A 144179-nucleotide genomic window follows, 5' to 3' on the forward strand; every position below is an offset into this window, starting at 1 on the left:
CCGCGAATGTGCGCTGTTCGCCGGTTGCAGGGCGAGTGCCTTCTGCGCGGCTGCTTCCAAGTTGACGGTAACTGCCAGCGTGCTAGCTGTGTAGGACAGTGAAGAGGCTGACGCGTGTGTGTCCGTAGAGCTGCTAGAAAGCGTACGTGAAGAGCAGGAAGGGCTTTCAGAGCAGCCGGTTCTCGTCTTGGACAGTCGCCACACATCCGCACTTTTAGTGCCTCAGAACCCCGGACAGCTTGCAAAACACGGCTGTAACTGTCCCAGCGCAAGCTGTTCAGGAAAGCACAGAAACGCGATGTTCGCGTGCTTTTAGCGCTGCTCGCAAGAAGCCTCCGGAGCAGGCACTTCTCGTGCAGCAACAACCGTGCCTGCTACGATCTTTCCTAGCCTCTTTTCCTCCGGGCAGCCGGCTTGAGCTGATGTGAAGTGTTGGTGGGCAAATCATCCAGAGAAGCGTCGCAATGCTTCTGGGCTGTTAGCAAGAGCTTTCCTTGCTGACCCTTTTCACGTTGGAGATTAGCTGGACATTTGCCGGTTTAGTGCCTTGTTTCTTCTGCGCAGCTTGCACAAAGCTCATTGCGGCTTTCGCGGTTCGAGTTGTGCATCGCCGGAGCTCTGCGGGAAAGAGCGAGAGAAGAGCCGCGAAAGCTCCGGGTGCGGCCAGCTCGCGTGTAGCCGCGAATGTGCGCTGTTCGCCGGTTGCAGGGCGAGTGCCTTCTGCGCGGCTGCTTCCAAGTTGACGGTAACTGCCAGCGTGCTAGCTGTGTAGGACAGTGAAGAGGCTGACGCGTGTGTGTCCGTAGAGCTGCTAGAAAGCGTACGTGACGAGCAGGAAGGGCTTTCAGAGCAGCCGGTTCTCGTCTTGCACAGTCGCCACACATCCGCACTTTTAGTGCCTCAGAACCCCGGACAGCTTGCAAAACACGGCTGTAACTGTCCCAGCGCAAGCTGTTCAGGAAAGCACAGAAACGCGATGTTCGCGTGCTTTTAGCGCTGCTCGCAAGAAGCCTCCGGAGCAGGCACTTCTCGTGCAGCAACAACCGTGCCTGCTACGATCTTTCCTAGCCTCTTTTCCTCCGGGCAGCCGGCTTGAGCTGATGTGAAGTGTTGGTGGGCAAATCATCCAGAGAAGCGTCGCAATGCTTCTGGGCTGTTAGCAAGAGCTTTCCTTGCTGAGCCTTTTCACGTTGGAGATTAGCTGGACATTTGCCGGTTTAGTGCCTTGTTTCTTCTGCGCAGCTTGCACAAAGCTCATTGCGGCTTTCGCGGTTCGAGTTGTGCATCGCCGGAGCTCTGCGGGAAAGAGCGAGAGAAGAGCCGCGAAAGCTCCGAGTGCGGCCAGCTCGCGTGTAGCCGCGAATGTGCGCTGTTCGCCGGTTGCAGGGCGACTGCCTTCTGCGCGGCTGCTTCCAAGTTGACGGTAACTGCCAGCGTGCTAGCTGTGTAGGACAGTGAAGAGGCTGACGCGTGTGTGTCCGTAGAGCTGCTAGAAAGCGTACGTGACGAGCAGGAAGGGCTTTCAGAGCAGCCGGTTCTCGTCTTGCACAGTCGCCACACATCCGCACTTTTAGTGCCTCAGAACCCCGGACAGCTTGCAAAACACGGCTGTAACTGTCCCAGCGCAAGCTGTTCAGGAAAGCACAGAAACGCGATGTTCGCGTGCTTTTAGCGCTGCTCGCAAGAAGCCTCCGGAGCAGGCACTTCTCGTGCAGCAACAACCGTGCCTGCTACGATCTTTCCTAGCCTCTTTTCCTCCGGGCAGCCGGCTTGAGCTGATGTGAAGTGTTGGTGGGCAAATCATCCAGAGAAGCGTCGCAATGCTTCTGGGCTGTTAGCAAGAGCTTTCCTTGCTGAGCCTTTTCACGTTGGAGATTAGCTGGACATTTGCCGGTTTAGTGCCTTGTTTCTTCTGCGCAGCTTGCACAAAGCTCATTGCGGCTTTCGCGGTTCGAGTTGTGCATCGCCGGAGCTCTGCGGGAAAGAGCGAGAGAAGAGCCGCGAAAGCTCCGAGTGCGGCCAGCTCGCGTGTAGCCGCGAATGTGCGCTGTTCGCCGGTTGCAGGGCGAGTGCCTTCTGCGCGGCTGCTTCCAAGTTGACGGTAACTGCCAGCGTGCTAGCTGTGTAGGACAGTGAAGAGGCTGACGCGTGTGTGTCCGTAGAGCTGCTAGAAAGCGTACGTGACGAGCAGGAAGGGCTTTCAGAGCAGCCGGTTCTCGTCTTGCACAGTCGCCACACATCCGCACTTTTAGTGCCTCAGAACCCCGGACAGCTTGCAAAACACGGCTGTAACTGTCCCAGCGCAAGCTGTTCAGGAAAGCACAGAAACGCGATGTTCGCGTGCTTTTAGCGCTGCTCGCAAGAAGCCTCCGGAGCAGGCACTTCTCGTGCAGCAACAACCGTGCCTGCTACGATCTTTCCTAGCCTCTTTTCCTCCGGGCAGCCGGCTTGAGCTGATGTGAAGTGTTGGTGGGCAAATCATCCAGAGAAGCGTCGCAATGCTTCTGGGCTGTTAGCAAGAGCTTTCCTTGCTGAGCCTTTTCACGTTGGAGATTAGCTGGACATTTGCCGGTTTAGTGCCTTGTTTCTTCTGCGCAGCTTGCACAAAGCTCATTGCGGCTTTCGCGGTTCGAGTTGTGCATCGCCGGAGCTCTGCGGGAAAGAGCGAGAGAAGAGCCGCGAAAGCTCCGGGTGCGGCCAGCTCGCGTGTAGCCGCGAATGTGCGCTGTTCGCCGGTTGCAGGGCGAGTGCCTTCTGCGCGGCTGCTTCCAAGTTGACGGTAACTGCCAGCGTGCTAGCTGTGTAGGACAGTGAAGAGGCTGACGCGTGTGTGTCCGTAGAGCTGCTAGAAAGCGTACGTGACGAGCAGGAAGGGCTTTCAGAGCAGCCGGTTCTCGTCTTGCACAGTCGCCACACATCCGCACTTTTAGTGCCTCAGAACCCCGGACAGCTTGCAAAACACGGCTGTAACTGTCCCAGCGCAAGCTGTTCAGGAAAGCACAGAAACGCGATGTTCGCGTGCTTTTAGCGCTGCTCGCAAGAAGCCTCCGGAGCAGGCACTTCTCGTGCAGCAACAACCGTGCCTGCTACGATCTTTCCTAGCCTCTTTTCCTCCGGGCAGCCGGCTTGAGCTGATGTGAAGTGTTGGTGGGCAAATCATCCAGAGAAGCGTCGCAATGCTTCTGGGCTGTTAGCAAGAGCTTTCCTTGCTGAGCCTTTTCACGTTGGAGATTAGCTGGACATTTGCCGGTTTAGTGCCTTGTTTCTTCTGCGCAGCTTGCACAAAGCTCATTGCGGCTTTCGCGGTTCGAGTTGTGCATCGCCGGAGCTCTGCGGGAAAGAGCGAGAGAAGAGCCGCGAAAGCTCCGAGTGCGGCCAGCTCGCGTGTAGCCGCGAATGTGCGCTGTTCGCCGGTTGCAGGGCGAGTGCCTTCTGCGCGGCTGCTTCCAAGTTGACGGTAACTGCCAGCGTGCTAGCTGTGTAGGACAGTGAAGAGGCTGACGCGTGTGTGTCCGTAGAGCTGCTAGAAAGCGTACGTGACGAGCAGGAAGGGCTTTCAGAGCAGCCGGTTCTCGTCTTGCACAGTCGCCACACATCCGCACTTTTAGTGCCTCAGAACCCCGGACAGCTTGCAAAACACGGCTGTAACTGTCCCAGCGCAAGCTGTTCAGGAAAGCACAGAAACGCGATGTTCGCGTGCTTTTAGCGCTGCTCGCAAGAAGCCTCCGGAGCAGGCACTTCTCGTGCAGCAACAACCGTGCCTGCTACGATCTTTCCTAGCCTCTTTTCCTCCGGGCAGCCGGCTTGAGCTGATGTGAAGTGTTGGTGGGCAAATCATCCAGAGAAGCGTCGCAATGCTTCTGGGCTGTTAGCAAGAGCTTTCCTTGCTGACCCTTTTCACGTTGGAGATTAGCTGGACATTTGCCGGTTTAGTGCCTTGTTTCTTCTGCGCAGCTTGCACAAAGCTCATTGCGGCTTTCGCGGTTCGAGTTGTGCATCGCCGGAGCTCTGCGGGAAAGAGCGAGAGAAGAGCCGCGAAAGCTCCGGGTGCGGCCAGCTCGCGTGTAGCCGCGAATGTGCGCTGTTCGCCGGTTGCAGGGCGAGTGCCTTCTGCGCGGCTGCTTCCAAGTTGACGGTAACTGCCAGCGTGCTAGCTGTGTAGGACAGTGAAGAGGCTGACGCGTGTGTGTCCGTAGAGCTGCTAGAAAGCGTACGTGACGAGCAGGAAGGGCTTTCAGAGCAGCCGGTTCTCGTCTTGGACAGTCGCCACACATCCGCACTTTTAGTGCCTCAGAACCCCGGACAGCTTGCAAAACACGGCTGTAACTGTCCCAGCGCAAGCTGTTCAGGAAAGCACAGAAACGCGATGTTCGCGTGCTTTTAGCGCTGCTCGCAAGAAGCCTCCGGAGCAGGCACTTCTCGTGCAGCAACAACCGTGCCTGCTACGATCTTTCCTAGCCTCTTTTCCTCCGGGCAGCCGGCTTGAGCTGATGTGAAGTGTTGGTGGGCAAATCATCCAGAGAAGCGTCGCAATGCTTCTGGGCTGTTAGCAAGAGCTTTCCTTGCTGAGCCTTTTCACGTTGGAGATTAGCTGGACATTTGCCGGTTTAGTGCCTTGTTTCTTCTGCGCAGCTTGCACAAAGCTCATTGCGGCTTTCGCGGTTCGAGTTGTGCATCGCCGGAGCTCTGCGGGAAAGAGCGAGAGAAGAGCCGCGAAAGCTCCGGGTGCGGCCAGCTCGCGTGTAGCCGCGAATGTGCGCTGTTCGCCGGTTGCAGGGCGAGTGCCTTCTGCGCGGCTGCTTCCAAGTTGACGGTAACTGCCAGCGTGCTAGCTGTGTAGGACAGTGAAGAGGCTGACGCGTGTGTGTCCGTAGAGCTGCTAGAAAGCGTACGTGACGAGCAGGAAGGGCTTTCAGAGCAGCCGGTTCTCGTCTTGCACAGTCGCCACACATCCGCACTTTTAGTGCCTCAGAACCCCGGACAGCTTGCAAAACACGGCTGTAACTGTCCCAGCGCAAGCTGTTCAGGAAAGCACAGAAACGCGATGTTCGCGTGCTTTTAGCGCTGCTCGCAAGAAGCCTCCGGAGCAGGCACTTCTCGTGCAGCAACAACCGTGCCTGCTACGATCTTTCCTAGCCTCTTTTCCTCCGGGCAGCCGGCTTGAGCTGATGTGAAGTGTTGGTGGGCAAATCATCCAGAGAAGCGTCGCAATGCTTCTGGGCTGTTAGCAAGAGCTTTCCTTGCTGACCCTTTTCACGTTGGAGATTAGCTGGACATTTGCCGGTTTAGTGCCTTGTTTCTTCTGCGCAGCTTGCACAAAGCTCATTGCGGCTTTCGCGGTTCGAGTTGTGCATCGCCGGAGCTCTGCGGGAAAGAGCGAGAGAAGAGCCGCGAAAGCTCCGGGTGCGGCCAGCTCGCGTGTAGCCGCGAATGTGCGCTGTTCGCCGGTTGCAGGGCGAGTGCCTTCTGCGCGGCTGCTTCCAAGTTGACGGTAACTGCCAGCGTGCTAGCTGTGTAGGACAGTGAAGAGGCTGACGCGTGTGTGTCCGTAGAGCTGCTAGAAAGCGTACGTGAAGAGCAGGAAGGGCTTTCAGAGCAGCCGGTTCTCGTCTTGCACAGTCGCCACACATCCGCACTTTTAGTGCCTCAGAACCCCGGACAGCTTGCAAAACACGGCTGTAACTGTCCCAGCGCAAGCTGTTCAGGAAAGCACAGAAACGCGATGTTCGCGTGCTTTTAGCGCTGCTCGCAAGAAGCCTCCGGAGCAGGCACTTCTCGTGCAGCAACAACCGTGCCTGCTACGATCTTTCCTAGCCTCTTTTCCTCCGGGCAGCCGGCTTGAGCTGATGTGAAGTGTTGGTGGGCAAATCATCCAGAGAAGCGTCGCAATGCTTCTGGGCTGTTAGCAAGAGCTTTCCTTGCTGACCCTTTTCACGTTGGAGATTAGCTGGACATTTGCCGGTTTAGTGCCTTGTTTCTTCTGCGCAGCTTGCACAAAGCTCATTGCGGCTTTCGCGGTTCGAGTTGTGCATCGCCGGAGCTCTGCGGGAAAGAGCGAGAGAAGAGCCGCGAAAGCTCCGGGTGCGGCCAGCTCGCGTGTAGCCGCGAATGTGCGCTGTTCGCCGGTTGCAGGGCGAGTGCCTTCTGCGCGGCTGCTTCCAAGTTGACGGTAACTGCCAGCGTGCTAGCTGTGTAGGACAGTGAAGAGGCTGACGCGTGTGTGTCCGTAGAGCTGCTAGAAAGCGTACGTGACGAGCAGGAAGGGCTTTCAGAGCAGCCGGTTCTCGTCTTGCACAGTCGCCACACATCCGCACTTTTAGTGCCTCAGAACCCCGGACAGCTTGCAAAACACGGCTGTAACTGTCCCAGCGCAAGCTGTTCAGGAAAGCACAGAAACGCGATGTTCGCGTGCTTTTAGCGCTGCTCGCAAGAAGCCTCCGGAGCAGGCACTTCTCGTGCAGCAACAACCGTGCCTGCTACGATCTTTCCTAGCCTCTTTTCCTCCGGGCAGCCGGCTTGAGCTGATGTGAAGTGTTGGTGGGCAAATCATCCAGAGAAGCGTCGCAATGCTTCTGGGCTGTTAGCAAGAGCTTTCCTTGCTGAGCCTTTTCACGTTGGAGATTAGCTGGACATTTGCCGGTTTAGTGCCTTGTTTCTTCTGCGCAGCTTGCACAAAGCTCATTGCGGCTTTCGCGGTTCGAGTTGTGCATCGCCGGAGCTCTGCGGGAAAGAGCGAGAGAAGAGCCGCGAAAGCTCCGAGTGCGGCCAGCTCGCGTGTAGCCGCGAATGTGCGCTGTTCGCCGGTTGCAGGGCGAGTGCCTTCTGCGCGGCTGCTTCCAAGTTGACGGTAACTGCCAGCGTGCTAGCTGTGTAGGACAGTGAAGAGGCTGACGCGTGTGTGTCCGTAGAGCTGCTAGAAAGCGTACGTGACGAGCAGGAAGGGCTTTCCGAGCAGCCGGTTCTCGTCTTGGACAGTCGCCACACATCCGCACTTTTAGTGCCTCAGAACCCCGGACAGCTTGCAAAACACGGCTGTAACTGTCCCAGCGCAAGCTGTTCAGGAAAGCACAGAAACGCGATGTTCGCGTGCTTTTAGCGCTGCTCGCAAGAAGCCTCCGGAGCAGGCACTTCTCGTGCAGCAACAACCGTGCCTGCTACGATCTTTCCTAGCCTCTTTTCCTCCGGGCAGCCGGCTTGAGCTGATGTGAAGTGTTGGTGGGCAAATCATCCAGAGAAGCGTCGCAATGCTTCTGGGCTGTTAGCAAGAGCTTTCCTTGCTGAGCCTTTTCACGTTGGAGATTAGCTGGACATTTGCCGGTTTAGTGCCTTGTTTCTTCTGCGCAGCTTGCACAAAGCTCATTGCGGCTTTCGCGGTTCGAGTTGTGCATCGCCGGAGCTCTGCGGGAAAGAGCGAGAGAAGAGCCGCGAAAGCTCCGGGTGCGGCCAGCTCGCGTGTAGCCGCGAATGTGCGCTGTTCGCCGGTTGCAGGGCGAGTGCCTTCTGCGCGGCTGCTTCCAAGTTGACGGTAACTGCCAGCGTGCTAGCTGTGTAGGACAGTGAAGAGGCTGACGCGTGTGTGTCCGTAGAGCTGCTAGAAAGCGTACGTGACGAGCAGGAAGGGCTTTCAGAGCAGCCGGTTCTCGTCTTGCACAGTCGCCACACATCCGCACTTTTAGTGCCTCAGAACCCCGGACAGCTTGCAAAACACGGCTGTAACTGTCCCAGCGCAAGCTGTTCAGGAAAGCACAGAAACGCGATGTTCGCGTGCTTTTAGCGCTGCTCGCAAGAAGCCTCCGGAGCAGGCACTTCTCGTGCAGCAACAACCGTGCCTGCTACGATCTTTCCTAGCCTCTTTTCCTCCGGGCAGCCGGCTTGAGCTGATGTGAAGTGTTGGTGGGCAAATCATCCAGAGAAGCGTCGCAATGCTTCTGGGCTGTTAGCAAGAGCTTTCCTTGCTGACCCTTTTCACGTTGGAGATTAGCTGGACATTTGCCGGTTTAGTGCCTTGTTTCTTCTGCGCAGCTTGCACAAAGCTCATTGCGGCTTTCGCGGTTCGAGTTGTGCATCGCCGGAGCTCTGCGGGAAAGAGCGAGAGAAGAGCCGCGAAAGCTCCGAGTGCGGCCAGCTCGCGTGTAGCCGCGAATGTGCGCTGTTCGCCGGTTGCAGGGCGACTGCCTTCTGCGCGGCTGCTTCCAAGTTGACGGTAACTGCCAGCGTGCTAGCTGTGTAGGACAGTGAAGAGGCTGACGCGTGTGTGTCCGTAGAGCTGCTAGAAAGCGTACGTGACGAGCAGGAAGGGCTTTCAGAGCAGCCGGTTCTCGTCTTGCACAGTCGCCACACATCCGCACTTTTAGTGCCTCAGAACCCCGGACAGCTTGCAAAACACGGCTGTAACTGTCCCAGCGCAAGCTGTTCAGGAAAGCACAGAAACGCGATGTTCGCGTGCTTTTAGCGCTGCTCGCAAGAAGCCTCCGGAGCAGGCACTTCTCGTGCAGCAACAACCGTGCCTGCTACGATCTTTCCTAGCCTCTTTTCCTCCGGGCAGCCGGCTTGAGCTGATGTGAAGTGTTGGTGGGCAAATCATCCAGAGAAGCGTCGCAATGCTTCTGGGCTGTTAGCAAGAGCTTTCCTTGCTGACCCTTTTCACGTTGGAGATTAGCTGGACATTTGCCGGTTTAGTGCCTTGTTTCTTCTGCGCAGCTTGCACAAAGCTCATTGCGGCTTTCGCGGTTCGAGTTGTGCATCGCCGGAGCTCTGCGGGAAAGAGCGAGAGAAGAGCCGCGAAAGCTCCGAGTGCGGCCAGCTCGCGTGTAGCCGCGAATGTGCGCTGTTCGCCGGTTGCAGGGCGAGTGCCTTCTGCGCGGCTGCTTCCAAGTTGACGGTAACTGCCAGCGTGCTAGCTGTGTAGGACAGTGAAGAGGCTGACGCGTGTGTGTCCGTAGAGCTGCTAGAAAGCGTACGTGACGAGCAGGAAGGGCTTTCAGAGCAGCCGGTTCTCGTCTTGGACAGTCGCCACACATCCGCACTTTTAGTGCCTCAGAACCCCGGACAGCTTGCAAAACACGGCTGTAACTGTCCCAGCGCAAGCTGTTCAGGAAAGCACAGAAACGCGATGTTCGCGTGCTTTTAGCGCTGCTCGCAAGAAGCCTCCGGAGCAGGCACTTCTCGTGCAGCAACAACCGTGCCTGCTACGATCTTTCCTAGCCTCTTTTCCTCCGGGCAGCCGGCTTGAGCTGATGTGAAGTGTTGGTGGGCAAATCATCCAGAGAAGCGTCGCAATGCTTCTGGGCTGTTAGCAAGAGCTTTCCTTGCTGAGCCTTTTCACGTTGGAGATTAGCTGGACATTTGCCGGTTTAGTGCCTTGTTTCTTCTGCGCAGCTTGCACAAAGCTCATTGCGGCTTTCGCGGTTCGAGTTGTGCATCGCCGGAGCTCTGCGGGAAAGAGCGAGAGAAGAGCCGCGAAAGCTCCGGGTGCGGCCAGCTCGCGTGTAGCCGCGAATGTGCGCTGTTCGCCGGTTGCAGGGCGAGTGCCTTCTGCGCGGCTGCTTCCAAGTTGACGGTAACTGCCAGCGTGCTAGCTGTGTAGGACAGTGAAGAGGCTGACGCGTGTGTGTCCGTAGAGCTGCTAGAAAGCGTACGTGACGAGCAGGAAGGGCTTTCAGAGCAGCCGGTTCTCGTCTTGCACAGTCGCCACACATCCGCACTTTTAGTGCCTCAGAACCCCGGACAGCTTGCAAAACACGGCTGTAACTGTCCCAGCGCAAGCTGTTCAGGAAAGCACAGAAACGCGATGTTCGCGTGCTTTTAGCGCTGCTCGCAAGAAGCCTCCGGAGCAGGCACTTCTCGTGCAGCAACAACCGTGCCTGCTACGATCTTTCCTAGCCTCTTTTCCTCCGGGCAGCCGGCTTGAGCTGATGTGAAGTGTTGGTGGGCAAATCATCCAGAGAAGAGTCGCAATGCTTCTGGGCTGTTAGCAAGAGCTTTCCTTGCTGAGCCTTTTCACGTTGGAGATTAGCTGGACATTTGCCGGTTTAGTGCCTTGTTTCTTCTGCGCAGCTTGCACAAAGCTCATTGCGGCTTTCGCGGTTCGAGTTGTGCATCGCCGGAGCTCTGCGGGAAAGAGCGAGAGAAGAGCCGCGAAAGCTCCGAGTGCGGCCAGCTCGCGTGTAGCCGCGAATGTGCGCTGTTCGCCGGTTGCAGGGCGAGTGCCTTCTGCGCGGCTGCTTCCAAGTTGACGGTAACTGCCAGCGTGCTAGCTGTGTAGGACAGTGAAGAGGCTGACGCGTGTGTGTCCGTAGAGCTGCTAGAAAGCGTACGTGAAGAGCAGGAAGGGCTTTCAGAGCAGCCGGTTCTCGTCTTGCACAGTCGCCACACATCCGCACTTTTAGTGCCTCAGAACCCCGGACAGCTTGCAAAACACGGCTGTAACTGTCCCAGCGCAAGCTGTTCAGGAAAGCACAGAAACGCGATGTTCGCGTGCTTTTAGCGCTGCTCGCAAGAAGCCTCCGGAGCAGGCACTTCTCGTGCAGCAACAACCGTGCCTGCTACGATCTTTCCTAGCCTCTTTTCCTCCGGGCAGCCGGCTTGAGCTGATGTGAAGTGTTGGTGGGCAAATCATCCAGAGAAGCGTCGCAATGCTTCTGGGCTGTTAGCAAGAGCTTTCCTTGCTGACCCTTTTCACGTTGGAGATTAGCTGGACATTTGCCGGTTTAGTGCCTTGTTTCTTCTGCGCAGCTTGCACAAAGCTCATTGCGGCTTTCGCGGTTCGAGTTGTGCATCGCCGGAGCTCTGCGGGAAAGAGCGAGAGAAGAGCCGCGAGAGCTCCGGGTGCGGCCAGCTCGCGTGTAGCCGCGAATGTGCGCTGTTCGCCGGTTGCAGGGCGAGTGCCTTCTGCGCGGCTGCTTCCAAGTTGACGGTAACTGCCAGCGTGCTAGCTGTGTAGGACAGTGAAGAGGCTGACGCGTGTGTGTCCGTAGAGCTGCTAGAAAGCGTACGTGACGAGCAGGAAGGGCTTTCAGAGCAGCCGGTTCTCGTCTTGCACAGTCGCCACACATCCGCACTTTTAGTGCCTCAGAACCCCGGACAGCTTGCAAAACACGGCTGTAACTGTCCCAGCGCAAGCTGTTCAGGAAAGCACAGAAACGCGATGTTCGCGTGCTTTTAGCGCTGCTCGCAAGAAGCCTCCGGAGCAGGCACTTCTCGTGCAGCAACAACCGTGCCTGCTACGATCTTTCCTAGCCTCTTTTCCTCCGGGCAGCCGGCTTGAGCTGATGTGAAGTGTTGGTGGGCAAATCATCCAGAGAAGCGTCGCAATGCTTCTGGGCTGTTAGCAAGAGCTTTCCTTGCTGAGCCTTTTCACGTTGGAGATTAGCTGGACATTTGCCGGTTTAGTGCCTTGTTTCTTCTGCGCAGCTTGCACAAAGCTCATTGCGGCTTTCGCGGTTCGAGTTGTGCATCGCCGGAGCTCTGCGGGAAAGAGCGAGAGAAGAGCCGCGAAAGCTCCGGGTGCGGCCAGCTCGCGTGTAGCCGCGAATGTGCGCTGTTCGCCGGTTGCAGGGCGAGTGCCTTCTGCGCGGCTGCTTCCAAGTTGACGGTAACTGCCAGCGTGCTAGCTGTGTAGGACAGTGAAGAGGCTGACGCGTGTGTGTCCGTAGAGCTGCTAGAAAGCGTACGTGACGAGCAGGAAGGGCTTTCAGAGCAGCCGGTTCTCGTCTTGGACAGTCGCCACACATCCGCACTTTTAGTGCCTCAGAACCCCGGACAGCTTGCAAAACACGGCTGTAACTGTCCCAGCGCAAGCTGTTCAGGAAAGCACAGAAACGCGATGTTCGCGTGCTTTTAGCGCTGCTCGCAAGAAGCCTCCGGAGCAGGCACTTCTCGTGCAGCAACAACCGTGCCTGCTACGATCTTTCCTAGCCTCTTTTCCTCCGGGCAGCCGGCTTGAGCTGATGTGAAGTGTTGGTGGGCAAATCATCCAGAGAAGCGTCGCAATGCTTCTGGGCTGTTAGCAAGAGCTTTCCTTGCTGACCCTTTTCACGTTGGAGATTAGCTGGACATTTGCCGGTTTAGTGCCTTGTTTCTTCTGCGCAGCTTGCACAAAGCTCATTGCGGCTTTCGCGGTTCGAGTTGTGCATCGCCGGAGCTCTGCGGGAAAGAGCGAGAGAAGAGCCGCGAAAGCTCCGGGTGCGGCCAGCTCGCGTGTAGCCGCGAATGTGCGCTGTTCGCCGGTTGCAGGGCGAGTGCCTTCTGCGCGGCTGCTTCCAAGTTGACGGTAACTGCCAGCGTGCTAGCTGTGTAGGACAGTGAAGAGGCTGACGCGTGTGTGTCCGTAGAGCTGCTAGAAAGCGTACGTGACGAGCAGGAAGGGCTTTCAGAGCAGCCGGTTCTCGTCTTGCACAGTCGCCACACATCCGCACTTTTAGTGCCTCAGAACCCCGGACAGCTTGCAAAACACGGCTGTAACTGTCCCAGCGCAAGCTGTTCAGGAAAGCACAGAAACGCGATGTTCGCGTGCTTTTAGCGCTGTTCGCAAGAAGCCTCCGGAGCAGGCACTTCTCGTGCAGCAACAACCGTGCCTGCTACGATCTTTCCTAGCCTCTTTTCCTCCGGGCAGCCGGCTTGAGCTGATGTGAAGTGTTGGTGGGCAAATCATCCAGAGAAGCGTCGCAATGCTTCTGGGCTGTTAGCAAGAGCTTTCCTTGCTGAGCCTTTTCACGTTGGAGATTAGCTGGACATTTGCCGGTTTAGTGCCTTGTTTCTTCTGCGCAGCTTGCACAAAGCTCATTGCGGCTTTCGCGGTTCGAGTTGTGCATCGCCGGAGCTCTGCGGGAAAGAGCGAGAGAAGAGCCGCGAAAGCTCCGGGTGCGGCCAGCTCGCGTGTAGCCGCGAATGTGCGCTGTTCGCCGGTTGCAGGGCGAGTGCCTTCTGCGCGGCTGCTTCCAAGTTGACGGTAACTGCCAGCGTGCTAGCTGTGTAGGACAGTGAAGAGGCTGACGCGTGTGTGTCCGTAGAGCTGCTAGAAAGCGTACGTGACGAGCAGGAAGGGCTTTCAGAGCAGCCGGTTCTCGTCTTGCACAGTCGCCACACATCCGCACTTTTAGTGCCTCAGAACCCCGGACAGCTTGCAAAACACGGCTGTAACTGTCCCAGCGCAAGCTGTTCAGGAAAGCACAGAAACGCGATGTTCGCGTGCTTTTAGCGCTGTTCGCAAGAAGCCTCCGGAGCAGGCACTTCTCGTGCAGCAACAACCGTGCCTGCTACGATCTTTCCTAGCCTCTTTTCCTCCGGGCAGCCGGCTTGAGCTGATGTGAAGTGTTGGTGGGCAAATCATCCAGAGAAGCGTCGCAATGCTTCTGGGCTGTTAGCAAGAGCTTTCCTTGCTGACCCTTTTCACGTTGGAGATTAGCTGGACATTTGCCGGTTTAGTGCCTTGTTTCTTCTGCGCAGCTTGCACAAAGCTCATTGCGGCTTTCGCGGTTCGAGTTGTGCATCGCCGGAGCTCTGCGGGAAAGAGCGAGAGAAGAGCCGCGAAAGCTCCGGGTGCGGCCAGCTCGCGTGTAGCCGCGAATGTGCGCTGTTCGCCGGTTGCAGGGCGAGTGCCTTCTGCGCGGCTGCTTCCAAGTTGACGGTAACTGCCAGCGTGCTAGCTGTGTAGGACAGTGAAGAGGCTGACGCGTGTGTGTCCGTAGAGCTGCTAGAAAGCGTACGTGACGAGCAGGAAGGGCTTTCAGAGCAGCCGGTTCTCGTCTTGCACAGTCGCCACACATCCGCACTTTTAGTGCCTCAGAACCCCGGACAGCTTGCAAAACACGGCTGTAACTGTCCCAGCGCAAGCTGTTCAGGAAAGCACAGAAACGCGATGTTCGCGTGCTTTTAGCGCTGCTCGCAAGAAGCCTCCGGAGCAGGCACTTCTCGTGCAGCAACAACCGTGCCTGCTACGATCTTTCCTAGCCTCTTTTCCTCCGGGCAGCCGGCTTGAGCTGATGTGAAGTGTTGGTGGGCAAATCATCCAGAGAAGCGTCGCAATGCTTCTGGGCTGTTAGCAAGAGCTTTCCTTGCTGAGCCTTTTCACGTTGGAGATTAGCTGGACATTTGCCGGTTTAGTGCCTTGTTTCTTCTGCGCAGCTTGCACAAAGCTCATTGCGGCTTTCGCGGTTCGAGTTGTGCATCGCCGGAGCTCTGCGGGAAAGAGCGAGAGAAGAGCCGCGAAAGCTCCGGGTGCGGCCAGCTCGCGTGTAGCCGCGAATGTGCGCTGTTCGCCGGTTGCAGGGCGAGTGCCTTCTGCGCGGCTGCTTCCAAGTTGACGGTAACTGCCAGCGTGCTAGCTGTGTAGGACAGTGAAGAGGCTGACGCGTGTGTGTCCGTAGAGCTGCTAGAAAGCGTACGTGACGAGCAGGAAGGGCTTTCAGAGCAGCCGGTTCTCGTCTTGCACAGTCGCCACACATCCGCACTTTTAGTGCCTCAGAACCCCGGACAGCTTGCAAAACACGGCTGTAACTGTCCCAGCGCAAGCTGTTCAGGAAAGCACAGAAACGCGATGTTCGCGTGCTTTTAGCGCTGCTCGCAAGAAGCCTCCGGAGCAGGCACTTCTCGTGCAGCAACAACCGTGCCTGCTACGATCTTTCCTAGCCTCTTTTCCTCCGGGCAGCCGGCTTGAGCTGATGTGAAGTGTTGGTGGGCAAATCATCCAGAGAAGCGTCGCAATGCTTCTGGGCTGTTAGCAAGAGCTTTCCTTGCTGACCCTTTTCACGTTGGAGATTAGCTGGACATTTGCCGGTTTAGTGCCTTGTTTCTTCTGCGCAGCTTGCACAAAGCTCATTGCGGCTTTCGCGGTTCGAGTTGTGCATCGCCGGAGCTCTGCGGGAAAGAGCGAGAGAAGAGCCGCGAAAGCTCCGGGTGCGGCCAGCTCGCGTGTAGCCGCGAATGTGCGCTGTTCGCCGGTTGCAGGGCGAGTGCCTTCTGCGCGGCTGCTTCCAAGTTGACGGTAACTGCCAGCGTGCTAGCTGTGTAGGACAGTGAAGAGGCTGACGCGTGTGTGTCCGTAGAGCTGCTAGAAAGCGTACGTGACGAGCAGGAAGGGCTTTCAGAGCAGCCGGTTCTCGTCTTGCACAGTCGCCACACATCCGCACTTTTAGTGCCTCAGAACCCCGGACAGCTTGCAAAACACGGCTGTAACTGTCCCAGCGCAAGCTGTTCAGGAAAGCACAGAAACGCGATGTTCGCGTGCTTTTAGCGCTGCTCGCAAGAAGCCTCCGGAGCAGGCACTTCTCGTGCAGCAACAACCGTGCCTGCTACGATCTTTCCTAGCCTCTTTTCCTCCGGGCAGCCGGCTTGAGCTGATGTGAAGTGTTGGTGGGCAAATCATCCAGAGAAGCGTCGCAATGCTTCTGGGCTGTTAGCAAGAGCTTTCCTTGCTGAGCCTTTTCACGTTGGAGATTAGCTGGACATTTGCCGGTTTAGTGCCTTGTTTCTTCTGCGCAGCTTGCACAAAGCTCATTGCGGCTTTCGCGGTTCGAGTTGTGCATCGCCGGAGCTCTGCGGGAAAGAGCGAGAGAAGAGCCGCGAAAGCTCCGGGTGCGGCCAGCTCGCGTGTAGCCGCGAATGTGCGCTGTTCGCCGGTTGCAGGGCGAGTGCCTTCTGCGCGGCTGCTTCCAAGTTGACGGTAACTGCCAGCGTGCTAGCTGTGTAGGACAGTGAAGAGGCTGACGCGTGTGTGTCCGTAGAGCTGCTAGAAAGCGTACGTGACGAGCAGGAAGGGCTTTCAGAGCAGCCGGTTCTCGTCTTGCACAGTCGCCACACATCCGCACTTTTAGTGCCTCAGAACCCCGGACAGCTTGCAAAACACGGCTGTAACTGTCCCAGCGCAAGCTGTTCAGGAAAGCACAGAAACGCGATGTTCGCGTGCTTTTAGCGCTGCTCGCAAGAAGCCTCCGGAGCAGGCACTTCTCGTGCAGCAACAACCGTGCCTGCTACGATCTTTCCTAGCCTCTTTTCCTCCGGGCAGCCGGCTTGAGCTGATGTGAAGTGTTGGTGGGCAAATCATCCAGAGAAGCGTCGCAATGCTTCTGGGCTGTTAGCAAGAGCTTTCCTTGCTGACCCTTTTCACGTTGGAGATTAGCTGGACATTTGCCGGTTTAGTGCCTTGTTTCTTCTGCGCAGCTTGCACAAAGCTCATTGCGGCTTTCGCGGTTCGAGTTGTGCATCGCCGGAGCTCTGCGGGAAAGAGCGAGAGAAGAGCCGCGAAAGCTCCGGGTGCGGCCAGCTCGCGTGTAGCCGCGAATGTGCGCTGTTCGCCGGTTGCAGGGCGAGTGCCTTCTGCGCGGCTGCTTCCAAGTTGACGGTAACTGCCAGCGTGCTAGCTGTGTAGGACAGTGAAGAGGCTGACGCGTGTGTGTCCGTAGAGCTGCTAGAAAGCGTACGTGACGAGCAGGAAGGGCTTTCAGAGCAGCCGGTTCTCGTCTTGCACAGTCGCCACACATCCGCACTTTTAGTGCCTCAGAACCCCGGACAGCTTGCAAAACACGGCTGTAACTGTCCCAGCGCAAGCTGTTCAGGAAAGCACAGAAACGCGATGTTCGCGTGCTTTTAGCGCTGCTCGCAAGAAGCCTCCGGAGCAGGCACTTCTCGTGCAGCAACAACCGTGCCTGCTACGATCTTTCCTAGCCTCTTTTCCTCCGGGCAGCCGGCTTGAGCTGATGTGAAGTGTTGGTGGGCAAATCATCCAGAGAAGCGTCGCAATGCTTCTGGGCTGTTAGCAAGAGCTTTCCTTGCTGAGCCTTTTCACGTTGGAGATTAGCTGGACATTTGCCGGTTTAGTGCCTTGTTTCTTCTGCGCAGCTTGCACAAAGCTCATTGCGGCTTTCGCGGTTCGAGTTGTGCATCGCCGGAGCTCTGCGGGAAAGAGCGAGAGAAGAGCCGCGAAAGCTCCGAGTGCGGCCAGCTCGCGTGTAGCCGCGAATGTGCGCTGTTCGCCGGTTGCAGGGCGAGTGCCTTCTGCGCGGCTGCTTCCAAGTTGACGGTAACTGCCAGCGTGCTAGCTGTGTAGGACAGTGAAGAGGCTGACGCGTGTGTGTCCGTAGAGCTGCTAGAAAGCGTACGTGACGAGCAGGAAGGGCTTTCAGAGCAGCCGGTTCTCGTCTTGCACAGTCGCCACACATCCGCACTTTTAGTGCCTCAGAACCCCGGACAGCTTGCAAAACACGGCTGTAACTGTCCCAGCGCAAGCTGTTCAGGAAAGCACAGAAACGCGATGTTCGCGTGCTTTTAGCGCTGCTCGCAAGAAGCCTCCGGAGCAGGCACTTCTCGTGCAGCAACAACCGTGCCTGCTACGATCTTTCCTAGCCTCTTTTCCTCCGGGCAGCCGGCTTGAGCTGATGTGAAGTGTTGGTGGGCAAATCATCCAGAGAAGCGTCGCAATGCTTCTGGGCTGTTAGCAAGAGCTTTCCTTGCTGACCCTTTTCACGTTGGAGATTAGCTGGACATTTGCCGGTTTAGTGCCTTGTTTCTTCTGCGCAGCTTGCACAAAGCTCATTGCGGCTTTCGCGGTTCGAGTTGTGCATCGCCGGAGCTCTGCGGGAAAGAGCGAGAGAAGAGCCGCGAAAGCTCCGGGTGCGGCCAGCTCGCGTGTAGCCGCGAATGTGCGCTGTTCGCCGGTTGCAGGGCGAGTGCCTTCTGCGCGGCTGCTTCCAAGTTGACGGTAACTGCCAGCGTGCTAGCTGTGTAGGACAGTGAAGAGGCTGACGCGTGTGTGTCCGTAGAGCTGCTAGAAAGCGTACGTGACGAGCAGGAAGGGCTTTCAGAGCAGCCGGTTCTCGTCTTGGACAGTCGCCACACATCCGCACTTTTAGTGCCTCAGAACCCCGGACAGCTTGCAAAACACGGCTGTAACTGTCCCAGCGCAAGCTGTTCAGGAAAGCACAGAAACGCGATGTTCGCGTGCTTTTAGCGCTGCTCGCAAGAAGCCTCCGGAGCAGGCACTTCTCGTGCAGCAACAACCGTGCCTGCTACGATCTTTCCTAGCCTCTTTTCCTCCGGGCAGCCGGCTTGAGCTGATGTGAAGTGTTGGTGGGCAAATCATCCAGAGAAGCGTCGCAATGCTTCTGGGCTGTTAGCAAGAGCTTTCCTTGCTGAGCCTTTTCACGTTGGAGATTAGCTGGACATTTGCCGGTTTAGTGCCTTGTTTCTTCTGCGCAGCTTGCACAAAGCTCATTGCGGCTTTCGCGGTTCGAGTTGTGCATCGCCGGAGCTCTGCGGGAAAGAGCGAGAGAAGAGCCGCGAAAGCTCCGGGTGCGGCCAGCTCGCGTGTAGCCGCGAATGTGCGCTGTTCGCCGGTTGCAGGGCGAGTGCCTTCTGCGCGGCTGCTTCCAAGTTGACGGTAACTGCCAGCGTGCTAGCTGTGTAGGACAGTGAAGAGGCTGACGCGTGTGTGTCCGTAGAGCTGCTAGAAAGCGTACGTGACGAGCAGGAAGGGCTTTCAGAGCAGCCGGTTCTCGTCTTGCACAGTCGCCACACATCCGCACTTTTAGTGCCTCAGAACCCCGGACAGCTTGCAAAACACGGCTGTAACTGTCCCAGCGCAAGCTGTTCAGGAAAGCACAGAAACGCGATGTTCGCGTGCTTTTAGCGCTGCTCGCAAGAAGCCTCCGGAGCAGGCACTTCTCGTGCAGCAACAACCGTGCCTGCTACGATCTTTCCTAGCCTCTTTTCCTCCGGGCAGCCGGCTTGAGCTGATGTGAAGTGTTGGTGGGCAAATCATCCAGAGAAGCGTCGCAATGCTTCTGGGCTGTTAGCAAGAGCTTTCCTTGCTGACCCTTTTCACGTTGGAGATTAGCTGGACATTTGCCGGTTTAGTGCCTTGTTTCTTCTGCGCAGCTTGCACAAAGCTCATTGCGGCTTTCGCGGTTCGAGTTGTGCATCGCCGGAGCTCTGCGGGAAAGAGCGAGAGAAGAGCCGCGAAAGCTCCGGGTGCGGCCAGCTCGCGTGTAGCCGCGAATGTGCGCTGTTCGCCGGTTGCAGGGCGAGTGCCTTCTGCGCGGCTGCTTCCAAGTTGACGGTAACTGCCAGCGTGCTAGCTGTGTAGGACAGTGAAGAGGCTGACGCGTGTGTGTCCGTAGAGCTGCTAGAAAGCGTACGTGAAGAGCAGGAAGGGCTTTCAGAGCAGCCGGTTCTCGTCTTGCACAGTCGCCACACATCCGCACTTTTAGTGCCTCAGAACCCCGGACAGCTTGCAAAACACGGCTGTAACTGTCCCAGCGCAAGCTGTTCAGGAAAGCACAGAAACGCGATGTTCGCGTGCTTTTAGCGCTGCTCGCAAGAAGCCTCCGGAGCAGGCACTTCTCGTGCAGCAACAACCGTGCCTGCTACGATCTTTCCTAGCCTCTTTTCCTCCGGGCAGCCGGCTTGAGCTGATGTGAAGTGTTGGTGGGCAAATCATCCAGAGAAGCGTCGCAATGCTTCTGGGCTGTTAGCAAGAGCTTTCCTTGCTGACCCTTTTCACGTTGGAGATTAGCTGGACATTTGCCGGTTTAGTGCCTTGTTTCTTCTGCGCAGCTTGCACAAAGCTCATTGCGGCTTTCGCGGTTCGAGTTGTGCATCGCCGGAGCTCTGCGGGAAAGAGCGAGAGAAGAGCCGCGAAAGCTCCGGGTGCGGCCAGCTCGCGTGTAGCCGCGAATGTGCGCTGTTCGCCGGTTGCAGGGCGAGTGCCTTCTGCGCGGCTGCTTCCAAGTTGACGGTAACTGCCAGCGTGCTAGCTGTGTAGGACAGTGAAGAGGCTGACGCGTGTGTGTCCGTAGAGCTGCTAGAAAGCGTACGTGACGAGCAGGAAGGGCTTTCAGAGCAGCCGGTTCTCGTCTTGCACAGTCGCCACACATCCGCACTTTTAGTGCCTCAGAACCCCGGACAGCTTGCAAAACACGGCTGTAACTGTCCCAGCGCAAGCTGTTCAGGAAAGCACAGAAACGCGATGTTCGCGTGCTTTTAGCGCTGCTCGCAAGAAGCCTCCGGAGCAGGCACTTCTCGTGCAGCAACAACCGTGCCTGCTACGATCTTTCCTAGCCTCTTTTCCTCCGGGCAGCCGGCTTGAGCTGATGTGAAGTGTTGGTGGGCAAATCATCCAGAGAAGCGTCGCAATGCTTCTGGGCTGTTAGCAAGAGCTTTCCTTGCTGAGCCTTTTCACGTTGGAGATTAGCTGGACATTTGCCGGTTTAGTGCCTTGTTTCTTCTGCGCAGCTTGCACAAAGCTCATTGCGGCTTTCGCGGTTCGAGTTGTGCATCGCCGGAGCTCTGCGGGAAAGAGCGAGAGAAGAGCCGCGAAAGCTCCGAGTGCGGCCAGCTCGCGTGTAGCCGCGAATGTGCGCTGTTCGCCGGTTGCAGGGCGAGTGCCTTCTGCGCGGCTGCTTCCAAGTTGACGGTAACTGCCAGCGTGCTAGCTGTGTAGGACAGTGAAGAGGCTGACGCGTGTGTGTCCGTAGAGCTGCTAGAAAGCGTACGTGACGAGCAGGAAGGGCTTTCCGAGCAGCCGGTTCTCGTCTTGGACAGTCGCCACACATCCGCACTTTTAGTGCCTCAGAACCCCGGACAGCTTGCAAAACACGGCTGTAACTGTCCCAGCGCAAGCTGTTCAGGAAAGCACAGAAACGCGATGTTCGCGTGCTTTTAGCGCTGCTCGCAAGAAGCCTCCGGAGCAGGCACTTCTCGTGCAGCAACAACCGTGCCTGCTACGATCTTTCCTAGCCTCTTTTCCTCCGGGCAGCCGGCTTGAGCTGATGTGAAGTGTTGGTGGGCAAATCATCCAGAGAAGCGTCGCAATGCTTCTGGGCTGTTAGCAAGAGCTTTCCTTGCTGAGCCTTTTCACGTTGGAGATTAGCTGGACATTTGCCGGTTTAGTGCCTTGTTTCTTCTGCGCAGCTTGCACAAAGCTCATTGCGGCTTTCGCGGTTCGAGTTGTGCATCGCCGGAGCTCTGCGGGAAAGAGCGAGAGAAGAGCCGCGAAAGCTCCGAGTGCGGCCAGCTCGCGTGTAGCCGCGAATGTGCGCTGTTCGCCGGTTGCAGGGCGAGTGCCTTCTGCGCGGCTGCTTCCAAGTTGACGGTAACTGCCAGCGTGCTAGCTGTGTAGGACAGTGAAGAGGCTGACGCGTGTGTGTCCGTAGAGCTGCTAGAAAGCGTACGTGACGAGCAGGAAGGGCTTTCAGAGCAGCCCGTTCTCGTCTTGCACAGTCGCCACACATCCGCACTTTTAGTGCCTCAGAACCCCGGACAGCTTGCAAAACACGGCTGTAACTGTCCCAGCGCAAGCTGTTCAGGAAAGCACAGAAACGCGATGTTCGCGTGCTTTTAGCGCTGCTCGCAAGAAGCCTCCGGAGCAGGCACTTCTCGTGCAGCAACAACCGTGCCTGCTACGATCTTTCCTAGCCTCTTTTCCTCCGGGCAGCCGGCTTGAGCTGATGTGAAGTGTTGGTGGGCAAATCATCCAGAGAAGCGTCGCAATGCTTCTGGGCTGTTAGCAAGAGCTTTCCTTGCTGACCCTTTTCACGTTGGAGATTAGCTGGACATTTGCCGGTTTAGTGCCTTGTTTCTTCTGCGCAGCTTGCACAAAGCTCATTGCGGCTTTCGCGGTTCGAGTTGTGCATCGCCGGAGCTCTGCGGGAAAGAGCGAGAGAAGAGCCGCGAAAGCTCCGAGTGCGGCCAGCTCGCGTGTAGCCGCGAATGTGCGCTGTTCGCCGGTTGCAGGGCGAGTGCCTTCTGCGCGGCTGCTTCCAAGTTGACGGTAACTGCCAGCGTGCTAGCTGTGTAGGACAGTGAAGAGGCTGACGCGTGTGTGTCCGTAGAGCTGCTAGAAAGCGTACGTGACGAGCAGGAAGGGCTTTCAGAGCAGCCGGTTCTCGTCTTGCACAGTCGCCACACATCCGCACTTTTAGTGCCTCAGAACCCCGGACAGCTTGCAAAACACGGCTGTAACTGTCCCGGCGCAAGCTGTTCAGGAAAGCACAGAAACGCGATGTTCGCGTGCTTTTAGCGCTGCTCGCAAGAAGCCTCCGGAGCAGGCACTTCTCGTGCAGCAACAACCGTGCCTGCTACGATCTTTCCTAGCCTCTTTTCCTCCGGGCAGCCGGCTTGAGCTGATGTGAAGTGTTGGTGGGCAAATCATCCAGAGAAGCGTCGCAATGCTTCTGGGCTGTTAGCAAGAGCTTTCCTTGCTGACCCTTTTCACGTTGGAGATTAGCTGGACATTTGCCGGTTTAGTGCCTTGTTTCTTCTGCGCAGCTTGCACAAAGCTCATTGCGGCTTTCGCGGTTCGAGTTGTGCATCGCCGGAGCTCTGCGGGAAAGAGCGAGAGAAGAGCCGCGAAAGCTCCGAGTGCGGCCAGCTCGCGTGTAGCCGCGAATGTGCGCTGTTCGCCGGTTGCAGGGCGAGTGCCTTCTGCGCGGCTGCTTCCAAGTTGACGGTAACTGCCAGCGTGCTAGCTGTGTAGGACAGTGAAGAGGCTGACGCGTGTGTGTCCGTAGAGCTGCTAGAAAGCGTACGTGACGAGCAGGAAGGGCTTTCAGAGCAGCCCGTTCTCGTCTTGCACAGTCGCCACACATCCGCACTTTTAGTGCCTCAGAACCCCGGACAGCTTGCAAAACACGGCTGTAACTGTCCCGGCGCAAGCTGTTCAGGAAAGCACAGAAACGCGATGTTCGCGTGCTTTTAGCGCTGCTCGCAAGAAGCCTCCGGAGCAGGCACTTCTCGTGCAGCAACAACCGTGCCTGCTACGATCTTTCCTAGCCTCTTTTCCTCCGGGCAGCCGGCTTGAGCTGATGTGAAGTGTTGGTGGGCAAATCATCCAGAGAAGCGTCGCAATGCTTCTGGGCTGTTAGCAAGAGCTTTCCTTGCTGACCCTTTTCACGTTGGAGATTAGCTGGACATTTGCCGGTTTAGTGCCTTGTTTCTTCTGCGCAGCTTGCACAAAGCTCATTGCGGCTTTCGCGGTTCCAGTTGTGCATCGCCGGAGCTCTGCGGGAAAGAGCGAGAGAAGAGCCGCGAAAGCTCCGAGTGCGGCCAGCTCGCGTGTAGCCGCGAATGTGCGCTGTTCGCCGGTTGCAGGGCGAGTGCCTTCTGCGCGGCTGCTTCCAAGTTGACGGTAACTGCCAGCGTGCTAGCTGTGTAGGACAGTGAAGAGGCTGACGCGTGTGTGTCCGTAGAGCTGCTAGAAAGCGTACGTGACGAGCAGGAAGGGCTTTCAGAGCAGCCCGTTCTCGTCTTGCACAGTCGCCACACATCCGCACTTTTAGTGCCTCAGAACCCCGGACAGCTTGCAAAACACGGCTGTAACTGTCCCAGCGCAAGCTGTTCAGGAAAGCACAGAAACGCGATGTTCGCGTGCTTTTAGCGCTGCTCGCAAGAAGCCTCCGGAGCAGGCACTTCTCGTGCAGCAACAACCGTGCCTGCTACGATCTTTCCTAGCCTCTTTTCCTCCGGGCAGCCGGCTTGAGCTGATGTGAAGTGTTGGTGGGCAAATCATCCAGAGAAGCGTCGCAATGCTTCTGGGCTGTTAGCAAGAGCTTTCCTTGCTGAGCCTTTTCACGTTGGAGATTAGCTGGACATTTGCCGGTTTAGTGCCTTGTTTCTTCTGCGCAGCTTGCACAAAGCTCATTGCGGCTTTCGCGGTTCGAGTTGTGCATCGCCGGAGCTCTGCGGGAAAGAGCGAGAGAAGAGCCGCGAAAGCTCCGAGTGCGGCCAGCTCGCGTGTAGCCGCGAATGTGCGCTGTTCGCCGGTTGCAGGGCGAGTGCCTTCTGCGCGGCTGCTTCCAAGTTGACGGTAACTGCCAGCGTGCTAGCTGTGTAGGACAGTGAAGAGGCTGACGCGTGTGTGTCCGTAGAGCTGCTAGAAAGCGTACGTGACGAGCAGGAAGGGCTTTCAGAGCAGCCGGTTCTCGTCTTGGACGGTCGCCACACATCCGCACTTTTAGTGCCTCAGAACCCCGGACAGCTTGCAAAACACGGCTGTAACTGTCCCAGCGCAAGCTGTTCAGGAAAGCACAGAAACGCGATGTTCGCGTGCTTTTAGCGCTGCTCGCAAGAAGCCTCCGGAGCAGGCACTTCTCGTGCAGCAACAACCGTGCCTGCTACGATCTTTCCTAGCCTCTTTTCCTCCGGGCAGCCGGCTTGAGCTGATGTGAAGTGTTGGTGGGCAAATCATCCAGAGAAGCGTCGCAATGCTTCTGGGCTGTTAGCAAGAGCTTTCCTTGCTGAGCCTTTTCACGTTGGAGATTAGCTGGACATTTGCCGGTTTAGTGCCTTGTTTCTTCTGCGCAGCTTGCACAAAGCTCATTGCGGCTTTCGCGGTTCCAGTTGTGCATCGCCGGAGCTCTGCGGGAAAGAGCGAGAGAAGAGCCGCGAAAGCTCCGAGTGCGGCCAGCTCGCGTGTAGCCGCGAATGTGCGCTGTTCGCCGGTTGCAGGGCGAGTGCCTTCTGCGCGGCTGCTTCCAAGTTGACGGTAACTGCCAGCGTGCTAGCTGTGTAGGACAGTGAAGAGGCTGACGCGTGTGTGTCCGTAGAGCTGCTAGAAAGCGTACGTGACGAGCAGGAAGGGCTTTCAGAGCAGCCGGTTCTCGTCTTGCACAGTCGCCACACATCCGCACTTTTAGTGCCTCAGAACCCCGGACAGCTTGCAAAACACGGCTGTAACTGTCCCAGCGCAAGCTGTTCAGGAAAGCACAGAAACGCGATGTTCGCGTGCTTTTAGCGCTGCTCGCAAGAAGCCTCCGGAGCAGGCACTTCTCGTGCAGCAACAACCGTGCCTGCTACGATCTTTCCTAGCCTCTTTTCCTCCGGGCAGCCGGCTTGAGCTGATGTGAAGTGTTGGTGGGCAAATCATCCAGAGAAGCGTCGCAATGCTTCTGGGCTGTTAGCAAGAGCTTTCCTTGCTGACCCTTTTCACGTTGGAGATTAGCTGGACATTTGCCGGTTTAGTGCCTTGTTTCTTCTGCGCAGCTTGCACAAAGCTCATTGCGGCTTTCGCGGTTCGAGTTGTGCATCGCCGGAGCTCTGCGGGAAAGAGCGAGAGAAGAGCCGCGAAAGCTCCGAGTGCGGCCAGCTCGCGTGTAGCCGCGAATGTGCGCTGTTCGCCGGTTGCAGGGCGAGTGCCTTCTGCGCGGCTGCTTCCAAGTTGACGGTAACTGCCAGCGTGATAGCTGTGTAGGACAGTGAAGAGGCTGACGCGTGTGTGTCCGTAGAGCTGCTAGAAAGCGTACGTGACGAGCAGGAAGGGCTTTCAGAGCAGCCGGTTCTCGTCTTGCACAGTCGCCACACATCCGCACTTTTAGTGCCTCAGAACCCCGGACAGCTTGCAAAACACGGCTGTAACTGTCCCAGCGCAAGCTGTTCAGGAAAGCACAGAAACGCGATGTTCGCGTGCTTTTAGCGCTGCTCGCAAGAAGCCTCCGGAGCAGGCACTTCTCGTGCAGCAACAACCGTGCCTGCTACGATCTTTCCTAGCCTCTTTTCCTCCGGGCAGCCGGCTTGAGCTGATGTGAAGTGTTGGTGGGCAAATCATCCAGAGAAGCGTCGCAATGCTTCTGGGCTGTTAGCAAGAGCTTTCCTTGCTGACCCTTTTCACGTTGGAGATTAGCTGGACATTTGCCGGTTTAGTGCCTTGTTTCTTCTGCGCAGCTTGCACAAAGCTCATTGCGGCTTTCGCGGTTCGAGTTGTGCATCGCCGGAGCTCTGCGGGAAAGAGCGAGAGAAGAGCCGCGAAAGCTCCGAGTGCGGCCAGCTCGCGTGTAGCCGCGAATGTGCGCTGTTCGCCGGTTGCAGGGCGAGTGCCTTCTGCGCGGCTGCTTCCAAGTTGACGGTAACTGCCAGCGTGCTAGCTGTGTAGGACAGTGAAGAGGCTGACGCGTGTGTGTCCGTAGAGCTGCTAGAAAGCGTACGTGACGAGCAGGAAGGGCTTTCAGAGCAGCCGGTTCTCGTCTTGGACAGTCGCCACACATCCGCACTTTTAGTGCCTCAGAACCCCGGACAGCTTGCAAAACACGGCTGTAACTGTCCCAGCGCAAGCTGTTCAGGAAAGCACAGAAACGCGATGTTCGCGTGCTTTTAGCGCTGCTCGCAAGAAGCCTCCGGAGCAGGCACTTCTCGTGCAGCAACAACCGTGCCTGCTACGATCTTTCCTAGCCTCTTTTCCTCCGGGCAGCCGGCTTGAGCTGATGTGAAGTGTTGGTGGGCAAATCATCCAGAGAAGCGTCGCAATGCTTCTGGGCTGTTAGCAAGAGCTTTCCTTGCTGACCCTTTTCACGTTGGAGATTAGCTGGACATTTGCCGGTTTAGTGCCTTGTTTCTTCTGCGCAGCTTGCACAAAGCTCATTGCGGCTTTCGCGGTTCGAGTTGTGCATCGCCGGAGCTCTGCGGGAAAGAGCGAGAGAAGAGCCGCGAAAGCTCCGAGTGCGGCCAGCTCGCGTGTAGCCGCGAATGTGCGCTGTTCGCCGGTTGCAGGGCGACTGCCTTCTGCGCGGCTGCTTCCAAGTTGACGGTAACTGCCAGCGTGCTAGCTGTGTAGGACAGTGAAGAGGCTGACGCGTGTGTGTCCGTAGAGCTGCTAGAAAGCGTACGTGACGAGCAGGAAGGGCTTTCAGAGCAGCCGGTTCTCGTCTTGCACGGTCGCCACACATCCGCACTTTTAGTGCCTCAGAACCCCGGACAGCTTGCAAAACACGGCTGTAACTGTCCCAGCGCAAGCTGTTCAGGAAAGCACAGAAACGCGATGTTCGCGTGCTTTTAGCGCTGCTCGCAAGAAGCCTCCGGAGCAGGCACTTCTCGTGCAGCAACAACCGTGCCTGCTACGATCTTTCCTAGCCTCTTTTCCTCCGGGCAGCCGGCTTGAGCTGATGTGAAGTGTTGGTGGGCAAATCATCCAGAGAAGCGTCGCAATGCTTCTGGGCTGTTAGCAAGAGCTTTCCTTGCTGAGCCTTTTCACGTTGGAGATTAGCTGGACATTTGCCGGTTTAGTGCCTTGTTTCTTCTGCGCAGCTTGCACAAAGCTCATTGCGGCTTTCGCGGTTCGAGTTGTGCATCGCCGGAGCTCTGCGGGAAAGAGCGAGAGAAGAGCCGCGAAAGCTCCGAGTGCGGCCAGCTCGCGTGTAGCCGCGAATGTGCGCTGTTCGCCGGTTGCAGGGCGAGTGCCTTCTGCGCGGCTGCTTCCAAGTTGACGGTAACTGCCAGCGTGCTAGCTGTGTAGGACAGTGAAGAGGCTGACGCGTGTGTGTCCGTAGAGCTGCTAGAAAGCGTACGTGACGAGCAGGAAGGGCTTTCAGAGCAGCCCGTTCTCGTCTTGCACAGTCGCCACACATCCGCACTTTTAGTGCCTCAGAACCCCGGACAGCTTGCAAAACACGGCTGTAACTGTCCCAGCGCAAGCTGTTCAGGAAAGCACAGAAACGCGATGTTCGCGTGCTTTTAGCGCTGCTCGCAAGAAGCCTCCGGAGCAGGCACTTCTCGTGCAGCAACAACCGTGCCTGCTACGATCTTTCCTAGCCTCTTTTCCTCCGGGCAGCCGGCTTGAGCTGATGTGAAGTGTTGGTGGGCAAATCATCCAGAGAAGCGTCGCAATGCTTCTGGGCTGTTAGCAAGAGCTTTCCTTGCTGAGCCTTTTCACGTTGGAGATTAGCTGGACATTTGCCGGTTTAGTGCCTTGTTTCTTCTGCGCAGCTTGCACAAAGCTCATTGCGGCTTTCGCGGTTCGAGTTGTGCATCGCCGGAGCTCTGCGGGAAAGAGCGAGAGAAGAGCCGCGAAAGCTCCGAGTGCGGCCAGCTCGCGTGTAGCCGCGAATGTGCGCTGTTCGCCGGTTGCAGGGCGACTGCCTTCTGCGCGGCTGCTTCCAAGTTGACGGTAACTGCCAGCGTGCTAGCTGTGTAGGACAGTGAAGAGGCTGACGCGTGTGTGTCCGTAGAGCTGCTAGAAAGCGTACGTGACGAGCAGGAAGGGCTTTCAGAGCAGCCGGTTCTCGTCTTGGACGGTCGCCACACATCCGCACTTTTAGTGCCTCAGAACCCCGGACAGCTTGCAAAACACGGCTGTAACTGTCCCAGCGCAAGCTGTTCAGGAAAGCACAGAAACGCGATGTTCGCGTGCTTTTAGCGCTGCTCGCAAGAAGCCTCCGGAGCAGGCACTTCTCGTGCAGCAACAACCGTGCCTGCTACGATCTTTCCTAGCCTCTTTTCCTCCGGGCAGCCGGCTTGAGCTGATGTGAAGTGTTGGTGGGCAAATCATCCAGAGAAGCGTCGCAATGCTTCTGGGCTGTTAGCAAGAGCTTTCCTTGCTGAGCCTTTTCACGTTGGAGATTAGCTGGACATTTGCCGGTTTAGTGCCTTGTTTCTTCTGCGCAGCTTGCACAAAGCTCATTGCGGCTTTCGCGGTTCGAGTTGTGCATCGCCGGAGCTCTGCGGGAAAGAGCGAGAGAAGAGCCGCGAAAGCTCCGAGTGCGGCCAGCTCGCGTGTAGCCGCGAATGTGCGCTGTTCGCCGGTTGCAGGGCGAGTGCCTTCTGCGCGGCTGCTTCCAAGTTGACGGTAACTGCCAGCGTGCTAGCTGTGTAGGACAGTGAAGAGGCTGACGCGTGTGTGTCCGTAGAGCTGCTAGAAAGCGTACGTGACGAGCAGGAAGGGCTTTCAGAGCAGCCGGTTCTCGTCTTGCACAGTCGCCACACATCCGCACTTTTAGTGCCTCAGAACCCCGGACAGCTTGCAAAACACGGCTGTAACTGTCCCAGCGCAAGCTGTTCAGGAAAGCACAGAAACGCGATGTTCGCGTGCTTTTAGCGCTGCTCGCAAGAAGCCTCCGGAGCAGGCACTTCTCGTGCAGCAACAACCGTGCCTGCTACGATCTTTCCTAGCCTCTTTTCCTCCGGGCAGCCGGCTTGAGCTGATGTGAAGTGTTGGTGGGCAAATCATCCAGAGAAGCGTCGCAATGCTTCTGGGCTGTTAGCAAGAGCTTTCCTTGCTGACCCTTTTCACGTTGGAGATTAGCTGGACATTTGCCGGTTTAGTGCCTTGTTTCTTCTGCGCAGCTTGCACAAAGCTCATTGCGGCTTTCGCGGTTCGAGTTGTGCATCGCCGGAGCTCTGCGGGAAAGAGCGAGAGAAGAGCCGCGAAAGCTCCGAGTGCGGCCAGCTCGCGTGTAGCCGCGAATGTGCGCTGTTCGCCGGTTGCAGGGCGAGTGCCTTCTGCGCGGCTGCTTCCAAGTTGACGGTAAGTGCCAGCGTGCTAGCTGTGTAGGACAGTGAAGAGGCTGACGCGTGTGTGTCCGTAGAGCTGCTAGAAAGCGTACGTGACGAGCAGGAAGGGCTTTCAGAGCAGCCGGTTCTCGTCTTGCACAGTCGCCACACATCCGCACTTTTAGTGCCTCAGAACCCCGGACAGCTTGCAAAACACGGCTGTAACTGTCCCAGCGCAAGCTGTTCAGGAAAGCACAGAAACGCGATGTTCGCGTGCTTTTAGCGCTGCTCGCAAGAAGCCTCCGGAGCAGGCACTTCTCGTGCAGCAACAACCGTGCCTGCTACGATCTTTCCTAGCCTCTTTTCCTCCGGGCAGCCGGCTTGAGCTGATGTGAAGTGTTGGTGGGCAAATCATCCAGAGAAGCGTCGCAATGCTTCTGGGCTGTTAGCAAGAGCTTTCCTTGCTGAGCCTTTTCACGTTGGAGATTAGCTGGACATTTGCCGGTTTAGTGCCTTGTTTCTTCTGCGCAGCTTGCACAAAGCTCATTGCGGCTTTCGCGGTTCCAGTTGTGCATCGCCGGAGCTCTGCGGGAAAGAGCGAGAGAAGAGCCGCGAAAGCTCCGAGTGCGGCCAGCTCGCGTGTAGCCGCGAATGTGCGCTGTTCGCCGGTTGCAGGGCGAGTGCCTTCTGCGCGGCTGCTTCCAAGTTGACGGTAACTGCCAGCGTGCTAGCTGTGTAGGACAGTGAAGAGGCTGACGCGTGTGTGTCCGTAGAGCTGCTAGAAAGCGTACGTGACGAGCAGGAAGGGCTTTCAGAGCAGCCGGTTCTCGTCTTGCACGGTCGCCACACATCCGCACTTTTAGTGCCTCAGAACCCCGGACAGCTTGCAAAACACGGCTGTAACTGTCCCAGCGCAAGCTGTTCAGGAAAGCACAGAAACGCGATGTTCGCGTGCTTTTAGCGCTGCTCGCAAGAAGCCTCCGGAGCAGGCACTTCTCGTGCAGCAACAACCGTGCCTGCTACGATCTTTCCTAGCCTCTTTTCCTCCGGGCAGCCGGCTTGAGCTGATGTGAAGTGTTGGTGGGCAAATCATCCAGAGAAGCGTCGCAATGCTTCTGGGCTGTTAGCAAGAGCTTTCCTTGCTGAGCCTTTTCACGTTGGAGATTAGCTGGACATTTGCCGGTTTAGTGCCTTGTTTCTTCTGCGCAGCTTGCACAAAGCTCATTGCGGCTTTCGCGGTTCGAGTTGTGCATCGCCGGAGCTCTGCGGGAAAGAGCGAGAGAAGAGCCGCGAAAGCTCCGAGTGCGGCCAGCTCGCGTGTAGCCGCGAATGTGCGCTGTTCGCCGGTTGCAGGGCGACTGCCTTCTGCGCGGCTGCTTCCAAGTTGACGGTAACTGCCAGCGTGCTAGCTGTGTAGGACAGTGAAGAGGCTGACGCGTGTGTGTCCGTAGAGCTGCTAGAAAGCGTACGTGACGAGCAGGAAGGGCTTTCAGAGCAGCCGGTTCTCGTCTTGGACGGTCGCCACACATCCGCACTTTTAGTGCCTCAGAACCCCGGACAGCTTGCAAAACACGGCTGTAACTGTCCCAGCGCAAACTGTTCAGGAAAGCACAGAAACGCGATGTTCGCGTGCTTTTAGCGCTGCTCGCAAGAAGCCTCCGGAGCAGGCACTTCTCGTGCAGCAACAACCGTGCCTGCTACGATCTTTCCTAGCCTCTTTTCCTCCGGGCAGCCGGCTTGAGCTGATGTGAAGTGTTGGTGGGCAAATCATCCAGAGAAGCGTCGCAATGCTTCTGGGCTGTTAGCAAGAGCTTTCCTTGCTGAGCCTTTTCACGTTGGAGATTAGCTGGACATTTGCCGGTTTAGTGCCTTGTTTCTTCTGCGCAGCTTGCACAAAGCTCATTGCGGCTTTCGCGGTTCGAGTTGTGCATCGCCGGAGCTCTGCGGGAAAGAGCGAGAGAAGAGCCGCGAAAGCTCCGAGTGCGGCCAGCTCGCGTGTAGCCGCGAATGTGCGCTGTTCGCCGGTTGCAGGGCGAGTGCCTTCTGCGCGGCTGCTTCCAAGTTGACGGTAACTGCCAGCGTGCTAGCTGTGTAGGACAGTGAAGAGGCTGACGCGTGTGTGTCCGTAGAGCTGCTAGAAAGCGTACGTGACGAGCAGGAAGGGCTTTCAGAGCAGCCGGTTCTCGTCTTGGACGGTCGCCACACATCCGCACTTTTAGTGCCTCAGAACCCCGGACAGCTTGCAAAACACGGCTGTAACTGTCCCAGCGCAAGCTGTTCAGGAAAGCACAGAAACGCGATGTTCGCGTGCTTTTAGCGCTGCTCGCAAGAAGCCTCCGGAGCAGGCACTTCTCGTGCAGCAACAACCGTGCCTGCTACGATCTTTCCTAGCCTCTTTTCCTCCGGGCAGCCGGCTTGAGCTGATGTGAAGTGTTGGTGGGCAAATCATCCAGAGAAGCGTCGCAATGCTTCTGGGCTGTTAGCAAGAGCTTTCCTTGCTGACCCTTTTCACGTTGGAGATTAGCTGGACATTTGCCGGTTTAGTGCCTTGTTTCTTCTGCGCAGCTTGCACAAAGCTCATTGCGGCTTTCGCGGTTCCAGTTGTGCATCGCCGGAGCTCTGCGGGAAAGAGCGAGAGAAGAGCCGCGAAAGCTCCGAGTGCGGCCAGCTCGCGTGTAGCCGCGAATGTGCGCTGTTCGCCGGTTGCAGGGCGAGTGCCTTCTGCGCGGCTGCTTCCAAGTTGACGGTAACTGCCAGCGTGCTAGCTGTGTAGGACAGTGAAGAGGCTGACGCGTGTGTGTCCGTAGAGCTGCTAGAAAGCGTACGTGACGAGCAGGAAGGGCTTTCAGAGCAGCCGGTTCTCGTCTTGCACAGTCGCCACACATCCGCACTTTTAGTGCCTCAGAACCCCGGACAGCTTGCAAAACACGGCTGTAACTGTCCCAGCGCAAGCTGTTCAGGAAAGCACAGAAACGCGATGTTCGCGTGCTTTTAGCGCTGCTCGCAAGAAGCCTCCGGAGCAGGCACTTCTCGTGCAGCAACAACCGTGCCTGCTACGATCTTTCCTAGCCTCTTTTCCTCCGGGCAGCCGGCTTGAGCTGATGTGAAGTGTTGGTGGGCAAATCATCCAGAGAAGCGTCGCAATGCTTCTGGGCTGTTAGCAAGAGCTTTCCTTGCTGACCCTTTTCACGTTGGAGATTAGCTGGACATTTGCCGGTTTAGTGCCTTGTTTCTTCTGCGCAGCTTGCACAAAGCTCATTGCGGCTTTCGCGGTTCGAGTTGTGCATCGCCGGAGCTCTGCGGGAAAGAGCGAGAGAAGAGCCGCGAAAGCTCCGAGTGCGGCCAGCTCGCGTGTAGCCGCGAATGTGCGCTGTTCGCCGGTTGCAGGGCGAGTGCCTTCTGCGCGGCTGCTTCCAAGTTGACGGTAACTGCCAGCGTGCTAGCTGTGTAGGACAGTGAAGAGGCTGACGCGTGTGTGTCCGTAGAGCTGCTAGAAAGCGTACGTGACGAGCAGGAAGGGCTTTCAGAGCAGCCGGTTCTCGTCTTGCACAGTCGCCACACATCCGCACTTTTAGTGCCTCAGAACCCCGGACAGCTTGCAAAACACGGCTGTAACTGTCCCAGCGCAAGCTGTTCAGGAAAGCACAGAAACGCGATGTTCGCGTGCTTTTAGCGCTGCTCGCAAGAAGCCTCCGGAGCAGGCACTTCTCGTGCAGCAACAACCGTGCCTGCTACGATCTTTCCTAGCCTCTTTTCCTCCGGGCAGCCGGCTTGAGCTGATGTGAAGTGTTGGTGGGCAAATCATCCAGAGAAGCGTCGCAATGCTTCTGGGCTGTTAGCAAGAGCTTTCCTTGCTGACCCTTTTCACGTTGGAGATTAGCTGGACATTTGCCGGTTTAGTGCCTTGTTTCTTCTGCGCAGCTTGCACAAAGCTCATTGCGGCTTTCGCGGTTCGAGTTGTGCATCGCCGGAGCTCTGCGGGAAAGAGCGAGAGAAGAGCCGCGAAAGCTCCGAGTGCGGCCAGCTCGCGTGTAGCCGCGAATGTGCGCTGTTCGCCGGTTGCAGGGCGAGTGCCTTCTGCGCGGCTGCTTCCAAGTTGACGGTAACTGCCAGCGTGCTAGCTGTGTAGGACAGTGAAGAGGCTGACGCGTGTGTGTCCGTAGAGCTGCTAGAAAGCGTACGTGACGAGCAGGAAGGGCTTTCAGAGCAGCCGGTTCTCGTCTTGGACGGTCGCCACACATCCGCACTTTTAGTGCCTCAGAACCCCGGACAGCTTGCAAAACACGGCTGTAACTGTCCCAGCGCAAGCTGTTCAGGAAAGCACAGAAACGCGATGTTCGCGTGCTTTTAGCGCTGCTCGCAAGAAGCCTCCGGAGCAGGCACTTCTCGTGCAGCAACAACCGTGCCTGCTACGATCTTTCCTAGCCTCTTTTCCTCCGGGCAGCCGGCTTGAGCTGATGTGAAGTGTTGGTGGGCAAATCATCCAGAGAAGCGTCGCAATGCTTCTGGGCTGTTAGCAAGAGCTTTCCTTGCTGAGCCTTTTCACGTTGGAGATTAGCTGGACATTTGCCGGTTTAGTGCCTTGTTTCTTCTGCGCAGCTTGCACAAAGCTCATTGCGGCTTTCGCGGTTCGAGTTGTGCATCGCCGGAGCTCTGCGGGAAAGAGCGAGAGAAGAGCCGCGAAAGCTCCGAGTGCGGCCAGCTCGCGTGTAGCCGCGAATGTGCGCTGTTCGCCGGTTGCAGGGCGAGTGCCTTCTGCGCGGCTGCTTCCAAGTTGACGGTAAGTGCCAGCGTGCTAGCTGTGTAGGACAGTGAAGAGGCTGACGCGTGTGTGTCCGTAGAGCTGCTAGAAAGCGTACGTGACGAGCAGGAAGGGCTTTCAGAGCAGCCGGTTCTCGTCTTGCACAGTCGCCACACATCCGCACTTTTAGTGCCTCAGAACCCCGGACAGCTTGCAAAACACGGCTGTAACTGTCCCAGCGCAAGCTGTTCAGGAAAGCACAGAAACGCGATGTTCGCGTGCTTTTAGCGCTGCTCGCAAGAAGCCTCCGGAGCAGGCACGTCTCGTGCAGCAACAACCGTGCCTGCTACGATCTTTCCTAGCCTCTTTTCCTCCGGGCAGCCGGCTTGAGCTGATGTGAAGTGTTGGTGGGCAAATCATCCAGAGAAGCGTCGCAATGCTTCTGGGCTGTTAGCAAGAGCTTTCCTTGCTGAGCCTTTTCACGTTGGAGATTAGCTGGACATTTGCCGGTTTAGTGCCTTGTTTCTTCTGCGCAGCTTGCACAAAGCTCATTGCGGCTTTCGCGGTTCGAGTTGTGCATCGCCGGAGCTCTGCGGGAAAGAGCGAGAGAAGAGCCGCGAAAGCTCCGAGTGCGGCCAGCTCGCGTGTAGCCGCGAATGTGCGCTGTTCGCCGGTTGCAGGGCGAGTGCCTTCTGCGCGGCTGCTTCCAAGTTGACGGTAACTGCCAGCGTGCTAGCTGTGTAGGACAGTGAAGAGGCTGACGCGTGTGTGTCCGTAGAGCTGCTAGAAAGCGTACGTGACGAGCAGGAAGGGCTTTCAGAGCAGCCGGTTCTCGTCTTGCACAGTCGCCACACATCCGCACTTTTAGTGCCTCAGAACCCCGGACAGCTTGCAAAACACGGCTGTAACTGTCCCAGCGCAAGCTGTTCAGGAAAGCACAGAAACGCGATGTTCGCGTGCTTTTAGCGCTGCTCGCAAGAAGCCTCCGGAGCAGGCACTTCTCGTGCAGCAACAACCGTGCCTGCTACGATCTTTCCTAGCCTCTTTTCCTCCGGGCAGCCGGCTTGAGCTGATGTGAAGTGTTGGTGGGCAAATCATCCAGAGAAGCGTCGCAATGCTTCTGGGCTGTTAGCAAGAGCTTTCCTTGCTGAGCCTTTTCACGTTGGAGATTAGCTGGACATTTGCCGGTTTAGTGCCTTGTTTCTTCTGCGCAGCTTGCACAAAGCTCATTGCGGCTTTCGCGGTTCGAGTTGTGCATCGCCGGAGCTCTGCGGGAAAGAGCGAGAGAAGAGCCGCGAAAGCTCCGAGTGCGGCCAGCTCGCGTGTAGCCGCGAATGTGCGCTGTTCGCCGGTTGCAGGGCGAGTGCCTTCTGCGCGGCTGCTTCCAAGTTGACGGTAAGTGCCAGCGTGCTAGCTGTGTAGGACAGTGAAGAGGCTGACGCGTGTGTGTCCGTAGAGCTGCTAGAAAGCGTACGTGACGAGCAGGAAGGGCTTTCAGAGCAGCCGGTTCTCGTCTTGCACAGTCGCCACACATCCGCACTTTTAGTGCCTCAGAACCCCGGACAGCTTGCAAAACACGGCTGTAACTGTCCCAGCGCAAGCTGTTCAGGAAAGCACAGAAACGCGATGTTCGCGTGCTTTTAGCGCTGCTCGCAAGAAGCCTCCGGAGCAGGCACTTCTCGTGCAGCAACAACCGTGCCTGCTACGATCTTTCCTAGCCTCTTTTCCTCCGGGCAGCCGGCTTGAGCTGATGTGAAGTGTTGGTGGGCAAATCATCCAGAGAAGCGTCGCAATGCTTCTGGGCTGTTAGCAAGAGCTTTCCTTGCTGAGCCTTTTCACGTTGGAGATTAGCTGGACATTTGCCGGTTTAGTGCCTTGTTTCTTCTGCGCAGCTTGCACAAAGCTCATTGCGGCTTTCGCGGTTCCAGTTGTGCATCGCCGGAGCTCTGCGGGAAAGAGCGAGAGAAGAGCCGCGAAAGCTCCGAGTGCGGCCAGCTCGCGTGTAGCCGCGAATGTGCGCTGTTCGCCGGTTGCAGGGCGACTGCCTTCTGCGCGGCTGCTTCCAAGTTGACGGTAACTGCCAGCGTGCTAGCTGTGTAGGACAGTGAAGAGGCTGACGCGTGTGTGTCCGTAGAGCTGCTAGAAAGCGTACGTGACGAGCAGGAAGGGCTTTCAGAGCAGCCGGTTCTCGTCTTGCACAGTCGCCACACATCCGCACTTTTAGTGCCTCAGAACCCCGGACAGCTTGCAAAACACGGCTGTAACTGTCCCAGCGCAAGCTGTTCAGGAAAGCACAGAAACGCGATGTTCGCGTGCTTTTAGCGCTGCTCGCAAGAAGCCTCCGGAGCAGGCACTTCTCGTGCAGCAACAACCGTGCCTGCTACGATCTTTCCTAGCCTCTTTTCCTCCGGGCAGCCGGCTTGAGCTGATGTGAAGTGTTGGTGGGCAAATCATCCAGAGAAGCGTCGCAATGCTTCTGGGCTGTTAGCAAGAGCTTTCCTTGCTGACCCTTTTCACGTTGGAGATTAGCTGGACATTTGCCGGTTTAGTGCCTTGTTTCTTCTGCGCAGCTTGCACAAAGCTCATTGCGGCTTTCGCGGTTCGAGTTGTGCATCGCCGGAGCTCTGCGGGAAAGAGCGAGAGAAGAGCCGCGAAAGCTCCGAGTGCGGCCAGCTCGCGTGTAGCCGCGAATGTGCGCTGTTCGCCGGTTGCAGGGCGAGTGCCTTCTGCGCGGCTGCTTCCAAGTTGACGGTAAGTGCCAGCGTGCTAGCTGTGTAGGACAGTGAAGAGGCTGACGCGTGTGTGTCCGTAGAGCTGCTAGAAAGCGTACGTGACGAGCAGGAAGGGCTTTCAGAGCAGCCGGTTCTCGTCTTGCACAGTCGCCACACATCCGCACTTTTAGTGCCTCAGAACCCCGGACAGCTTGCAAAACACGGCTGTAACTGTCCCAGCGCAAGCTGTTCAGGAAAGCACAGAAACGCGATGTTCGCGTGCTTTTAGCGCTGCTCGCAAGAAGCCTCCGGAGCAGGCACGTCTCGTGCAGCAACAACCGTGCCTGCTACGATCTTTCCTAGCCTCTTTTCCTCCGGGCAGCCGGCTTGAGCTGATGTGAAGTGTTGGTGGGCAAATCATCCAGAGAAGCGTCGCAATGCTTCTGGGCTGTTAGCAAGAGCTTTCCTTGCTGAGCCTTTTCACGTTGGAGATTAGCTGGACATTTGCCGGTTTAGTGCCTTGTTTCTTCTGCGCAGCTTGCACAAAGCTCATTGCGGCTTTCGCGGTTCGAGTTGTGCATCGCCGGAGCTCTGCGGGAAAGAGCGAGAGAAGAGCCGCGAAAGCTCCGAGTGCGGCCAGCTCGCGTGTAGCCGCGAATGTGCGCTGTTCGCCGGTTGCAGGGCGACTGCCTTCTGCGCGGCTGCTTCCAAGTTGACGGTAACTGCCAGCGTGCTAGCTGTGTAGGACAGTGAAGAGGCTGACGCGTGTGTGTCCGTAGAGCTGCTAGAAAGCGTACGTGACGAGCAGGAAGGGCTTTCAGAGCAGCCGGTTCTCGTCTTGCACAGTCGCCACACATCCGCACTTTTAGTGCCTCAGAACCCCGGACAGCTTGCAAAACACGGCTGTAACTGTCCCAGCGCAAGCTGTTCAGGAAAGCACAGAAACGCGATGTTCGCGTGCTTTTAGCGCTGCTCGCAAGAAGCCTCCGGAGCAGGCACTTCTCGTGCAGCAACAACCGTGCCTGCTACGATCTTTCCTAGCCTCTTTTCCTCCGGGCAGCCGGCTTGAGCTGATGTGAAGTGTTGGTGGGCAAATCATCCAGAGAAGCGTCGCAATGCTTCTGGGCTGTTAGCAAGAGCTTTCCTTGCTGACCCTTTTCACGTTGGAGATTAGCTGGACATTTGCCGGTTTAGTGCCTTGTTTCTTCTGCGCAGCTTGCACAAAGCTCATTGCGGCTTTCGCGGTTCGAGTTGTGCATCGCCGGAGCTCTGCGGGAAAGAGCGAGAGAAGAGCCGCGAAAGCTCCGAGTGCGGCCAGCTCGCGTGTAGCCGCGAATGTGCGCTGTTCGCCGGTTGCAGGGCGAGTGCCTTCTGCGCGGCTGCTTCCAAGTTGACGGTAACTGCCAGCGTGCTAGCTGTGTAGGACAGTGAAGAGGCTGACGCGTGTGTGTCCGTAGAGCTGCTAGAAAGCGTACGTGACGAGCAGGAAGGGCTTTCAGAGCAGCCGGTTCTCGTCTTGCACAGTCGCCACACATCCGCACTTTTAGTGCCTCAGAACCCCGGACAGCTTGCAAAACACGGCTGTAACTGTCCCAGCGCAAGCTGTTCAGGAAAGCACAGAAACGCGATGTTCGCGTGCTTTTAGCGCTGCTCGCAAGAAGCCTCCGGAGCAGGCACTTCTCGTGCAGCAACAACCGTGCCTGCTACGATCTTTCCTAGCCTCTTTTCCTCCGGGCAGCCGGCTTGAGCTGATGTGAAGTGTTGGTGGGCAAATCATCCAGAGAAGCGTCGCAATGCTTCTGGGCTGTTAGCAAGAGCTTTCCTTGCTGAGCCTTTTCACGTTGGAGATTAGCTGGACATTTGCCGGTTTAGTGCCTTGTTTCTTCTGCGCAGCTTGCACAAAGCTCATTGCGGCTTTCGCGGTTCGAGTTGTGCATCGCCGGAGCTCTGCGGGAAAGAGCGAGAGAAGAGCCGCGAAAGCTCCGAGTGCGGCCAGCTCGCGTGTAGCCGCGAATGTGCGCTGTTCGCCGGTTGCAGGGCGAGTGCCTTCTGCGCGGCTGCTTCCAAGTTGACGGTAAGTGCCAGCGTGCTAGCTGTGTAGGACAGTGAAGAGGCTGACGCGTGTGTGTCCGTAGAGCTGCTAGAAAGCGTACGTGACGAGCAGGAAGGGCTTTCAGAGCAGCCGGTTCTCGTCTTGCACAGTCGCCACACATCCGCACTTTTAGTGCCTCAGAACCCCGGACAGCTTGCAAAACACGGCTGTAACTGTCCCAGCGCAAGCTGTTCAGGAAAGCACAGAAACGCGATGTTCGCGTGCTTTTAGCGCTGCTCGCAAGAAGCCTCCGGAGCAGGCACTTCTCGTGCAGCAACAACCGTGCCTGCTACGATCTTTCCTAGCCTCTTTTCCTCCGGGCAGCCGGCTTGAGCTGATGTGAAGTGTTGGTGGGCAAATCATCCAGAGAAGCGTCGCAATGCTTCTGGGCTGTTAGCAAGAGCTTTCCTTGCTGAGCCTTTTCACGTTGGAGATTAGCTGGACATTTGCCGGTTTAGTGCCTTGTTTCTTCTGCGCAGCTTGCACAAAGCTCATTGCGGCTTTCGCGGTTCGAGTTGTGCATCGCCGGAGCTCTGCGGGAAAGAGCGAGAGAAGAGCCGCGAAAGCTCCGAGTGCGGCCAGCTCGCGTGTAGCCGCGAATGTGCGCTGTTCGCCGGTTGCAGGGCGAGTGCCTTCTGCGCGGCTGCTTCCAAGTTGACGGTAAGTGCCAGCGTGCTAGCTGTGTAGGACAGTGAAGAGGCTGACGCGTGTGTGTCCGTAGAGCTGCTAGAAAGCGTACGTGACGAGCAGGAAGGGCTTTCAGAGCAGCCGGTTCTCGTCTTGCACAGTCGCCACACATCCGCACTTTTAGTGCCTCAGAACCCCGGACAGCTTGCAAAACACGGCTGTAACTGTCCCAGCGCAAGCTGTTCAGGAAAGCACAGAAACGCGATGTTCGCGTGCTTTTAGCGCTGCTCGCAAGAAGCCTCCGGAGCAGGCACTTCTCGTGCAGCAACAACCGTGCCTGCTACGATCTTTCCTAGCCTCTTTTCCTCCGGGCAGCCGGCTTGAGCTGATGTGAAGTGTTGGTGGGCAAATCATCCAGAGAAGCGTCGCAATGCTTCTGGGCTGTTAGCAAGAGCTTTCCTTGCTGAGCCTTTTCACGTTGGAGATTAGCTGGACATTTGCCGGTTTAGTGCCTTGTTTCTTCTGCGCAGCTTGCACAAAGCTCATTGCGGCTTTCGCGGTTCGAGTTGTGCATCGCCGGAGCTCTGCGGGAAAGAGCGAGAGAAGAGCCGCGAAAGCTCCGAGTGCGGCCAGCTCGCGTGTAGCCGCGAATGTGCGCTGTTCGCCGGTTGCAGGGCGACTGCCTTCTGCGCGGCTGCTTCCAAGTTGACGGTAAGTGCCAGCGTGCTAGCTGTGTAGGACAGTGAAGAGGCTGACGCGTGTGTGTCCGTAGAGCTGCTAGAAAGCGTACGTGACGAGCAGGAAGGGCTTTCAGAGCAGCCGGTTCTCGTCTTGCACAGTCGCCACACATCCGCACTTTTAGTGCCTCAGAACCCCGGACAGCTTGCAAAACACGGCTGTAACTGTCCCAGCGCAAGCTGTTCAGGAAAGCACAGAAACGCGATGTTCGCGTGCTTTTAGCGCTGCTCGCAAGAAGCCTCCGGAGCAGGCACTTCTCGTGCAGCAACAACCGTGCCTGCTACGATCTTTCCTAGCCTCTTTTCCTCCGGGCAGCCGGCTTGAGCTGATGTGAAGTGTTGGTGGGCAAATCATCCAGAGAAGCGTCGCAATGCTTCTGGGCTGTTAGCAAGAGCTTTCCTTGCTGAGCCTTTTCGTGTGGGAGAGTAGCTGGACATTTGCCGGTTTAGTGCCTTGTTTCTTCTGCGCAGCTTGCACAAAGCTCATTGCGGCTTTCGCGGTTCGAGTTGTGCATCGCCGGAGCTCTGCGGGAAAGAGCGAGAGAAGAGCCGCGAAAGCTCCGAGTGCGGCCAGCTCGCGTGTAGCCGCGAATGTGCGCTGTTCGCCGGTTGCAGGGCGAGTGCCTTCTGCGCGGCTGCTTCCAAGTTGACGGTAAGTGCCAGCGTGCTAGCTGTGTAGGACAGTGAAGAGGCTGACGCGTGTGTGTCCGTAGAGCTGCTAGAAAGCGTACGTGACGAGCAGGAAGGGCTTTCAGAGCAGCCGGTTCTCGTCTTGCACAGTCGCCACACATCCGCACTTTTAGTGCCTCAGAACCCCGGACAGCTTGCAAAACACGGCTGTAACTGTCCCAGCGCAAGCTGTTCAGGAAAGCACAGAAACGCGATGTTCGCGTGCTTTTAGCGCTGCTCGCAAGAAGCCTCCGGAGCAGGCACTTCTCGTGCAGCAACAACCGTGCCTGCTACGATCTTTCCTAGCCTCTTTTCCTCCGGGCAGCCGGCTTGAGCTGATGTGAAGTGTTGGTGGGCAAATCATCCAGAGAAGCGTCGCAATGCTTCTGGGCTGTTAGCAAGAGCTTTCCTTGCTGACCCTTTTCACGTTGGAGATTAGCTGGACATTTGCCGGTTTAGTGCCTTGTTTCTTCTGCGCAGCTTGCACAAAGCTCATTGCGGCTTTCGCGGTTCGAGTTGTGCATCGCCGGAGCTCTGCGGGAAAGAGCGAGAGAAGAGCCGCGAAAGCTCCGAGTGCGGCCAGCTCGCGTGTAGCCGCGAATGTGCGCTGTTCGCCGGTTGCAGGGCGACTGCCTTCTGCGCGGCTGCTTCCAAGTTGACGGTAAGTGCCAGCGTGCTAGCTGTGTAGGACAGTGAAGAGGCTGACGCGTGTGTGTCCGTAGAGCTGCTAGAAAGCGTACGTGACGAGCAGGAAGGGCTTTCAGAGCAGCCGGTTCTCGTCTTGCACAGTCGCCACACATCCGCACTTTTAGTGCCTCAGAACCCCGGACAGCTTGCAAAACACGGCTGTAACTGTCCCAGCGCAAGCTGTTCAGGAAAGCACAGAAACGCGATGTTCGCGTGCTTTTAGCGCTGCTCGCAAGAAGCCTCCGGAGCAGGCACTTCTCGTGCAGCAACAACCGTGCCTGCTACGATCTTTCCTAGCCTCTTTTCCTCCGGGCAGCCGGCTTGAGCTGATGTGAAGTGTTGGTGGGCAAATCATCCAGAGAAGCGTCGCAATGCTTCTGGGCTGTTAGCAAGAGCTTTCCTTGCTGAGCCTTTTCACGTTGGAGATTAGCTGGACATTTGCCGGTTTAGTGCCTTGTTTCTTCTGCGCAGCTTGCACAAAGCTCATTGCGGCTTTCGCGGTTCGAGTTGTGCATCGCCGGAGCTCTGCGGGAAAGAGCGAGAGAAGAGCCGCGAAAGCTCCGAGTGCGGCCAGCTCGCGTGTAGCCGCGAATGTGCGCTGTTCGCCGGTTGCAGGGCGACTGCCTTCTGCGCGGCTGCTTCCAAGTTGACGGTAACTGCCAGCGTGCTAGCTGTGTAGGACAGTGAAGAGGCTGACGCGTGTGTGTCCGTAGAGCTGCTAGAAAGCGTACGTGACGAGCAGGAAGGGCTTTCAGAGCAGCCGGTTCTCGTCTTGCACAGTCGCCACACATCCGCACTTTTAGTGCCTCAGAACCCCGGACAGCTTGCAAAACACGGCTGTAACTGTCCCAGCGCAAGCTGTTCAGGAAAGCACAGAAACGCGATGTTCGCGTGCTTTTAGCGCTGCTCGCAAGAAGCCTCCGGAGCAGGCACTTCTCGTGCAGCAACAACCGTGCCTGCTACGATCTTTCCTAGCCTCTTTTCCTCCGGGCAGCCGGCTTGAGCTGATGTGAAGTGTTGGTGGGCAAATCATCCAGAGAAGCGTCGCAATGCTTCTGGGCTGTTAGCAAGAGCTTTCCTTGCTGAGCCTTTTCACGTTGGAGATTAGCTGGACATTTGCCGGTTTAGTGCCTTGTTTCTTCTGCGCAGCTTGCACAAAGCTCATTGCGGCTTTCGCGGTTCGAGTTGTGCATCGCCGGAGCTCTGCGGGAAAGAGCGAGAGAAGAGCCGCGAAAGCTCCGAGTGCGGCCAGCTCGCGTGTAGCCGCGAATGTGCGCTGTTCGCCGGTTGCAGGGCGACTGCCTTCTGCGCGGCTGCTTCCAAGTTGACGGTAACTGCCAGCGTGCTAGCTGTGTAGGACAGTGAAGAGGCTGACGCGTGTGTGTCCGTAGAGCTGCTAGAAAGCGTACGTGACGAGCAGGAAGGGCTTTCAGAGCAGCCGGTTCTCGTCTTGCACAGTCGCCACACATCCGCACTTTTAGTGCCTCAGAACCCCGGACAGCTTGCAAAACACGGTTGTAACTGTCCCAGCGCAAGCTGTTCAGGAAAGCACAGAAACGCGATGTTCGCGTGCTTTTAGCGCTGCTCGCAAGAAGCCTCCGGAGCAGGCACTTCTCGTGCAGCAACAACCGTGCCTGCTACGATCTTTCCTAGCCTCTTTTCCTCCGGGCAGCCGGCTTGAGCTGATGTGAAGTGTTGGTGGGCAAATCATCCAGAGAAGCGTCGCAATGCTTCTGGGCTGTTAGCAAGAGCTTTCCTTGCTGAGCCTTTTCACGTTGGAGATTAGCTGGACATTTGCCGGTTTAGTGCCTTGTTTCTTCTGCGCAGCTTGCACAAAGCTCATTGCGGCTTTCGCGGTTCGAGTTGTGCATCGCCGGAGCTCTGCGGGAAAGAGCGAGAGAAGAGCCGCGAAAGCTCCGAGTGCGGCCAGCTCGCGTGTAGCCGCGAATGTGCGCTGTTCGCCGGTTGCAGGGCGACTGCCTTCTGCGCGGCTGCTTCCAAGTTGACGGTAACTGCCAGCGTGCTAGCTGTGTAGGACAGTGAAGAGGCTGACGCGTGTGTGTCCGTAGAGCTGCTAGAAAGCGTACGTGACGAGCAGGAAGGGCTTTCAGAGCAGCCGGTTCTCGTCTTGCACAGTCGCCACACATCCGCACTTTTAGTGCCTCAGAACCCCGGACAGCTTGCAAAACACGGCTGTAACTGTCCCAGCGCAAGCTGTTCAGGAAAGCACAGAAACGCGATGTTCGCGTGCTTTTAGCGCTGCTCGCAAGAAGCCTCCGGAGCAGGCACTTCTCGTGCAGCAACAACCGTGCCTGCTACGATCTTTCCTAGCCTCTTTTCCTCCGGGCAGCCGGCTTGAGCTGATGTGAAGTGTTGGTGGGCAAATCATCCAGAGAAGCGTCGCAATGCTTCTGGGCTGTTAGCAAGAGCTTTCCTTGCTGAGCCTTTTCACGTTGGAGATTAGCTGGACATTTGCCGGTTTAGTGCCTTGTTTCTTCTGCGCAGCTTGCACAAAGCTCATTGCGGCTTTCGCGGTTCGAGTTGTGCATCGCCGGAGCTCTGCGGGAAAGAGCGAGAGAAGAGCCGCGAAAGCTCCGGGTGCGGCCAGCTCGCGTGTAGCCGCGAATGTGCGCTGTTCGCCGGTTGCAGGGCGACTGCCTTCTGCGCGGCTGCTTCCAAGTTGACGGTAACTGCCAGCGTGCTAGCTGTGTCGGACAGTGAAGAGGCTGACGCGTGTGTGTCCGTAGAGCTGCTAGAAAGCGTACGTGACGAGCAGGAAGGGCTTTCAGAGCAGCCGGTTCTCGTCTTGCACAGTCGCCACACATCCGCACTTTTAGTGCCTCAGAACCCCGGACAGCTTGCAAAACACGGCTGTAACTGTCCCAGCGCAAGCTGTTCAGGAAAGCACAGAAACGCGATGTTCGCGTGCTTTTAGCGCTGCTCGCAAGAAGCCTCCGGAGCAGGCACTTCTCGTGCAGCAACAACCGTGCCTGCTACGATCTTTCCTAGCCTCTTTTCCTCCGGGCAGCCGGCTTGAGCTGATGTGAAGTGTTGGTGGGCAAATCATCCAGAGAAGCGTCGCAATGCTTCTGGGCTGTTAGCAAGAGCGAGTGAAGAGCAGCAACAGCTTTCCTTGCTGACCCTTTTCGTGTGGGAGAGTAGCTGGACATTTGCCGGTTTAGTGCCTTGTTTCTTCTGCGCAGCTTGCACAAAGCTCATTGCGGCTTTCGCGGTTCGAGTTGTGCATCGCCGGAGCTCTGCGGGAAAGAGCGAGAGAAGAGCCGGGAAAGCTCCGAGTGCGGCCAGCTCGCGTGTAGCCGCGATGATGCGCTGTTCGCCGGTTGCAGGGCGACTGCCTTCTGCGCGGCTGCTTCCAAGTTGACGGTAACTGCCAGCGTGCTAGCTGTGTAGGACAGTGAAGAGGCTGACGCGTGTGTGTCCGTAGAGCTGCTAGAAAGCGTACGTGAAGAGCAGGAAGGGCTTTCAGAGCAGCCGGTTCTCGTCTTGCACAGTCGCCACACATCCGCACTTTTAGTGCCTCAGAACCCCGGACAGCTTGCAAAACACGGCTGTAACTGTCCCAGCGCAAGCTGTTCAGGAAAGCACAGAAACGCGATGTTCGCGTGCTTTTAGCGCTGCTCGCAAGAAGCCTCCGGAGCAGGCACTTCTCGTGCCCCACAGTTTTGAGGAATCAGCTAGGAAAGGACTTGGAATCATGGGAACCACCTTCAGAAGAAGGGAAGGTGTTACAGTATGTAGACGACCTTCTTATTGCAACCAGAACCAAAGAATCCTGTGTCATTTGGACCGTGAGTCTGTTAAATTTCCTGGGACTACAGGGATATCGGGTTTCTAAGAAAAAGGCACAGGCGTTGTTACAACCCCAGGTCACGTACCTGGGGTACGAGATCAGTGCCGGACAACGGATCCTAGGACAAGCCCGGAAAGAGGCCATATGCCAAAGCCCCCGACCACAAACTATAAAGGAACTACGGACATTCTTAGGAATGACAGGGTGGTGCCAACTTTGGATATGTGATTATGGTCTGCCTGTTTAAGCCACTCTATTCCCTGATAGCAGCTAACCAAAAGGATCTCCAGTGGGATGCTGAGTCAGATCGAGCCTTCCATCAGCTGAAGAAAGCCCTGATGTCGGCATCAGCATTGGGACTTCCTGATGTGAGTAAGCCATTTTTTCTATTTTCCCACGAAAAACAAGGAATGGCACTAGGAATATTGGCACAAGATTTGGGACCATACAGACGGGCGGTAGCATACTTCTCCAAACAGCTGGATGCCGCTGCGAAAGGGTGGCTGTTCTGGTTTTGTTAGTGGGGGGGTGCTAAGGTGGTAGCTTCTGTAGGAAACTGCTAGAAGTCGCTCCCCTTTGTTCAGTGGACTTGGCCGGGCCTAGGGCGGACCCACTGCTGGCCAAGGCCGAGCCAATTGGTAGCAGAATGTTCTGTGATAATGCCTCTGCTATAACATATTTAAGAAGGGGGAAACAGAAAAAAAAAAAGGGAGAGATGTGAAGCAGCTGAGCGGGGGGCAGAGAGGGGGAAGCGCGAGCCTTGTGGGCCTTGCAGGCCTCACCCTCTGGCCTCCCGCCGGGCAGCCGACTGGGCCCAACTCGGCCCGGCCTGGCTGCAAGAAGTGGAGAGGAGCAGTTGAAGTGAATAAGATGTAAAAAGGATCCTGAGAGGCGTCTGCCAGCCTGTTGCGAGGAACGGCTGCAGACGCCAAGGTCAGTGAAGAAGGAGGGGGAGGAGTAATATGGCTTCTGGCCAAGATTCCTCTGCAACTCGTGGTGACGACCATGGTGGAGCAGGTTGTCCCCCTGCAGCCCATGGAGGTCCACGGAGGGGCAGAGGTCCACCTGCAGCCTGTGGAGGACCCCACGCCGGAACAGGTAGAGGCCTGAAGGAGACTGTGCCCCGTGGAGGGCCCGCTGGGACAGCTGTTCTAGAGGGACTGCACCCTGTGGAAGAGATGACCCATGCCGGGGCAGTTTCACGGAGGACTGTGGCCCGTGGGAGGGACCCCACGCTGGAGCAGAGGAGGAATGCAAGTAGTTCTTCCCCCAACGATGACACAGAGGCGTAAAACAACGCGTGATGAACTGACTGCGACCCCCCATTTCCCCCCCCCCGCCCCCGACCCCCCCTCCATGCTGCTCGGGAGGGGAAGGTAGTAGAGATAATGTTAAGCCCGGGAAGAGGGAGGAGTGGGGGGAGGTTATCTTGTTCCCTGTCTCATTCTCCTGCTAGTTTTAGAAATAAATGAGTGTTTTTCCCCAAGTCGAGTCTGTTTTGCCTGTAACGGTAACTTTACAAATTTCTTCCCGTCCTTATCTCAAACCTCGAGCCGTTTTTCTTATATCATCTCCCCCTATTCTCTCGGAGGGTGGGGGGAGCGAGAGAGAGACTGTGTAGTCTGGTCCTGATCAGGGCTGAACTGCGACAGTGGCCCAGCTGTCTGAGAGCAGTAGCAGCTGTCATTCTAAACATTCAAGAAGCCTGAAAGTTCACTCTAGGCCAGAAAATGACTGTCCTAGTTTCCCAGACTGTATCTGCGGTCCTTGAAGCAAAAGGAGGGCATTGGCTTTCCCCACAAAGGTTCCTGAAATATCAAGCTATAATGGTTGAACAGGATGATGTTGAAATCGTGACCACAAACATCATCAATCCGGCCTCATTCCTTGATGGGAACATCGGGGAGCCGGTGAGTCATGACTGCTTGGAAACAATTGAAACCATGTATTCTAGTCGAACGGATCTTAAAGATGTCCCTGTCGATGGAGCCGAACATTGGTTCACCGATGGAAGCAGCTATATGTTAAATGGAAGGCGACATTCCGGATATGCTGTTACCACTTTTGAAAAGGTGATAGAGTCCAGGCCACTATCAGCCGACGTCTCAGCCCAAAAGGCCGAGATCATAGCCCTTACCTGAGCCCTGGAGAGAGCCCAGGGAAGGACTGTAAACATTTGGACTGACCCTAAATATGCCTTTGGGGTGGTACATGCCCATGGAGCAATATGGAAGGCAAGAGGACTGTTAAATTCTCATGGAAAAACCATCAAACACGCAGAAGGGATTTTGAAAATCCTGAATGCAGTCCAGCTTCCCAAAAAGGTGGCAATTATGCATATTAAAGCACACCAGAAAGTGAGCACAGAATTGGAAAGAGGAAATGAGCTGGCAGATAGGGAAGCAAAACAAGCAGCTAGAGAAACAATCAAGGTAGAGGGTGCGCTAATACCTGATGGACAGGTATTTCTAGAAGGTAAACCAGAATACACAAAGGAAGTCGGCAAACTTATTAATGATCTAAAGGGGTCATATAATGAGGAAGGGTGGGCCAATTACTACCCCTCACACGGGAGGGTAGTAATTCCCTCCTACATGATATGGTCAGTAGTCCGAGAAGAACATAGAAAAAGACACTGGGGGGAGGGGGGGGCAGAAGCCCTATATAAAGATCTCATCAGGAACATAATAGCGTGAAACTTAGACACTACCGTTAGACAAGTAACTCAACAATGTGATCTTTGTCTCCAGACTAATCCTAAAGTTGTAAAAGGGCCGAAACTTGAAAAAATCGGAAAGGGGAATGGTCCGGGACAACGTTGGCAGATTGATTTCTCAGAACTCCCTAGAAAAGGGGGGTATCGATACTTATTAGTACTTACGGATACCTTTTCAGGCTGGCCAGAAGCTTTCCCGTGCGGAACTGCTAAAGCCTGGGAAGTAACCAAAATACTGCTCCAGGAAATAGTACCTAGGTTTGGAGTCGCAGCAGTAATGTCCTCGGATAGAGGACCACATTTTGTGTCCAGAATAGTACAAGCAATTAGCCACCATCTAGGGATAGAGTGGCAATTACATACCTCTTACCGACCACAATCAAGTGGCCAGGTGGAGAAAATGAATCACCCAATCAAACAACAGATTGTCAAGTTGGGTCAGGAAACTAATCTAACTTTACCATTAGCTCTTATACGAATACGAACCAGACCAAGAGCAAGAGAAGGGCTTAGTCCATTCGAAATTCTATATGGACGACCCTATGGGGTACAAAAGGGAACGTCTTCACAAATTGGTGAAGAAATAATGACCTCCTATATGGTGGCACTAAACAAACAATTAAAAAGAATTGAAAAACATGCAATGGGAACACGTCGTAGGGGTCTGGATGGGCCTGTTCACGATATACAACCAGGGGACTATGTATATGTTAAGTCTCTTACAGAAAAAACTCTGGAACCACAGTGGGCCGGACCTTTTCAAGTCCTCCTCTCCACCTACACGGCAATTAAGGTAAAGGGACAGAACTCCTGGATACACCATACTCGGATCAAGAGAGCCTCTGCAACCTTGTGGAAAGTAACTCCAGACAACAACAAAGACTTGAGACTTAAACTCGTTCGAACGGATAAGGGCGGGAACAGTGCAGTAGTGAACCGGAGGGACACCACAGCAAACGATACCGGACAAAGAAACCGGGACCGGCCAGTAACTAATCTCGCCCAAATCTGTCATCGGTACAGTTTATATCTTATTTGTCATTTTATTATAGGAAATATAAAACCCATTTTAGCAGGTCACCAAAGGCAGTACATTATCTACAGAAGTAGCTGTACTAATCCACTAGACCAACTAAATCCTAAAATGACCAATTGTTTAATTGGAATTGTGATTGGGCTTACAATATTTTCCTGCATCTTACCACTAACTTGTAATCAAAAGGACACCAAATGGCCGTGGTCTCACGCCTCCCTTGGGTTTACAGGAAGCATGGGACCACCTTTTAAACGGTCGGGCTTAAACTTGGCCACTGTGGTTATGCACAAAATGGAAATGTACTCAGGGCATGAGTGGGGCTGGGACAGAGGCAACAGGGATCCTTAATACTATGGTGCGCCCCGTTGTGATCTTATTGATTAGCTTAGGGGTTTTATTAATATTAACTATTGTGCTGTACCTATGGGTTTGGAGAATGTTTAAGAAAGTAACACTGTCGTAGTTCAGCCCCGATCAGGACCAGACTACGCAGTCTCTCTCTCACTCCTCCCACCCTCCGAGAGAACAGGGGGAGATAATGTAAGGAAAAACGGCTCGAGGTTTGAGATAAGGACAGGGAGAAATCCTTAAATTTACCGTCACGGGCAAAACAGACTCGACTTGGGGAAAACTATTCATTTATTACTACAAACAGCAAGATAATGAGACAGAGAACAAGATAACCTCCCTCCACCCCTCCCTCTTCCCAAGCTTAACATCGAGCGATATAAAACCGGGAAGGGGGCAGGGCCACCCGGTTTTTCACTGAGGGGGCGGGGCCATCGCGGCTGCACCCCCCGCCTAGGCCCCGCCCCCCTCCCCCGGCCAGGCGGCGTTCACTGGAAGGGGCTGCACGACAAGGACGACGCCGGCGCCTACGCCATGGCCAGCGTCTCCGGCAGCGACGAGGGCTGAGCCCCCGCGGACGGCCCTGTGCCGGGAGGAAGCCCCGCCCACCCCCTTCCTCCGAGGAAGAGGAGGGGACGGCGCTGCTTTGCCAGCGCGGCATGGGCCACGAGTAAAAACTCCCCTGGGCCCCTTCCCGCCTCTCATCTCTGCCCAGCGTTCTGTCCCAAGATGGCCGCCGTGGGCGGGGCCATCGCGGGTCTTGAGAGCTCAACCAGGTTGGCCAACCCAACGTGGCCCCGCCCATAAGCTGGGGGGGTGGGGGGCGGAGCTCACTCGGGTCTCACCTTGCCGCCATTGGACACCGGAGGTCTTCCCTCGCCGCCATTGGGTGTCTCGGGTCGTCCCTCGCCGCGATTGGGTGTCTCGGGTCCTCCCTCGCCGTGGGTGGGGCGACCCCCAAAATGGCCTCCTTGCCCCACAAAATGCGCTCTCGCCCCCGAAAGTGGTCTCCTGCCCCATAACTGGGCCTTCTACCCCCCAAAATGGCGTCCTGCCCCCCAAAATGCTCTCTTGCCCCCGAAAGTGGCCCCCTGCCCCACAACTGGGCCTTCTACCCCCCCAAAATGGCGTCCTGCCCCCATAAAATGGCGTCCTGCTGTTATAGTTTATCTGCCCTCTTTGTCCAATTAACTGACAGAGATTGGCCAATTAAAAATTTGGTTTATTAAAGCAAGCGACCAGTAAGCAAAACAGCGCTGGGCGGCCGGGGAGTCTCCTGCTCCGCCAACGGCGCGCGCCGAGATAGCAAACCGCCCCATTCTTATACAGTAAAAACAATAAATATTCCGTTGATGCTTATACATATTCATTACCTAAACCCACCTACTCTCGCTTCGTATGCTAATTAGCTTATCAGTCCTTCGCGCTTGCGCAAATTCTCCCAGGAATTGTGGGCGAGGGTCTTCGGGGGTCTTTTGGGAGGAAGGCCGTAGGTCTTCTTCACGGTGTACTTTTCACCTTTGCCTGGAATGTGCTGTTCCCACAAGTTGGCAGTGTCCTTATCAGTCTGAGCCGATTCGTGTCCTTCTTGAACAAGGAGATTTATGTGATGGGTGCCATCCTGTTCTCGAATCCTTGCTCCTTTTAATCACTCCCTCCCTCCCTCGAGATAATGTGAGACTGTTTCTTGCTCCAAACCAGACTTCCCCCTCCCACTAATTGCTTCTTCAAACTATATGGTTAGAAAGTTACTGGTTTTATACCCTTCATCTTTATGAGCCCCCCCCCGCTCCCTCCTTTCGCAGTCCTGCATGCCGTTTTTACATAGCCAGGTGCCTGTGGCTGACCTTGTGTATTTAATGTAACTTTCTTGTGGCCGACTTTGTGTATTTCATATAACTCTCCATTGTTCTGACAAGGTTTGATGAACAAACAGCTCACAGTTTATTACAATCCCCCCTTTTTCTTTTCACTATTTTGTTCATCAAATCGCTTAAGCACCTGCTGGCTCAAAATGAGGGTCTCCTCCACCTCCGGTATTCCTCCCAGAGGTTCATGCTTGGCTCTCATAAGCATCAAATGAGCTGCTTCCAATCTGTTTTTTACAATTGTAACTACTCTATTGAATATACAGGGTCCAAAAGTTAATACCAGTATTAATATAATCAAGGGTCCTGCAATGGTAGATAGTAATGCGGTAAGCCAAGGAGAGTGGTTAAACCAGGACTCATACCAGCTTTGTTGCGTTTCTTGTTCTCGTTTTCGTTTTTCTAGGCCTTCCCGAAGTTTTGTCATAGTATCCCTTACAATCCCTGTGTGATCAGCATATACACAACATTGTTCTCCCAAGGCAGCACATAGCCCACCTTGTTGTAGAAACATTAAATCTAACCCCCTTCGGTTTTGTAGCACCACCTCTGATAATGATCTAACAGATTTTTCCAAGGCAGTTATTGATTGTTCAATTCTTACCAAGTCTTCGTCTACTGCTATTCTAAGTGATTGAAATTTCTGATTTTGTTGGACCAATGACGTTATTCCTGTGCCCGCGCCTGTTGCTCCTACAGCTATCAAAGTGGCTATTGTCAAAGCCGTAAAGGTAAATGGTTCTCGTTTCTGTAAGTGGTGACTCTGGGTATTCTGGTTATTATGCACAAATTCCTCAGGGTGGTATATGATCCGGGGGATTATCATCACTTGGATGCAATATTCCTCATATTCGTTGAACAATTTAAGAGATAAACAGGGAGTGATTCCAGTTTTGGAGCAGATCCATTTGGTGTTACGGGCTGGTATTAGCCAATCAGCAGGGGGCTTCCCTTTCAGGGAAGCTCTTATCTTGCATAATTTATTTTTCTCTGGGGGTACATTCCCAATACATCTCCCTTGTCCCGATACATGTTGCATCGTCAGGCCTGGTTTTCGACCTTCAGAATCCCATAAACATTGTGTTGGGTTTGAACCATTTACCCTTTTCGCCTTTGAGTGGATGCCTATTGCCTCATAGAAGGGAGGTCTAGTATCGCAACACACCCAGCAATGTTTGTGTTTGTGTGGTTTGTGTGATTTAATTTGGGTTTGTGTGGTTTAATACCAGGTAACTGGCTTGCATCAGTTTCCAAAGAGGGTTATCCCCAGAGTTTTCGTCAGGGGTTTGGATGGCTTGGGTACTATTCATTACAATAACTTTCGTTACATCACCCTCTGTTTCCTTGACCAAACTATCAGTCAATGTCTGGTCGGGGTCTGTTTTCTTAGCCAAATCATCAGTCAGGACCTGCTTGGGGCCTACTGGCAGTGGATCATTCGAGGCTGGTTTCTTTTTAATGTGTATTAGCCCACCTCTATCTTGCCCTAGTTCCTTATAATAACGAACTCCCCGAGTTCTTCCTACTAGCCAGCTAGGGTCCTGAGGTCGGGTCACATTCAAGTGCCAGTAGTTGCAACTCCACTTTGCGATACTGACAGACCCACTTCTATCCAGTGTACGTACCACTTGCGGCTTGGGGCCCAAGATACCTTCAAGAAGGGATCTTTTCCAGGCTCTGGAATCCACCGGTTAGCAATTGTTTCACAACCCCAGTATGCGCAAAAATGTTGTCCTGGTTGGTTACAATACGATTTCCCAGGGTTAGAGCTCGGGCATAGATAAAATGGTGTACCTTCATTTTTACACGCTCCATCTACTGGCGCTAACTGACACAGAGTGGTCTTAAAGGCAGGGGCCCCTGGAGTTATTATAGTTTGTATGACTTTATCATCATCAATGCCCACTTGATGCAGTGTCCATTCGAATGGCTGATGAGCTTGGTGGCTCCGTTTCCCCCATGTTTGTGGTAACATTAAAAACAGAATAGTCAGGACGTACCGAAAAGGGTGAAGCCTCCAATTTTGTTTTAAGCCAATTTGACTAGTGCCTTTTTCCCATTTGGAACCTCGGGGCCTTTTCACTTGGAGGGCCTTTAAATCATCTGCAGTGACAGGGGTCAGTTCTCCACAGCACCTTGTCCCTCCACCTCGCTCGTCAACTCGGTTGCTTCGAGCTACGAGGAATGTCATCTTCTTGGTGGCAAGGACAATCTTCAGGAGAAATGTGACAGTGAATCGGCCCTCACTTATTTATTTTCTGTTCGGCTCCCGATTCTCCTGGGAGTAGCACTTTGGTATTTTATTTTTAAATTGTTTAAACGAGGCTACTCCTGTTTTCGGCACTTCCAAAGATATGTAAGTTCCTTCCCTGCTACTACCAAACTTATTGCTACAATTAATATGAACTATGTGACACATCACTTTTCTTAAAGGCTCATATATATAATGATAATTACAATTACAACCACAATTCTGATTTCAATATAGTCCTTACGTATCCATGTATTTTCCAGGTCTCCAAGTGTGGTTCTTCTGTAAAAAAAAGGTTAACAAGCGAAGCGTCTCCGCCTTACCGATACATGTTCATTGCTCAGTTCAATTTATTAGTCTGTCTTTTTCTTCGCAGTTTTAATTTCAAGGTATTCGGGTCTCCAGAGCTCTCCCACTGCTCCTCGGAGATGGGTCCTTTTACCCGGCTGGCATGGGTCCACCCCCGTTCAGCAGTCCGGATGGCGGTTTCTGTAGTGAGTAAAACAAGATAAGGCCCTTCCCAGCGGGGAGTTAGTGAGGACTCCTTCCATGACCTAATTAAAACGTTATCTCCAGGTTGTATATTGTGTATTGCAATGTCCAACGGAGGCCTTTGTACTGCTAAGCCTTTATCTCGCAATTGTTTCCTCATAGACATGAGTTGGATTATGTACTGTTTCAGTTGTAAATTTTCAGCCTGGGGATGATCTCGGGGAACCTCCAAATCATAAGGCATTCCATATAACATTTCGAAAGGGGAGATTCCCACATCCGTGTGAGGTTGGATTCTAATATTTAATAAGGCTAAGGGAAGGCATTTTACCCAAGATAATTTGGTCTCCATCATTAATTTGGTCAGTTGTTTCTTTATCTCACCGTTTACCCGCTCTATTTTTCCCGAACTCTGTGGGTGCCAGGGTGTATGATATTCCCACTTGGTCCCCAAAGCAGTAAAAACTTCTTTTATGATTTTTGAAGCAAAATGTGGTCCCCTATCAGAGTCAATAGTTTCAATAGAGCCATACCTAGGTATCACATTTTCAAGCAATAGTTTTGTCACCGTTTGGGCAGTGGCCCTGACTGTTGGAAATGCTTCTACAAAGTGTGTTAAATGATCTATTATTACCAACAAATATCTATACCTGCCTACTTTCGGTAGTTCGGTGAAGTCTATCTGAATTTTGGCGAAGGGTCGGTGAGCTAAATCTCTTCCCCCTAATGGTCTTTCTCTTAATTGGTGCTTGTTCACTTTTTGGCAAATTAGGCAATCTCCAATTATTCTTTTTGCTATATTATATACCCCAATGCAAGCATATTTTATGGCAAATTGATCTACTAGTGCTTGAACCCCCCAGTGGGTGTTTTCATGGTACTTGCGCATGATTCTTATAGCCATAGTTTTTGAAATGACCTCTCGTCCATCAGGAAGTTCCCATTCTCCAGATTTGACTTCCCTTGCCCCCATTCGGACTAACTTGTCTTTCTCCTGCACAGTGAAGCTGTACAGGTGGTACTCTTCCCCATGCGCACAACAAAACTGATAATTAGGATTCGCACAGCTACAATGAAGTGTGCTCTTCCAACAATCCTTGCAAGGAAACTTTCTATCTTTCTTTTCCTTGAAGATCATTAAAGCCGCTCGTTTTGCTTCTTGATCTGCTAGATTGTTTCCCCTTGTCAGTGGAGTTAATCCCCGCTGATGCCCTTTTAAATGGACCACTGCTATTCCTACCGGCCTCCGTAAAGCCTGCAAAATTTCAATTATTAACTCCTGATGAACCAATCCCTTTCCCTGGGAATTTATTAAGCCTCTTTCTTCCCAAATTTTCCCAAATGTATGCACTATTCCAAAGGCATATTTGGAATCCGTATAGATGGTGCCGATTTTTCCTTCTAATAATTGTAAAGCTCTTAAAACTGCGTATAACTCGCATGCTTGAGCCGACCAACTGGGACTCAGGGGCCCTGATTCTATTACCTTAAATGTTTTTCCATTAATTATCGCATATCCTGATTTTCTTTTCCCCTCTATTACCCGGGAAGATCCATCTACAAAAAGTTTTTCCCCATCCTCTAGCTCTTCTTCCTCCAAATCTGGTCTAATTTTGGCTTGTTCTTCAATAGCGTGCAGGCAATCATGAGTTATCTCCTCTGACGGTTCCCCGTACAGAAATTGTGCTGGATTCTGTAAACCAGTAACTTCAAGTTCTAGTTTAGGTGAAGATATCAGGATACCCTCGTACTTCAGGAGCCTGGCATCAGTAATCCACTTTTCAGCTTTCTGTTGTAAAATTCCTCTAATATTGTGGGGTGATAATACTTTCAGTTCTCCCCCAAAGGTAACTTTGTGAGCCTCTTCCACTAGCAGAGCCGCAGCCACTATAGCTTGTAGGCAGATAGGCCATCCTCTGCTTACAGGGTCTAACAATTTAGAAAGGTATCCTACAGGCTTTTTCTTCCCTGCCCATTCTTGCACTAACACCCCATATGCTGTTCCTTCATCAACATTAATAAATAAATAAAATGGTTTCTTGACATCCGGTAAACTCAAAACAGGAGTGTTTACCAAATCCATTTTTAAAACTTCCAATTGTTCATCATCATCCTTAGACCATTTTAATAGGCCATCCTTAGATATCTTAGCATATAAAAATTTTACTTTCCTACTATAGCCTTCAATCCATTGTCTACAATATCCCAAAAGGCCCAGCAATTGTCTGATCTGTCTCTTAGTTTTTGGAGCCGGCAATGATAATATGCCCTGAACTCTTTCTGGGTCTAACTTCTTAGTTCCTTTACTCAATCTGTGCCCTAAATATTTCACTTCCTTTTCGACAAATTGCAGTTTTGATTTCGACACCTTTAATCCCTGTAAACTTAAAAAATTTAACAACCTAATACTCTCCTCCCTAACTGCCTCCTCATCGCTGCCGGCCAACAGTAAATCGTCCACATACTGGACAAGGGTCACCCCCCCACCTAATTCGTACCCCCTCAATATTTGTTCTAATGCCTGTCCAAACAAATTTGGAGACTCGGTGAACCCTTGAGGTAAAACGGTCCACCGTAATTGTTGTTTTCTGTAAGTGTCCGGGTCTTCCCATTCAAAAGCAAAATAATCCCTGCAATCTTTCTTTAAGGGGCATGCCCAGAAGGCATCCTTTAAATCAATTACACTATACCACTGATCATTGGGGCCCAGCTGGCTTAAAAGTGTATGAGGGTTTGCCACTACAGGGAATCTGGTAACCGTTCGTTTGTTAATTTCTCGTAAATCATGCACTAATCTGTATGTCCCATCAGGTTTCTTTACAGGTAAGATGGGGGTGTTAAAAGGGGACATGCAAGGTTCTAATATTCCTTTTTCAATTAACCTTTGAATCTCAGGTTTCAATCCCTGTCTCCCCTCCATCGGTAGGGGGTATTGTTTTATTCTCACTGGTATTTCTGGGTTTCTTATTGTCACTGAAAAAGGTTCAATATCCAATTTTCCAATGGTCTCCGGAGTGTACCATACCTCAGGGTTTATTTTCCCCTCATCAACTGTCCGTAAAGGACACAACTAAATTCTTAGTTCATTTTTTATGACTTCTAAGCCAATCCCTAATTCTATCATTAAATCTCTGCCCAATAAGTTATAGTCCGCCTCAGGCCCTAACAGAAAGGACCCCACCCCAAATTTAGAATCACTTTCCAAAACCACATTTTTTATTACGGGAACCCCAAAAGGCTCTCCTTTTGCTCCAATAACTTCTACTTTCTCCGAGGATGTCCCACACCCCCGGGGCAATTTTTGAACAGTAGATCTTTCTGCTCCAGAGTCCACTAGGAACTCTATTTCTTATCGCTGGGGACCCACTTTTAATGCCAGCAACTCAAGTGCCAGCAACTCAAGCTCTTGCTGCTCCTCACCGCCCATTCCCAGCGCATCTACAACACCACAGACATCGGGGCTCCGGGCTTTCCCTGACGAACAGGGCTTCGACCTTTACCACCAGCTGAACCTGGGCGCCCACTGAAAGTAAAACCCCGAAAAATCACGAACGTCGGACGATTCCTCCCACACAGAAAGTGCCAGCAACTCAAGCTCTTGCTGCTACTCACCGGACTTTGGCAGTGCATCTACAGCACCACAGACATCACGGCTCCGGGCTTTCCCTGACCAACAGGGCTTCGACATTTACCACCAGCTGCACCTGGGCGCCCACTGAAAAAAATAAACGAAAAATCATGAACATCGGACGATTGCTCCCACACCAAAAGTGCCAGAAACTCAAGCTCTTGCTGCTCCTCACCGGCCATTGGCAGCGCATCTACAGCACCACAGACATCAGGGCTCTGGGCTTTCCCTGACGAACAGGGCTTCGACGTTTACCACCAGCTGAACCTGGGCGCCCACTGAAAAAAATAAACGAAAAATCACGAACATCGGACGATTGCTCCCACAGCGAAAGTGCCAGCCAGTCAAGCTCTTGCTGCTCCTCACCGGCCATTGGCAGCGCATGTACAGCACCACAGACATCGGGGCTCCGGGCTTTCCCTGACCAACAGGGCTTCGACGTTTACCACCAGCTGCACCTGGGCTCCCACTGAAAAGAACCCCGAAAAATCACAAACGTCGGACGATTGCTCCCACACCAAAAGTGCCAGCAACTCAAGCTCTTGCTGCTACTCACCGGACTTTGGCAGTGCATCTACAGCACCACAGACATCGGGGCTCCGGGCTTTCCCTGACCAACAGGGCTTCGACGTTTACCACCAGCTGCACCTGGGTGCCCACTGAAAAAAAACACAAAAAATCACAAACGTCGGACGATTGCTCCCACACCGAAAGTGCCAGCCTGTCAAGCTCTAGCTGCTCCTCACCAGCCATTCCCAGTGCATCTACAGCACCACAGACATCGGGGCTCTGGGCTTTCCCTGACGAACAGGGCTTAGAAGTTTACTACCAGCTGAACCTGGGCGCCCACTGGAAAAAAAATCCCCAAATATCACGAACGTCGGACGATTGCTGCCACACCGAAAGTGCCAGCCAGTCAAGCTCTTGATGCTCCTCCCCGGCCATTGGCAGCGCATGTACAGCACCACAGACATCGGGGCTCCGGGCTTTCCCTGACGAACAGGGCTTCGACATTTACCACCAGCTGCACCTGGTTACCCACTGAAAAAAAACCCCGAAGAATCACGAACGTCGGACGATTGCTCCGACACCGAAAGTGCCAGCCAGTCAAGCTCATGCTGCTTCTCACCAGCCATTCCCAGCGCATCTACAGCACGACACACATCGGGGATCCGGGCTTTCCCTGACCAACAGGGCCTCGACATTTACCACCAGCTGCACCTGGGCCCCCACTGAAAAGAACCCCGAAAAATCACGAACGTCGGACGATTGCTCCCACACCGAAAGTGCCAGCCAGTCAAGCTCTTGCTGCTCCTCCCCGGCCATTCCCAGCGCATCTACAGCACCACAGACATCGGGGCTCCGGGCTTTCCCTGACAAACAGGGCTTCGACGTTTACCACCCGCTGCACATGGGCGCCCACTAAAAAAAATAAACGAAATATCACGAACATCAGACGATTCCTGCCACACCTTAAATGCCAGCCAGTCAAGCTCATGCTGCTTCTCACCAGCCATTCCCAGCGCATCTACAGCACCACAGACATCGGGGCTCCGGGCTTTCCCTGACCAACAGGGCTTCGAAGTTTACCACCAGCTGCACCTGGGCGCCCACTGAAATAAAACCCCGAAAAATCATGAACGTCGGACAATTGCTCCCACACCGAAAGTGCCAGACAGTCAACCTCTAGCTGCTCCTCACCGGGCATTACCAGCGCATCTACAGCACCACAGACATCGCGGCTCCGGGCTTTCCTTGACCAACAGGGCTTCGACATTTACCACCAGCTGCACATGGGCGCCCACTGAAGAAAAAACCCTAAAAAATCAAAAACGTCGGACAATTGCTCCCACACAGAAAGTGCCAGCCAGTCAAGCTCTTGCTGCTCCTCCCCAGCCATTGGCAGCGCATCTACAGCACCACAGACATCGGGGCTCCGGGCTTTCCCTGACCAACAGGCCTTCGACATTTACCACCAGCTGAACCTGGGCGCCCACTGAAAAGAACCCCGAAAAATCACGAACGACGGACGATTGCTCCCACACCGAAATTGCCAGCCAGTCAAGCTGTAGGTGCTCCTCACCTTCCATTCCCAGCGCATCTACAGCACCACAGACATCGGGGCTCCGGGCGTTCCCTGACCAACAGGGCTTAGAAGTTTATTACCAGCTGAACCTAGGCGCCCACTGGAAAAAAAATCCCCAAATATCACGAACGTCGGACGATTGCTCTCACACCAAAAGTGCCAGCAACTCAAGCTCTTGCTACCCCTCACCGGCCATTCCCAACGCATCTACAGCACCACAGACATTGGGGCTCCGGGCTTTCCCTGACGAACAGGGCTTCGACGTTTACCACCAGCTGCACCTGGGCTCCAACTGAAATAAAACCCCGAAAAATCACGAACGTCGGACGATTGCTCCCACACCAAAAGTGCCAGCACCTCAAACTCTTGCTGCTCCTCACCGGACTTTGGCAGTGCATCTACAGCACCACAAACATCGGGGTTCTGCGCTTTCCCTGACCAACAGGGCTTCGACGTTTACCACCAGCTGAACCTGGGCGCCCGCTGAAAAAAATAAAAGAAAAATCACGAACGTCGGACGATTGCTCCCACAGCAAAAGTGCCAGCCAGTCAAGCTCTTGCTGCTCCTCACCGGCCATTGGCAGCGCATCTACAGCACCACAGACATCGGGGCTCTGGGCTTTCCCGGACCAACAGGGCTTCGACGTTTACCACCAGCTGAGCCTGGGCGCCCACTGAAAAGAACCCCGAAAAATCACGAACGTCGGACAATTGCTCCCACACCGAAAGTTCCAGCAACTCAAGCTCTTGCTGCTCCTCACCGGCCACTGGCAGCGCATCTACAGCACCACAGACATCGGGGCTCCGGGCTTTCCCTGACGAACCGGGCTTCGACATTTACCACCAGCTGCACCTGGGTGCCCCCTGAAAAAAAAACCCCAAAAATCACAAACGTCGGACGATTGCTGCCACACCTTAAATGCCAGCCTGTCAAGCTCTTGCTGCTCCTCACCGGCCATTCCCAGCGCATCTACAGCACCACAGATATCGGGGCTCCGAGCTTTCCCTGACCAATAGGGCTTCGATGTTTACCACCAGCTGAACCTGGGCGCCCACTGAAATAAAACCCCGAAAAATCACAAACGTCGGACGATTCCTCCCACACAGAAAGTGCCAGCAACTCAAGCTCTTGCTGTTCCTCACCGGACTTTGGCAGTGCATCTACAGCACCACAGACATCACGGCTCCGGGCTTTCCCTGACCAACAGGGCTTCGACGTTTACCACCAGCTGCACCTGTGCGCCCACTGAAAAAAACCCCGAAAAATCACAAACGTCGGACGATTGCTCCCACACCAAAAGTGCCAGCCAGTCAAGCTCTTGCTGCTCCTCACCGGCCATTGGCAGCGCATCTACAGCACCACAGACATCGTGGCTCCGGGCTTTCCCTGACGAACAGGGCTTCGACGTTTACCACCAGCTGCACCTGGGCTCCCACTGAAATAAAACCCCGAAAAATCACGAACGTCGGACGATTGCTCCCACACCAAAAGTGCCAGCAACTCAAGCTCTTGCTACCCCTCACCGGCCATTCCCAGCGCATCTACAGCACCACAGACATCGGGGATCCGGGCTTTCCCTGACGAACAGGGCTTCGACGTTTACCACCAGCTGCACCTGGGCTCCCACTGAAATAAAACCCCGAAAAATCACGAACGTCGGACGATTGCTCCCACACCAAAAGTGCCAGCAACTCAAGCTCTTGCTACCCCTCACCGGACATTCCCAGCGCATCTACAGCACCACAGACATCGGGGATCCGGGCTTTCCCTGACCAACAGGGCTTCGACGTTTACCACCAGTTGCACCTGGGCACCCACTGAAAAAAAAAACCCCCAAAATCACAAACATCAGACGATTGCTCCCACACCGAAAGTGCCAGCCAGTCAAGCTCTTTGTGCTCCTCACCGGCCATTGGCGGCGCATCTACAGCACCACAGACATCGGGGCTCCGGGCTTTCCCTGACCAACAGGGCTTTGACGTTATACCACCCGCTGCACCTCGGCACCCACTGAAAAAAATAAACGAAAAATCATGAACATCGGACGATTGCTCCCACACCGAAAGTGCCAGCAACACAAGCTCTTCCTGCTCCTGACCGCCCATTCCCAGCGCATCTAGAGCACCACAGACATCGCGGCTCCGGGCTTTCCCTGACCAACAGGCCTTTGACATTTACCACCAGCTGCACCTGGTTGCCCACTGAAAAAAAACCCTGAAAAATCAAAAACGTCGGACGATTGCTCCCACACCAAAAGTGCCAGACAGTCAAGCTCTTGCTGCTCCTCACCTCCCATTGGCAGCGCATGTACAGCACCACAGACATCACGGCTCCGGGCTTTCCCTGACCAACAGGGCTTCGACGTTTACCACTAGCTAAACCTGGGCTCCCACTAAAAAAAACTCCCGAAAAATCCAAAACGTCCGACGATTCCTGCCACACCGAAAGTGCCAGCCTATCAAGCTCTTGCTGCTCGTCCCCGGCCATTGGCAGCACATCTACAGCACCAAAGACATCGCGGCTCCGGGCTTTCCCTGACCAACAGGGCTTCGATGTTTACCACCAGCTGCAAATGGGCGCCCACTGAAATAAAACCCCGAAAAATAACAAACGTCGGACGATTCCTCCCACACCAAAAGTGCCAGACAGTCAAGCTCTTGCTGCTACTCACCGGACTTTGGCAGTGCATCTACAGCACCACAGATATCGGTGTTCTGCGCTTTCCCTGACCAACAGGGCTTCGACGTTTACCACCAGCCGCACCTGGGCGCCCACTGAAAAAAATAAATGAAAAATCACGAACGTCGGACGATTGCTCCCACACCGAAAGTGCCAGCCAGTCAAGCTCTTGCTGCTCCTCACCGGCCATTGGCAGCGCATCTACAGCACCACAGACATCGGGGCTCCGAGCTTTCCCTGACCAACAGGGCTTCGACGTTTACCACCAGCTGCACCTGGGCGCCCACTGAAAAAAACCCCTAAAAATCAGGAACATCGGACGATTCCTCCCACACCGAAAGTGCCAGCAACACAAGCTCTTGCTGCTGCTCACTGCCCATACCCAGCGCATCTACAGCACCACAGACATCACGGCTCCGGGCTTTCCCTGACCAACAGGGCTTAGACGTTTACCAGCAGCTGCACCTGGGCACCCACTGAAAAAAAACCTTGAAAAATCACGAAGATCGGACGATTTCTCCCACACCGAAAGTGCCAGCCAGTCAGGCTCTTGCTGCTAATCACCGCCCATTCCCAGCGCATCTACAGCACCACAGACATTTGGGCTCCGGGCTTTCCCTGACTAACAGCACTTCGACGTTTACCACCAGCTGAACATGGGTGCCCACTGAAAAAAAAACCCGAAAAAAACACAAACGTCGGACGATTGCTCCCACACCAAAAGTGCCAGCAACTTAAACTCTTGCTGCTACTCACCGGACTTTGGCAGTGCATCTACAGCACCACAGACATCGGGGTTCTGCGCTTTCCCTGACCAACAGGGCTTCGACGTTTACCACCAGCTGAACCTGGGCGCCCGCTGAAAAAAATAAAAGAAAAATCACGAACGTCGGACGATTCCTCCCACAGCAAAAGTGCCAGCCAGTCAAGCTCTTGCTGCTCCTCACCAGCCATTCCCAGCCCATCTACAGCACCACAGACATCGGGGCTCCGGGCTTTCCCTGACCAACAGGGCTTCGACGTTTACCACCAGCTGCACCTGATTGCCCACTGAAAAAAAACCCTGAAAAATCAAAAACGTCGGATGATTGATCTTACACCGAAAGTGCCAGCAACTCAAGCTCTTGCTGCTACTCACCGGCCATTGGCAGCGTATCTACAGCACCACAGACATCGGGGCTCCGGGCTTTCCCTGACCAACAGGGCTTCGACTTTTAACACGAGCTGAACCTGGGCGCCCCCTGAAAAAAAAACCCCAAAAATCACAAATGTCGGACGATTCCTGCCACACCTTAAATGCCAGCCTGTCAAGCTCTTGCTGCTCCTCACCGCACATTCCCAGCGCATCTACAGCACCACAGACATCTGGGCTCCGGGCTTTCCCTGACCAACAGGGCTTCGACGTTTACCACCAGCTGAACCTGGGCGCCCAGTGAATAAAAATCCCCAAAAATCACAAACGTCCGACGATTGCTCCCACACTGAAAGTGCCAGCAACTCAAGCTCTTGCTGCTCATCACCTTCCATTCCCAGCGCATCTACAGCACCACAGACATCGGGGCTCCGGGCTTTCCCTGACCAACAGGGCTTCGACATTTACCACCAGCTGCACCTGGGCGCCCACTGAAAGTAAAACCGCGAAGAATCACGAACGTCGGACGATTGCTCCCACACCGAAAGTGCCAGCCAGTCAAGCTCTTGCTGCTCCTCACCGGCCATTGGCAGCGCATCTACAGCACCACAGACATCGGGGCTCCGGGCTTTCCCTGATGAACAGGGCTTCGACGTTTACCACCAGCTGCACCTGGGCTCCCACTGAAATAAAACCCCGAAAAATCACGAACGTCGGACGATTGCTCCCACACCGAAAGTGCCAGCAACTCAAGCTCTTGCTACCCCTCACCGGCCATTCCCAGCGCATCTACAGCACCACAGACATCGGGGCTCCGGGCTTTCCCTGACCAACAGGGCTTCGACGTTTACCACCAGCTGCACCTGGGCACCCACTGAAAAAAAAAAAACCCCAAAATCACAAACATCAGACGATTGCTCCCACACCGAAAGTGCCAGCCAGTCAAGCTCTTTGTGCTCCTCACCGGTCATTGGCGGCGCATCTACAGCACCACAGACATCGGGGTTCTGCGCTTTTCCTGACCAACAGGGCTTCGACGTTTACCACCAGCTGCACCTGGGCGCCCACTGAAAAAACTAAACGAAAAATCACGAACATCGGACGATTGCTCCCACACCGAAAGTGCCAGCCTTTCAAGCTCTTGCTGCTCCTCACCGCCCATTCCCAGCGCATCTACAGCACCACAGACATCGGGGCTCTGAGCTTTCCCTGACCAACAGGGCTTCGACGTTTACAACTAGCTAAACCTGGGCTCCCACTAAAAAAAAATCCTGAAAAATCAGAAACGTCCGACGATTCCTCGCACACCGAAAGTGCCAGCCTGTCAAGCTCTTGCTGCTCCTCACCGCCCATTCCCAGCGCATCTACAGCACCACAGATATCGAGGCTCCGGGCTTTCCCTGACCAACAGGGCTTCAACGTTTACCACCAGCTGAACCTGGGCTCCCACTGAAAAAAAACCCCGAAAAATCACGAACGTCGGACATTTACTCCCACACCGAAAGTGCCAGCCTGTCAAGCTCTTGCTGCTCCTCCCCGGCCATTGGCAGCGCATGTACAGCATCACAGATATCGGGGCTCCAAGCTTTCCCTGACCAACAGGGCTTCGGGCTTCCCCTGACCAACAGGGCTTCGAAGTTTACCACCAGCTGCACCTGGGCGCCCACTGAAAAAAATAAACGAAAAATCACAAACATCGCACGATTGCTCCCACACCGAAAGTGCCAGCAACTCAAGCTCTTGCTGCTCCTCACCGGCCATTGGCAGCGCATCTACAGCACCACAGATATCGGGGCTCCGAGCTTTCCCTGACCAACAGGGCTTCGACGTTTACCACCAGCTGAACCTGGGCGCCCACTGAAATAAAACCCCGAAGAATAACAAACGTCGGACGATTCCTCCCACACCGAAAGTGCCAGCAACTCAAGCTCTTGCTGCTACTCACCGGACTTTGGCAGTGCATCTACAGCACCACAGACATCAGGGCGCCGGGCTTTCCCTGACCAACAGGGCTTCGACATTTACCACCAGCTGCAGCTGGTCGCCCACTGAAAAAAAACCCGAAAAATCATGAACATCGGACGATTGCTCCCACACCGAAAGTGCCAGCAACTCAAGCTCTTGCTGCTCCTCACCAGCCATTGGCAGCGCATCTACAGCACCACAGACATTGGGGTTCTGCGCCTTCCCTGACCAACAGGGCTTCGACGTTTACCACCAGCTGCACCTGGGTGCCCCCTGAAAAAAAAATCCCAAAAATCACAAACGTCCGACGATTCCTCCCACACCGAAAGTGCCATCCTATCAAGCTCTTGCTGCTTGTCCCCGGCCATTGGCAGCGCATCTACAGCACCAGAGACATCGGGGCTCTGGGCTTTCCCTGACCAAGAGGGCTTCGATGTTTACCACCAGCTGCAAATGGGCGCGCACTGGAAGTAAAACCCGGAAAAATCACGAATGTCGGACGATTGCTCCCACACCGAAAGTGCCACCCAGTCAAGCTCTTGCTGCTCCTAAGCGGCCATTGGCACCGAATCTACAGCACCAAAGACATCGGGGCTCCGGGCTTTCCCTAACGAACCGGGCTTCGACGTTTACCACCAGCTGAACCTGGGCGACCTCTTAAAAAAAAATCCACGAAAAATCACGAACATCGGACGATTGCTCCCATACCGAAAGTGCCAGCCTGTCAAGCTCTTGCTGCTCCTCACCAGCCATTCCCAGCGCATCTACAGCACGACAGACATCGGGGCTACGGGCTTTCCCTGACAAACAGGGCTTCGACGATTACCACCCGCTGCACCTGGGCGCCCACTGAAATAAAACCCCGAAAAATCACGAACGTCGGACGATTGCTCCCACAGCGAAAGTGCCAGCAACTCAAGCTCTTGCTGCTCCTCACCGGACTTTGGCAGTGCATCTACAGCACCACAGACATCGGGGTTCTGTGCTATCCCTGACCAACAGGGCTTCGACGTTTACCACCAGCTGCACCTGGGCGCCCACTGAAATAAAACCCCGAAAAATCACGAACGTCGGACGATTCCTCCCACACCGAAAGTGCCAGCCAGTCAAGCTCTTCCTGCTACTCACCTCCCATTCCCAGCGCATCTACAACACCACAGACATCGGGGCTCCGGGCTTTCCCTGACCAACAGGGCTTCGACGTTTACCACCAGCTGCACCTGGGCGCCCACTGAAATAAAACCCCGAAAAATAAAAAACGTCGGACGATTCCTCCCACACCGAAAGTGCCAGCAACTCAAGCTCTTGCTGCTACTCACCGGCCATTGCCAGCGCATCTACAGCACCACAGACATCGGGGCTCCGGGCTTTCCCTAACGAACCGGGCTTCGACATTTACCACCAGCTGCACGTGGGTTCCCCCTGAAAAAAAAAGCCGAAAAATCACGAATGTCAGACGATTCCTGCCACACCTTAAATGCCAGCCTGTCAACCTCTTGCTGCTCATCACCGCCCATTTCCAGCGCATCTACAGCACCACAGACATCGGGGCTCCGGGCTTTCCCTGACCAACAGGGCTTCGACGTTTACCACCAGCTGAACCTGGGCGCCCACTGAAATAAATAAACGAAAAATCACGAACGTCGGACGATTCCTCCCACATCAAAAGTGCCAGCAACTCAAGCTCTTGCTGCTCCTAACCGGCCATTCCCAGCGCATCTACAGCACCATAGACATCGGGGTTCTGCGCTTTCCCTGAACAACAGGGCTTCGACGTTTACCACCAGTTGCACCTGGGCACCCACTGATAAAAATAAACGAAAAATCACAAACATCGGACGATTGCTCCCACACCGAAAGTGCCAGCCAGTCAAGCTCTTGCTGCTCCTCACCGGAATTTGGCAGCCCATCTACAGCACCACAGACATCGGGGCTCCGGGCTTTCCCTGACCAACAGGGCTTCGACGTTTACCACCAGCTGAACCTGTGTGCCCACTGAAAGTAAAACCCCGAAAAATCACGAACATCAGACGATTGCTCCCACAACGAAAGTGCCAGCCAGTCAAGCTCTTGCTGCTCCTCACCTACCATTGGCAGCGCATCTACAGCACCACAGACATCGGGGCTCCGGGCTTTCCATGACCAACAGGGCTTCGACGTTTAGCACCCGCTGCAGCTGGGCGTTCACTAAAAAAAAAACGAAAAATCATGAACATCGGACGATTGCTCCCACACCGAAAGTGCCAGCCAGTCAAGCTCTTGCTGCTCCATACCGGCCATTGGCAGCGCATCTACAGCACCAAAGACATCGGGGCTCTGGGCTTTCCCTGACCAACAGGGCTTCGACGTTTACCACCAGCTGAACCTGGGCGCCCAGTGAATAAAAATCCCCAAAAATCACAAACGTCCGACGATTGCTCCCACACCGAAAGTGCCAGCAACTCAAGCTCTTGCTGCTACTCACCGGACTTTGGCAGTACATCTACAGCACCACAGACATCGGGGTTCTGCGCTTTCTTTGACCAACAGGGCTTCGACGTTTATCACCAGCTGAACCTGGGCACCCGCTGAGAAAAATAAAAGAAAAATCACGAACATCGGACGATTGCTCCCATAGCAAAAGTGCCAGCCAGTCAAGCTCTTGCTGCTCCTCACCGGCCATTCCCAGCCCATCTACAGCACCACAGACATCGGGGCTCCGGGCTTTCCCTGACCAACAGGGCTTCGACGTTTACCACCAGCTGAACCTGGGCGCCCAGTGAATAAAAATCCCCAAAAATCACAAACGTCCGACGATTGCTCCCACACCCAAAGTGCCAGACAGTCAAGCTCTTGCTGCTCCTCACCGGCCATTGACAGCGCATCTACAGCACCACAGACATCGGGGCTCCGGGCTTTCCCTGACCAACAGGGCTTCGACGTTTACCACCAGCTCAACCTGGGCGCCCATTGAAAGTAAAACCCCGAAAAATCACGACAGTCGGACGATTGCTCCCACACCGAAAGTGCCAGCAACTCAAGCTCCTGCTGCTACTCACCGGACTTTGGCAGTGCATCTACAGCACCACAGACATCGGGGTTCTGCGCTTTCCCTGAACAACAGGGCTTCGACATTTACCATCAGCTGCACCTGGGCGCCCACTGAAAAAAATAAACGAAAAATCACGAACATCGGACGATTGCTCCCACAGTGAAAGTGCCAGCAACTCAAGCTCTTGCTGCTCCTCACCGGCCATTGGCAGCGCATCTACAGCACCACAGACATCGGGGCTCCGGGCTTTCCCTGACCAACAGGGCTTCGACGTTTACCACTCGCTGCACCTGGGCTCCCACTGAAAAGAACCCCGAAAAATCACAAACGTCGGATGATTGCTCCCACACCAAAAGTGCCAGCAACACAAGCTCTTGCTGCTCCTCACCGGCCATTCCCAGCGCATCTACAGCACCACAGACATCTGGGCTCCGGGCTTTCCCTGACCAACAGGGTATCGACATTTACCACCAGGTGCACCTGGTTACCCACTGAAAAAAAACCCGAAAAATCATGAACATCGGACGATTGCTCCCACACCGAAAGTGCCAGCAACTCAAGCTCTTGCTGCTCCTCACCAGCCATTGGTAGCGCATCTACAGCACCACAGACATTGGGGTTCTGCGCCTTCCCTGACCAACAGGGCTTCGACGTTTACCACCAGCTGCACCTGGGTGCCCCCTGAAAAAAAAATCCCAAAAATCACAAACGTCCGACGATTCCTCCCACACCGAAAGTGCCAGCCTGTCAAGCTCTTGCTGCTTGTCCCCGGCCATTGGCAGCGCATCTACAGCACCACAGACATCGGGGCTCTGGGCTTTCCCTGACCAACAGGGCTTCGATGTTTACCACCAGCTGCAAATGGGCGCGCACTGGAAGTAAAACCCAGAAAAATCACGAACGTCGGACGATTGCTCCCACACCGAAAGTGCCACCCAGTCAAGCTCTTGCTGCTCCTAAGCGGCCATTGGCAGCGCATCTACAGCACCAAAGACATCGGGGCTCCGGGCTTTCCCTGACCAACAGGGCTTCGACGTTTACCACCAGCTGAACCTGGGCGACCTCTGAAAAAAAATCCACGAAAAATCACGAACATCGGACGATTGCTCCCACAGCAAAAGTGCCAGCCTGTCAAGCTCTTGCTGCTCCTCACCAGCCATTCCCAGCGCATCTACAGCACGACAGACATCGGGGCTACGGGCTTTCCCTGACAAAAAGGGCTTCGACGATTACCACCCGCTGCACCTGGGCGCCCACTGAAATACAACCCCGAAAAATCACGAACGTCGGACGATTGCTCCCACAGCGAAAGTGCCAGCAACTCAAGCTCTTGCGGCTCCTCACCGGACTTTGGCAGTGCATCTACAGCACCACAGACATCGGGGTTCTGCGCTTTCCCTGACCAACAGGGCTTCGACGTTTACCACCAGCTGCACCTGGGCGCCCACTGAAAAAAATAAAAGAAAAATCACGAACATCGGACGATTGCTCCCACACCGAAAGTGCCAGCCAGTCAAGCTCTTGCTGCTCCTCACCGGCCATTGGCAGCGCATCTACAGCACCACAGACATCGGGGCTCCGAGCTTTACCTGAACAACAGGGCTTCGACATTTACCACCAGCTGCACCTGGTTACCCACTGAAATAAAACCCTGAAAAATCAAAAACGTCAAACGATTGCTCCCACACTGCAAGTGCCAGCAACTCAAGCTCTTCCTGCTACTCACCTCCCATTCCCAGCGCATCTACAACACCACAGACATCGGGGCTCCGAGCTTTCCCTGACCAACAGGGCTTCGACGTTTACCACCAGCTGCACCTGGGCGCCCACTGAAATAAAACCCCGAAAAATAAAAAACGTCGGACGATTCCTCCCACACCGAAAGTGCCAGCAACTCAAGCTCTTGCTGCTACTCACCGGCCATTGGCAGCGCATCTACAGCACCACAGACATCGGGGCTCCAGGCTTTCCCTAACGAACCGGGCTTCGACATTTACCACCAGCTGCACCTGGGTGCCCCCTGAAAAAAAAAACCCCAAAAATCACAAATGTCAGACGATTCCTGCCACACATTAAATGCCAGCATGTCAAGCTCTTGCTGCTCATCACCGCCCATTTCCAGCGCATCTACAGCACCACAGACATCGGGGCTCCGGGCTTTCCCTGACCAACAGGGCTTCGACGTTTACCACCAGCTGAACCTGGGCGCCCACTGAAATAAAACCCCGAAAAATCACGAACGTCGGACGATTCCTCCCACATCAAAAGTGCCAGCAACACAAGCTCTTGCTGCTCCTCACCGGCCATTCCCAGCGCATCTACAGCACCACAGACATCGGGGTTCTGCGCTTTCCCTGACCAACAGGGCTTCGACGTTTACCACCAGCTGCACCTGTGTGCCCACTGAAAGTAAAACCCCGAAAAATCACGAACATCGGACGATTGCTCCCACACCGAAAGTGCCAGCCAGTCAAGCTCTTGCTGCTCCTCACCGGAATCTGGCAGCCCATCTACAGCACCACAGACATCGGGGCTCCGGGCTTTCCCTGACCAACAGGGCTTCGACGTTTACCACCAGCTGCACCTGTGTGCCCACTGAAAGTAAAACCCCGAAAAATCACGAACATCGGACGATTGCTCCCACAACGAAAGTGCCAGCCAGTCAAGCTCTTGCTGCTCCATACCGGCCATTGGCAGCGCATCTACAGCACCAAAGACATCGGGGCTCTGGGCTTTCCCTGACCAACAGGGCTTCGACGTTTACCACCAGCTGAACCTGGGCGCCCAGTGAATAAAAATCCCCAAAAATCACAAACGTCCGACGATTGCTCCCACACCGAAAGTGCCAGCAACTCAAGCTCTTGCTGCTACTCACCGGACTTTGGCAGTACATCTACAGCACCACAGACATCGGGGTTCTGCGCTTTCTTTGACCAACAGGGCTTCGACGTTTATCACCAGCTGAACCTGGGCACCCGCTGAGAAAAATAAAAGAAAAATCACGAACATCGGACGATTGCTCCCATAGCAAAAGTGCCAGCCAGTCAAGCTCTTGCTGCTCCTCACCGGCCATTCCCAGCCCATCTACAGCACCACAGACATCGGGGCTCCGGGCTTTCCCTGACCAACAGGGCTTCGACGTTTACCACCAGCTGAACCTGGGCGCCCAGTGAATAAAAATCCCCAAAAATCACAAACGTCCGACGATTGCTCCCACACCCAAAGTGCCAGACAGTCAAGCTCTTGCTGCTCCTCACCGGCCATTGGCAGCGCATCTACAGCACCACAGACATCGGGGCTCCGGGCTTTCCCTGACCAACAGGGCTTCGACGTTTACCACCAGCTCAACCTGGGCGCCCATTGAAAGTAAAACCCCGAAAAATCACGACAGTCGGACGATTGCTCCCACACCGAAAGTGCCAGCAACTCAAGCTCCTGCTGCTACTCACCGGACTTTGGCAGTGCATCTACAGCACCACAGACATCGGGGTTCTGCGCTTTCCCTGAACAACAGGGCTTCAACATTTACCATCAGCTGCACCTGGGCGCCCACTGAAAAAAATAAACGAAAAATCACGAACATCGGACGATTGCTCCCACAGTGAAAGTGCCAGCAACTCAAGCTCCTGCTGCTCCTCACCGGCCATTGGCAGCGCATCTACAGCACCACAGACATCGGGGCTCCGGGCTTTCCCTGACCAACAGGGCTTCGACGTTTAGCACCCGCTGCACCTGGGCTCCCACTGAAAAGAACCCCGAAAAATCACAAACGTCGGATGATTGCTCCCACACCAAAAGTGCCAGCAACACAAGCTCTTGCTGCTCCTCACCGGCCATTGGCAGCGCATCTACAGCACCACAGACATCGGGGCTCCGGGCTTTCCCTGACGAAAAGGGCTTCGACGTTTACCACTCGCTGCACCTGGGCTCCCACTGAAAAGAACCCCGAAAAATCACAAACGTCGGATGATTGCTCCCACACCAAAAGTGCCAGCAACAAAAGCTCTTGCTGCTCCTCACCGGCCATTGGCAGCGCATCTACAGCACCACAGACATCGGGGCTCCGGGCTTTCCCTGACCAACAGGGCTTCGACGTTTACCACCAGCTGCACCTGGGTTCCCACTGAAAGTAAAACCCCGAAGAATCACAAACGTCGGATGATTGCTCCCACACCAAAAGTGCCAGCCTGTCAAGCTCTAGCTGCTCCTCACCGCCCATTCCCAGCGCATCTACAGCACCACAGACATCGGGGCTCCGGGCTTTCCCTGACCAACAGGGCTTCGACATTTACCACCAGCTGCAGCTGGGCGCCCACTGAAAAAAAACCCGAAAAATCATGAACATCGGACGATTGCTCCCACACCGAAAGTGCCAGCAACTCAAGCTCTTGCTGCTCCTCACCAGCCATTGGCAGCGCATCTACAGCACCACAGACATTGGGGTTCTGCGCCTTCCCTGACCAACAGGGCTTCGACATTTACCACCAGCTGCACCTGGGTGCCCCCTGAAAAAAAAAACCCAAAAATCACAAACGTCCGACGATTCCTCCCACACCGAAAGTGCCAGCCTGTCAAGCTCTTGCTGCTTGTCCCCGGCCATTGGCAGCGCATCTACAGCACCACAGACATCGGGGCTCTGGGCTTTCCTGACCAACAGGGCTTCGATGTTTACCACCAGCTGCAAATGGGCGCGCACTGGAAGTAAAACCCGGAAAAATCACGAACGTCGGACGATTGCTCCCACACCGAAAGTGCCACCCAGTCAAGCTCTTGCTGCTCCTAAGCGGCCATTGGCAGCGCATCTACAGCACCAAAGACATCGGGGCTCCGGGCTTTCCCTGACCAACAGGGCTTCGACGTTTACCACCAGCTGAACCTGGGCGACCTCTGAAAAAAAATCCACGAAAAATCACGAACATCGGACGATTGCTCCCACACCGAAAGTGCCAGCCTGTCAAGCTCTTGCTGCTCCTCACCAGCCATTCCCAGCGCATCTACAGCACCACAGACATCGGGGCTCCGGGCTTTCCCTGACAAACAGGGCTTCGACGTTTACCACCAGCTGCACCTGGGCGCCCACTGAAATAAAACCCCGAAAAATCACGAACGTCGGACGATTGCTCCCACAGCGAAAGTGCCAGCAACTCAAGCTCTTGCTGCTCCTCACCGGACTTTGGCAGTGCATCTACAGCACCACAGACATCGGGGTTCTGCGCTTTCCCTGACCAACAGGGCTTCGACGTTTACCACCAGCTGAACCTGGGCGCCCACTGAAAAAAATAAAAGAAAAATCATGAACATCGGACGATTGCTCCCACACCGAAAGTGCCAGCCAGTCAAGCTCTTGCTGCTCCTCACCGGCCATTGGCAGCGCATCTACAGCACCACAGACATCGGGGCTCCGAGCTTTCCCTGAACAACAGGGCTTCGACATTTACCACCAGCTGCACCTGGTTACCCACTGAAATAAAACCCTGAAAAATCAAAAACGTCAAACGATTGCTCCCACACTGCAAGTGCCAGCAACTCAAGCTCTTCCTGCTACTCACCTCCCATTCCCAGCGCATCTACAACACCACAGACATCGGGGCTCCGAGCTTTCCCTGACCAACAGGGCTTCGACGTTTACCACCAGCTGCACCTGGGCGCCCACTGAAATAAAACCCCGAAAAATAAAAAACGTCGGACGATTCCTCCCACACCGAAAGTGCCAGCAACTCAAGCTCTTGCTGCTACTCACCGGCCATTGGCAGCGCATCTACAGCACCACAGACATAGGGGCTCCGGGCTTTCCCTGACCAACAGGGCTTCGACGTTTACCACCAGCTGAACCTGGGCGCCCACTGAAGAAAATAAACGAAAAATCACGAACATCGCACGATTGCTCCCACAGCGAAAGTGCCAGCCAGTCAAGCTCTTGCTGTTCCTCACTGGCCATTGGCAGCGCATCTACAGCACCACAGAGATCGCGGCTCCGGGCTTTCCCTGACCAACAGGGCTTCGACATTTACCACCAGCTGCACCTGGTTACCCACTGAAAAAAAACCCTGAAAAATCAAAAACGTCGGACGATTGATCCCACACCAAAAGTGCCAGCAACACAAGCTCTTGCTGCTCCTCACCGGCCACTGGCAGCGCATCTACAGCACCACAGACATCGGGGCTCCGGGCTTTCCCTGACCAACAGGGCTTCGACGTTTAGCACCCGCTGCAGCTGGGCGCTCACTAAAAAAAAAACGAAAAATCATGAACATCGGACGATTGCTCCCACACCGAAAATGCCAGCAACACAAGCTCTTGCTGCTCCACACCGGCCATTGGCAGCGCATCTACAGCACCACAGACATCGGGGCTCCGGGCTTTCCCTGACCAACAGGGCTTCGACGTTTACCACCAGCTGAGCCTGGGCGCCCACTGAAAAAAAAACCCTGAAAAATCACGAACATCGGACGATTGCTCCCACACCAAAAGTGCCAGCAACACAAGCTCTTGCTGCTCCTCACCGGCCATTCCCAGCGCATCTACAGCACCACAGACATCGGGGCTCCGGGCTTTCCCTGACGAACCGGGCTTCGACATTTACCACCAGCTGCACCTGGGTGCCCCCTGAAAAAAAAACCCCCAAAATCACAAACGTCGGACGATTCCTGCCACACCTTAAATGCCAGCCTGTCAACCTCTTGCTGCTCCTCACCGGCCATTCCCAGCGCATCTACAACACCGCAGACATTGGGGCTCCGGGCTTTCCCTGACCAACAGGGCTTCGACGTTTACCACTCGCTGCACCTGGGCTCCCACTGAAAAGAACCCCGAAAAATCACGAACATCGGACGATTGCTCCCACACCGAAAGTTCCAGCCAGTCAAGCTCTTGCTGCTCCTCCCCGGCCACTGGCAGCGCATCTACAACACCGCAGACATCGGGGCTCCGAGCTTTCCCTGACGAACAGGGCTTCGACGTTTACCACCAGCTGCACCTGGGCGCCCCCTGAAATAAAACCCCGAAAAATCACAAACGTCGGACGATTCCTCCCACACAAAAAGTGCCAGCAACTCAAGCTCTTGCTGTTCCTCACCGGACTTTGGCAGTGCATCTACAGCACCACAGACATCACAGCTCCGGGCTTTCCCTGACCAACAGGGCTTCGACGTTTACCACCAGCTGCACCTGGGCGCCCACTGGAAAAAATAAACAAAATATCACGAACATCAGACGATTGCTCCCACACCGAAAGTGCCAGCCAGTCAAGCTCATGCTGCTTCTCACCAGCCATTCCCAGCGCATCTACAGCACCACAGACATCGGGGCTCCGGGCTTTCCCTGACCAACAGGGCTTCGAAGTTTACCACCAGCTGCACCTGGGCGCCCACTGAAATAAAACCCCGAAAAATCACGAACGGCGGACAATTGCTCCCACACCGAAAGTGCCAGACAGTCAACCTCTAGCTGCTCCTCACCGGGCATTCCCAGCGCATCTACAGCACCACAGACATCGGGGCTCCGGGCTTTCCCTGACCAACAGAGCTACGACATTTACCACCAGCTGCACCTGGTTACCCACTGAAAAAAAAACCCTAAAAAATCAAAAACGTCGGACAATTGCTCCCACACCGAAAGTGCCAGCCAGTCAAGCTCTTGCTGCGCCTCACCGGCCATTCCCAGCGCATCTACAGCACCACAGACATCAGGGCTCTGGACTTTCCCTGACGAACAGTGCTTCGACGTTTACCACCCGCTGCACCTGGGCTCCCACTGAAAAGAACCCCCGAAAAATCACGAACATCGGACGATTGCTCCCACACCAAAAGTGCCCGCCAGTCAAGCTCTTGCTGCTCCTCCCCGGCCATTGGAGGCGCATCTACAGCGCCACAGACATCGGGGCTCCGGGCTTTCCCTGACCAACAGGGCTTCGACATTTACAACCAGCTGCACCTGGGCGCCCACTGAAATAAAACCCCGAAAAATCACGAACGTCGGACGATTGCTGCCACACCAAAAGTGCCAGCCAGTCAAGCTCATGCTGCTACTCCCCTCCCATTCCCAGCGCATCTACAGCACCACAGACATCGGGGCTCTGGGCTTTCCCTGACCAACAGGGCTTCGACGTTTACCACCAGCTGAACCTGGGCGCCCACTGAAAGTAAAACCCTGAAAAATCACGAACGTCGGACGATTGCTCCCACACCAAAAGTGCCAGGAACTCAAGCTCCTGCTGCTCCTCACCGGCCATTGCCAGCGCATCTACAGCACCACAGACATCGGGGCTCCGGGCTTTCCCTGACCAACAGGGCTTCGACGTTTACCACCAGCTGCACCTGGGCGCCCAGTGAATAAAAATCCCCAAAAATCACAAACGTCCGACGATTGCTCCCACACCCAACGTGCCAGACAGTCAAGCTCTTGCTGCTCCTCACCAGCCATTGGAGGCGCATCTACAGCACCACAGACATCGGGGCTCCGAGCTTTCCCTGACCAACAGGGCTTCGAAGTTTACCACCAGCTGCACCTGGGCGCCCACTGAAATAAAACCCCGAAAAATCACGAACGTCGAACGATTCCTCCCACACCAAAAGTGCCAGCAACTCAAGCTCTTGCTGCTACTCACCGGACTTTGGCAGCGAATCTACAGCACCACAGACATTGGGGTTCTGCGCTTTCCCTGACCAACAGGGCTTCGACGTTTACCACCAGCTGCACATGGGCGCCCACTGAAAAAAAATCCCGAAAAATCACGAACGTCGGACGATTGCTCCCACACCGAAAATGCCAGCAACTCAAGCTCTTGCTGCTCCTCACCGGCCATTCCCAGCGCATCTACAGCACCACAGACATCGGGGCTCCGAGCTTTCCCTGACCAACAGGGCTTCGACGTTTACCACCAGCTGCACCTGGGCGCCCACTGAAAAAAAATCCCGAAAAATCACGAACATCGGACGATTGCTCCCACACCGAAAGTGCCAGCCAGGCAAGCTCTTGCTGCTCCGCACCGGCCGTTCCCAGCGCATCTACAGCACCACAGATATCGGGGCTCCGGGCTTTCCTTGACCAACAGGGCTTCGAAGTTTACCACCAGCTGCACCTGGGCGCCCACTGAAATAAAACCCCGAAAAATCACGAACGTCGAACGATTGCTCCAACACCAAAAGTGCCAGCAACTCAAGCCCTTGCTGCTCCTGCCCGGCCATTGGCAGCGCATCTACAGCACCACAGATATCGGGGCGCCAAGCTTTCCCTGACCAACAGGGCTTCGACGTTTACCACCAGCTGAACCTGGGCGCCCACTGAAATAAAACCCCGAAAAATAACAAACGTCGGACGATTCCTCCCACACCGAAAGTGCCAGCAACTCAAGCTCTTGCTGCTACTCACCGGACTTTGGCAGTGCATCTACAGCACCACAGACATCGGGGCTCCGGGCTTTCCCTGACCAACAGGGCTTCGACGTTTACCACCAGCTGCACCTGATTGCCCACTGAAAAAAAAACGTGAAAAATCAAAAACGTCGGACGATTGCTCCCACAACGAAAGTGCCAGCAACTCAAGCTCTTGCTGCTCCTCACCGGCCAATGGCAGCGCATCTACAGCACCACAGACATCGGGGTTCTGCGCTTTCCCTGAACAACAGGGCTTCGACGTTTACCACCAGCTGCACCTGGGCGCCCACTGAAAAAAATAAACGAAAAATCACGAACATCGGACGATTGCTCCCACACCGAAAGTGCCAGCCTGTCAAGCTCTTGCTGCTCCTCACCGGCCATTCCCAGCGCATCTACAGCACCACAGACATCGGGGTTCTGCGCTTTCCCTGACCAACAGGGCTTCGACGATTACCACCAGCTGCACCTGGGCGACCTCTGAAATAAAACCCCGAAATATAACAAACGTCGGACGATTGCTCCCACACCGAAAGTGCCAGCCAGTCAAGCTCTTGCTGTTCCTCACCGGCCATTGGCAGCGCATCTACAACACCACAGACATCGCGGCTCCGGGCTTTCCCTGACCAACAGGGCTTTGACGTTTACCACCAGTTGAACCTGGGCGCCCACTGAAAAGAACCCCGAAAAATCACGAACGTCGGACGATTGCTCCCACACCGAAAGTGCCAGAAACTCAAGCTCTTGCTGCTCCTCCCCGGCCATTGGCAGCGCATCTACAGCACCACAGACATCGGGGCTCCGGGCTTTCCCTGACCAACAGGGCTTCGACGTTTACCACCCGCTGAACCTGGGCGCCCACTGAAAAAAATAAACGAAAAATCACGAACGTCGGACGATTGCTCCCACACCGAAATTGCCAGCCCGTCAAGGTGTAGGTGCTCCTCACCAGCCATTCCCAGCGCATCTACAACACCACAGACATCGGGGCTCCGAGCTTTCCCTGACCAACAGGGCTTCGACATTTACCACCAGCTGCACCTGGGCTCCCACTGAAATAAAACCCCGAAAAATCACGAACGTCGGACGATTGCTCGCACACCGAAAGTGCCAGCCAGTCAAGCTCTTGCTGTACCTCACCGGATAGTAGAAGTGCATCTACAGCACCACAGACATCGGGGCTCCGGGCTTTCCCTGACGAACAGGGCTTCGACGTTTACCACTCGCTGAACCTGGGCTCCCACTGAAAAGAACCCCGAAAAATCACGAACGTCGGACGATTGCTCCCACACCAAAAGTGCCAGACAGTCAAGCTCTTGCTGCTCCTCACCGGCCATTCCCAGCGCACCTACAGCACCACAGACATCAGGGCTCCGGGCTTTCCCTGACCAACAGGGCTTCGACGTTTACAACTAGCTAAACCTGGGCTCCCACTAAAAAAAAATCCCGAAAAATCAGAAACGTTCGACGATTCCTCGCACACCGAAAGTGCCAGCCAGTCAAGCTCTTGCTGCTCCTCCCCGGCCATTGGCAGCGCATCTACAGCACCACAGATATCAGGGCTCCGGGCTTTCCCTGACCAACAGGGCTTCGACGATTACCACCAGCTGCACGTGGCACCCACTGAAAAAAATAAACGAAAATTCACGAACATCGGACGATTACTCCCACACCGAAAGTGCCAGACAGTCAAGCTCTAGCTGCTCCTCACCGGCCATTCCCAGCGCATCTACAGCACCACAGATATCGGGGCTCCGGGCTTTCCCTGACCAACAGGGCTTCGACGTTTACCACCCGCTGCACCAGGGCTCCCACTGAAATAAAACCCCGAAAAATCACGAACATCGGACGATTCCTCCCACACCGAAAGTGCCAGCAACTCAAGCTCTTGCTGTTCCTCACCAGCCATTGGCAGCGAATCTACAGCACCACAGACATCGGGGCTCTGGGCTTTCCCTACCCAACAGGGCTTCGACGTTTACCACCAGCTGAACCTGGGCGCCCAGTGAATAAAAACCCTGAAAAAATCACAAACGTCCGACGATTGCTCCCACACCCAACGTTCCAGCCATTCAAGCTCTTGCTGCTACTCACCTCCCATTCCCAGCGCATCTACAGCACCACAGACATCGGGGCTCTGGGCTTTCCCTGACCAACAGGGCTTCGACATTTACCATCAGCTGCACCTGGGCGCCCACTGAAAAAAATAAACGAAAAATCATGAACATCGGAGGATTGCTCCCACACCGAAAGTGCCAGCAACTCAAGCTCTTGCTGCTACTCACCGGACTTTGGCAGTGCATCTACAGCACCACAGACATCGGGGTTCTGCGCTTTCCCTGACCAACAGGGCTTCGACGTTTACCACCAGCTGCACCGGGGCGCCCACTGAAAAAAATAAACGAAAAATCACGAACATCGGACGATTGCTCCCACACCGAAAGTGCCAGCAACTCAAGCTCTTGCTGCTCCTCACCGGCCATTCCCAGCGCATCTACAGCACCACAGACATCGGGGCTCCGGGCTTTCCCTGACCAACAGGGCTTTGACGTTTACCACCAGCTGCACCTGGGCGCCCACTGAAAAAAAATCCCGAAAAATCACGAACATCGGACGATTGCTCCCACACCGAAAGTGCCAGCCTGTGAAGCTCTTGCTGCTCCTCACCGGCCATTCCCAGGGCATCTACAGCACCACAGACATCGGGGCTCCGGGCTTTCCCTGATGAACAGGGCTTCGACGATTACCACCAGCAGCACCTGGGCGCCCACTGAAAAAATAAACGAAAAATCACGAACATCAGACGATTGCTCCCACACCAAAAGTGCCAGCCAGTCAAGCTCTTGCTGCTCCTCCCCGGCCGTTGCCAGCGCATCTACAGCACCACAGACATCGGGGCTCCGGGTATTCCCTGACCAACAGGGCTTAGAAGTTTACCACCAGCTGCACCTGGGCGCCCACTGAAATAAAACCCCGAAAAATCACGAACGTCGGACGATTGCTCCCACACCCAAAGTGCCAGCAACTCAAGCTCTTGCTGCTCCTCACCGGCCATTCCCAGCGCATCTACAGCACCACAGATATCGGTGCTCCGGGCTTTCCCTGACCAACAGGGCTTCGACGTTTACCACCAGCTGAACCTGGGCGCCCACTGAAATAAAACCCCGAAAAATAACAAACGTCGGACGATTCCTCCCACACCGAAAGTGCCAGCAAGTCAAGCTCTTGCTGCCTGTCACCAGACTTTGGCAGTGCATCTACAGCACCACAGACATCGGGGTTCTGAGCTTTCTTTGACCAACAGGGCTTCGACGTTTACCACCAGCTGAACCTGGGCACCCGCTGAGAAAAATAAAAGAAATATCACGAACATCGGACAATTGCTCCCACACTGAAAGTGCCAGTCAGTCAAGCTCTTGCTGCTCCTCACCGGACAGTGGCAGTGCATCTACAACACCACAGACATCGGGGCTCCGGGCTTTCCCTGACCAACAGGGCTTCGACGTTTACCACCCGCTGCACCTGGTTGCCCACTGAAAAAAAAACCCCAAAAATCACAAATGTCGGACGATTCCTGCCACACCTTAAATGCCAGCCTGTCAACCTCTTGCTGCTCCTCACCGCCCATTCCCAGCGCATCTACAACACCACAGACATCGGGGCTCCGGGCTTTCCCTGACCAACAGGGCTTCGATGTTTACCACTCGCTGAACCTGGGCTCGCACTGAAAAGAACCCCGAAATATCACGAACATCGGACGATTGCTCCCACACTGAAAGTGCCAGCAAGTCAAGCTCTTGCTGCTCCTCACCGCCCTTTGGCAGCGCATCTACAGCACCACAGACATCGGGGCTCCGGGCTTTCCCTGACCAACAGGGCTTCGACATTTACCACCAGCTGCACCTGGTTGCCCACTGAAAAAAAACCCGGAAAAATCACGAACGTCGGACGATTGCTCCCACAACGAAAGTGCCAGGAACTCAAGCTCTTGCTGCTACTCACCGGACTTTGGCAGTGCATCTACAGCACCACAGACATTGGGGTTCTGCGCTTTCCCTAACCAACAGGGCTTCGACGTTTACCACCAGCTGAACCTGGGCGCCCACTGATAAAAATAAACGAAAAATCACGAACATCGGACGATTGCTCCCACACCCAAAGTGCCAGCAACTCAAGCTCTTGCTGCTACTCACCGCCCATTGGCAGCGCATCTACAGCACCACAGACATCGGGGCTCCGGGCTTTCCCTGACCAACAGGGCTTCGACGTTTACCACCAGCTGCACCTGGGCGCCCACTGAAAAAAACCCCGAAAAATCACGAACGTCGGACGATTGCACCCACATCGAAAGTGCCAGCATGTCAGCCTCTTGCTGGTCCTCACCGGCCATTGGCGGCGCATCTACAGCACCACAGAGATCGGGGTTCTGCGCTTTCCCTGACCAACAGGGCTTCGACGTTTACCACCAGCTGAACCTGGGCGCCCACTGAAAAAAATAAAAGAAAAATCACGAATGTCGGACGATTGCTCCAACACCGAAAGTGCCAGCCTGTCAAGCTGTAGCTACTCCTCACCAGCCATTCCCAGCGCATCTACAGCACCACAGACATCGGGGCTCCGGGCTTTCCCTGACCAACAGGGCTTCGACATTTACCACCAGCTGCACCTGGGTGCCCCCTGAAAAAAAAAAACCCCAAAATAACAAATGTCGGACGATTCCTGCCACACCTTAAATGCCAGCCGGTCAAGCTCTTGCTGCTCCTCACCGCCCATTCCCAGCGCATCTACAGCACCACAGACATCGGGGCTCCGGACTTTCCTTGACGAACAGGGCTTCGACGTTTATCACCAGCTGCACCTGGGCGCCCACTGAAAAGAACCCCCAAAAAATCACGAACATCGGTCGATTGCTCCCACACCTTAAATGCCAGCCGGTCAAGCTCTTGCTGCTCCTCACCGCCCATTCCCAGCGCATCTACAGCACCACAGACATCGGGGCTCTGGGCTTTCCCTGACCAACAGGGCTTCGACGTTTACCACCAGCTGCACCTGGGCTCCCACTGAAAATAACCCCGAAAAATCACGAACGTCGGATGATTGCACCCACATCGAAAGTACCATCATGTCAGCCTCTTGCTGCTCCTCACCGGCCATTGGCAGCGCATCTACAGCACCACAGATATCGGGGCTCCGAGCTTTCCCTGATTAACAGGGCTTCGATGTTTACCACCAGCTGCACCTGGGCGCCCACTGAAAAAAACCCCCAAAAATCACGAACGTCGGATGATTGCACCCACATCGTAAGTGCCAGCATGTCAGCCTCTTGCTGCTCCTCACCGGCCATTGGGAGCGCATCTACAGCACCACAGACATCGGGGCTCCGCGCTTTCCCTGACCAACAGGGCTTCGACGTTTACCACCAGCTGCACCTGGGCGCCCACTGAAATAAAACCCCGAAAAATCACGAACACCGGACTATTGCTCCCACACCGAAAGTGCCAGCCAGTCAAGATCTTGCTACCCCTCACCGGCCATTCCCAGCGCATCTACAGCACCACAGATATCGGGGCTCCGGGCTTTCCCTGACCAACAGGGCTTCGACGTTTACCACGAGTTGCACCTGGGCACCCACTGAAAAAAAAATCCCCCAAAATCACGAACATCAGACGATTGCTCCCACACCGAAAGTGCCAGCCAGTCAAACTCTTTGTGCTCCTCACCGGACATTGGCAGCACATCTACAGCACCACAGACATCGGGGTTCTGCGCTTTCCCTGACCAACAGGGCTTCGACGTTTACCACTCGCTGAACCTGGGCGCCCACTGAAAAAAATAAACGAAAAATCATGAACATCGGACGATTGCTCCCACACCGAAAGTGCCAGCCAGTCAAGCTCTTGCTGCTCCTCACCGGACATTGGCAGCACATCTACAGCACCACAGACATCGGGGTTCTGCGCTTTCCCTGACCAACAGGGCTTCGACGTTTACCACTCGCTGAACCTGGGCGCCCACTGAAAAAAATAAACGAAAAATCACGAACGTCGGACGATTGCTCCCACACCGAAATTGCCAGCCCGTCAAGGTGTAGGTGCTCCTCACCAGCCATTCCCAGCGCATCTACAACACCACAGACATCGGGGCTCCGAGCTTTCCCTGACCAACAGGGCTTCGACATTTACCACCAGCTGCACCTGGGCTCCCACTGAAATAAAACCCCGAAAAATCACGAACGTCGGACGATTGCTCGCACACCGAAAGTGCCAGCCAGTCAAGCTCTTGCTGTACCTCACCGGATAGTAGAAGTGCATCTACAGCACCACAGACATCGGGGCTCCGGGCTTTCCCTGACGAACAGGGCTTCGACGTTTACCACTCGCTGAACCTGGGCTCCCACTGAAAAGAACCCCGAAAAATCACGAACGTCGGACGATTGCTCCCACACCAAAAGTGCCAGACAGTCAAGCTCTTGCTGCTCCTCACCGGCCATTCCCAGCGCACCTACAGCACCACAGACATCAGGGCTCCGGGCTTTCCCTGACCAACAGGGCTTCGACGTTTACAACTAGCTAAACCTGGGCTCCCACTAAAAAAAAATCCCGAAAAATCAGAAACGTTCGACGATTCCTCGCACACCGAAAGTGCCAGCCAGTCAAGCTCTTGCTGCTCCTCCCCGGCCATTGGCAGCGCATCTACAGCACCACAGATATCAGGGCTCCGGGCTTTCCCTGACCAACAGGGCTTCGACGATTACCACCAGCTGCACGTGGCACCCACTGAAAAAAATAAACGAAAATTCACGAACATCGGACGATTACTCCCACACCGAAAGTGCCAGACAGTCAAGCTCTAGCTGCTCCTCACCGGCCATTCCCAGCGCATCTACAGCACCACAGATATCGGGGCTCCGGGCTTTCCCTGACCAACAGGGCTTCGACGTTTACCACCCGCTGCACCAGGGCTCCCACTGAAATAAAACCCCGAAAAATCACGAACATCGGACGATTCCTCCCACACCGAAAGTGCCAGCAACTCAAGCTCTTGCTGTTCCTCACCAGCCATTGGCAGCGAATCTACAGCACCACAGACATCGGGGCTCTGGGCTTTCCCTACCCAACAGGGCTTCGACGTTTACCACCAGCTGAACCTGGGCGCCCAGTGAATAAAAACCCTGAAAAAATCACAAACGTCCGACGATTGCTCCCACACCCAACGTTCCAGCCATTCAAGCTCTTGCTGCTACTCACCTCCCATTCCCAGCGCATCTACAGCACCACAGACATCGGGGCTCTGGGCTTTCCCTGACCAACAGGGCTTCGACATTTACCATCAGCTGCACCTGGGCGCCCACTGAAAAAAATAAACGAAAAATCATGAACATCGGAGGATTGCTCCCACACCGAAAGTGCCAGCAACTCAAGCTCTTGCTGCTACTCACCGGACTTTGGCAGTGCATCTACAGCACCACAGACATCGGGGTTCTGCGCTTTCCCTGACCAACAGGGCTTCGACGTTTACCACCAGCTGCACCGGGGCGCCCACTGAAAAAAATAAACGAAAAATCACGAACATCGGACGATTGCTCCCACACCGAAAGTGCCAGCAACTCAAGCTCTTGCTGCTCCTCACCGGCCATTCCCAGCGCATCTACAGCACCACAGACATCGGGGCTCCGGGCTTTCCCTGACCAACAGGGCTTTGACGTTTACCACCAGCTGCACCTGGGCGCCCACTGAAAAAAAATCCCGAAAAATCACGAACATCGGACGATTGCTCCCACACCGAAAGTGCCAGCCTGTGAAGCTCTTGCTGCTCCTCACCGGCCATTCCCAGGGCATCTACAGCACCACAGACATCGGGGCTCCGGGCTTTCCCTGATGAACAGGGCTTCGACGATTACCACCAGCAGCACCTGGGCGCCCACTGAAAAAATAAACGAAAAATCACGAACATCAGACGATTGCTCCCACACCAAAAGTGCCAGCCAGTCAAGCTCTTGCTGCTCCTCCCCGGCCGTTGCCAGCGCATCTACAGCACCACAGACATCGGGGCTCCGGGTATTCCCTGACCAACAGGGCTTAGAAGTTTACCACCAGCTGCACCTGGGCGCCCACTGAAATAAAACCCCGAAAAATCACGAACGTCGGACGATTGCTCCCACACCCAAAGTGCCAGCAACTCAAGCTCTTGCTGCTCCTCACCGGCCATTCCCAGCGCATCTACAGCACCACAGATATCGGTGCTCCGGGCTTTCCCTGACCAACAGGGCTTCGACGTTTACCACCAGCTGAACCTGGGCGCCCACTGAAATAAAACCCCGAAAAATAACAAACGTCGGACGATTCCTCCCACACCGAAAGTGCCAGCAAGTCAAGCTCTTGCTGCCTGTCACCAGACTTTGGCAGTGCATCTACAGCACCACAGACATCGGGGTTCTGAGCTTTCTTTGACCAACAGGGCTTCGACGTTTACCACCAGCTGAACCTGGGCACCCGCTGAGAAAAATAAAAGAAAAATCACGAACATCGGACAATTGCTCCCACACTGAAAGTGCCAGTCAGTCAAGCTCTTGCTGCTCCTCACCGGACAGTGGCAGTGCATCTACAACACCACAGACATCGGGGCTCCGGGCTTTCCCTGACCAACAGGGCTTCGACGTTTACCACCCGCTGCACCTGGTTGCCCACTGAAAAAAAAACCCCAAAAATCACAAATGTCGGACGATTCCTGCCACACCTTAAATGCCAGCCTGTCAACCTCTTGCTGCTCCTCACCGCCCATTCCCAGCGCATCTACAACACCACAGACATCGGGGCTCCGGGCTTTCCCTGACCAACAGGGCTTCGATGTTTACCACTCGCTGAACCTGGGCTCGCACTGAAAAGAACCCCGAAATATCACGAACATCGGACGATTGCTCCCACACTGAAAGTGCCAGCAAGTCAAGCTCTTGCTGCTCCTCACCGCCCTTTGGCAGCGCATCTACAGCACCACAGACATCGGGGCTCCGGGCTTTCCCTGACCAACAGGGCTTCGACATTTACCACCAGCTGCACCTGGTTGCCCACTGAAAAAAAACCCGGAAAAATCACGAACGTCGGACGATTGCTCCCACAACGAAAGTGCCAGGAACTCAAGCTCTTGCTGCTACTCACCGGACTTTGGCAGTGCATCTACAGCACCACAGACATTGGGGTTCTGCGCTTTCCCTAACCAACAGGGCTTCGACGTTTACCACCAGCTGAACCTGGGCGCCCACTGATAAAAATAAACGAAAAATCACGAACATCGGACGATTGCTCCCACACCCAAAGTGCCAGCAACTCAAGCTCTTGCTGCTACTCACCGCCCATTGGCAGCGCATCTACAGCACCACAGACATCGGGGCTCCGGGCTTTCCCTGACCAACAGGGCTTCGACGTTTACCACCAGCTGCACCTGGGCGCCCACTGAAAAAAACCCCGAAAAATCACGAACGTCGGACGATTGCACCCACATCGAAAGTGCCAGCATGTCAGCCTCTTGCTGGTCCTCACCGGCCATTGGCGGCGCATCTACAGCACCACAGAGATCGGGGTTCTGCGCTTTCCCTGACCAACAGGGCTTCGACGTTTACCACCAGCTGAACCTGGGCGCCCACTGAAAAAAATAAAAGAAAAATCACGAATGTCGGACGATTGCTCCAACACCGAAAGTGCCAGCCTGTCAAGCTGTAGCTACTCCTCACCAGCCATTCCCAGCGCATCTACAGCACCACAGACATCGGGGCTCCGGGCTTTCCCTGACCAACAGGGCTTCGACATTTACCACCAGCTGCACCTGGGTGCCCCCTGAAAAAAAAAAACCCCAAAATAACAAATGTCGGACGATTCCTGCCACACCTTAAATGCCAGCCGGTCAAGCTCTTGCTGCTCCTCACCGCCCATTCCCAGCGCATCTACAGCACCACAGACATCGGGGCTCCGGACTTTCCTTGACGAACAGGGCTTCGACGTTTATCACCAGCTGCACCTGGGCGCCCACTGAAAAGAACCCCCAAAAAATCACGAACATCGGTCGATTGCTCCCACACCTTAAATGCCAGCCGGTCAAGCTCTTGCTGCTCCTCACCGCCCATTCCCAGCGCATCTACAGCACCACAGACATCGGGGCTCTGGGCTTTCCCTGACCAACAGGGCTTCGACGTTTACCACCAGCTGCACCTGGGCTCCCACTGAAAATAACCCCGAAAAATCACGAACGTCGGATGATTGCACCCACATCGAAAGTACCATCATGTCAGCCTCTTGCTGCTCCTCACCGGCCATTGGCAGCGCATCTACAGCACCACAGATATCGGGGCTCCGAGCTTTCCCTGATTAACAGGGCTTCGATGTTTACCACCAGCTGCACCTGGGCGCCCACTGAAAAAAACCCCCAAAAATCACGAACGTCGGATGATTGCACCCACATCGTAAGTGCCAGCATGTCAGCCTCTTGCTGCTCCTCACCGGCCATTGGGAGCGCATCTACAGCACCACAGACATCGGGGCTCCGCGCTTTCCCTGACCAACAGGGCTTCGACGTTTACCACCAGCTGCACCTGGGCGCCCACTGAAATAAAACCCCGAAAAATCACGAACACCGGACTATTGCTCCCACACCGAAAGTGCCAGCCAGTCAAGATCTTGCTACCCCTCACCGGCCATTCCCAGCGCATCTACAGCACCACAGATATCGGGGCTCCGGGCTTTCCCTGACCAACAGGGCTTCGACGTTTACCACGAGTTGCACCTGGGCACCCACTGAAAAAAAAATCCCCCAAAATCACGAACATCAGACGATTGCTCCCACACCGAAAGTGCCAGCCAGTCAAACTCTTTGTGCTCCTCACCGGACATTGGCAGCACATCTACAGCACCACAGACATCGGGGTTCTGCGCTTTCCCTGACCAACAGGGCTTCGACGTTTACCACTCGCTGAACCTGGGCGCCCACTGAAAAAAATAAACGAAAAATCATGAACATCGGACGATTGCTCCCACACCGAAAGTGCCAGCCAGTCAAGCTCTTGCTGCTCCTCCCCGGCCATTGGCAGCGAATCTACAACACCACAGACATCGGGGCTCCAAGCTTTCCCTGACCAACAGGGCTTCGACGTTTACCACCAGCTGAACCTGGGCGCCCACTGAAATAAAACCCTGAAAAATCAAAAACGACGGACGATTGGTCCCACACCGAAAGTGCCAGCCAGTCAAGCTCATGCTGTTCCTCACCGGACAGTGGCAGTGCATCTACAGCACCACAGACATCGGGGCTCCGGGCTTTCCCTGACGAACAGGGCTTCGACGTTTACCACGCGCTGAACCTGGGCTCCCACTGAAAAGAACCCCGAAAAATCACGAACGTCGGACGATTGCACCCACACCGAAAGTGCCAGCCAGTCAAGCTCTTGCTGCTCCTCACCGGCCATTCCCAGCGCATCTACAGCACCACAGACATCGGGGCTCCGGGCTTTCCCTGACCATCAGGGCTTCGACATTTACCAACAGCTGCACCTGGCTGCCCCCTGAAAAAAAAACCCCAACAATCACAAATGTCGGACGATTCCTGCCACACCTTAAATGCCAGCCTGTCAACCTCTTGCTGCTCCTCACCGGCCATTGCCAGCCCATCTACAGCACCACAGATATCGGGGCTCCGAGCTTTCCCTGACCAACAGGGCTTCAACGTTTACCACCAGCTGCACCTGGGCGCCCACTAAAAAAAATAAACGAAAAATCACGAACATCGCACGATTGCTCCCACAATGAAAGTGCCAGCCAGTCAAGCTCTTGCTGCTCCTCACCGGCCATTCCCAGCGCATCTACAGCACCACAGACATCGGGGCTCCGGGCTTTCCCTGACCAACAGGGCTTCGACATTTACCACTCGCTGAACCTGGGCTCCCACTGAAAAGAACCCCGAAAAATCACGAACATCGGACGATTGCTCCCACACCAAAAGTGCCAGACAGTCAAGCTCTTGCTGCTCCTCACCGGCCATTCCCAGCGCATCTACAGCACCACAGACATCGGGGCTCCGGGCTTTCCCTGACCAACAGGGCTTCGACGTTTACCACCAGCTGAACCTGGGCGCCCAGTGAATAAAAATCCCCAAAAATCACAAACGTCCGACGATTGCTCCCACACTGAAAGTGCCAGCAACTCAAGCTCTTGCTGCTCCTCACCACCCATTCCCAGCGCATCTACAGCACCACAGACATCGGGGCTCTGGGCTTTCCCTGACCAACAGGGCTTCGACATTTACCACCAGCTGCACCTGTGCGCCCACTGAAAGTAAAACCCTGAAAAATCACGAACGTCGGACGATTGCTCCCACACCAAAAGTGCCAGCCAGTCAAGCTCTTCCTGCTCCTCACCGGACAGTGGCAGTGCATCTACAGCACCACAGACATCGGGGCTCTGGGCTTTCCCTGACCAACAGGGCTTCAACGTTTAACACCAGCTGCACCTGGGGGCCCACTGAAATAAAACCCCGAAAAATCACGAACGTCGGACGATTCCTCCCACACCAAAAGTGCCAGCCTGTCAAGCTCCTGCTGCTCCTCAACGGCCATTCCCAGCGCATCTACAGCACCACAGACATCGGGGCTCCGGGCTTTCCCTGACCAACAGGGCTTCGACATTTACCACCAGCTGCACCTGGTTACCCACTGAAAAAAAACCCTGAAAAATCAAAAACGTCGGACGATTGCTCCCACACCAAAAGTGCCAGCAACTCAAGCTCTTGCTGCTCCTCACCGGCCATTGGCACCGCATCTACAGCACCACAGACATCGGGGCTCCGGGCTTTCCCTGACCAACAGGGCTTCGACATTTACCACCAGCTGTACCTGGGTGCCCCCTGAAAAAAAAACCCCAAAAATCACAAATGTCGGACGATTCCTGCCACACCTTAAATGCCAGCCTGTCAAGCTCTTGCTGCTACTCACCGGCCATTGCCAGCCCATCTACAGCACCACAGACATCGGGGCTCCGGGCTTTCCCTGACCAACAGGGCTTCGACGTTTACTACCAGCTGCAGCTGGGCGCCCACTGAAAAAAATAAACGAAAAATCACGAACGTCGGACGATTGCTCCCACACCGAAATTGCCAGCCAGTCAAGCTGTAGGTGCTCCTCACCTTCCATTCCCAGCGCATCTACAGCACCACAGACATCGGGGCTCCGGGCTTTCCCTGACGAACAGGGCTTCGACGTTTACCACCAGCTGCACCTGGGCGCTCACTGGAAAAAAAACCCGAAAAATCACGAACGTCGGACGATTGTTCCCACATTGAAAGTGCCAGCCAGTCAAGCTCTTGCTGCTCCTCACCGGCCATTCCCAGCGCATCTACAGCACCACAGACATCGGGGCTCCGGGCTTTCCCTGACCAACAGGGCTTCGACATTTACCACCAGCTGCACCTGGGCGCTCACTGAAATAAAACCCCGAAAAATCACGAACGTCGGACGATTGCTCCCACAACGAAAGTGCCAGCAACTCAAGCTCTTGCTGCTCCTCACCGGCCATTGGCAGTGCATCTACAGCACCACAGACATCGGGGTTCTGCGCTTTCCCTGAACAACAGGGCTTCGACGTTTACCACCAGCTGCACCTGGTTACCCACTGAAAAAAAACCCCGAAAAATCACGAACATCGGACGATTGCTCCCACACCGAAAGTGCCACCCAGTCAAGCTCTTGCTGCTCCTCACCGGCCATTCCCAGCGCATCTACAGCACCACAGACATCGCGGCTCCGGGCTTTCCCTTAACAACAGGGCGTCGCCGTTTACCACCAGCTGATCCTGGGCGCCCACTGAAAGTAAAACCCCGAAAAATCACAAACGTCGGACGATTGCTCCCACACCAAAAGTGCCAGCCAGTCAAGCTCTTGCTGCTCCTCACCGCCCATTCCCAGCGCATCTACAGCACCACAGACATCGGGGCTCCGGGCTTTCCCTGACCAACAGGGCTTAGAAGTTTACTACGAGCTGAACCTGGGCGCCCACTGGAAAAAAAATCCCCAAATATCACAAACGTCGGACGATTGCTCCCACACCGAAAGTGCCAGCCAGTCAAGCTCTTGCTGTTCCTCACCGTCCATTGGCAGCGCATCTACAGCACCACAGACATCGGGGCTCCGGGCTTTCCCTGACCAACAGGGCGTCGATGTTTATCACCAGCTGCACCTGGGCGCCAACTGAAATAAAACCCCTAAAAATCACGAACATTGGATGATTGCTCCCACACCAAAAGTCCCAGCCAGTCAAGCTCTTCCTGCTCCCCACCGGACATTGGCAGTGCATCTACAGCACCACAGACATCGGGGCTCCGGGATTTCCCTGACCAACAGGGCTTCGACGTTTAGCACCAGCTGCACCTAGACACCCACAGAAAAAAAATCCCCAAAAATCACAAACGTCGGACGATTGCTCCCACACCGAAATTGCCAGCAACACAAGCTCTTGCTGCTCCTCACCGGCCATTCCGAGCGCATCTACAGCACCACAGACATCGGGGCTCCGGGCTTTCCCTGACGAAAAGGGCTTCGACGTTTACCACTCGCTGAACCTGGGCTCCCACTGAAAATAACCCCGAAAAATCACGAACGTCGGACGATTGCTCCCACACCGAAAGTGCCAGCCAGTCAAGCTCTTGCTGCTCCTCCCCGGCCACTCCCAGTGCATCTACAGCACCACAGATATCGGGGCTCCGCGCTTTCCCTGACCAACAGGGCTTCAACGTTTACCACCAGCTGCACCTGGGCGCCCACTGAAAAAAACCCCGAAAAATCACGAACGTCGGACCATTGCACCCACATCGAAAGTGCCAGCCTGTCAAGCTCTAGCTACTCCTCACCAGCCATTCCCAGCGCATCTACAGCACCACAGACATCGGGGCTCCGGGCTTTCCCTGACCAACAGGGCTTAGAAGTTTACTACCAGCTGAACCTGGGCGCCCACTGGAAAAAAAATCCCCAAATATCACAAACGTCGGACGATTGCTCCCACACCGAAAGTGCCAGCCAGTCAAGCTCTTGCTGTTCGTCACCGTCCATTGGCAGCGCATCTACAGCACCACAGACATCGGGGCTCCGGGCTTTCCCTGACCAACAGGGCTTCGACGTTTACCACCCACTGCACCTGGGCACCCACTGAAAAAAAAAACCACCAAAATCACGAACATCAGACGATTGCTCCCACACCCAAAGTGCCAGCCAGTCAAGCTCTTTGTGCTCCTCACCGGCCATTGGCAGCACATCTACAGCACCACAGACATCGTGGTTCTGCGCTTTCCCTGACCAACAGGGTTTCGACGTTTACACCCAGCTGCACCTGGGCGCCCACTGAAATAAAACCCCTAAAAATAACAAACGTCGGACGATTCCTCCCACACCGAAAGTGCCAGCAACTCAAGCTCTTGCTGCTACTCACCGGACTTTGGCAGTTCATCTACAGCACCACAGACATCGGGGTTCTGCGCTTTCCCTGAACAACAGGGCTTCGACGTTTACCACCAGCTGCACCAGGGCGCCCACTGAAAAGAACCCCGAAAAATCACGAACGTCGGACAATTGCTCCCACACCGAAATTGCCAGCCTGTCAAGCTCTTGCTGCTCCTCACCGCCTATTCCCAGCGCATCTACAGCACCACAGACATCGGGGCTCCGGGCTTTCCCTGACCAACAGGGCTTCGACGTTTACCACCAGCTGCACCAGGGCGCCCACTGAAAAGAACCCCGAAAAATCACGAACGTCGGACGATTGCTCCCACACCGAAAGTGCCAGCCTGTCAAGCTCTTGCTGCTCCTCACCGGCCACTGGCAGCGCATCTACAGCACCACAGATATCAGGGCTCCGGGCTTTCCTTGACGAACCGGGCTTCGACATTTACCACCAGCTGCACCTGGGTGCCCCCTGAAAAAAAAACCCCAACAATCACAAATGTCGGACGATTCCTGCCACACCTTAAATGCCAGCCTGTCAAGCTCTTGCTGCTCCTCACCGGCCATTGCCAGCCCATCTACAGCACCACAGACATCGGGGCTCCGGGCTTTCCCTGACCAACAGGGCTTCGACGTTTACTACCAGCTGCAGCTGGGCGCCCACTGAAAAAAATGAAAAATGACGAACGTCGGACGATTGCTCCCACACCGAAATTGCAAGCCAGTCAAGCTGTAGCTGCTCCTCACCTTCCATTCCCAGCGCATCTACAGCACCACAGACATCGGGGCTCCGGGCTTTCCCTGACCAACAGGGCTTCGACATTTACCACCAGCTGAACCTGGGCGCCCACTGGAAAAAAAACCCGAAAAATCACGAACGTCGGACGATTGTTCCCACATTGAAAGTGCCAGCCAGTCAAGCTCTTGCTGCTCCTCACCGGCCATTGGCAGTGCATCTACAGCACCACAGACATCGGGGCTCCGGGCTTTCCCTGACCAACAGGGCTTCGACATTTACCACCAGCTGCACCTGGGCGCTCACTGAAATAAAACCCCGAAAAATCACGAACGTCGGACGATTGCACCCACATCGAAAGTGCCAGCCTGTCAAGCTCTAGCTGCTCCTCACCAGCCATTCCCAGCGCATCTACAGCACTACAGACATCGGGGCTCCGGGCTTTCCCTGACCAACAGGGCTTAGAAGTTTACTACGAGCTGAACCTGGGCGCCCACTGGAAAAAAAATCCCCAAATAGCACAAACGTCGGACGATTGCTCCCACACAGAAAGTGCCAGCCAGTCAAGCTCTTGCTGTTCCTCACCGTCCATTGGCAGCGCATCTACAGCACCACAGACATCGGGGCTCCAGGCTTTCCCTGACCAACAGGGCGTCGATGTTTATCACCAGCTGCACCTGGGCGCCAACTGAAATAAAACCCCGAAAAATCACGAACATTGGATGATTGCTCCCACACCAAAAGTGCCAGCCAGTCAAGCTCTTCCTGCTCCCCACAGGACATTGGCAGTGCATCTACAGCACCACAGACATCGGGGCTCTGGGCTTTCCCTGACCAACAGGGCTTCGACGTTTACCACCAGCTGCACCTGGGCACCCACAGAAAAAAAATCCCCAAAAATCACAAACGTCGGACGATTGCTCCCACATGGAAATTGCCAGCAACACAAGCTCTTGCTGCTCCTCACCGGCCATTCCCAGCGCATCTACAGCTCCACAGACATCGGGGCTCCGGGATTTCCCTGACCAACAGGGCTTCGACATATACCACCAGCTGCACCTGGGCACCCACTGAGAAAAAAACCCCGAAAAATCACGAACATCGGACTATTGCTCCCACACCGAAAGTGCCAGCCAGTCAAGCTCTTGCTGTTCGTCACCGTCCATTGGCAGCGCATCTACAGCACCACAGACATCGGGGCTCCGGGCTTTCCCTGACCAACAGGGCTTCGACGTTTACCACCCACTGCACCTGGGCACCCACTGAAAAAAAAAACCACCAAAATCACGAACATCAGACGATTGCTCCCACACCGAAAGTTCCAGCCAGTCAAGCTCTTGCTGCTCCTCCCCGGCCATTGGCAGCACATCTACAGCACCACAGACATCGTGGTTCTGCGCTTTCCCTGACCAACAGGGCTTCGACGTTTACACCCAGCTGCACCTGGGCGCCCACTGAAATAAAACCCCGAAAAATAACAAACGTCGGACGATTCCTCCCACACCGAAAGTGCCAGCAACTCAAGCTCTTGCTGCTACTCACCGGACTTTGGCAGTGCATCTACAGCACCACAGACATCGGGGTTCTGCGCTTTCCCTGAACAACAGGGCTTCGACGTTTACCACCAGCTGCACCAGGGCGCCCACGGAAAAGAACCCTGAAAAATCACGAACGTCGGACGATTGCTCCCACACCGAAATTGCCAGCCAGTCAAGCTGTAGGTGCTCCTCACCTTCCATTCCCAGCGCATCTACAGCACCACAGACATCGGGGCTCCGGGCTTTCCCTGACCAACAGGGCTTCGACGTTTACCACCAGCTGCACCTGGGCGCTCACTGGAAAAAAAACCCGAAAAATCACGAACGTCGGACGATTGTTCCCACATTGAAAGTGCCAGCCAGTCAAGCTCTTGCTGCTCCTCACCGGCCATTGGCAGCGCATCTACAGCACCACAGACATCGGGGCTCCGGGCTTTCCCTGACCAACAGGGCTTCGACATTTACCACCAGCTGATCCTGGGCGCCCACTGAAAGTAAAAACCCGAAAAATCACGAACGTCGGACGATTGCTCCCACACCAAAAGTGCTCACCAGTCAAGCTCTTGCTGCTCCTCACCGCCCATTCCCAGCGCATCTACAGCACCACAGACATCGGGGCTCCGGGCTTTCCCTGACCAACAGGGCTTAGAAGTTTACTACGAGCTGAACCTGGGCGCCCACTGGAAAAAAAATCCCCAAATATCACAAACGTCGGACGATTGCTCCCACACAGAAAGTGCCAGCCAGTCAAGCTCTTGCTGTTCCTCACCGTCCATTGGTAGCGCATCTACAGCACCACAGACATCGGGGCTCCGGGCTTTCCCTGACCAACAGGGCGTCGATGTTTATCACCAGGTGCACCTGGGCGCCAACTGAAATAAAACCCCAAAAAATCACGAACATTGGATGATTGCTCCCACACCAAAAGTGCCAGCCAGTCAAGCTGTTCCTGCTCTCCACCGGACATTGGCAGTGCATCTACAGCACCACAGACATCGGGGCTCCGGGCTTTCCCTGACCAACAGGGCTTAGACGTTTACCACCAGCTGCACCTGGGCACCCACAGAAAAAAAATCCCCAAAAATCACAAACGTCGGACGATTGCTCCCACACCGAAATTGCCAGCAACACAAGCTCTTGCTGCTCCTCACCGGCCATTCCCAGCGCATCTACAGCTCCACAGACATCGGGGCTCCGGGATTTCCCTGACCAACAGGGCTTCGACATATACCACCAGCTGCACCTGGGCACCCACTGAGAAAAAAACCCCGAAAAATCACGAACATCGGACTATTGCTCCCACACCAAAAGTGCCAGCCAGTCAAGCTCTTGCTACCCCTCACCGGCCATTCCCAGCGCATCTACAGCACCACAGATATCGGGGCTCCGGGCTTTCCCTGAACAACAGGGCTTCGACGTTTACCACCCACTGCACCTGGGCACCCACTGAAAAAAAAAACCACCAAAATCACGAACATCAGACGATTGCTCCCACACCGAAAGTTCCAGCCAGTCAAGCTCTTGCTGCTCCTCCCCGGCCATTGGCAGCACATCTACAGCACCACAGACATCGTGGTTCTGCGCTTTCCCTGACCAACAGGGCTTCGACGTTTACACCCAGCTGCACCTGGGCGCCCACTGAAATAAAACCCCGAAAAATAACAAACGTCGGACGATTCCTCCCACACCGAAAGTGCCAGCAACTCAAGCTCTTGCTGCTACTCACCGGACTTTGGCAGTTCATCTACAGCACCACAGACATCGGGGTTCTGCGCTTTCCCTGAACAACAGGGCTTCGACGTTTACCACCCGCTGCACATGGGCGCCCACGGAAAAGAACCCTGAAAAATCACGAACGTCGGACGATTGCTCCCACACCGAAATTGCCAGCCAGTCAAGCTGTAGCTGCTCCTCACCTTCCATTCCCAGCGCATCTACAGCACCACAGACATCGGGGCTCCGGGCTTTCCCTGACCAACAGGGCTTCGACGTTTACCACCAGCTGCACCTGGGCGCTCACTGGAAAAAAAACCCGAAAAATCACGAACGTCGGACGATTGTTCCCACATTGAAAGTGCCAGCCAGTCAAGCTCTTGCTGCTCCTCACCGGCCATTGGCAGCGCATCTACAGCACCACAGACATCGGGGCTCCGGGCTTTCCCTGACCAACAGGGCTTCGACATTTACCACCAGCTGCACCTGGGCGCTCACTGAAATAAAACCCCGAAAAATCACGAACGTCGGACGATTGCTCCCACAACGAAAGTGCCAGCAACTCAAGCTCTTGCTGCTCCTCACCGGCCATTGGCAGTGCATCTACAGCACCACAGACATCGGGGCTCCGGGCTTTCCCTTAACAACAGGGCGTCGCCGTTTACCACCAGCTGATCCTGGGCGCCCACTGAAAGTAAAACCCCGAAAAATCACGAACGTCGGACGATTGCTCCCACACCAAAAGTGCTCACCAGTCAAGCTCTTGCTGCTCCTCACCGCCCATTCCCAGCGCATCTACAGCACCACAGACATCGGGGCTCCGGGCTTTCCCTGACCAACAGGGCTTAGAAGTTTACTACGAGATGAACCTGGGCGCCCACTGGAAAAAAAATCCCCAAATATCACAAACGTCGGACGATTGCTCCCACACAGAAAGTGCCAGCCAGTCAAGCTCTTGCTGTTCCTCACCGTCCATTGGTAGCGCATCTACAGCACCACAGACATCGGGGCTCCGGGCTTTCCCTGACCAACAGGGCGTCGATGTTTATCACCAGCTGCACCTGGGCGCCAACTGAAATAAAACCCCAAAAAATCACGAACATTGGATGATTGCTCCCACACCAAAAGTGCCAGCCAGTCAAGCTGTTCCTGCTCTCCACCGGACATTGGCAGTGCATCTACAGCACCACAGACATCGGGGCTCCGGGCTTTCCCTGACCAACAGGGCTTCGACGTTTAGCACCAGCTGCACCTGGACACCCACAGAAAAAAAATCCCCAAAAAATCACAAACGTCGGACGATTGCTCCCACACCGAAATTGCCAGCAACACAAGCTCTTGCTGCTGCTCACCGGCCATTCCCAGCGCATCTACAGCACCACAGACATCGGGGCTCTGGGCTTTCGCTGACCAACAGGGCTTCGACATATACCACCGGCTGCACCTGGGCACCCACTGAAAAAAAAAACCCCGAAAAATCACGAACATCGGACTATTGCTCCCACACCAAAAGTGCCAGCCAGTCAAGCTCTTGCTACCCCTCACCGGCCATTCCCAGCGCATCTACAGCACCACAGATATCGGGGCTCCGGGCTTTCCCTGACCAACAGGGCTTAGAAGTTTACTACGAGCTGAACCTGGGCGCCCACTGGAAAAAAAATCCCCAAATATCACAAACGTCGGACGATTGCTCCCACACCGAAAGTGCCAGCCAGTCAAGCTCTTGCTGTTCCTCACCGTCCATTGGCAGCGCATCTACAGCACCACAGACATCGGGGCTCCGGGCTTTCCCTGACCAACAGGGCTTCGACGTTTACCACCAGCTGAACCTGGGCGCCCACTGGAAAAAAAACCTGAAAAATCACGAACGTCGGACGATTGTTCCCACATTGAAAGTGCCAGCCAGTCAAGCTCTTGCTGCTCCTCACCGGCCATTGGCAGCGCATCTACAGCACCACAGACATCGGGGCTCCGGGCTTTCCCTGACCAACAGGGCTTCGACATTTACCACCAGCTGCACCTGGGCGCTCACTGAAATAAAACCCCGAAAAATCACGAACGTCGGACGATTGCTCCCACAACGAAAGTGCCAGCAACTCAAGCTCTTGCTGCTACTCACCGGACTTTGGCAGTGCATCTACAGCACCACAGACATCGGGGTTCTGCGCTTTCCCTGAACAACAGGGCTTCGACCTTTACCACCAGCTGCACCTGGGCGCCCACAGAAAAAAAATCCCCAAAAATCACAAACGTCGGACGATTGCTCCCACACCGAAATTGCCAGCAACACAAGCTGTTGCTGCTCCTCACCGGCCATTCCCAGCGCATCTACAGCACCACAGACATCGGGGCTCTGGGCTTTCGCTGACCAACAGGGCTTCGACATATACCACCAGCTGCACCTGGGCACCCACTGACAAAAAAACCCCGAAAAATCACGAACATCGGACTATTGCTCCCACACCAAAAGTGCCAGCCAGTCAAGCTCTTGCTACCCCTCACCGGCCATTCCCAGCGCATCTACAGCACCACAGATATCGGGGCTCCGGGCTTTCCCTGATCAACAGGGCTTCGACGTTTACCACCCACTGCACCTGGGCACCCACTGAAAAAAAAAAACACCAAAATCACGAACATCAGACGATTGCTCCCACACCGAAAGTGCCAGCCAGTCAAGCTCTTTGTGCTCCTCACCGGCCATTGGCAGCACATCTACAGCACCACAGACATCGTGGTTCTGCGCTTTCCCTGACCAACAGGGCTTCGACGTTTACACCCAGCTGAACCTGGGCGCCCACTGAAATAAAACCCCGAAAAATAACAAACGTCGGACAATTCCTCCCACACCGAAAGTGCCAGCCAGTCAAGCTCTTGCTGCTACGCACCGGACTTTGGCAGTTCATCTACAGCACCACAGACATCGGGGTTCTGCGCTTTCCCTGAACAACAGGGCTTCGACGTTTACCAGCAGCTGCACCAGGGCGCCCACTGAAAAGAACCCCGAAAAATCACGAACGTCGGACGATTGCTCCCAAACCGAAAGTCGCAGTCAGTCAAGCTCGTGCTGCTCCTCACCGGCCATTCCCAGCGCATCTACAGCACCACAGACATCGCGGCTCCGGGCTTTCCCTGACCAACAGGCCTTCGACATTTACCACCAGCTGCACCTGGTTGCCCACTGAAAAAAAACCCTGAAAAATCAAAAACGTCGGACGATTGCTTCCACACCAAAAGTACCAGCAACTCAAGCTCTTGCTGCTCCTCACCGGCCTTGGCAGCGCATCTACAGCACCACAGACATCGGGGCTCCGGGCTTTCCCTGACGAACTGGGCTTCGACATTTACCACCAGCTGCACCTGGGTGCCCACTTAAAAAAAAACCCCAACAATCACAAATGTCGGACGATTCCTGCCACACCTTAAATGCCAGCCTGTCAATCTCTTGCTGCTCCTCACCGGCCATTGGAGGCGTATCTACAGCACCAAAGACATCGGGGCTCCGGGCATTCCCTGACCAACAGGGCTTCGACATTTACCACCAGCTGCACCTGGGCGCCCACTGAAATATAACCCCCAAAAATCACGAACGTCGGACGATTGCTGCCACACCGAAAGTGCCAGCCAGTCAAGCTCTTGCTGCTACTCACCAGACTTTGGCAGTGCATCTTCAGCACCACAGACATTGGGGTTCTGCGCTTTCCCTGACGAACAGGGCTTCGACGTTTACCACCAGCTGAACCTGGGTGCCCACTGAAAAAAATAAACTAAAAATCACGAACATCGGACGATTGCTCCCACACCGAAAGTGCCAGCCAGTCAAGCCCTTGGTGCTCCTCACCGGCCATTGGCAGCTGATCTACAGCACCACAGATATCGGGGCTCTGGGCTTTCCGTGACCAACAGGGCTTCGAAGTTTACCACCAGCTGAAACTGGGCGCCCACTGAAAGTAAAACCCCGAAAAATCACAAACATCGGACGATTGCTCCCACACCAAAAGTGCCAGAAACACAAGCTCTTGCTGCTCCTCACCGGCCATTCCCAGCGCATCTACAGCACCACAGACATCGGGGCTCTGGGCTTTCCCTGACCAACAGGGCTTCGACGTTTACCACCAGCTGAACCTGGGCGCCCACTGAAAAAAAACCCCGAAAAATCACGAACGTCGGACGATTGCTCCAACACCGAAAGTGCCAGCCTGTCAAGCTCTAGCTGCTCCTCACCAGCCATTCCCAGCGCATCTACAGCACCACAGACATCGTGGCTACGGGCTTTCCCTGACCAATAGGGCTTCGACGTTTACCACCAGCTGCACCTGGGCGCCCACCGAAAAAAATAAACGAAAAATCACGAACGTCGGACGATTCCTCCCACACCGAAAGTGCCAGCAACTCAAGCTCTTGCTGCTACTCACCGGACTTTGGCAGTGCATCTACAGCACCACAGACATCGGGGTTCTACGCTTTCCCTGACCAAGAGGGCTTCGACATTTACCACCAGCTGCACCTGGGCGCCCACTGAAAAAAAAACCCCAAAAATCACAAATGTCGGACGATTCCTGCCACACCTTAAATGCCAGCCTGTCAAGCTCTTGCTGCTACGCACCGGCCATTCCCAGTGCATCTACAGCACCACAGACATCAGGCCTCTGGACTTTCCCTGACGAACAGGGCTTCGACGTTTACCACCAGCTGCACCTGGCTGCCCATTGAAAAAAAACCCTGAAAAATCAAAAACGTCAGACGATTGCTCCCACACCGAAAGTGCCAGCCTGTCAAGCTCTTGCTGCTCCTCACCGGCCATTCCCAGTGCATCTACAGCACCACAGACATCGGGGCTCCGGGCTTTCCCTGACCAACCGGGCTTCGACATTTACCACCAGCTGAACCTGGGTGCCCCCTGAAAAAAAAACCCCAAAAATCACGAACGTCGGACGATTGCTCCCACACCTTAAATGCCAGCCTGTCAAGCTCTAGCTGCTCCTCACCAGCCATTCCCAGCGCATCTACAGCACCACAGACATCGGGGCTCCGGGCTTTCCCTGACCAACAGGGCTTAGAAGTTTACTACGAGCTGAACCTGGGCGCCCACTGGAAAAAAAATCCCCAAATATCACAAACGTCGGACGATTGCTCCCACACCGAAAGTCCCAGCCAGTCAAGCTCTTGCTGCTCCTCACCGGCCATTGGCAGCGCATCTACAGCACCACAGACATCGCGGCTCCGGGCATTCCCTGACCAACAGGCCTTCGACATTTACCACCAGCTGCACCTGGTTGCCCACTGAAAAAAAACCCTGAAAAATCAAAAACGTCGGACGATTGCTCCCACACTGAAAGTGCCAGCAACTCAAGCTCTTGCTGCTAATCACCTCCCATTCCCAGCGCATCTACAGCACCACAGACATCGGGGCTCCGGGCTTTCCCTGACCAACTGGGCTTCGACGTTTACCACCAGCTGAACCTGGGCTCCCACTGAAAAAAATAAACCCCGAATAATGACAAACATCGGACGATTGCTCCCACACCAAAAGTGCCAGACAGTCAAGCTCTTGCTGCTCCTCAGCGGCCATTGGCAGCGCATCTACAGCACCACAAATATCGGGGCTCCGAGCTTTCCCTGACCAACAGGGCTTCAACGTTTACCACCAGCTGCACCTGGGCGCCCACTGAAATAAAATCCCGAAAAATCACGAACGTCGGACGATTCCTCCCACACCGAAAGTGCCAGCAACTCAAGCTCTTGCTGCTACTCACCGGACTTTGGCAGTGCATCTACAGCACCACAGACATCGGGGTTCTACGCTTTCCCTGACCAAGAGGGCTTCGACATTTACCATCAGCTGCACCTGGGCGCCCACTGAAAAAAATAAACGAAAAATCATGAACATCGGACGATTGCTCCCACACCGAAAGTGCCAGCCAGTCAAGCTCTTGCTGCTCCTCACCGGCCATTGGAGGCGCATCTACAGCACCACAGACATCGGGGCTCCGGGATTTCCCTGACGAACAGGGCTTAGAAGTTTACCACCAGCTGAACCTGGTTGCCCCCTGAAAAAAAAACCCCGAAGAAACACGAACGTCGGACGATTGCTCCCACACCGAAAGTGCCAGCAACTCAAGCTCCTGCTGCTACTCACCGGACAGTGGCAGTGCATCTACAGCACCACAGACATCGGGGTTCTGCGCTTTCCCTGAATAACAGGGCTTCGACATTTACCACCAGGTGCACGGGGGGGCCAACTGAAAAAAATAAACGAAAAATAACAAACGTCGGACGATTGCTCCCACACCAAAAGTGCCAGCAACACAAGCTCTTGCTGCTCCTCACCGGACATTGGCAGTGCATCTACAGCACCACAGACATCAAGGCTCCGGGCTTTCCCTGACCAACAGGGCTTCGACGTTTACCACCAGCTGCACCTGGGCGCCCACTGAAAAAAACCCCGAAAAATCAAAAACGTTGGACGATTGCTCCCACACCAAAAGTGCCAGCCAGTCAAGCTCTTGCTGCTCCTCACCAGCCATTCCCAGCGCATCTACAGCACCACAGACATCGGGGCTCTGGGCTTTCCCTGACTAACAGGGCTTAGAAGTTTACCACCAGCTGAACCTGGGCGCCCACTGAAAGTAAAACCCCGAAGAATCACGAACGTCGGACGATTGCTCCCACACCGAAAGTGCCAGCCAGTCAAGCTCTTGCTGCTCCTCCCCGGCCATTGGCAGCGCATCTACAGCACCACAGACATCGGGGCTCCGGGCTTTCCCTTACCAACAGGGCTTCGACGTTTACCACCAGCTGCACCTGGGCTCCCACTAAAAAAAAAACCCGAATAATCACAAACATCGGACGATTGCTCCCACACCAAAAGTGCCAGACAGTCAAGCTCTTGCTGCTCCTCACCGGCCATTGGCAGCGCATCTACTGCACCACAGACATCAGGGCTCCGGGCTTTCCCTGACCAACAGGGCTTCGATGTTTACCACCAGCTGCAGCTGGGCTCCCACTGAAAAAAAACCCCGAAAAATCACGAACGTCGGACGATTGCTCCCACACCGAAAGTGCCAGCAACACAAGCTCTTGCTGCTACTCACCGGACTTTGGCAGTGCATCTACAGCACCACAGACATCGGAGTTCTGCGCTTTCCCTGAACAACAGGGCTTCTACATTTACCACCAGCTGCACCTGAGCGCCCACTGAAATAAAACCCCGAAAAATCACGAACGTCCGACGATTGCTCCCACACCCAAAGTGCCAGACAGTCAAGCTCTTGCTGCTCCTCCCCGGCCATTGGCAGCGCATCTACAGCACCACAGATATCGGGTCTCCGAGCTTTCCCTGACCAACAGGGCTTCGACGTTTACCACCAGCTGAACCTGGGCGCCCACTGAAAAAAAACCTTGAAAAATCACGAACGTCGGACGATTCCTCCCACACCAAAAGTGCCAGCAACTCAAGCTCTTGCTGCTACTCACCGGACTTTGGCAGTGCATCTACAGCACCACAGACATCGGGGTTCTGCGCTTTCCCTGAACAACAGGGCTTCAACGTTTACGACCAGCTGCACCTGGGCGCCCACTGAAAAAAATAAACGAAAAATCACGAACATCGCACGATTGCTCCCACACCGAAAGTGCCAGCCAGTCAAGCTCTTGCTGCTCCTCACCGGCCATTCCCAGCGCACCTACAGCACCACAGACATCGGGGCTCTGGGCTTTCCCTGACCAACAGGGCTTCGACATTTACCACAAGCTGCACCTGGTTACCCACTGAAAAAAAACCCTGAAAAATCAAAAACGTCGGACGATTGCTCCCACACCGAAAGTGCCAGCAGGTCAAGGTCTTGCTGCTCCTCCCCGGCCATTGGCAGCGCATCTACAGCACCACAGACATCGGGGCTCCGGGCTTTCCCTGACCAACAGGGCCTCGACATTTACCACCAGCTGCACCTGGGTGCCCCCTGAAAAAAAAACCCCAAAAATCACGAACGTCGGACGATTGCTCCCACACCTTAAATGCCAGCCTGTCAAGCTCTTGCTGCTCCTCATCGGCCATTCCCAGCGCATCTACAGCACCACAGACATCGGGGCTCTGGGCTTTCCGTGACCAACAGGGCTTCGACGTTTACCACCAGCTGAACCTGGGCGCCCAGTGAATAAAAATCCCCAAAAATCACAAACGTCCTACGATTGCTCCCACACCGAAAGTGCAAGCCTGTCAAGCTCTTGCTGCTCCTCACCAGCCATTCCCAGCGCATCTACAGCACCACAGACATCGGGGCTCCGGGCTTTCCCTGATGAACAGGGCTTAGAAGTTTACTACGAGCTGAACCTGGGTGCCCACTGGAAAAAAAATCCCCAAATATCACAAACGTCGGACGATTGCTCCCACACCGAAAGTGCCAGCCAGTCAAGCTCTTGCTGCTCCTCACCGGCCATTGGCAGCGCATCTACAGCACCACAGACATCGGGGCTCCGGGCTTTCCCTGACCAACAGGGCTTCGACGTTTACCACCAGCTGCACCTGGGCTCCCACTGAAAAAAAACCCCGAATAATCACAAACATCGGACGATTGCTCCCACACCAAAAGTGCCAGCCAGTCAAGCTCTTGCTGCTCCTCACCGGCCATTGGCAGCGCATCTACAGCACCACAAATATCGGGGCTCCGAGCTTTCCCTGACCAACAGGGCTTCGATGTTTACCACCAGCTGCACCTGGGCGCCCACTGAAATAAAACCCCGAAAAATCACCAACGTCGGACGATTCCTCCCACACCGAAAGTGCCAGCAACTCAAGCTCTTGCTGCTCCTCCCCGGCCACTCCCAGTGCATCTACAGCACCACAGACATCGGGGCTCCGAGCTTTCCCTGACCAACAGGGCTTCGACGTTTACCACCAGCTGCACCTGGGCGCCCACTGAAAAAAATAAACGAAAAATCACCAACATCGGACGATTGCTCCCACACCGAAAGTGCCAGCAACACAAGCTCTTGCTGCTCCTCACCGGCCATTCCCAGCGCATCTACAGCACCACAGACATCGGGGCTCCGGGCTTTCCCTGACGAAAAGGGCTTCGACGTTTACCACTCGCTGAACCTGGGCTCCCACTGAAAATAACCCCGAAAAATCACGAACGTCGGACGATTGCTCCCACACCAAAAGTGCCAGACAGTCATGCTCTTGCTGCTCCTCCCCGGCCACTCCCAGTGCATCTACAGCACCACAGACATCGGGGCTCCGAGCTTTCCCTGACCAACAGGGCTTCGACGTTTACCACCAGCTGCACCTGGGCGCCCACTGAAATAAAACTCCCAAAAATCACGAACGTCGGACGATTGCTGCCACACCGAAAGTGCCAGCCAGTCAAGCTCTTGCTGCTACTCACCAGACTTTGGCAGTGCATCTACAGCACCACAGACATTGGGGTTCTGCGCTTTCCCTGACGAACAGGGCTTCGACGTTTACCACCAGCTGAACCTGGGTGCCCACTGAAAAAAATAAACTAAAAATCACGAACATCGGACGATTGCTCCCACACCGAAAGTGCCAGCCAGTCAAGCCCTTGGTGCTCCTCACCGGCCATTGGCAGCTGATCTACAGCACCACAGATATCGGGGCTCTGGGCTTTCCGTGACCAACAGGGCTTCGAAGTTTACCACCAGCTGAAACTGGGCGCCCACTGAAAGTAAAACCCCGAAAAATCACAAACATCGGACGATTGCTCCCACACCAAAAGTGCCAGCAACACAAGCTCTTGCTGCTCCTCACCGGCCATTCCCAGCGCATCTACAGCACCACAGACATCGGGGCTCTGGGCTTTCCCTGACCAACAGGGCTTCGACGTTTACCACCAGCTGAACCTGGGCGCCCACTGAAAAAAAACCCCGAAAAATCACGAACGTCGGACGATTGCTCCAACACCGAAAGTGCCAGCCTGTCAAGCTCTAGCTGCTCCTCACCAGCCATTCCCAGCGCATCTACAGCACCACAGACATCGTGGCTACGGGCTTTCCCTGACCAATAGGGCTTCGACGTTTACCACCAGCTGCACCTGGGCGCCCACTGAAAAAAATAAACGAAAAATCACGAACGTCGGACGATTCCTCCCACACCGAAAGTGCCAGCAACTCAAGCTCTTGCTGCTACTCACCGGACTTTGGCAGTGCATCTACAGCACCACAGACATCGGGGTTCTACGCTTTCCCTGACCAAGAGGGCTTCGACATTTACCACCAGCTGCACCTGGGCGCCCACTGAAAAAAAAACCCCAAAAATCACAAATGTCGGACGATTCCTGCCACACCTTAAATGCCAGCCTGTCAAGCTCTTGCTGCTACGCACCGGCCATTCCCAGTGCATCTACAGCACCACAGACATCAGGCCTCTGGACTTTCCCTGACGAACAGGGCTTCGACGTTTACCACCAGCTGCACCTGGCTGCCCATTGAAAAAAAACCCTGAAAAATCAAAAACGTCAGACGATTGCTCCCACACCGAAAGTGCCAGCCTGTCAAGCTCTTGCTGCTCCTCACCGGCCATTCCCAGTGCATCTACAGCACCACAGACATCGGGGCTCCGGGCTTTCCCTGACCAACCGGGCTTCGACATTTACCACCAGCTGAACCTGGGTGCCCCCTGAAAAAAAAACCCCAAAAATCACGAACGTCGGACGATTGCTCCCACACCTTAAATGCCAGCCTGTCAAGCTCTAGCTGCTCCTCACCAGCCATTCCCAGCGCATCTACAGCACCACAGACATCGGGGCTCCGGGCTTTCCCTGACCAACAGGGCTTAGAAGTTTACTACGAGCTGAACCTGGGCGCCCACTGGAAAAAAAATCCCCAAATATCACAAACGTCGGACGATTGCTCCCACACCGAAAGTCCCAGCCAGTCAAGCTCTTGCTGCTCCTCACCGGCCATTGGCAGCGCATCTACAGCACCACAGACATCGCGGCTCCGGGCATTCCCTGACCAACAGGCCTTCGACATTTACCACCAGCTGCACCTGGTTGCCCACTGAAAAAAAACCCTGAAAAATCAAAAACGTCGGACGATTGCTCCCACACTGAAAGTGCCAGCAACTCAAGCTCTTTCTGCTAATCACCTCCCATTCCCAGCGCATCTACAGCACCACAGACATCGGGGCTCCGGGCTTTCCCTGACCAACTGGGCTTCGACGTTTACCACCAGCTGAACCTGGGCTCCCACTGAAAAAAATAAACCCCGAATAATGACAAACATCGGACGATTGCTCCCACACCAAAAGTGCCAGACAGTCAAGCTCTTGCTGCTCCTCAGCGGCCATTGGCAGCGCATCTACAGCACCACAAATATCGGGGCTCCGAGCTTTCCCTGACCAACAGGGCTTCAACGTTTACCACCAGCTGCACCTGGGCGCCCACTGAAATAAAATCCCGAAAAATCACGAACGTCGGACGATTCCTCCCACACCGAAAGTGCCAGCAACTCAAGCTCTTGCTGCTACTCACCGGACTTTGGCAGTGCATCTACAGCACCACAGACATCGGGGTTCTACGCTTTCCCTGACCAAGAGGGCTTCGACATTTACCATCAGCTGCACCTGGGCGCCCACTGAAAAAAATAAACGAAAAATCATGAACATCGGACGATTGCTACCACACCGAAAGTGCCAGCCAGTCAAGCTCTTGCTGCTCCTCACCGGCCATTGGAGGCGCATCTACAGCACCACAGACATCGGGGCTCCGGGATTTCCCTGACCAACAGGGCTTAGAAGTTTACCACCAGCTGAACCTGGTTGCCCCCTGAAAAAAAAACCCCGAAGAAACACGAACGTCGGACGATTGCTCCCACACCGAAAGTGCCAGCAACTCAAGCTCCTGCTGCTCCTCACCGGCCATTCCCAGCGCATCTACAGCACCACAGACATCGGGGCTCCGGGCTTTCCCTGACCAACAGGGCTTCGACGTTTACCACCAGGTGAACCTGGGCGCCTAGTGAATAAAAATCCCCAAAAATCACAAACGTCCGACGATTGCTCCCACACCCAAAGTGCCAGCCAGTCAAGCTCTTGCTGCTCCTCCCCGGCCATTGGCAGCGCATCTACAGCACCACAGACATCGGGGCTCCGAGCTTTCCTTGACCAACAGGGCTTCAACGTTTACCACCAGCTGCACCTGGGCGCCCACTGAAATAAAACCCCGAAAAATCACGAACGTCGGACGATTCCTCCCACACCGAAAGTGCCAGCAACTCAAGCTCTTGCTGCTACTCACCGGACTTTGGCAGTGCATCTACAGCACCACAGACATCGGGGTTCTACGCTTTCCCTGACCAAGAGGGCTTCGACATTTACCACCAGCTGCACCTGGGCGCCCACTGAAAAAAAAACCCCAAAAATCACAAATGTCGGACGATTCCTGCCACACCTTAAATGCCAGCCTGTCAAGCTCTTGCTGCTACGCACCGGCCATTCCCAGTGCATCTACAGCAGCACAGACATCAGGCCTCTGGACTTTCCCTGACGAACAGGGCTTCGACGTTTACCACCAGCTGCACCTGGCTGCCCATTGAAAAAAAACCCTGAAAAATCAAAAACGTCAGACGATTGCTCCCACACCGAAAGTGCCAGCCTGTCAAGCTCTTGCTGCTCCTCACCGGCCATTCCCAGTGCATCTACAGCACCACAGACATCGGGGCTCCGGGCTTTCCCTGACCAACAGGGCTTCGACATTTACCACCAGCTGCACCTGGGTGCCCCCTGAAAAAAAAACCCCAAAAATCACGAACGTCGGACGATTGCTCCCACACCTTAAATGCCAGCCTGTCAAGCTCTAGCTGCTCCTCACCAGCCATTCCCAGCGCATCTACAGCACCACAGACATCGGGGCTCCGGGCTTTCCCTGACCAACAGGGCTTAGAAGTTTACTACGAGCTGAACCTGGGCGCCCACTGGAAAAAAAATCCCCAAATATCACAAACGTCGGACGATTGCTCCCACACCGAAAGTCCCAGCCAGTCAAGCTCTTGCTGCTCCTCACCTCCCATTCCCAGCGCATCTACAGCATCACAGACATCGGGGCTCCGGGATTTCCCTGACCAACAGGGCTTCGACATTTACCACCAGCTGCACCTGGTTGCCCACTGAAAAAAAACCCTGAAAAATCAAAAACGTCGGACGATTGCTCCCACACCGAAAGTGCCAGCCAGTCAAGCTCTTGCTGTTCCTCACCTCCCATTCCCAGCGCATCTACAGCATCACAGACATCGGGGCTCCGGGATTTCCCTGACCAACAGGGCTTCGACATTTACCACCAGCTGCACCTGGGCGCCCACTGAAATAAAACCCCGAAAAATCACGAAAGTCGGACGATTGCTCCCACACTGAAAGTGCCAGCAACTCAAGCTCTTGCTGCTAATCACCTCCCATTCCCAGCGCATCTACAGCACCACAGACATCGGGGCTCCGGGCTTTCCCTGACCAACTGGGCTTCGACGTTTACCACCAGCTGAACCTGGGCTCCCACTGAAAAAAATAAACCCCGAATAATGACAAACATCGGACGATTGCTCCCACACCAAAAGTGCCAGACAGTCAAGCTCTTGCTGCTCCTCAGCGGCCATTGGCAGCGCATCTACAGCACCACAAATATCGGGGCTCCGAGCTTTCCCTGACCAACAGGGCTTCAACGTTTACCACCAGCTGCACCTGGGCGCCCACTGAAATAAAACCCCGAAAAATCACGAACGTCGGACGATTCCTCCCACACCGAAAGTGCCAGCAACTCAAGCTCTTGCTGCTACTCACCGGACTTTGGCAGTGCATCTACAGCACCACAGACATCGGGGTTCTACGCTTTCCCTGACCAAGAGGGCTTCGACATTTACCATCAGCTGCACCTGGGCGCCCACTGAAAAAAATAAACGAAAAATCATGAACATCGGACGATTGATCCCACACCGAAAGTGCCAGCCAGTCAAGCTCTTGCTGCTCCTCACCGGCCATTGGAGGCGCATCTACAGCACCACAGACATCGGGGCTCCGGGATTTCCCTGACCAACAGGGCTTAGAAGTTTACCACCAGCTGAACCTGGTTGCCCCCTGAAAAAAAAACCCCGAAGAAACACGAACGTCGGACGATTGCTCCCACACCGAAAGTGCCAGCAACTCAAGCTCCTGCTGCTCCTCACCGGCCATTCCCAGCGCATCTACAGCACCACAGACATCGGGGCTCCGGGCTTTCCCTGACCAACAGGGCTTCGACGTTTACCACCAGGTGAACCTGGGCGCCTAGTGAATAAAAATCCCCAAAAATCACAAACGTCCGACGATTGCTCCCACACCCAAAGTGCCAGCCAGTCAAGCTCTTGCTGCTCCTCCCCGGCCATTGGCAGCGCATCTACAGCACCACAGACATCGGGGCTCCGAGCTTTCCCTGACCAACAGGGCTTCAACGTTTACCACCAGCTGCACCTGGGCGCCCACTGAAATAAAACCCCGAAAAATCACGAACGTCGGACGATTCCTCCCACACCGAAAGTGCCAGCAACTCAAGCTCTTGCTGCTACTCACCGGACTTTGGCAGTGCATCTACAGCACCACAGACATCGGGGTTCTGCGCTTTCCCTGAACAACAGGGCTTCGACGTTTACCACTCGCTGCACCTGGGCGCCCACTGAAAAAAATAAACGAAAAATCACGAACATCGCACGATTGCTCCCACACCGAACGTGCCAGCCAGTCAAGCTCTTCCTGCTCCTCACCGGCCATTCCCAGCGCATCTACAGCACCACAGACATCGGGGCTCCAGGCTTTCCCTGACCAAGAGGGCTTCGACGTTTACCACCAGCTGCAACTGGGTGCCCCCTGAAAAAAAAACCCCAAAAATCACGAACGTCGGACGATTGCTCCCACACCTTAAATGCCAGCCTGTCAAGCTCTAGCTGCTCCTCACCAGCCATTCCCAGCGCATCTACAGCACCACAGACATCGGGGCTCCGGGCTTTCCCTGACCAACAGGGCTTAGAAGTTTACTACGAGCTGAACCTGGGCGCCCACTGGAAAAAAAATCCCCAAATATCACAAACGTCGGACGATTGCTCCCACACCGAAAGTCCCAGCCAGTCAAGCTCTTGCTGCTCCTCACCTCCCATTCCCAGCGCATCTACAGCATCACAGACATCGGGGCTCCGGGATTTCCCTGACCAACAGGGCTTCGACATTTACCACCAGCTGCACCTGGTTGCCCACTGAAAAAAAACCCTGAAAAATCAAAAACGTCGGACGATTGCTCCCACACCGAAAGTGCCAGCCAGTCAAGCTCTTGCTGTTCCTCACCTCCCATTCCCAGCGCATCTACAGCATCACAGACATCGGGGCTCCGGGATTTCCCTGACCAACAGGGCTTCGACATTTACCACCAGCTGCACCTGGGCGCCCACTGAAATAAAACCCCGAAAAATCACGAAAGTCGGACGATTGCTCCCACACTGAAAGTGCCAGCAACTCAAGCTCTTGCTGCTAATCACCTCCCATTCCCAGCGCATCTACAGCACCACAGACATCGGGGCTCCGGGCTTTCCCTGACCAACTGGGCTTCGACGTTTACCACCAGCTGAACCTGGGCTCCCACTGAAAAAAATAAACCCCGAATAATGACAAACATCGGACGATTGCTCCCACACCAAAAGTGCCAGACAGTCAAGCTCTTGCTGCTCCTCAGCGGCCATTGGCAGCGCATCTACAGCACCACAAATATCGGGGCTCCGAGCTTTCCCTGACCAACAGGGCTTCAACGTTTACCACCAGCTGCACCTGGGCGCCCACTGAAATAAAACCCCGAAAAATCACGAACGTCGGACGATTCCTCCCACACCGAAAGTGCCAGCAACTCAAGCTCTTGCTGCTACTCACCGGACTTTGGCAGTGCATCTACAGCACCACAGACATCGGGGTTCTACGCTTTCCCTGACCAAGAGGGCTTCGACATTTACCATCAGCTGCACCTGGGCGCCCACTGAAAAAAATAAACGAAAAATCATGAACATCGGACGATTGATCCCACACCGAAAGTGCCAGCCAGTCAAGCTCTTGCTGCTCCTCACCGGCCATTGGAGGCGCATCTACAGCACCACAGACATCGGGGCTCCGGGATTTCCCTGACCAACAGGGCTTAGAAGTTTACCACCAGCTGAACCTGGTTGCCCCCTGAAAAAAAAACCCCGAAGAAACACGAACGTCGGACGATTGCTCCCACACCGAAAGTGCCAGCAACTCAAGCTCCTGCTGCTCCTCACCGGCCATTCCCAGCGCATCTACAGCACCACAGACATCGGGGCTCCGGGCTTTCCCTGACCAACAGGGCTTCGACGTTTACCACCAGGTGAACCTGGGCGCCTAGTGAATAAAAATCCCCAAAAATCACAAACGTCCGACGATTGCTCCCACACCCAAAGTGCCAGCCAGTCAAGCTCTTGCTGCTCCTCCCCGGCCATTGGCAGCGCATCTACAGCACCACAGACATCGGGGCTCCGAGCTTTCCCTGACCAACAGGGCTTCAACGTTTACCACCAGCTGCACCTGGGCGCCCACTGAAATAAAACCCCGAAAAATCACGAACGTCGGACGATTCCTCCCACACCGAAAGTGCCAGCAACTCAAGCTCTTGCTGCTACTCACCGGACTTTGGCAGTGCATCTACAGCACCACAGACATCGGGGTTCTGCGCTTTCCCTGAACAACAGGGCTTCGACGTTTACCACTCGCTGCACCTGGGCGCCCACTGAAAAAAATAAACGAAAAATCACGAACATCGCACGATTGCTCCCACACCGAACGTGCCAGCCAGTCAAGCTCTTCCTGCTCCTCACCGGCCATTCCCAGCGCATCTACAGCACCACAGACATCGGGGCTCCAGGCTTTCCCTGACCAAGAGGGCTTCGACGTTTACCACCAGCTGCAACTGGGTGCCCCCTGAAAAAAAAACCCCAAAAATCACAAATGTCGGACGATTCCTGCCACACCTTAAATGCCAGCCTGTCAAGCTCTTGCTGCTACTCACCAGCCATTCCCAGCGCATCTACAGCACCACAGACATCAGGGCTCTGGACTTTCCCTGACGAACAGGGCTTCGACGATTACCACCAGCTGCACCTGGTTACCCACTGAAAAAAACCCCCGAAAAATCACGAACGTCGGACGATTGCTCCCACACCGAAAGTGCCAGCCAGCCAAGCTCTTGCTGCTCCTCACCGGCCATTGGCAGCGCATCTACAGCACCACAAATATCGGGGCTCCGAGCTTTCCCTGACCAACAGGGATTCAACGTTTACCACCAGCTGCACCTGGGCGCCCACTGAAATAAAACCCCGAAAAATCACGAACGTCGGACGATTGCACCCACACTGAAAGTGCCAGCAACTCAAGCTCTTGCTGCTACTCACCGGACTTTGGCAGTGCATCTACAGCACCACAGACATCGGGGCTCCGGGCTTTCCCTGACCAACTGGGCTTCGACATTTATCACCAGCTGAACCTGGGCGCCCACTGAAATAAAACCCCCAAAAATCACGAACGTCGGACGATTGCTCCCACACCGAAAGTGCCAGCCAGTCAAGCTCTTGCTGCTCCTCACCGGACTTTGGCAGTGCATCTACAGCACCACAGACATCGGGGCTCCGGGCTTTCCCTGACCAACCGGGCTTCGACATTTACCACCAGCTGCACCTGGGTGCCCACTGAAATAAAACCCCGAAAAATCACGAACGTCGGACGATTCCTCCCACACCGAAAGTGCCAGCAACTCAAGCTCTTGCTGCTACTCACCGGACTTTGGCAGTGCATCTACAGCACCACAGACATCGGGGTTCTACGCTTTCCCTGACCAAGAGGGCTTCGACATTTACCATCAGCTGCACCTGGGCGCCCACTGAAAAAAATAAACGAAAAATCACGAACATCGGACGATTGCTCCCACACCGAAAGTGCGAGCCAGTCAAGCTCTTGCTGCTCCTCCCCGGCCATTGGCAGCGCATCTACAGCACCACAGACATCGGGGCTCCGGGCTTTCCCTTACCAACAGGGCTTCGACGTTTACCACCAGCTGCACCTGGGCTCGCACTAAAAAAAAACCCCGAATAATCACAAACATCGGACGATTGCTCCCACACCAAAAGTGCCAGACAGTCAAGCTCTTGCTGCTCCTCACCGGCCATTGGCAGCGCATCTACTGCACCACAGACATCAGGGCTCCGGGCTTTCCCTGACCAACAGGGCTTCGACGTTTACACCCAGCTGAACCTGGGCGCCCACTGAAAAAAAACCCCGAAAAATCACGAACGTCGGACGATTGCTCCCACACCGAAAGCGCCAGCAACACAAGCTCTTGCTGCTACTCACCGGACTTTGGCAGTGCATCTACAGCACCACAGACATCGGGGTTCTGCGCTTTCCCTGAAAAACAGGGCTTCGACATTTACCACCAGGTGCACCTCGGCGCCCACTGAAAAAAATAAACGAACATCGGACGATTGCTCCCACAGTGAAAGTGCCAGCCTGTCAAGCTCTTGCTGCTCCTCACCGGCCATTGGCAGCGCATCTACAGCACCACAGACATCGGGGCTCCGGGCTTTCCCTGACCAACAGGGCTTCGACGTTTACCACTCGCTGCACCTGGGCTCCCACTGAAAAGAACCCCGAAAAATCAACAACGTCCGACGATTGCTCCCACACCGAAAGTGCCAGCAACACAAGCTCTTGCTGCTCCTCACCGGACATTGCAGCGCATCTACAGCACCACAGACATCGGGGCTCCGGGCTTTCCCTGACGAACAGGGCTTCGACGTTTACCACCAGCTGAACCTGGGCGCCCAGTGAATAAAAATCCCCAAAAATCACAAATGTCCGACGATTGCTCCCACACCGAAAGTGCCAGCAAGTCAAGCTCTTGCTGCTCCTCACCAGCAATTAGAGGCGCATCTACAGCACCACAGACATCGGGGCTCCGGGCTTTCCCTGATGAACAGGGCTTCGACATTTACCACCAGCTGCACCTGGGCGCCCACTGAAAGTAAAAACCCGAAGAATCACGAACGTCGGACGATTGCTCCCACACCCAAAGTGCCAGCCAGTCAAGCTTTTGCTGCTCCTTACTGGCCATTGCCAGCCCATCTACAGCACCACAGACATCGGGGCTCCGGGCTTTCCCTGACGAACAGGGCTTCGACATTTACCACCAGCTGCACCTGGGCTCCCACTGAAAAAAAACCCCGAATAATCACAAACATCGGACGATTGCTCCCACACCAAAAGTGCCAGACAGTCAAGCTCTTGCTGCTACTCACCGGACTTTGGCAGCGTATCTACAGCACCACAAATATCGGGGCTCCGAGCTTTCCCTGACCAACAGGTCTTCGATGTTTACCACCAGGTGCACCTGGGCGCCCACTGAAATAAAACCCCGAAAAATCACGAACGTCAGACGATTCCTCCCACACCAAAAGTGCCAGGCAGTCAAGCTCTTGCTGCTACTCACCGGACTTTGGCAGCGCATCTACAGCACCACAGACATCGGGGCTCCGGGCTTTCCCTGACCAACAGGGCTTCGACATTTACCACCAGCTGCACCTGGGCGCCCACTGAAAAAAATAAACGAAAAATCACAAACGTCGGACGATTGCTCCCACACCGAATGTGCCAGCAACTCAAGCTCTTGCTGCTCCTCACCGGCCATTGCCAGCCCATCTACAGCACCACAGACATCGGGGCTCCGGGCTTTCCCTGACCAACAGGGCTTCGACATTTACCACCAGCTGCACCTGGGCGCCCACTGAAATAAAACCCCGAAAAATCACGAACGTCGGACGATTGCTCCCACACCGAAAGTGCCATCCTGTCAAGCTCTTGCTGCTCCTTACTGGCCATTGCCAGCCCATCTACAGCACCACAGACATCGGGGCTCCGGGCTTTACCTGACGAACAGGGCTTCGACATTTACCATCAGCTGCACCTGGTTACCCACTGGAAAAAATAAACGAAATATCACGTCCATCAGGCGATTGCTCCCACACCAAAAGTGCCAGCCAGTCAAGCTCTTGCTGCTTCTCACCAGCCATTCCCAGCGCATCTACAGCACCACAGACATCGGGGCTCCGGGCTTTCCCTGACCAACAGGGCTTCGACGTTTACCACCAGCTGAACCTGGGCTCCCACTGAAAAAAAACCCCGAAAAATCACCAACGTCGGACGATTGCTCCCACACCTGAAGTGCCAGCCAGTCAAGCTCTTGCTGCTCCTCACGGGCCATTGGCAGCGCATCTACAGCACCACAGACATCGGGGCTCCGGGCTTTCCCTGACCAACAGGGCTTCGATGTTTACCACCAGCTGAACCTGGGCGCCCACTGAAAGTAAAACCCCGAAAAATCACGAACGTCGGACGATTGCTCCCACACCGAAAGTGCCAGCAACTCAAGCTCCTGCTGCTACTCACCGGACAGTGGCAGTGCATCTACAGCACCACAGACATCGGGGTTCTGCGCTTTCCCTGAATAACAGGGCTTCGACATTTACCACCAGGTGCACGGGGGGGCCAACTGAAAAAAATAAACGAAAAATAACAAACGTCGGACGATTGCTCCCACACCAAAAGTGCCAGCAACACAAGCTCTTGCTGCTCCTCACCGGACATTGGCAGTGCATCTACAGCACCACAGACATCAAGGCTCCGGGCTTTCCCTGACCAACAGGGCTTCGACGTTTACCACCAGCTGCACCTGGGCGCCCACTGAAAAAAACCCCGAAAAATCAAAAACGTCGGACGATTGCTCCCACACCAAAAGTGCCAGCCAGTCAAGCTCTTGCTGCTCCTCACCAGCCATTCCCAGCGCATCTACAGCACCACAGACATCGGGGCTCTGGGCTTTCCCTGACTAACAGGGCTTAGAAGTTTACCACCAGCTGAACCTGGGCGCCCACTGAAAGTAAAACCCCGAAGAATCACGAACGTCGGACGATTGCTCCCACACCGAAAGTGCCAGCCAGTCAAGCTCTTGCTGCTCCTCCCCGGCCATTGGCAGCGCATCTACAGCACCACAGACATCGGGGCTCCGGGCTTTCCCTGACTAACAGGGCTTCGACGTTTACCACCAGCTGCACCTGGGCTCCCACTAAAAAAAAAACCCGAATAATCACAAACATCGGACGATTGCTCCCACACCAAAAGTGCCAGACAGTCAAGCTCTTGCTGCTCCTCACCGGCCATTGGCAGCGCATCTACTGCACCACAGACATCAGGGCTCCGGGCTTTCCCTGACCAACAGGGCTTCGATGTTTACCACCAGCTGCAGCTGGGCTCCCACTGAAAAAAAACCCCGAAAAATCACGAACGTCGGACGATTGCTCCCACACCGAAAGTGCCAGCAACACAAGCTCTTGCTGCTACTCACCGGACTTTGGCAGTGCATCTACAGCACCACAGACATCGGAGTTCTGCGCTTTCCCTGAACAACAGGGCTTCTACATTTACCACCAGCTGCACCTGGGCGCCCACTGAAATAAAACCCCGAAAAATCACGAACGTCCGACGATTGCTCCCACACCCAAAGTGCCAGACAGTCAAGCTCTTGCTGCTCCTTCCCGGCCATTGGCAGCGCATCTACAGCACCACAGATATCGGGTCTCCGAGCTTTCCCTGACCAACAGGGCTTCGACGTTTACCACCAGCTGAACCTGGGCGCCCACTGAAAAAAAACCTTGAAAAATCACGAACGTCGGACGATTCCTCCCACACCGAAAGTGCCAGCAACTCAAGCTCTTGCTGCTACTCACCGGACTTTGGCAGTGCATCTACAGCACCACAGACATCGGGGTTCTGCGCTTTCCCTGAACAACAGGGCTTCAACGTTTACGACCAGCTGCACCTGGGCGCCCACTGAAAAAAATAAACGAAAAATCACGAACATCGCACGATTGCTCCCACACCGAAAGTGCCAGCCAGTCAAGCTCTTGCTGCTCCTCACCGGCCATTCCCAGCGCACCTACAGCACCACAGACATCGGGGCTCTGGGCTTTCCCTGACCAACAGGGCTTCGACATTTACCACAAGCTGCACCTGGTTACCCACTGAAAAAAAACCCTGAAAAATCAAAAACGTCGGACGATTGCTCCCACACCGAAAGTGCCAGCAGGTCAAGGTCTTGCTGCTCCTCCCCGGCCATTGGCAGCGCATCTACAGCACCACAGACATCGGGGCTCCGGGCTTTCCCTGACCAACCGGGCGTCGACATTTACCACCAGCTGCACCTGGGTGCCCCCTGAAAAAAAAACCCCAAAAATCACGAACGTCGGACGATTGCTCCCACACCTTAAATGCCAGCCTGTCAAGCTCTTGCTGCTCCTCATCGGCCATTCCCAGCGCATCTACAGCACCACAGACATCGGGGCTCTGGGCTTTCCGTGACCAACAGGGCTTCGACGTTTACCACCAGCTGAACCTGGGCGCCCAGTGAATAAAAATCCCCAAAAATCACAAACGTCCTACGATTGCTCCCACACCGAAAGTGCAAGCCTGTCAAGCTCTTGCTGCTCCTCACCAGCCATTCCCAGCGCATCTACAGCACCACAGACATCGGGGCTCCGGGCTTTCCCTGATGAACAGGGCTTAGAAGTTTACTACGAGCTGAACCTGGGTGCCCACTGGAAAAAAAATCCCCAAATATCACAAACGTCGGACGATTGCTCCCACACCGAAAGTGCCAGCCAGTCAAGCTCTTGCTGCTCCTCACCGGCCATTGGCAGCGCATCTACAGCACCACAGACATCGGGGCTCCGGGCTTTCCCTGACCAACAGGGCTTCGACGTTTACCACCAGCTGCACCTGGGCTCCCACTGAAAAAAAACCCCGAATAATCACAAACATCGGACGATTGCTCCCACACCAAAAGTGCCAGCCAGTCAAGCTCTTGCTGCTCCTCACCGGCCATTGGCAGCGCATCTACAGCACCACAAATATCGGGGCTCCGAGCTTTCCCTGACCAACAGGGCTTCGATGTTTACCACCAGCTGCACCTGGGCGCCCACTGAAATAAAACCCCGAAAAATCACCAACGTCGGACGATTGCTCCCACACCGAAAGTGCCAGCAACTCAAGCTCTTGCTGCTCCTCCCCGGCCACTCCCAGTGCATCTACAGCACCACAGACATCGGGGCTCCGAGCTTTCCCTGACCAACAGGGCTTCGACGTTTACCACCAGCTGCACCTGGGCGCCCACTGAAAAAAATAAACGAAAAATCACCAACATCGGACGATTGCTCCCACACCGAAAGTGCCAGCAACACAAGCTCTTGCTGCTCCTCACCGGCCATTCCCAGCGCATCTACAGCACCACAGACATCGGGGCTCCGGGCTTTCCCTGACGAAAAGGGCTTCGACGTTTACCACTCGCTGAACCTGGGCTCCCACTGAAAATAACCCCGAAAAATCACGAACGTCGGACGATTGCTCCCACACCAAAAGTGCCAGACAGTCATGCTCTTGCTGCTCCTCCCCGGCCACTCCCAGTGCATCTACAGCACCACAGACATCGGGGCTCCGAGCTTTCCCTGACCAACAGGGCTTCAACGTTTACCACCAGCTGCACCTGGGCGCCCACTGAAATAAAACCCCCAAAAATCACGAACGTCGGACGATTGCTGCCACACCGAAAGTGCCAGCCAGTCAAGCTCTTGCTGCTACTCACCAGACTTTGGCAGTGCATCTTCAGCACCACAGACATTGGGGTTCTGCGCTTTCCCTGACGAACAGGGCTTCGACGTTTACCACCAGCTGAACCTGGGTGCCCACTGAAAAAAATAAACTAAAAATCACGAACATCGGACGATTGCTCCCACACCGAAAGTGCCAGCCAGTCAAGCCCTTGCTGCTCCTCACCGGCCATTGGCAGCTGATCTACAGCACCACAGATATCGGGGCTCTGGGCTTTCCGTGACCAACAGGGCTTCGAAGTTTACCACCAGCTGAAACTGGGCGCCCACTGAAAGTAAAACCCCGAAAAATCACAAACATCGGACGATTGCTCCCACACCAAAAGTGCCAGCAACACAAGCTCTTGCTGCTCCTCACCGGCCATTCCCAGCGCATCTACAGCACCACAGACATCGGGGCTCTGGGCTTTCCCTGACCAACAGGGCTTCGACGTTTACCACCAGCTGAACCTGGGCGCCCACTGAAAAAAAACCCCGAAAAATCACGAACGTCGGACGATTGCTCCAACACCGAAAGTGCCAGCCTGTCAAGCTCTAGCTGCTCCTCACCAGCCATTCCCAGCGCATCTACAGCACCACAGACATCGTGGCTACGGGCTTTCCCTGACCAATAGGGCTTCGACGTTTACCACCAGCTGCACCTGGGCGCCCACTGAAAAAAATAAACGAAAAATCACGAACGTCGGACGATTCCTCCCACACCGAAAGTGCCAGCAACTCAAGCTCTTGCTGCTACTCACCGGACTTTGGCAGTGCATCTACAGCACCACAGACATCGGGGTTCTACGCTTTCCCTGACCAAGAGGGCTTCGACATTTACCACCAGCTGCACCTGGGCGCCCACTGAAAAAAAAACCCCAAAAATCACAAATGTCGGACGATTCCTGCCACACCTTAAATGCCAGCCTGTCAAGCTCTTGCTGCTACGCACCGGCCATTCCCAGTGCATCTACAGCACCACAGACATCAGGCCTCTGGACTTTCCCTGACGAACAGGGCTTCGACGTTTACCACCAGCTGCACCTGGCTGCCCATTGAAAAAAAACCCTGAAAAATCAAAAACGTCAGACGATTGCTCCCACACCGAAAGTGCCAGCCTGTCAAGCTCTTGCTGCTCCTCACCGGCCATTCCCAGTGCATCTACAGCACCACAGACATCGGGGCTCCGGGCTTTCCCTGACCAACAGGCCTTCGACATTTACCACCAGCTGAACCTGGGTGCCCCCTGAAAAAAAAACCCCAAAAATCACGAACGTCGGACGATTGCTCCCACACCTTAAATGCCAGCCTGTCAAGCTCTAGCTGCTCCTCACCAGCCATTCCCAGCGCATCTACAGCACCACAGACATCGGGGCTCCGGGCTTTCCCTGACCAACAGGGCTTAGAAGTTTACTACGAGCTGAACCTGGGCGCCCACTGGAAAAAAAATCCCCAAATATCACAAACGTCGGACGATTGCTCCCACACCGAAAGTCCCAGCCAGTCAAGCTCTTGGTGCTCCTCACCGGCCATTGGCAGCGCATCTACAGCACCACAGACATCGCGGCTCCGGGCATTCCCTGACCAACAGGCCTTCGACATTTACCACCAGCTGCACCTGGTTGCCCACTGAAAAAAAACCCTGAAAAATCAAAAACGTCGGACGATTGCTCCCACACTGAAAGTGCCAGCAACTCAAGCTCTTGCTGCTAATCACCTCCCATTCCCAGCGCATCTACAGCACCACAGACATCGGGGCTCCGGGCTTTCCCTGACCAACTGGGCTTCGACGTTTACCACCAGCTGAACCTGGGCTCCCACTGAAAAAAATAAACCCCGAATAATGACAAACATCGGACGATTGCTCCCACACCAAAAGTGCCAGACAGTCAAGCTCTTGCTGCTCCTCAGCGGCCATTGGCAGCGCATCTACAGCACCACAAATATCGGGACTCCGAGCTTTCCCTGACCAACAGGGCTTCAACGTTTACCACCAGCTGCACCTGGGCGCCCACTGAAATAAAATCCCGAAAAATCACGAACGTCGGACGATTCCTCCCACACCGAAAGTGCCAGCAACTCAAGCTCTTGCTGCTACTCACCGGACTTTGGCAGTGCATCTACAGCACCACAGACATCGGGGTTCTACGCTTTCCCTGACCAAGAGGGCTTCGACATTTACCATCAGCTGCACCTGGGCGCCCACTGAAAAAAATAAACGAAAAATCATGAACATCGGACGATTGCTCCCACACCGAAAGTGCCAGCCAGTCAAGCTCTTGCTGCTCCTCACCGGCCATTGGAGGCGCATCTACAGCACCACAGACATCGGGGCTCCGGGATTTCCCTGACCAACAGGGCTTAGAAGTTTACCACCAGCTGAACCTGGTTGCCCCCTGAAAAAAAAACCCCGAAGAAACACGAACGTCGGACGATTGCTCCCACACCGAAAGTGCCAACAACTCAAGCTCCTGCTGCTACTCACCGGACAGTGGCAGTGCATCTACAGCACCACAGACATCGGGGTTCTGCGCTTTCCCTGAATAACAGGGCTTCGACATTTACCACCAGGTGCACGGGGGGGCCAACTGAAAAAAATAAACGAAAAATAACAAACGTCGGACGATTGCTCCCACACCAAAAGTGCCAGCAACACAAGCTCTTGCTGCTCCTCACCGGACATTGGCAGTGCATCTACAGCACCACAGACATCAACGCTCCGGGCTTTCCCTGACCAACAGGGCTTCGACGTTTACCACCAGCTGCACCTGGGCGCCCACTGAAAAAAACCCCGAAAAATCAAAAACGTCGGACGATTGCTCCCACACCAAAAGTGCCAGCCAGTCAAGCTCTTGCTGCTCCTCACCAGCCATTCCCAGCGCATCTACAGCACCACAGACATCGGGGCTCTGGGCTTTCCCTGACTAACAGGGCTTAGAAGTTTACCACCAGCTGAACCTGGGCGCCCACTGAAAGTAAAACCCCGAAGAATCACGAACGTCGGACGATTGCTCCCACACCGAAAGTGCCAGCCAGTCAAGCTCTTGCTGCTCCTCCCCGGCCATTGGCAGCGCATCTACAGCACCACAGACATCGGGGCTCCGGGCTTTCCCTTACCAACAGGGCTTCGACGTTTACCACCAGCTGCACCTGGGCTCCCACTAAAAAAAAAACCCGAATAATCACAAACATCGGACGATTGCTCCCACACCAAAAGTGCCAGACAGTCAAGCTCTTGCTGCTCCTCACCGGCCATTGGCAGCGCATCTACTGCACCACAGACATCAGGGCTCCGGGCTTTCCCTGACCAACAGGGCTTCGATGTTTACCACCAGCTGCAGCTGGGCTCCCACTGAAAAAAAACCCCGAAAAATCACGAACGTCGGACGATTGCTCCCACACCGAAAGTGCCAGCAACACAAGCTCTTGCTGCTACTCACCGGACTTTGGCAGTGCATCTACAGCACCACAGACATCGGAGTTCTGCGCTTTCCCTGAACAACAGGGCTTCTACATTTACCACCAGCTGCACCTGGGCGCCCACTGAAATAAAACCCCGAAAAATCACGAACGTCCGACGATTGCTCCCACACCCAAAGTGCCAGACAGTCAAGCTCTTGCTGCTCCTTCCCGGCCATTGGCAGCGCATCTACAGCACCACAGATATCGGGTCTCCGAGCTTTCCCTGACCAACAGGGCTTCGACGTTTACCACCAGCTGAACCTGGGCGCCCACTGAAAAAAAACCTTGAAAAATCACGAACGTCGGACGATTCCTCCCACACCAAAAGTGCCAGCAACTCAAGCTCTTGCTGCTACTCACCGGACTTTGGCAGTGCATCTACAGCACCACAGACATCGGGGTTCTGCGCTTTCCCTGAACAACAGGGCTTCAACGTTTACGACCAGCTGCACCTGGGCGCCCACTGAAAAAAATAAACGAAAAATCACGAACATCGCACGATTGCTCCCACACCGAAAGTGCCAGCCAGTCAAGCTCTTGCTGCTCCTCACCGGCCATTCCCAGCGCACCTACAGCACCACAGACATCGGGGCTCTGGGCTTTCCCTGACCAACAGGGCTTCGACATTTACCACAAGCTGCACCTGGTTACCCACTGAAAAAAAACCCTGAAAAATCAAAAACGTCGGACGATTGCTCCCACACCGAAAGTGCCAGCAGGTCAAGGTCTTGCTGCTCCTCCCCGGCCATTGGCAGCGCATCTACAGCACCACAGACATCGGGGCTCCGGGCTTTCCCTGACCAACAGGGCCTCGACATTTACCACCAGCTGCACCTGGGTGCCCCCTGAAAAAAAAACCCCAAAAATCACGAACGTCGGACGATTGCTCCCACACCTTAAATGCCAGCCTGTCAAGCTCTTGCTGCTCCTCATCGGCCATTCCCAGCGCATCTACAGCACCACAGACATCGGGGCTCTGGGCTTTCCGTGACCAACAGGGCTTCGACGTTTACCACCAGCTGAACCTGGGCGCCCAGTGAATAAAAATCCCCAAAAATCACAAACGTCCTACGATTGCTCCCACACCGAAAGTGCAAGCCTGTCAAGCTCTTGCTGCTCCTCACCAGCCATTCCCAGCGCATCTACAGCACCACAGACATCGGGGCTCCGGGCTTTCCCTGATGAACAGGGCTTAGAAGTTTACTACGAGCTGAACCTGGGTGCCCACTGGAAAAAAAATCCCCAAATATCACAAACGTCGGACGATTGCTCCCACACCGAAAGTGCCAGCCAGTCAAGCTCTTGCTGCTCCTCACCGGCCATTGGCAGCGCATCTACAGCACCACAGACATCGGGGCTCCGGGCTTTCCCTGACCAACAGGGCTTCGACGTTTACCACCAGCTGCACCTGGGCTACCACTGAAAAAAAACCCCGAATAATCACAAACATCGGACGATTGCTCCCACACCAAAAGTGCCAGCCAGTCAAGCTCTTGCTGCTCCTCACCGGCCATTGGCAGCGCATCTACAGCACCACAAATATCGGGGCTCCGAGCTTTCCCTGACCAACAGGGCTTCGATGTTTACCACCAGCTGCACCTGGGCGCCCACTGAAATAAAACCCCGAAAAATCACCAACGTCGGACGATTCCTCCCACACCGAAAGTGCCAGCAACTCAAGCTCTTGCTGCTCCTCCCCGGCCACTCCCAGTGCATCTACAGCACCACAGACATCGGGGCTCCGAGCTTTCCCTGACCAACAGGGCTTCGACGTTTACCACCAGCTGCACCTGGGCGCCCACTGAAAAAAATAAACGAAAAATCACCAACATCGGACGATTGCTCCCACACCGAAAGTGCCAGCAACACAAGCTCTTGCTGCTCCTCACCGGCCATTCCCAGCGCATCTACAGCACCACAGACATCGGGGCTCCGGGCTTTCCCTGACGAAAAGGGCTTCGACGTTTACCACTCGCTGAACCTGGGCTCCCACTGAAAATAACCCCGAAAAATCACGAACGTCGGACGATTGCTCCCACACCAAAAGTGCCAGACAGTCATGCTCTTGCTGCTCCTCCCCGGCCACTCCCAGTGCATCTACAGCACCACAGACATCGGGGCTCCGAGCTTTCCCTGACCAACAGGGCTTCAACGTTTACCACCAGCTGCACCTGGGCGCCCACTGAAATAAAACCCCCAAAAATCACGAACGTCGGACGATTGCTGCCACACCGAAAGTGCCAGCCAGTCAAGCTCTTGCTGCTACTCACCAGACTTTGGCAGTGCATCTTCAGCACCACAGACATTGGGGTTCTGCGCTTTCCCTGACGAACAGGGCTTCGACGTTTACCACCAGCTGAACCTGGGTGCCCACTGAAAAAAATAAACTAAAAATCACGAACATTGGACGATTGCTCCCACACCGAAAGTGCCAGCCAGTCAAGCCCTTGCTGCTCCTCACCGGCCATTGGCAGCTGATCTACAGCACCACAGATATCGGGGCTCTGGGCTTTCCGTGACCAACAGGGCTTCGAAGTTTACCACCAGCTGAAACTGGGCGCCCACTGAAAGTAAAACCCCGAAAAATCACAAACATCGGACGATTGCTCCCACACCAAAAGTGCCAGCAACACAAGCTCTTGCTGCTCCTCACCGGCCATTCCCAGCGCATCTACAGCACCACAGACATCGGGGCTACGGGCTTTCCCTGACCAATAGGGCTTCGACGTTTACCACCAGCTGCACCTGGGCGCCCACTGAAAAAAATAAACGAAAAATCACGAACGTCGGACGATTCCTCCCACACCGAAAGTGCCAGCAACTCAAGCTCTTGCTGCTACTCACCGGACTTTGGCAGTGCATCTACAGCACCACAGACATCGGGGTTCTACGCTTTCCCTGACCAAGAGGGCTTCGACATTTACCACCAGCTGCACCTGGGCGCCCACTGAAAAAAAAACCCCAAAAATCACAAATGTCGGACGATTCCTGCCACACCTTAAATGCCAGCCTGTCAAGCTCTTGCTGCTACGCACCGGCCATTCCCAGTGCATCTACAGCACCACAGACATCAGGCCTCTGGACTTTCCCTGACGAACAGGGCTTCGACGTTTACCACCAGCTGCACCTGGCTGCCCATTGAAAAAAAACCCTGAAAAATCAAAAACGTCAGACGATTGCTCCCACACCGAAAGTGCCAGCCTGTCAAGCTCTTGCTGCTCCTCACCGGCCATTCCCAGTGCATCTACAGCACCACAGACATCGGGGCTCCGGGCTTTCCCTGACCAACCGGGCTTCGACATTTACCACCAGCTGAACCTGGGTGCCCCCTGAAAAAAAAACCCCAAAAATCACGAACGTCGGACGATTGCTCCCACACCTTAAATGCCAGCCTGTCAAGCTCTAGCTGCTCCTCACCAGCCATTCCCAGCGCATCTACAGCACCACAGACATCGGGGCTCCGGGCTTTCCCTGACCAACAGGGCTTAGAAGTTTACTACGAGCTGAACCTGGGCGCCCACTGGAAAAAAAATCCCCAAATATCACAAACGTCGGACGATTGCTCCCACACCGAAAGTCCCAGCCAGTCAAGCTCTTGCTGCTCCTCACCGGCCATTGGCAGCGCATCTACAGCACCACAGACATCGCGGCTCCGGGCTTTCCCTGACCAACAGGCCTTCGACATTTACCACCAGCTGCACCTGGTTGCCCACTGAAAAAAAACCCTGAAAAATCAAAAACGTCGGACGATTGCTCCCACACCGAAAGTGCCAGCCAGTCAAGCTCTTGCTGTTCCTCACCTCCCATTCCCAGCGCATCTACAGCATCACAGACATCGGGGCTCCGGGATTTCCCTGACCAACAGGGCTTCGACATTTACCACCAGCTGCACCTGGGCGCCCACTGAAATAAAACCCCGAAAAATCACGAAAGTCGGACGATTGCTCCCACACTGAAAGTGCCAGCAACTCAAGCTCTTGCTGCTAATCACCTCCCATTCCCAGCGCATCTACAGCACCACAGACATCGGGGCTCCGGGCTTTCCCTGACCAACTGGGCTTCGACGTTTACCACCAGCTGAACCTGGGCTCCCACTGAAAAAAATAAACCCCGAATAATGACAAACATCGGACGATTGCTCCCACACCAAAAGTGCCAGACAGTCAAGCTCTTGCTGCTCCTCAGCGGCCATTGGCAGCGCATCTACAGCACCACAAATATCGGGGCTCCGAGCTTTCCCTGACCAACAGGGCTTCAACGTTTACCACCAGCTGCACCTGGGCGCCCACTGAAATAAAACCCCGAAAAATCACGAACGTCGGACGATTCCTCCCACACCGAAAGTGCCAGCAACTCAAGCTCTTGCTGCTACTCACCGGACTTTGGCAGTGCATCTACAGCACCACAGACATCGGGGTTCTACGCTTTCCCTGACCAAGAGGGCTTCGACATTTACCATCAGCTGCACCTGGGCGCCCACTGAAAAAAATAAACGAAAAATCATGAACATCGGACGATTGATCCCACACCGAAAGTGCCAGCCAGTCAAGCTCTTGCTGCTCCTCACCGGCCATTGGAGGCGCATCTACAGCACCACAGACATCGGGGCTCCGGGATTTCCCTGACCAACAGGGCTTAGAAGTTTACCACCAGCTGAACCTGGTTGCCCCCTGAAAAAAAAACCCCGAAGAAACACGAACGTCGGACGATTGCTCCCACACCGAAAGTGCCAGCAACTCAAGCTCCTGCTGCTCCTCACCGGCCATTCCCAGCGCATCTACAGCACCACAGACATCGGGGCTCCGGGCTTTCCCTGACCAACAGGGCTTCGACGTTTACCACCAGGTGAACCTGGGCGCCTAGTGAATAAAAATCCCCAAAAATCACAAACGTCCGACGATTGCTCCCACACCCAAAGTGCCAGCCAGTCAAGCTCTTGCTGCTCCTCCCCGGCCATTGGCAGCGCATCTACAGCACCACAGACATCGGGGCTCCGAGCTTTCCCTGACCAACAGGGCTTCAACGTTTACCACCAGCTGCACCTGGGCGCCCACTGAAATAAAACCCCCAAAAATCACGAACGTCGGACGATTCCTCCCACACCGAAAGTGCCAGCAACTCAAGCTCTTGCTGCTACTCACCGGACTTTGGCAGTGCATCTACAGCACCACAGACATCGGGGTTCTGCGCTTTCCCTGAACAACAGGGCTTCGACGTTTACCACTCGCTGCACCTGGGCGCCCACTGAAAAAAATAAACGAAAAATCACGAACATCGCACGATTGCTCCCACACCGAACGTGCCAGCCAGTCAAGCTCTTCCTGCTCCTCACCGGCCATTCCCAGCGCATCTACAGCACCACAGACATCGGGGCTCCAGGCTTTCCCTGACCAAGAGGGCTTCGACGTTTACCACCAGCTGCAACTGGGTGCCCCCTGAAAAAAAAACCCCAAAAATCACAAATGTCGGACGATTCCTGCCACACCTTAAATGCCAGCCTGTCAAGCTCTTGCTGCTACTCACCAGCCATTCCCAGCGCATCTACAGCACCACAGACATCAGGGCTCTGGACTTTCCCTGACGAACAGGGCTTCGACGATTACCACCAGCTGCACCTGGTTACCCACTGAAAAAAAACCCCGAAAAATCACGAACGTCGGACGATTGCTCCCACACCGAAAGTGCCAGCCAGCCAAGCTCTTGCTGCTCCTCACCGGCCATTGGCAGCGCATCTACAGCACCACAAATATCGGGGCTCCGAGCTTTCCCTGACCAACAGGGATTCAACGTTTACCACCAGCTGCACCTGGGCGCCCACTGAAATAAAACCCCGAAAAATCACGAACGTCGGACGATTGCACCCACACTGAAAGTGCCAGCAACTCAAGCTCTTGCTGCTACTCACCGGACTTTGGCAGTGCATCTACAGCACCACAGACATCGGGGCTCCGGGCTTTCCCTGACCAACAGGGCTTCGACGTTTACCAGCAGCTGAATCTGGGCGCCCAGTGAATAAAAATCCCCAAAAATCACAAACGTCCGAAGATTGCTCCCACACCCAAAGTGCCAGCTAGTCAAGCTCTTGCTGCTCCTCCACGGCCATTGGCAGCACATCTACAGCACCACAGATATCGGGGCTCCGAGCTTTCCCTGACCAACAGGGCTTCAACGTTTACCACCAGCTGCACCTGGGCGCCCACTGAAATAAAACCCCGAAAAATCACGAACGTCGGACGATTCCTCCCACACCGAAAGTGCCAGCCAGTCAAGCTCTTGCTGCTCCTCACCGGACTTTGGCAGTGCATCTACAGCACCACAGACATCGGGGTTCTGCGCTTTCCCTGAACAACAGGGCTTCAACGTTTACCACCAGCTGCACCTGGGCGCCCACTGAAAAAAATAAACGAAAAATCACGAACATCGCACGATTGCTCCAACACCGAAAGTGCCAGCCAGTCAAGCTCTTGCTGCTGCTCACCGGCCATTCCCAGCGCATCTACAGCACCACAGACATCGGGGCTCCGGGCTTTCCCTGACCAACAGGGCTTGGACATTTACCACCAGCTGCACCTGGTTACCCACTGAAAAAAAACCCTGAAAAATCAAAAACGTCGGACGATTGCTCCCACACCGAAAGTGCCAGCAACTCAAGCTCTTGATGCTCCTCACCGGCCATTGGCAGCGCATCTACAGCACCACAGACATCGCGGCTCCGGGCTTTCCCTGACCAACAGGGCTTCGACGTTTACCACCAGCTGCACCTGGGTGCCCCCTGAAAAAAAAACCCCAAAAATCACAAATGTCGGACGATTCCTGCCACACCTTAAATGCCAGCCTGTCAAGCTCTTGCTGCTACTCACCGGCCATTCCCAGCGCATCTACAGCACCACAGACATCAGGGCTCTGGACTTTCCCTGACGAACAGGGCTTCGACGTTTACCACCAGCTGCACCTGGTTACCCACTGAAAAAAAACCCCGAAAAATCACGAATGTCGGACGATTGCTCCCACACCGAAAGTGCCAGCCAGCCAAGCTCTTGCTGCTCCTCCCCGGCCATTGGCAGCGCATCTACAGCACCACAGACATCGGGGCTCGGAGCTTTCCCTGACCAACAGAGCTTCGACGTTTACCACCAGCTGCACCTGGGCACCCACTGAAATAAAACCCCGAAAAATCACAAACGTCGGACGATTGCTCCCACACTGAAAGTGCCAGCAACTCAAGCTCTTGCTGTTCCTCACCAGCCATTCCCAGCGCATCTACAGCACCACAGACATCGGGGCTCCGGGCTTTCCCTGACCAACTGGGCTTCGACGTTTACCACCAGCTGAACCTGGGCGCCCACTGAAATAAAACCCCCAAAAATCACGAACGTCGGACGATTGCTCCCACACCGAAAGTGCCAGCCAGTCAAGCTCTTGCTGCTCCTCACCGGACTTTGGCAGTGCATCTACAACACCACAAACATCGGGGCTCCGGGCTTTCCCTGACCAACAGGGCTTCGACGTTTACCCCCAGCTGAACCTGGGCTCCCACTGAAAAAAAACCCCGAATAATCACAAACATCAGACGATTGCTCCCACACCAAAAGTGCCAGACAGTCAAGCTCTTGCTGCTCCTCACCGGCCATTCCCAGCGCATCTACAGCACCACAGACATCGGGGCTACGGGCGTTCCCTGACCAATAGGGCTTTGACGTTTACCACCAGCTGCACCTGGGCGCCCACTGAAAAACATAAACGAAAAATCACGAACATCGCACGATTGCTCCCACACCGAAAGTGCCAGCCAGTCAAGCTCTTGCTGCTCCTCACCGGCCATTCCCAGCGCAGCTACAGCACCACAGACATCGCGGCTCTGGGCTTTCCCTGACCAACAGGCCTTCGACATTTACCACCAGCTGCACCTAGTTGGCCACTGAAAAAAAACCCTGAAAAATCAAAAACGTCGGACGATTGATCCCACACTGAAAGTGCCAGCCAGTCAAGCTCTTGCTGCTCCTCACCAGCCATTGGAGGCGCATCTACAGCACCACAGACATCGGGGCTCCGGGCTTTCCCTGACCAACAGGGCTTAGAAGTTTACCACCAGCTGAACCTGGGCGCCCACTGAAAGTAAAACCCCGAAGAAACACGAACGTCGGACGATTGCTCCCACACCGAAAGTGCCAGCAACTCAAGCTCCTCCTGCTCCTCACCGGCCATTCCTAGCGCATCTACAGCACCACAGACATCGGGGCTCCGGGCTTTCCCTGACCAACAGGGCTTCGACGTTTACCACCAGCTGAACCTGGGCGCCCACTGAAATAAAACCCCGAAAAATCACGAACGTCGGACGATTCCTCCCACACCGAAAGTGCCAGCAACTCAAGCTCTTGCTGCTACTCACCGGACTTTGGCAGTGCATCTACAGCACCACAGACATCGGGGTTCTGCGCTTTCCCTGAACAACAGGGCTTCAACGTTTACCACCAGCTGCACCTGGGCGCCCACTGAAAAAAATAAACGAAAAATCACGAACATCGCACGATTGCTCCCACACCGAAAGTGCCAGCAACTCAAGCTCTTGCTGCTCCTCACCGGCCATTCACAGCGCATCTACAGCACCACAGACATCGGGGCTCCGGGCTTTCCCTGACAAACAGGGCGTCGACGTTTACCACCCGCTGCACCTGGGCTCCCACTGAAAAGAACCCCCGAAAAATCACGAACGTCGGACAATTGCTCCCACACCAAAAGTGCCAGCCAGTCAAGCTCTTGCTGCTCCTCAGCAGCCATTCCCAGCGCATCTACAGCACCACAGACATCAGGGCTCTGGACTTTCCCTGACGAACAGGGCTTCGACGTTTACCACCAGCTGCACCTGGGCGCCCACAGAAAAAAAACCCTGAAAAATCACGAACGTCGGACGATTGCTCCCACACCGAAAGTGCCAGCCAGCCAAGCTCTTGCTGCTCCTCCCCGGCCATTGGCAGCGCATCTACAGCACCACAGATATCGGGGCTCCGAGCTTTCCCTGACCAACAGGGCTTTGACGTTTACCACCAGCTGCACCAGGGCGCCCACTGAAAAAAAAACCCCAAAAATCACGAACATCAGACGATTGCACCCACATCGAAAGTGCCAGCATGTCAGCCTCTTGCTGCTCCTCACCGGCTATTGGCAGCGCATCTACAGCACCACAGACATCGGGGCTCCGGGCTTTCCCTGACGAACAGGGCTTCGAAATTTACCACCGGCTGCACTTGGGCGCCCACTGAAATAAAACCCCGAAAAATCACGAACGTCGGACAATTGCTCCCACACCGAAAGTGCCAGCAACTCAAGCTCTTGCTGCTACTCACCGGACTTTGGCAGTGCATCTACAGCACCACAGACATTGGGGTTCTGCGCATTCCCTGACCAACAGGGCTTCAAAGTTTACCACCAGCTGCACCTGGGCGCCCACTGAAAAAAATAAACTAAAAATCACGAACATCGGACGATTGCTCCCACACCGAAAGTGCCAGCCAGTCAAGCTCTTGCTGCTCCTCACCGGACTTTGGCAGTGCATCTACAGCACCACAGACATCGGGGCTCCGGGCTTTCCCTGACCAACAGGGCTTCGATGTTTACCACCAGCTGAACCTGGGCGCCAACTGAAAAAAAACCCCGAAAAATCACGAACGTCGGACGATTGCTCCAACACCGAAAGTGCCAGCCTGTCAAGCTCTAGCTGCTCCTCACCAGCCATTCCCAGCGCATCTATAGCACCACAGACATCGGGGCTCCGGGCTTTCCCTGACCAACAGGGCTTCGACGTTTACCACCAGTTGAACCTGGGCGCCCACTGAAAAATATAAACGAAAAATCACAAACATCGGACGATTGCTCCCACACCGAAAGTGCCAGCAAGTCAAGCTCTTACTGCTCCTCACTGCCCATTGGCAGCGCATCTACAGCACCAGAGACATCGGGGCTCCGGGCTTTCCCTGACCAACAGGGCTTCGACATTTACCACCAGCTGCACCTGGTTACGCACTGAAAAAAAACCCTGAAAAATCAAAAACGTCGGACGATTGCTCCCACACCAAAAGTGCCAGCCAGTCAAGCTCTTGCAGTTCCTCACCGGCCACTGGAAGCTCATCTACAGCACCACAGACATCGGAGCTCCGGGCTTTCCCTGACCAACAGGGCTTCGACGTTTACCACTCGCTGAACCTGGGCTCTCACTGAAAAGAACCCCGAAAAATCACGAACGTCGGACGATTGCACCCACACCGAAAGTGCCAGCAACACAAGCTGTTGCTGTTCCTCTCCGGCCATTCCCAGTGCATCTACAGCACCACAGACATCGGGGCTCCGGGCTTTCCCTGACGAACAGGGCTTCGACGTTTAACACCAGCTGCACGTGGTTACCCACTGAAAAAAAACCCTGAAAAATCAAAAACGTCGGACGATTGCTCCCACACCGAAAGTGCCAGCAACTCAAGCTCTTGCTGCTTCTCACCGGACTTTGGCAGCGCATCTACAGCACCACAGACATTGGGGTTCTGCGCTTTCCCTGACCAACAGGGCTTCGACGTTTACCAACAGCTGCACCTGGGCGCCCACTGAAAAAAATAAACGAAAAATCACGAACATCAGACGATTGCTCCCACACCTAAAGTGCCAGCAACTCAAGCTCTTGCTGCTACTCACCGCCCATTGGCAGGGCATCTACAGCACCACAGACATCGGGGTTCTACGCTTTCCCTGACCAACAGGGCTTTGACATTTACCACCAGCTGCACCTGGTTACCCACTGAAAAAAAACCCTGAAAAATCAAAAACGTCGAACGATTGCTCCCACACCGAAAGTGCCAGCAACTCAAGCTCTTGCTGCTCCTCAGCAGCCATTCCCAGCGCATCCACAGCACCACAGACATCAGGGCTCTGGACTTTCCCTGACGAACAGGGCTTCGACGTTTACCACCAGCTGCACCTGGTTACCCACTGAAAAAAAACCCTGAAAAATCACGAACGTCGGACGATTGCTCCCACACCGAAAGTGCCAGCAACTCAAGCTCTTGCTGCTCCTCAGCAGCCATTCCCAGCGCATCTACAGCACCACAGACATCAGGGCTCTGGACTTTCCCTGACGAACAGGGCTTCGACGTTTACCACCAGCTGCACCTGGTTACCCACTGAAAAAAAACCCTGAAAAATCACGAACGTCGGACGATTGCTCCCACACCGAAAGTGCCAGCCAGCCAAGCTCTTGCTGCTCCTCCCCGGCCATTGGCAGCGCATCTACAGCACCACAGACATCGGGGCTCCGGGCTTTCCCTGACGAACCGGGCTTCGACATTTACCATCAGCTGCACCTGTGCGCCCACTGAAAAAAATAAACGAAATATCACGAACATCAGACGATTGCTCCCACACTGAAAGTGCCAGGAACTCAAGCTCTTGCTGCTCCTCACCGGCCATTCCCAGCGCATCTACAGCACCACAGACATCGGGGCTCTGGACTTTCCTTGACGAACAGGGCTTCGACGTTTACCACCCGCTGCACCTGGGCTCCCACTGAAAAGAACCCCCGAAAAATCACGAACATCGGTCGATTGCTCCCACACCGAAAGTGCCAGCAATACAAGCTCTTGCTGCTCCTCACCGGCCATTCCCAGCGCATCTACAGCACCACAGACATCGGGGCTCCGGGCTTTCCCTGAACAACACGGCTTCGCCGTTTACCACCAGCTAAACCTGGGCGCCCACTGAACGTAAAACCCCGAAAAATCACGAACGTCGGACGATTGCTCCCACACCAAAAGTGCCAGCAACTCAAGCTCTTGCTGCTCCTCACCGGCCATTCCCAGCGCATCTACAGCACCACAGACATCGGGGCTCTGGACTTTCCTTGATGAACAGGGCTTCGACGTTTACCACCCGCTGCACCTGGGCTCCCACTGAAAAGAACCCCCGAAAAATCACGAACATCGGTCGATTGTTCCCACATCGAAAGTGCCAGCAACACAAGCTCTTGCTGCTCCTCACCGGCCATTGGCAGGGCATCTACAGCACCACAGACATCGGGGCTCCGGGTTTTCCCTGACGAACCGGGCTTCGACATTTACCATCAGCTGCACCTGTGCGCCCACTGAAAAAAATAAACGAAATATCACGAACATCAGACGATTGCTCCCACACCAAAAGTGCCAGGAACTGAAGCTCATGCTGCTTCTCACCAGCCATTCCCAGCGCATCTACAGCACCACAGACATCACGGCTCCAGGCTTTCCCTGACCAACAGGTCTTCGACGTTTACCACCAGCTGCACCTGCGCTCCCACTGAAAAAAAACCCCGAAAAATCACGAACATCGGACGATTGCTCCCACACCTGAAGTGCCAGCCAGTCAAGCTCTTGCTGCTCCTCCCCGGCCATTGGCAGCGCATCTACAGCACCACAGACATCGGGGCTCGGAGCTTTCCCTGACCAACAGGGCTTCGACGTTTACCACCAGCTGAACCTGGGCGCCCACTGAAAGTAAAACCCCGAAAAATCACGAACGTCGGACGATTACTCCCACACCGAAAGTGCCAGCAACTCAAGCTCCTGCTGCTACTCACCGGCCATTCCCAGCGCATGTACAGCACCACAGACATCGGGGTTCTGCGCTTTCCCTGAACAACAGGGCTTCAACGTTTACCACCAGCTGCACCTGGGCGCCCACTGAAAAAAATAAACGAAAAATCACGAACATCGCACGATTGCTCCCACACCGAACGTGCCAGCCAGTCAAGCTCTTCCTGCTCCTCACCGGCCATTCCCAGCGCATCTACAGCACCACAGACATCGGGGCTCCAGGCTTTCCCAGACCAAGAGGGCTTCGACGTTTACCACCAGCTGCAACTGGGTGCCCCCTGAAAAAAAAACCCCAAAAATCACAAATGTCGGACGATTCCTGCCACACCTTAAATGCCAGCCAGCCAAGCTCTTGCTGCTCCTCACCGGCCATTGGCAGCGCATCTACAGCACCACAAATATCGGGGCTCCGAGCTTTCCCTGACCAACAGGGCTTCGACGATTACCACCAGCTGCACCTGGTTACCCACTGAAATAAAACCCCGAAAAATCACGAACGTCGGACGATTGCACCCACACTGAAAGTGCCAGCAACTCAAGCTCTTGCTGCTACTCACCGGACTTTGGCAGTGCATCTACAGCACCACAGACATCGGGGCTCCGGGCTTTCCCTGACCAACAGGGCTTAGAAGTTTACCACCAGCTGAACCTGGGCGCCCACTGAAAGTAATAGCCCAAAGAAACACGAACGTCGGACGATTGCTCCCACACCGAAAGTGCCAGCAACTCAAGCTCCTGCTGCTCCTCACCGGCCATTCCCAGCGCATCTACAGCACCACAGACATCGGGGCTCCGGGCTTTCCCTGACCAACAGGGCTTCGACGTTTACCAGCAGCTGAACCTGGGCGCCCAGTGAATAAAAATCCCCAAAAATCACAAACGTCCGAAGATTGCTCCCACACCCAAAGTGCCAGCTAGTCAAGCTCTTGCTGCTCCTCCACGGCCATTGGCAGCGCATCTACAGCACCACAGATATCGGGGCTCCGAGCTTTCCCTGACCAACAGGGCTTCAACGTTTACCACCAGCTGCACCTGGGCGCCCACTGAAATAAAACCCCGAAAAATCACGAACGTCGGACGATTCCTCCCACACCGAAAGTGCCAGCCAGTCAAGCTCTTGCTGCTCCTCACCGGACTTTGGCAGTGCATCTACAGCACCACAGACATCGGGGTTCTGCGCTTTCCCTGAACAACAGGGCTTCAACGTTTACCACCAGCTGCACCTGGGCGCCCACTGAAAAAAATAAACGAAAAATCACGAACATCGCACGATTGCTCCAACACCGAAAGTGCCAGCCAGTCAAGCTCTTGCTGCTCCTCACCGGCCATTCCCAGCGCATCTACAGCACCACAGACATCGGGGCTCCGGGCTTTCCCTGACCAACAGGGCTTGGACATTTACCACCAGCTGCACCTGGTTACCCACTGAAAAAAAACCCTGAAAAATCAAAAACGTCGGACGATTGCTCCCACACCGAAAGTGCCAGCAACTCAAGCTCTTGATGCTCCTCACCGGCCATTGGCAGCGCATCTACAGCACCACAGACATCGCGGCTCCGGGCTTTCCCTGACCAACAGGGCTTCGACGTTTACCACCAGCTGCACCTGGGTGCCCCCTGAAAAAAAAACCCCAAAAATCACAAATGTCGGACGATTCCTGCCACACCTTAAATGCCAGCCTGTCAAGCTCTTGCTGCTACTCACCGGCCATTCCCAGCGCATCTACAGCACCACAGACATCAGGGCTCTGGACTTTCCCTGACGAACAGGGCTTCGACGTTTACCACCAGCTGCACCTGGTTACCCACTGAAAAAAAACCCCGAAAAATCACGAATGTCGGACGATTGCTCCCACACCGAAAGTGCCAGCCAGCCAAGCTCTTGCTGCTCCTCCCCGGCCATTGGCAGCGCATCTACAGCACCACAGACATCGGGGCTCGGAGCTTTCCCTGACCAACAGAGCTTCGACGTTTACCACCAGCTGCACCTGGGCACCCACTGAAATAAAACCCCGAAAAATCACAAACGTCGGACGATTGCTCCCACACTGAAAGTGCCAGCAACTCAAGCTATTGCTGTTCCTCACCAGCCATTCCCAGCGCATCTACAGCACCACAGACATCGGGGCTCCGGGCTTTCCCTGACCAACTGGGCTTCGACGTTTACCACCAGCTGAACCTGGGCGCCCACTGAAATAAAACCCCCAAAAATCACGAACGTCGGACGATTGCTCCCACACCGAAAGTGCCAGCCAGTCAAGCTCTTGCTGCTCCTCACCGGACTTTGGCAGTGCATCTACAACACCACAAACATCGGGGCTCCGGGCTTTCCCTGACCAACAGGGCTTCGACGTTTACCCCCAGCTGCACCTGGGCTCCCACTGAAAAAAAACCCCGAATAATCACAAACATCAGACGATTGCTCCCACACCAAAAGTGCCAGCCAGTCAAGCTCTTGCTGCTCCTCACCGGCCATTCCCAGCGCATCTACAGCACCACAGACATCGGGGCTACGGGCGTTCCCTGACCAATAGGGCTTTGACGTTTACCACCAGCTGCACCTGGGCGCCCACTGAAAAACATAAACGAAAAATCACGAACATCGCACGATTGCTCCCACACCGAAAGTGCCAGCCAGTCAAGCTCTTGCTGCTCCTCACCGGCCATTCCCAGCGCAGCTACAGCACCACAGACATCGCGGCTCTGGGCTTTCCCTGACCAACAGGCCTTCGACATTTACCACCAGCTGCACCTAGTTGGCCACTGAAAAAAAACCCTGAAAAATCAAAAACGTCGGACGATTGATCCCACACTGAAAGTGCCAGCCAGTCAAGCTCTTGCTGCTACTCACCGGACTTTGGCAGTGCATCTACAGCACCACAGACATCGGGGTTCTGCGCTTTCCCTGAACAACAGGGCTTCAACGTTTACCACCAGCTGCACCTGGGCGCCCACTGAAAAAAATAAACGAAAAATCACGAACATCGCACGATTGCTCCCACACCGAAAGTGCCTGCCAGTCAAGCTCTTGCTGCTCCTCACCGGCCATTCACAGCGCATCTACAGCACCACAGACATCGGGGCTCCGGGCTTTCCCTGACAAACAGGGCTTCGACGTTTACCACCCGCTGCACCTGGGCTCCCACTGAAAAGAACCCCCGAAAAATCACGAACGTCGGACAATTGCTCCCACACCAAAAGTGCCAGCCAGTCAAGCTCTTGCTGCTCCTCAGCAGCCATTCCCAGCGCATCTACAGCACCACAGACATCAGGGCTCTGGACTTTCCCTGACGAACAGGGCTTCGACGTTTACCACCACCTGCACCTGGGCGCCCACAGAAAAAAAACCCTGAAAAATCACGAACGTCGGACGATTGCTCCCACACCGAAAGTGCCAGCCAGCCAAGCTCTTGCTGCTCCTCCCCGGCCATTGGCAGCGCATCTACAGCACCACAGATATCGGGGCTCCGAGCTTTCCCTAACCAACAGGGCTTTGACGTTTACCACCAGCTGCACCAGGGCGCCCACTGAAAAAAAAACCCCAAAAATCACGAACATCGGACGATTGCACCCACATCGAAAGTGCCAGCATGTCAGCCTCTTGCTGCTCCTCACCGGCTATTGGCAGCGCATCTACAGCACCACAGACATCGGGGCTCCGGGCTTTCCCTGACGAACAGGGCTTCGAAATTTACCACCGGCTGCACTTGGGCGCCCACTGAAATAAAACCCCGAAAAATCACGAACGTCGGACAATTGCTCCCACACCGAGAGTGCCAGCAACTCAAGCTCTTGCTGCTACTCACCGGACTTTGGCAGTGCATCTACAGCACCACAGACATTGGGGTTCTGCGCATTCCCTGACCAACAGGGCTTCAAAGTTTACCACCAGCTGCACCTGGGCGCCCACTGAAAAAAATAAACTAAAAATCACGAACATCGGACGATTGCTCCCACACCGAAAGTGCCAGCCAGTCAAGCTCTTGCTGCTCCTCACCGGACTTTGGCAGTGCATCTACAGCACCACAGACATCGGGGCTCCGGGCTTTCCCTGACCAACAGGGCTTCGACGTTTACCACCAGCTGAACCTGGGCGCCAACTGAAAAAAAACCCCGAAAAATCACGAACGTCGGACGATTGCTCCAACACCGAAAGTGCCAGCCAGTCAAGCTCTAGCTGCTCCTCACCAGCCATTCCCAGCGCATCTATAGCACCACAGACATCGGGGCTCCGGGCTTTCCCTGACCAACAGGGCTTCGACGTTTACCACCAGTTGAACCTGGGCGCCCACTGAAAAATATAAACGAAAAATCACGAACATCGGACGATTGCTCCCACACCGAAAGTGCCAGCAAGTCAAGCTCTTACTGCTCCTCACTGCCCATTGGCAGCGCATCTACAGCACCAGAGACATCGGGGCTCCGGGCTTTCCCTGACCAACAGGGCTTCGACATTTACCACCAGCTGCACCTGGTTACGCACTGAAAAAAAACCCTGAAAAATCAAAAACGTCGGACGATTGCTCCCACACCAAAAGTGCCAGCCAGTCAAGCTCTTGCAGTTCCTCACCGGCCACTGGAAGCTCATCTACAGCACCACAGACATCGGAGCTCCGGGCTTTCCCTGACCAACAGGGCTTCGACGTTTACCACTCGCTGAACCTGGGCTCTCACTGAAAAGAACCCCGAAAAATCACGAACGTCGGACGATTGCACCCACACCGAAAGTGCCAGCAACACAAGCTGTTGCTGTTCCTCTCCGGCCATTCCCAGTGCATCTACAGCACCACAGACATCGGGGCTCCGGGCTTTCCCTGACGAACAGGGCTTCGACGTTTAACACCAGCTGCACCTGGTTACCCACTGAAAAAAAACCCTGAAAAATCAAAAACGTCGGACGATTGCTCCCACACCGAAAGTGCCAGCAACTCAAGCTCTTGCTGCTTCTCACCGGACTTTGGCAGCGCATCTACAGCACCACAGACATTGGGGTTCTGCGCTTTCCCTGACCAACAGGGCTTCGACGTTTACCAACAGCTGCACCTGGGCGCCCACTGAAAAAAATAAACGAAAAATCACGAACATCAGACGATTGCTCCCACACCTAAAGTGCCAGCAACTCAAGCTCTTGCTGCTACTCACCGCCCATTGGCAGGGCATCTACAGCACCACAGACATCGGGGTTCTACGCTTTCCCTGACCAACAGGGCTTTGACATTTACCACCAGCTGCACCTGGTTACCCACTGAAAAAAAACCCTGAAAAATCAAAAACGTCGAACGATTGCTCCCACACCGAAAGTGCCAGCCAGTCAAGCTCTTGCTGCTCCTCAGCAGCCATTCCCAGCGCATCCACAGCACCACAGACATCAGGGCTCTGGACTTTCCCTGACGAACAGGGCTTCGACGTTTACCACCAGCTGCACCTGGTTACCCACTGAAAAAAAACCCTGAAAAATCACGAACGTCGGACGATTGCTCCCACACCGAAAGTGCCAGCAACTCAAGCTCTTGCTGCTCCTCAGCAGCCATTCCCAGCGCATCTACAGCACCACAGACATCAGGGCTCTGGACTTTCCCTGACGAACAGGGCTTCGACGTTTACCACCAGCTGCACCTGGTTACCCACTGAAAAAAAACCCTGAAAAATCACGAACGTCGGACGATTGCTCCCACACCGAAAGTGCCAGCCAGCCAAGCTCTTGCTGCTCCTCCCCGGCCATTGGCAGCGCATCTACAGCACCACAGACATCGGGGCTCCGGGCTTTCCCTGACGAACCGGGCTTCGACATTTACCATCAGCTGCACCTGTGCGCCCACTGAAAAAAATAAACGAAATATCACGAACATCAGACGATTGCTCCCACACCGAAAGTGCCAGGAACTCAAGCTCTTGCTGCTCCTCACCGGCCATTCCCAGCGCATCTACAGCACCACAGACATCGGGGCTCTGGACTTTCCTTGACGAACAGGGCTTCGACGTTTACCACCCGCTGCACCTGGGCTCCCACTGAAAAGAACCCCCGAAAAATCACGAACATCGGTCGATTGCTCCCACACCGAAAGTGCCAGCAACACAAGCTCTTGCTGCTCCTCACCGGCCATTCCCAGCGCATCTACAGCACCACAGACATCGGGGCTCCGGGCTTTCCCTGAACAACACGGCTTCGCCGTTTACCACCAGCTAAACCTGGGCGCCCACTGAACGTAAAACCCCGAAAAATCACGAACGTCGGACGATTGCTCCCACACCAAAAGTGCCAGCAACTCAAGCTCTTGCTGCTCCTCACCGGCCATTCCCAGCGCATCTACAGCACCACAGACATCGGGGCTCTGGACTTTCCTTGATGAACAGGGCTTCGACGTTTACCACCCGCTGCACCTGGGCTCCCACTGAAAAGAACCCCCGAAAAATCACGAACATCGGTCGATTGTTCCCACATCGAAAGTGCCAGCAACACAAGCTCTTGCTGCTCCTCACCGGCCATTGGCAGGGCATCTACAGCACCACAGACATCGGGGCTCCGGGTTTTCCCTGACGAACCGGGCTTCGACATTTACCATCAGCTGCACCTGTGCGCCCACTGAAAAAAATAAACGAAATATCACGAACATCAGACGATTGCTCCCACACCAAAAGTGCCAGGAACTGAAGCTCATGCTGCTTCTCACCAGCCATTCCCAGCGCATCTACAGCACCACAGACATCACGGCTCCAGGCTTTCCCTGACCAACAGGTCTTCGACGTTTACCACCAGCTGCACCTGCGCTCCCACTGAAAAAAAACCCCGAAAAATCACGAACATCGGACGATTGCTCCCACACCTGAAGTGCCAGCCAGTCAAGCTCTTGCTGCTCCTCCCCGGCCATTGGCAGCGCATCTACAGCACCACAGACATCGGGGCTCGGAGCTTTCCCTGACCAACAGGGCTTCGACGTTTACCACCAGCTGAACCTGGGCGCCCACTGAAAGTAAAACCCCGAAAAATCACGAACGTCGGACGATTACTCCCACACCGAAAGTGCCAGCAACTCAAGCTCCTGCTGCTACTCACCGGCCATTCCCAG

Source organism: Chlamydotis macqueenii, unplaced genomic scaffold, assembly GCF_036417535.1.
Source record: "Chlamydotis macqueenii isolate bChlMac1 unplaced genomic scaffold, bChlMac1.mat HAP1_SCAFFOLD_300, whole genome shotgun sequence".
NCBI lineage: Eukaryota > Metazoa > Chordata > Aves > Otidiformes > Otididae > Chlamydotis > Chlamydotis macqueenii.